We start from the raw sequence: 144,179 nt of genomic DNA on the forward strand, positions 1-144,179 counted from the left end.
ATACTGCATGCCTCACAAACTAATATATTAAGACCTTTTTTTTTTTTTTTTTTTTTGAGACCCGGGTCTGCCTCTGTGCAAGCCCAGGCTGGAGTGCAGTGGCGGGATCTCAGCCACTCCAGGCTCGCCCTCCCGGGTTCCACGCCATTCTCCTGCCTCAGCCTCCTGAGTAGCTGGGACTACAGAGCCGCCACCTAAAGCCCGGCTAGTTTTTTTTTTTTTTTTTTTTTTTTTTGTGTTTTTTAGTGGTGCATGTTCTGCTCCAGGATGGTCTCGATCTCCTGACCTGCGTAATCCATGCGTCTCGGCCTCCCTAAAGTGCTGGGATTACAGGCTTGAGCCACCGCGCCCGGCCGACATTAAGATCTTAAATAAATTTGCAGAAGTTTATTTTGTACAAGAAATATGATGATATTCATAGTGAGAAAAAAATATATCACTCATTTACTTTTAAGTCCTCTTTCCAGTTTCAGATAACTGTTTTATTTATTCATTTATTCTTTTCCCTTTTCTTTGTTATTAAACTGTTTGTCATGGGTTTCACTCTAGCATTATATATGATTGGTAATTGTAGTTAAATATAATTTGATGTAGTTTAAATATCTCAAAATGGGCTATTTCAGATATATAAGAAATTAATATTTTGTTATATTTTAATTGTTGCTGAAAGATGAAGAAAGGCTATATATACACATATGCATGGATATATACAAGAAAGAATAATATAAACAAATATCAAGATAACTTGAGAAACTGCAAATAAATCAATGAAAACTTAGAATTATTTGATTTTTCCCTATAATTTTAGAAAACACACAGTTTCTACATTGTATGTATTTTACTAATGAGATAAATTGGTCAGCCACAAAATCCAGGAAGCATATATAACTTTCTGATTCTACATGATTAAAGACATTACAAAGAAGAAAACAGTGTATTGATTATATATGTGTATCAATGTGAGATTAATATAACATACAAATACAAAATCTACCAATATGAAACAAATTTTTGATTAACAATCTTGGCCTCATTAATATAAATGGAATTACATATCATAAGGTAATATAAATGCTATAATGGAATTTATGTTAATGAGGGATGGGTCATTAATCTTAAAATTATTTATTAGTGGATCATAACCCATACCTTTTCAGGAATTTTTTAAAATATTTAAAATCAATATTGAAATGACATTTGAAAAAATAATGAAACCAATTATTGCTTTAGAAACAAAAAGCAGAACATTTAAAAATAGTTAATGAAAAATTAGTATTCAAAAATAACCTAAATCAAAAGCTTATATCTAAGTATACTTTCACAAAGTGATCACATCTGTTTTCCCAATACTCAGATCGAGTGACAGAACTTTGCCAGCAACCGCAAACCCTATATTTGCGTCGCCTTCAAATCACTTTCCACCCCCTAAAGACTGACAATTCTCCTGTCTTCTAACTGCTTAAAGTTTGAACTTTGTGTAAACAGAATCATGATAGATGTGTGTATTTGGTATCTGTTTTCTTTCTGGACCTGATTTTGAGAAACTCCCTTTATATTGTTGTATCTAGTTGTACGTTGTGTTTACTTTCATTGATATATTCTATTGTATGAGTACAGAAATTGTGTATTGTTTTGTCTTGTTTTGGGTCAATTCTATTGAAGATGAACACTTGGAGTTTGTTTTACGTTTAAATTGGTAGTATTTCTGTGAAAATACATGTTCATTTTGTAGAGTACATATTTAAGAGTGAAGATGGTAGATTATAGGGATATGTATTCAGCTTTAGTAGATGCCACCAAACAGTTTTCAAAGTGTTTTTAAAATTTAGTGATTCCTCTACAGCATTTATGAGAGTCCCAATTACTTCACATTCTAGACAACACATGGTGTCATAAGTCCATCGAAATGTATCCTTCTAGGTACAGCATCAAAGTAATATAACTTGTGGTGTTAACTGTCATTTTCTGAAATATGTTATGTGCTATGGGATGAATAGTGTCTCCTGTTCCCCAAAAATGCTTAAGTTGAAGTAACTGCTAACCCTCAGTACCTCAGAATGTGACCTGATTTGGAGATAGGGTCTTTAATGAGGTAAAATGAGGTCATTAGAGTATGCCCTAATCCAAGGTGAATGGTGTCCTTCATTAAGGTAATGGAGATTAGGACATAGAGAAAAGACCATGTGAAAACCGGAAGAGAAGACAGCCATATGCAAGCCAAAAAGACAGTCCTCAGGAGAATCCAACCCCCATCCCCGGCCAACACCTTGATAGTGAACTTCTAGCCTCAAGGGATATGAGAAAATAAATTTCTATTATTTAAGCCACCTAGTCTGTGGCACTTTGTTATGACATCCAGAACCAACCAACACAATATGTTTATTGGCAATTTGACTATTTTCATTTGTTAAGTGCCTTTCTAGTTTTTGTACATCTAGAAAAAAAAAAGACCTTTGTATTCTTTTTATTGATTTATAAGAGTTTTTAATATACTTGGATATGTTTATTTGCAGATATATATATTGTAAATATCTTTCCCAATTCTCTAAGTTGTCTGTTGTCTTAATGACATATTTTTAAAAGATCAGCAGATAATATGTTTAATATTTGTCTACAAGGTTAGTATATGTAGTTAGGCTTTTTTTTTAAATATTGAATTTTTATTTTTCCCAATTCATAGCCCTGGTATAATACATCTTCTTTAAATCTTTTTAAATTTTTCCTTATAGTACTTTATAATTTTCAGAGTAGAAGTTTTGAAAATATTTCATCTGCTATCTAGATACTTGAATACCAGTAATTGGCCTTATCACACAAATTATTATTGGTGTAGAAAACTAAGCTGAAATTCTGGGAATGTAATTGACACAGTTACTGCTTGACAGCAAATCCTGGGCTAGGGATGTACTTCCTTGCTACATATATTTCCTTAGAGACAATTAAAGCAGGAGTAGATTTTCTATAATGAACATTTTTTTTCAATGAATACATGGAATTTGTTTTCTGATCAATCTCCTTATAACTTTTTTAAAAAGTAATTATAGAAATGTTTCATGAGTTTTGAAAATATTTTCTGTAAATGAAATCCAATCATATGTGAATTTTAAAAAATTGAAATAATAACCTCATTGATATACTTCGATTTTATAAACTTGTTGCTTAATTTGAAACGGGGAAATAACAATAAACTCAAGATAATTTTAATGATGTTTTTCCTCTCAGAATCAAGATTTTCACAATTTCTTTCCACCTTTCCTTTTTTTTTTTTTTTCCAGTGACTTCTCACTTATTTTTAATAGCCCACCTTGGTCTGAAAGGCAATATAATAACCTAGTTTCACCATGTATAACCAAAAAAAAAAAAAAAAAAAAAATCCCCAGTACTTTATAACTTTCTAGCTAAGGAAACAGAAGTGAAATGGGAATCATGCTTTAAGACATATATTGTCAGATCTGTTGTGAAGAATTAAAGGTTTTGAACGTTAATTCATAATATAGATTGGCATCTTTGAGCACAAACTTATAGTTTGATCTAAAAAGAACCTGTATCACCACCACTCATGATGACTGAGTTAGAGAGTAAAAGAAAATGGCTTTCTGCTCTTTCCTTAACATATCACTATGGCTTTACTATGGGGAGTGGGTCTGCACATTGCAAGATACACCCAAGTTAAATCTTTCCTAGGATACAGGAAAATTGAATATATTTCCAAATTTCTTTTTCTGTGTCTAGAGAATGAAACATTAACATTCAGGTTGAACAGAAGTGGAGAATAAGGAAAATTAATTTTACATATATTTAATAAGCAACTACTACTATGTGTCAGGTAGTGTATCTGATGATAAGTGAGTTTCTGGTGACACTGTTGCAGAGATGCTAATTATGAGAGAATGAAGGTGCATGAAAGTTCCAAAAATAATTCTGAAATAAACAAAAAAACAAAACTCCAAAACTTAAAAGGATACTCATTAAATGCCCATTGGGTAACTAACCTCTCAAAATGAACTAATATCCAAATATAATTTCCTTTTTGTTTAAATAATTTGTTTTTCAAATTTCCTAGTAAATTCAAATTTAAATCTGAATAAAATCTTTAGTATTATACCAATGTTAATTTCATATTTTTGGTAAATGTATGTGGCTATGTAATAACTGTTTGTGGTATCTTTGCAATTCTTCCATAAATCTAAAATTATTTCAAAATAAAACATTTTAAAACCATATCATTTTTAAACTGGCTTAAATTTCAAAGGGTTATATTTTGCAAAGATCATGCATATCTTGCAGAATACTAACATCTCTAGTAGACTTAACAAAGACACTATTTAATAACTGGAAAGATTACAGGAATCAAATACATATGTAAGTTTCCTCTTTACACGGAAATACTGCTCCTCTCTTTTTTTGTTTGTCTATTTTATTTTTACTTCTAACTGTCTTCTCAACAGACTCACTGTCTTTAATTCACTTCACGCTGGCCTAGTCATGGTTGCCCAAGCCCTAATCTTGTATGACCTTACAAGTGAACATCCACCATTTATGATTAATTGACTTAATTTAAAAAAAACTTTACATTTCTAGATGGAATAATCTTTATTGTTTTGTCGAGTCTACAGGTTGATTTAAAGTCTGTGCAGGCTTTATGCCTAGTACAATTATTTATGGTCAGAGATCAGTGGAGTAACATAATACACACAAGGCTACAAAAGCGTATTTCTGTGGGTTCTTGAAGTCTCACAGAACAGGATCCTTTACAGGGGCTTCTCACAAGCTAGATAAACTACATTGCCACTTCAGATGGAACTGTACAAAAGAGAGGAAAGGATTGACTAACCTAGGGTTCTAATGTTGATAATCAGAGAACTTTGACAATATAGAAGTATAGAGATTAATTAGTGTTTTCATGTTTATTGTTATTCCCTGAGGAGTTAGACTTTACCAGTATCGTGCAGATAGCCCTTCAGTAGGAATACAGGCTAGAAAAAATAAGTTAGAAAGAATATCTCTACATTACATCTATTGTAAAATAGGCTATCTGGTATATGTCGACTACTAATTATCTGAAATTCCATCTGTGGTATAATTTTCCTTGGGTGGTGCATGACACCAGTGAAGGTGTCCTAGCTATGATGACAAAACAATTACAAAAATATTTAGTCAAAAATACTCCTAATAATCAAAGTTATTCTTATGCTTTGTTTTATCATTGCTATAAGAAGTTCGTTTTAAAGGAAGATGTTAATGTCTAACAAAAGTGTTTAGTAATCTTCTGAGTAAGGCCCAATTAATTCATATGTTACCTTGTTTATTTGCGCATTCTGGGCAAACCAGCAATAAAGGTAAAACTTTAGCAAACCCGCAGTAAAGGTCAAACTTTAGCAGTTTTGTCAGATATTTTAATGAAGAGCTGCATTTCCTGCTGCTTGGACTAGATAAAATCCACTTGTTACTGCATTTTATGTATGTGGTAGTTAGTGAATCTAGCACCTTTAGTTGCTGATAATTATTCTTTTTCTCTACATTAAATCCCCAGGTCACTTAACAGAATGTATTAACTGTCTGATAACAGAAAACATTTTAAAGGATGATTTTCTTTGTTGATCAAATGAGTTTCAAATAAATTTGCTGTTAAAAAAAAAAAAAAAAACAGCTGTAAATGTCTTTTCTACTTAAGTGGCAGTTAATTTTTTTTCGGTTCATTTTTAATTTCACATACAGAAAGTGGAATAAGTTATTCTCCTCTCTAGTTCATGGCTTAATAATGTCTGCTTATGCAGAACCCTGCGAATACTTTATTTTATGTATTTTTCCTTTCACTTTGGACAATCATAATGCCCTTGCTGGAATATTGAATTTCTATCTTCAAAGTATTATTGAATCCTTGAAAACTTTATACTGATACTATGTTGTGTATATAATTTTAGACTATATAAAACACATTTTCTTCTAAATCCTATGTTTTAAACATCTTGGCAAGTTGTTGTACATGCATATAGCTCATTATTTTTACTACTGCATCATAGTCCAAAGTGTACGAATGCAATATATTTTTATAAATGTATTTCTAAAATTTATATTGATGCATAATAACTGTACATATTCCTGGGGCACATGTGATATTTTGATACATGCCTACAATGTGTAGTGATCAAATCAGGGTAATTGGGATATCCATTGTGGCAAGCATTTATGATTCTTTGTGTTAGGAATGTTTCAAATTTTTCTTCTAGCTATTTTGAAATGTAAAATATATTATTCTTAACTACAGTGACCCTACTGTGCTATTACCACTAGAACTTGTTTTCTATCTAATTCCTTTTTTGTACCTATTAACCCCTCTTTCTTCAACCCCCCTACCATTCCCAGCCTCTGTTAATAATCATTTACTCTACCTCCATGAGATCTGTTTTTTTAGCTTACCCATTTGAGTGAGAATATGTGATACTCGTCTTTCTGTGCCTAGCTTATTTCACTTAACACAATTCCTTTAGTGCCACCTATGTTGCAGAAAATGACAGGATTTCATTTTTTTTTTTGTGGCTAAATAATATTTCATGGTGCACATATACCACATTAATTAATTAATTTTATTGGAGACAGGGTCTTACTTTGTAGCCAGGCTGGAGTGCTGTGGTAAAATCATAGCTCACTGCAATGAACTATTGGTATTTTTAAAGATGGCGTCTTGCTATATTGCCCAGACTGATCTCGAACTTCTTGCCTCAAGCCTTCTTCTTCTCTTGGCCTTCCAATGCCAGGATTGCAGGCATGAGCCACCTTTTGAGCCACATACGTTCATCTATTAATGGACATGTAAGTTGATTCCATATCTTGGCTATTGTGAATAGTACTGCCATATATATAGCAGTGCAGATACCTCTTTGATATATGGATTTCCTTTCTTTGGGATATATACCCAGCAGTGGAACTGCTGGATCGTATGATATTTCTATTTTTAGTGATTTGAGAAATCTCTATACTATCCTCCATAGAGGCTGTACTAATTTACATTCCCACCAGCAGTGTATGAGCATTTTTCTTGCTCTATATGTTCACCAGCATTTGTTCTTTCTTTTTGATAATAGGCATTTTAACTGGGGTGCTGTGACATCTCATTGTGGTTTTGATTTGCATTTCCTGATAATTAGAGACATTGAGAATTTTTTCATATACCTGCTGACTATGTATATGTCTTCTGTTGAGAAGTGTCTATTCAGATCTTTTGCACATTTATTAAACTGAATATTTGGTTTATTTTCTGCTGAGTTCCTTTCATTCCTAATGTATTCCAGGTATTAATCCCTTACCAAATAAGTAATTTGCAAGTATTTTCTCCCATTCTATGTGTTGTCTGTGAAGTCTGCTGATTTTTTTTTTTTCTTTGCTATTCAGAAGTTTTTTAGCTGTTTTAATCCCAGTCATCTATTTTTGCTTTGGTTGCCTATCCTTTTGAGATCTTACCCCCAAAAATCTTTGCCCAGACCAATGGCCTGGGATCTTCCTCCATGTTTCTTCTTGTAGTTTCATACTTTTGGGTCTTAGATTTAAGTCTTTAATCCATTTTAATTTGGTTTATGCATATGTTGAGAGAGGTCTAGTTTAACTTTTCTGCACATGTATATTCAGTTAAAAATTGTTTAGAGAAGACTGTCCTTTCTCCAAAGTACATTTTTTGTGCCCTTCTCAAAAATAAGTTGACTGTAAATGTGTGGATTTATATGTGGGTTCTCTATGTGGTTTCATTGATTTTGGTTACTGTTTTAATGCCAGTACCAGAAATTTTGGTTACTGTAACATTATAATATAATTTGAAGTCAGGTTGTGTGATGCCTTTAGCTTTGTTCTCTTTGCTCAGGATTGCTTTTGCTATTTTAGGTCTTCCGTGGTTGCATAAAACATTTTAGGTTTGTTTCTTCTATTTCCGTAAAGAGTATCATTGATATTTTTATAGGGGTTGTGTTGAATATGTCAATTGCTCTGAAGAGTTTAGACGTTTTAAATAATGTCCAAATTAATAATCAATTTAATAATCAATTATTAATCATTTAATAATCAATTATTAAAATCCTTGAGTATGGGATGTATTTCTTCTTGACATAACCTGTTCAATTTATTTTTTGTGTGTTTTATAAATTTTATTGTATAGATTGTTCATTTCCTAGGTTTAATTTATTACTAGGTTTTATTTATTTATTTTGGTGTCTTTTGTAAATGGCTCGCTTTATTTTTTTCAGGTTGCTTGCTGTTAGCATTCAGAAATGCTACTGATTTTTGTATATTGATTTTGTATCCTGAAACTTTAGTAAATTTGTTTATCAGTTCTCACACTTATTTGGTGTTGTCTTTAGGTTTTTCTAAATATAAAATCATGTTGTCTGCAAAGAAAAATTTGACTTCTCCTTTACGATTTAGACACTCTTTATTTTCTCATCTTGCCCAGTAGCTCTGACTAGGACGTCCAGTACTATGTTGAATAAACGTGGTGAATGTGGGCATGCTTGTCTTGTTCCAAATCTTAGTGGAAAGGCATTCAGTTTTTCTTGTGCAATACTATACTAAATATGGGTTTGCCATAAACAATGATCTTTATCATTTCAAGGCATGCTCCCTGTGTAACCAGTTTGTTCATAGTGTTTAACAGGAAGGAATGTTGAATTTTATCAAATTCTGTTCCAGTATACATTGAAAGAATTTTTACATCTATTTTTACTGACAATAATGGCCTATAGTTTACTTTTTTGTGTCCTTGTCTGGCTTTGTTATCAGAGTAATGCTGGTATCATAGAATGAGTTTGGATACATTCCCTTCTCCTCAGTGTTTTTTTAGAATAGTTTGAATGGAATTAGTATTCGTTCTTCTTGTCAATGTTTGGTAGATTTCAGAAGGGAAGCCAATAATTCCAGGGCTTTTCCTTGATAGAAGACCTTTTAGCTATTGCTTCAATCTTATTATTTGTTGATGGTCTCTTTGGCTTTTCTATTTCTTTATTCTGGTAGGTTGTATGTATCCAGGAATTTATCCATTATGTTGACATATATTTTATAATAGTCCCTAATGATCTTTCGTATTTAAGCAGTATCAGTGGTATGACTCTTTACTTATTGCTAATTTTATTTATGTGGCTTTTCTCTTGTTCTTTGTTTAGCTAAAGTTTTATCATTTTTGGTTATCTTTTCAGAGAACCAACTCATCATTTTATTAATTTTTTGAATTTTTTATCTCAATTTTGTCTATCCTTATTTCTTTCCTTCTATTTTGTGTTTGATTTGTTCTTGCTTTTTTAGTTCCTTGAGATGGATCACTGGGTTGTTTATTCAAAGACTTTTTTTATCTTTGGTATTTCCATTTGTTACTATAAACTTTCTTCTTTGTACTGCTTTTGCTATATCCCATATGTATTGGTGGGTTATGTTTCATTTTCATTTGTTTCACTAATATTTAAAAAATTCTTCTTGATTTCTTCATTGACTCATTGGTCATTAAGAAGAATGCTGTTTAATTTCCATGTATTTGTACAATTTCAAAAGGTCCTGTTGTTATTGATTGCTAGTTTTACTTTGGTCAGAAATGGTATTTGAAATGACTTCAACAATTTTTAATTTGTTGAGATGTGTTTTATGAACTAACATATGATGTATACTGAAGAATGTGCTGATGAGAAGATCTATTCTGGAACAGTTGTATGGAATTTTCTAAAAATGTCTGTTATGTACATTTGGTCTAGGGTACGGTTTAACTCCACTGTTTCCTGGTTGATTTTCTAGATATACTGGGCTTTCCTTAAAGTGGGGTGTTGAAGTCCACTACCATTATTGTATTGAAGTCTATCTTTCCCTATAAATCTATTAATAGTTACTTTATATATTTGTGTGTTCTAACGTTGGGTGCATATATATTTATTACTGTTATAGCATCTTGCTGAATTGACTTCTTTATAATTAATGGATTGTCATTCAATGTCTCTTCTTAGAGTTTTTTTCTTGATGTCTATTTTACTTAATATAAGTATAGCTACTCCTGTTCATTTTTGGTTTCCATTTGCATAGAACATCTTTTTCTATCCTTTTACTTTCAGGGTGTGTATGTCTTTATAGGTGAAGTGACTTTCTAATAGGCAGTATATAGTTGGGTGTTGTTTCATTTATCCATTCAGCCACTCTGTCATTTAATTGAAGAATTTAATACAGTCAATAACGTGCAATGCTATTATTAATAGGTAATGTCTTATACTGCCATTTTGTTACTTGTTTTCCAGTTGTGTAACTCCTCTCTTTCTACTTTCTTACTGTCTTCCTTTGTCGTTAAGTGATTTTTTTCTGTTAATAACTTTTACTTGTTGTTTTTTATTTTTAGTGTATCTATTTTAGGTTTTTGCTTCGTGGTTGCCATGAGGCTAACAAAAACAACCTTATACCTATAATAAGCTAGTTTAAACAGATGGCAACCTAACTTTCATCAGAAAATAAGAAATTTTAAAAAAGAAATTAAAAACTTTATCCCCTACAACCTTTTGACTTTTTGTTGTATTGTTTTATAACTTTTTATATTGCCCATCACTTAACAGATTGTTGTAGCTATTATTTTTGATAGACTTGCATTGTGTTCTTCATGTAAAGATATGAGTGATTTACACACTACTATTACAGTGTTAGACTATATTTAATTTGTCTGTGTATTTACTTTTACCAGTGAGTTTTATACCCTCAGATATTTTCTTGCATGTAAGCCCTTTTCTCTTTCACACTGAGACACTTCCTTTAACATATCTTATAAGACAGGTCAGGCGATGATGAATTCTCTTAGCTTTTGTTTGTCTTGGAAACTCCTTATCTCTCCTTCGTGTTTGAAGAATAGCTTGGTACAGTATTCTCAGTTGGTGGGTCTTTTTCTTCAGAACTTTGAATATGTTGTCCCACTTCTTCCTAAACTGTAAGGTTTCTACTGAGCCATCTGCTGCCAGATGTATCAGAACTCTTTTATGTTATTTGCTTCCTTTATCTTTCTGCTTTTAGGATCCCCTCTTTTCCTTAAAAGTTTGATTGTTATATGCCTAGGGGTAGTCTTAGTTGTGTTAATCTGCTGGTTGATCTTTGACTTTCCTATATCTGGATAATCACATCTTTCTCTATGTTACAAAAGATTTTGTTATTATTACTTTGACAAATTGTTTCCCCTTTATCTCTCTTTACTTTCTCTTTAAGTACAATGATTCTACTTTTACTCTTTTAAAGCTACTTTCTAGACGTTGTAAGTGTCATTTGTCTGTTTTCATTGTTTCTTTTTAACCTCTGACTGTGTACTTTCAAATAGTCTGTGTTTAAGTTCACTAATTCTTTCTTCTGCTTAATCAGTTCTGCTGATCAGATCCTCCAATAGATTTTTTTCAGTTGCCCTATTGTATTTTTTAGTTTCAGAATTTTTGTTTGATCCTTTGTTTCAATCTCTTTACCAAATTTATCTGACAAGTTTCCTAATTGCTTCTCTGTGTTTCGTTAAAGTTTGTTGATCTTCCTCAAAACAGCTTTCTAAATTCACATTTTTGAGAGGTCACACATCTTTTTTCTCTCCAGAGTCAATCACTAGTGCCTTATTTATGTCATTTGGTGAGGTCATATTTCCCTGAATATTTTTTATGTCTGGGCATTGAGTAATTAGATATTTCTTTAGTCTAACCTTTCCTGTACCTGTCCTTCTTCAGAAGTCTTTTCAGTTATTCAAAGAAGACTGTTGAGTTCCCCAAACCTGTGGTCACTGCAGTCATTTCCACACTAGAGAGTGCCCCAAGCCCCAGGTTTGCTACAAGTCAATCAGACTCCTATATCTCTAACCATGATAGACTTGCAAAGATTAGTGACAGCTCCCCGGGTTTCTAGGCAAAGTCCCTTGATCACTTCCTTCTTTCCCCTAGCAAAAACATTCTCTCTCAGCTCTGCATTGTCTGGATTTGGAGAAGGGGTGACACAGGCACACCTATAGTCTTTTTTGGCTGATACCACACTGGGTCACATTCAATGCCCATGGTCTCCCTGACCAGTGCAGATCTAGAACTCACTCAAGGACTGAGGTCACTATTGCCTGAACACTACTGATAGGCCACTAGTCAGCAAGTAGTAAATTGAGCCACACCTCAGGTTGGTCCTACCATGGTGGATAATCCACTTTTTGCCTAGAGTGGGTCTAGGAGTATTATCTGGGCCTTCAAGTTGATGCTTTTTGCTGCATTTTACTGTGGCAGGGCTGATACTAGATTTCTAGGTAACGTCCCCTTCACTCTTCCCTCTCATTTTCCAAAGCAGGAGTCTCTCTTTACATGCACTGCCTGGGTTAGGAGACAAGTGATGTCAGCAATGTCATGGCCACTACAGCTGATGTCATGCTGGGTGACTTTCCACGTTATGGCCTCCAAGTCCAGTGCAGTACTGGGGTCACACAAGCATCATGTTTGCTGTGGCCTGCCTGTCACTGAACTTTGTATGGGACCAAAAACTAAGTCAGCAAGGTATGAAGCAGATTGAAAGTTGGGTTCCTCCTGCCTGGACAGTGTATTCTCTTCTGGTCTGGGGCAAGTCTAAATTATTTCTCCACGGAAACCAGTCTGGAACCAAGGGCTACAGAGCTCTCCCCTGGGCTGTGTTCCACTGTGGGGAGGACTGCACTAAATTCTATTGCAATGTCCCACATTAACTTCCCTTTCTCTCCCCCAAGTCATTGTTCTCTCCATGTTGTGCTGCCTGAGGTTGGGGAAGGGGTGATTTAGACAATGCAAGGCTATCGTTCTTCCTTTCTTACCCTTTTCAATGAGTCTTTCTTGTTATAGTGGTACAATTAGGTACTTTAACATCTCACTTCATTCTATTGCTCCTTTGAAAATGCATTTTTCTACAAATTTCTGTTCAATATGATGTTCCTGGATGGGGACATGGTCACTGGAAGGTTGTACTCAACCATCGTACTCCACCTCTTAATACATTATTCATCAGTTCTCCTTGATTATCAATTCCTCCATCCTCAAAACAGTGTACATATGAAAACATTTTCTTACCTTTGCCAAAAATTTAAGGTGCCATTTTTTATAAAATAAAAATCCATAGTAAATAAAAAGAATGGAATGTTGCTAAAACCATTATTTGAAGCTAATAAAACTAATTTAAATATATTTTAAATGCACAGAAATAAAATTAGCGGCCTCATTCAATTATTCATTTAAATGTAAAAAAAAAATACAAAATGTTTATTACCTATTTCAATGGATGTCCCAAAATAAAACATAATGATCCAACAGAAATTAACCCAAAAAGCAAGAAGTCTCAAAATCAAATATAAAAATACAATATGGAATTTAGTAATACAAATGAAAACATTAACCACCTAAAACAGAAACATTACTTTGTAAACCCATTATATAAATAAATAAAATTCCCTAAGTTCAATAGTATATTATCATTAATCTAACAAAGCTGGTTGAATGAAAATTTGATAATTTCCATTAGCGCACTTTTAACTTTATAAGAACATATAGACTAGACTTCAGCAACATGGAAGGGTAGGATTGTTTCATCCTTCATCCGCCCTGCAAAACAACTACTTGCAGCTATTCCGAAGTGATAGTACCCCTTGGAGATCTTTAGATCCACTCCAGCAGCCGGAGTGTAGAACAACAACAATAGGAAAAAAAAAAAGAGAGAAAAAAGAAAAGAATAAACACAGGATAAGGGTAGGAAGAACAGTTTCACTTTCTCTGCATCATTGCATCATCCCCCAGCCTGGCAAAGCTCACCTCTAAGAGGAATCCCCTTAGCCTATAAGTCCGCCTGACAGGATGTATAGAAGAGTGGGGTGATGAACTAGCTTTCTCAGACTTTTGAAACATTATCCAGAGAACTTTCTTCAGATTCAGTCTACTCAGACTACTGGAAGCCCACCATATCTCAGGTCTCTGAAGATGGCTAGGATCAAAGAGGAATGGTGGAGGCTATCAGTATCAGCAATATGGATGTGGCCATAATGGTCTCCAGGGTCCTACACTGCAGAAAACCTCAGCAACATTTGCTGCTAAGGACCCCAGTAGCTATCACAGCTACTGAGTCCCCTGCACATTGCACTGCCAAAGCCCCATAGTTTTTGCATTCACGGTCCTCAGGTGCCTGAGTTTCTGACCACTCCCCCAGCAAGGTCCACACTAGTCCACACTGGTGCATATGTCTGATCCCAGAATCCAGCATGGTTGCTGGTACATACCAGAAAATAGCCCCCAACTTCATTGCCAGTGCCAGCACTCACTATCACACACACAGGCTTTGGTCCTCCACTAATGTGTATGCACTTGCGTCTAGCCACCACTCTACCTATGAAAACATGAACCATTGAACCATTTCACTTTGGCAACAACCGCTTTTAAAAATGTTATTTAGACGCTGCCGTATTTTTCTTCTCCTTCTGAAATAGCCTTAAACTGAATATTGCTTGTTGGATGGTGTCCCATAAGTGCTTTCGACCCAGAAGTGCTACTGAGAACCCCAACAACCCTCCCAGCTAGTACACATCCCCCAAAACATTTGCTACCATATTCTAAATTTCCAATCCATCATTTCCTTAAAGCCACCACATATCCCTGCACTTGGCACACTGCCTATCACTATACAAGTTACCACAGCATATTTTCTCAACACTGTAATTTGTGCCACCATGAACTCCTCCACCTTCAAGGGTGAGGATCTTTTCTTATTGAAGACAGTCCATGAAATTGGGAAGAGGTAGCTGAGTGATTCTTCAAATGCACTGACACGTATGTACAAAAACAAGGGCCACAAAAAATTAGGAAAACAGGACACCCCCAAAGGAACACAGTAAACTTCCAGTAACTGACCAAAATAAATTGAATTATCCAAATTGTCTGAAAGGAATTTAAAACAATCATTCTAAGAAATCTTGGTATGCTGCAAAAGAACACAGACAAATAGTTCAAGGACAAAATGGGAAACTTGCAACAGAGATAGAAAACATACAAAATAGTCAAATTCTGCAGCTGAACATTATAATATTGAACTAAAAAGAAAAAAAAATCTTCAATAGAACTTCAACAGCAGACTCATTTAAGAAGAAAGAATCAGTGAAATCAAAGACAGGTAATTTTTAAGCATATAGTTGGAGGATAATAAAAGAATGCAAAAGAGTAAAGGAAGCCTACAGGATTTATGGAACACCATTCAACAAGCAATATACAGTTTAAGGGTATTTCAGAAGGAGAAGAAAAATATAACAGGGTCTAAATAATATTTTTAAAAGCTGTCGTTGCCAATGTGAAATGGTTCAATTAGGCCAAATGCCTGCTGAAACTGGAAGGGAAGGATAGATGAGTCAAGAATACCATATATATATATGTAACTTATATATATATAATGTATATACATGTACATATATACATACATTTATATATATACATGTGTGTATATGTATGTATATGTACATGTGTGCATGTGTGTGTGTGTGTGTATATACACATGAAGCCATGGACCAAGGGTGATAAAATATATCTTGAGTAGCTGCTGCATACACTGGTGATGTTTTGGTTCCTCATAAGACTCAGTTCCAAAACCTTTTCTTGCTTTCTGTGAGTTCTCTTGTAATTTTTAATACTGTTAATTATTTTTCTTAAGTTAATTTGAATAAAATGTGGTTACTTTTTCACCAAAGTTATGTTAGCCAAACAACTTGGTAGAACTGATAGTGGCGGCTGCCCATCTGGATCAGCTGCTGTCGGGACAACAGCTGCAGTGGGGGAGGAGCGACCTGGGCTGCACACTCCACAGAGCCAGCCAGGGTGGGAACAGACAGGACCCCCACCCGCTACCGACTCTCAGGTGCCCAGGAATCCCCCCTATCCTGTAGGCTTGAAAGTGTCTGCTCCCATTCCCTGGCCTCTTCCCAATGCTGGTGCCTGCCCTGGGGTGGAGCAAAGTTATGGCCAAGCCCAGGGACTGTCACAACCCAACTGGGTGTGTGTGCACTTCAGGGTGGTGCTTACACACCAGATCCCTGCCGCCTGGACCCATATGGACTTTGGGCACTGATGAGGACCTGGGGGTGATGGGTGGGAGGGGTTGAGTACTGCTCAGTGTGGAACTGTGGAAACCTCTTGGCATGGACAGCCTGGGTGTTGTGGATGGTATGTTAAATGCAGACACATTCCCGGGTAGGAAGTTGTGGGTCCCTGGTGAGACCCCACCTTCAGGCCAAGCATGGCCTGAAGTCTGGTGGTTTGGCTGCCAGTTCCAGGCAAAATCAGCACTGGAGTGAGAACGTCAATGATGACCATTCAACCAATTGGATGGTGCTTTTTCTAGGCCCACCCATGGTTGCCCATGGACCAATCAGCACACCGTTCCTCCCTTCCAAGCACATAAAACCCCCAGACACAGCCAGACTCACTCACTGGTTGGGACGACCCACCTGCGGAAAGGAACTACCCACCCTTAGGGTCTCCTGAGAGCTGTTTTGTCATTCAAAGAAGCTCCTCTGCCTTGCTTACCCTCCAGTTGGCTGCATACCTCATTTTTTTCTGGACTCAGGACAAGAACTCAGGACCTGCCAATGGCGGGACTGAAAGAGCTGTAACAAACAGGGCTGAAACATGCCCCCTGCTCAACACATTGCAGATGACGAAAAGCTGCAGCCCTTCTGGGAGCAAAGACATCAGGACTCCCCAAGCCAGGCTGTGACACACTGTAATACACTCCTTGGGTATCTGCAGTTCCTGCCATCTCTGGCTTTCAGGCACCATTGTGTTACCCTTGTCTAGATGCTGGTGGAGGCTGCTTGCACTACATCTGGTCCAATCACAGCCTTGCATGTAGCTGGTGCCTTGCTGGCACCTGGAACTGCTTGCCTGCTACAGTCAGCATGCTTGGGGGTGCGCGGTCTCCATATCCCACTCTCACTCACTCACACATCTCTCACCACTCTGCACCTAGCTCACCCTTGGCAGGTATGGAATCCAAGCCAATGGTGCAAACTGAGCACAGCCTGCCAGGCCAAGTCGGTGCAACAAGCTCAGCAGTTGGAAGCAAAACCCAAGCAGAGGCACTGCCGGCCGCAGAGGATTCTAGCTAATGAAGCAAGACCCTAAGGATCCCATGACAGAACCAAAAGTCTAATTTATGGAATAATTTAGGTAAAATCATCTGACTTTTAAAGTTAACCTAGGATATGATTGTCTCTTAAGCTTCTTCTATTAGTGTTCTCCAGTGAAACTGAACCAAAAGGGTGTATATTATGTATGTGTGAGTAATTAGCTCACATAGTTATGAAAGTTGAGAAGTCCCAGGATCTGCAATGGGCCAACTGGAGACCCGGGAGAGATGATGCTATAAATTCCACTGCTAATATGAGACTGAAGACAGAAGAAGGTCAATTTCCAAGATGTAAGACAACCAAGCAGGGAGAGAGAATTCTCTCTTACCGTTTTGTTCTATTCAAACATTTGATGAATTGGATGAGGTCTCCCCACATTGGGGAGGGCAATCTGCTTTACTCAGTGTATGGATTCAAATGATAATCTCATCCAGTACATCTTTACAAACACTTCCATAATAATGTTTAACTAAATCTACACACATCATGGCCCAGTCAAGTAGATATATAAGATTAGTCTTTTACTGTTTATAAGATTGTACCTTCTTAGATCTCTGTATCAGCAAAAATGTTAACAGTTTTGTCTCATCAGAGGAATATGCTGAGAAAACATCAACTGATAAATTTGATTTTCTAACAGCTATGGTTTCCCAGCTTCAGTGGTCCATGTACTACAGCTTTAGTATTTTTACATGTGACTTAGTACCATAGTCCCCCTTGGAATATAGGATGTTTTCCAAGACCCTCAGTAGATGACTGAAACTGAAGATAATACCAAACCCTATATCCACTATGTTTTTTTTTTTTTTTCTATACAGTAACATGTGGGTGGTGTATACAGCATGCATACACTGAACAAAGAGATGATTCATGTTCCAGACAGGATAAGATGGTGCAAGAGTTCATCATGCTGTTCAGAATGACATGCAATTTAAAAATTTGAATTATTTATTTCTGGAATTTCTACCAGTGTTTATTTCTTTTTTGAAAGTAAATCATTTTAACCCATACTTAAATAGTATTTTGAAAAAATAATAATTAATATTTTGAATATTTTGAACAAGCCTGGGTTAGCTTCCTGGAGGATGAGAGCCTATTACTAATACTTCAGTGCAGTTACAAACAAAATTTTAATAGCTTGGTAATGTCCTTAATATAATTATCAGGAAAGGAACTTGCAAATATATCACAAAGGTGATTATTGCAATGTTTTATTTTTTTATTTTATTTATTCATTTATTTTGAGACCACATCTGGCTCTGTATCCAGGGTGGAGTGCAGTGGTGTGATCATGATTCACTGCATCCTCAAGCTCCTGGACTCAGGCAATCCTTCTGCCTCAGCCTCCCAAGAAACTGGGACCACAGGTGCACACCTCCATTCCCAGCTTATTTATTTATTTTTTTGTAGAGACAGGGTCTTGCTGTGTTACCCAGGGTGCTCTGGAACTCGTGGACTCAAGCTATCCTCCCGCCCTTGATTCCCAAAGTGCTGGGATTCCATGTGTGAGCCACCATGCCCAGCCCATAAACATAATTTTGAAAATAGAAAATAAAAGTTAATTTCCAAACTGATTTCTGATTCAGTAGAGGGATACAAAAAGGAAAACAAACAAACAAACAAAAAAAACCTCCTCACTTAAGGCAGAAAAAGTATTCTTGAACTATGCATTTGTTTTATTAGAAATATTCAGTGAACTGTGCTCTAAACTAAATAAATTTTCTGATTTTCTCTTGTACTCATGGTCTCAGGACACCGAAGGCAAAGAGTATATATTTTGAGTTTTTTTACCAAGTTAAAAATAATGGCCCTATTGTACTCCAATTCTGTAAATGAAAAATGTTACATATAAAGCAGAAATAGGAAATGGTTCCAAAACTGGAATATTATTAATCCATTAAAAATATATTACATATTTTAATTAAAAATTAATCTGCAAACCAGAGTAAGAGTAAAAACATGAAATTTTACTGAGAATTGGCAGTAGATTGAAGTACTTTCTTTAATTATAATGAATGCATTATTTATTACAAAAAATGCTTGCTAATGTTTCAATACTACTACCTGCAAATACCTTATATGAACTAAACTTTAGAAAAATCAACTGAGAGTGACAAACGTTCATTCACATGATCTTTGTCTTCTCTAGATATTAAGAACAAATTTTAGTTCTCTGAATTTGAAAATAATTTTTATAGGCTTTTTAATCTAATATTTTCTAGACAAGATTTTGGGAGAAAAATCTGACGGCTTTACTGCTCAAAGAATTTTTTTTAATTTTAGAAAAAAATATTCTTGAAGAAATAAAAGGTTTTAGAAGTTATTGATACTTTTGACTGTGACTTTAAGTCTTGTTGATCTACTTCTTAAGTCTATATCTCTTGGAAGCTGGCTGGATTAAATGTGTTTCTATTCATTGGATTTAGTTAAATTATTGAAGTAATAATTTCAAAGCCAAATGGCAAATAAACTGTGCCACGTACATGGTCCAGATGACATCATTTATGCTGTTCTGAGAAATGCCAAGGAACTGGAAAGCCAAATAATTCCCAAACCATCCCATAGATTGTGGGTGCTGTCCCTCGCACTCAGTACAGTCAATGTGTAATAATCTAAACACTGGATCTGGCACTACTCTGTATCTTTTACAATCATATTAGTCAGGTCTTTCTGAGTTTTGTTAAACTAGATTTTCCAAAATGTAAGAAAAAATATACTAACATCATTGGATATTATATGGAAAATAATCTTAATATTTTCAAATATATTTGAGGAATGTTTTTGCAAAATTTCTCAGTAAAAACAAGTATAGATAATGTATTTATATTTCTGCAGTTCTCATAACATTTTTATATAGGCACTTTATTTTTGTGTAAGTTTAATGTTTTTAAATTTATTTTATTGTGATAAAATACTTATGATGTAACACTATATTAACCATTTTGAATGTACAGTTCAGTGGTTTTAATTACATTCATGCTGTTATGTAATTATCACCATATCCATCTCCAGAAATCTTTTCATCTTGCAAAACTGAAATTCTACACACATAAAACAACAACTCGCATTCCTCCTCTTCCCACTCCACCCATTTCAACCTGCAGAAACCACCATTTTACTATCCTTTTCTATGATTTATGACTACTCTAAGTAGCTTATGTAAATGGAATCATAAAGTATTTGTCTTTTGTGGCTAGATTATTTTACTTGGCGTAATGCCCTCAAGTTAATCTATGTTGTAGCATTTCGGCGTTCTCTTCATTTTAAAGGTTGAATAATATAACTTTCTGTGTATAGACTACATTTAACTCATTCATTCACCTGTCAGTTGACACTTGGGTTGCTTCCAGGTTTTAGTTATCATGAACAATGCTACTATGGAGACAGGTGTTGAAATACTTCTTAAGACACTGCTTTAAATTATTTTGAGCATACATAGAGGAGTTGAATTACTGGATTATATGGTCCTTCTATTAATTTTTTGAGAAATTGGCATATTGTTTTACATAGGGGCTGTACCATTTTACATCCTCACCAAGAATGAAGAACACTTCTAATTTCCCTACATGTTCCCCAACACTCATTATTTTCTGGGTGTTTTGGGTTTTTTTGATAGTTATCATCTTAAGCCATGTGAGGTGTCACCTCTGTGGTTTTGAATTGAATTTCTCCAATGAATAGAGATCTTGAGCACATTTTCATGTCCTTAGTGGTCATTTGGATATTTCAGAAGGGGGAAATGTTTATGTACATTCTTTACCTAATTTTTAATTGAGGCTTTCTTTAATTGATGAGTTTTAGGAGTTCTCCATATATTCTAAATATTAGTTGGTTACAGGTTTATGATTTGCAAATATATTCTCCATTATTTGTGTTGCCTTTTTAGAGTGTTAGTGTGTTTTGATGTATTGTTTAAATTTAATCAATAGATAAATGGATAAATAAAATTTAATATTTACACATAATGGAATATTATTTGGCCCATAAAAAAGAATGAAATCGACTCCGTCTCAAAAAAAAAAAAAAAAAAAAAAAAAAAAATGAAATCATGCAATTTCCAGCAATATGAATGGAGCTGGAAGTCATTATATTAAATGAAATAAGCCAGGCACAGAAAGACAAATATCACCTGTACTCATTCATATGTAGGAGCTAAAATAATTGATCTCACAGAGGTAGAGGATAGAATGATGGCTGCCAGAGGTTGCAATATATGTGTGTGTGAAGGGTATAAATAGATATTGGTTTGACAGTTAGACAGAAGGAATAAGTTATAATGTTTGATAGCAGAGTAGGGTGGCTATAGTTAATAATAATGTATTGCATATATCAAAATAGCTAGAAGAGAGGCCTTGAAATATTCCTAACAAATAAAAATGATAAATACTAGAGGTGGTTCATAGCCTAAAAACCTAAATATCCCAATTTGATCATTCAACATTCTATGAATGTAACAAAATGTCAAAAGTATTCCACAAATATGTATAAATATTATGTATCCATTTTTTTAATTTCATGAAGTCAAATTGGTCTTTTTATTGTTGTTGTTGTTGTTTGCCTATAACTTTCGTATCATATCTGATCAATTATTGCCAAAATAATGCTGTGAAGATTTTGTCAAATGTTTTCTTCTAAGAGTTTTGTAGTTTTAGGTCTTCAGTTTTGCTCACTTGTTCGTTTTGAGTTAATTTTTGTATATCGTGTTAGTTAAAGATTCAGTTTCATTTTTTTGCATGTGGATATTCATTTTTCTCAGTGCAATTTATTTAAAAGACTGTCTTTTCCCCCATTGAATGGTTCTGGCACGCTTGATAAAAATTATTTGACCATATAATTGAGGGTTTATTTCTGGACTCTCTATTCTGTTTTATTGTTCTATAAGTCTGTCTCTATGTGAATACCACACTGTCTTGATTACTGTAGCTTTGCTGTATGTTTTGAAATTAAGAAGTATATAACCTCCAGCTTTTTAAATAAAAAATTCAGGATTGTATTGTTTATTCAGCATACCTTGAGATTTTATATACGTTTTAGGAAAGGTTTTACTATTTCTAAAAAAAAAAAAAAATCAATGTTATTAAGATTTTCATAGAGATTATTTTAAATCTGTTGACTGCTTTGTGTAGTCATCACATATGAGTAATATTAAATGTTCCAATTAGCATGAGATATCTTTTCATGTATTGTTGTCTTCAGTATCTTGCAGGAAGGTTGTATAGTTTTCATATACAAGTATTACACCACCTTAGTGTAAACATTCCATTCTTTTTGATGCTATTGTAAATGTAATTGCTTCCTAAGTTTTCTGGTTTTAGATTCTTCATTTTTAGTTTATAGAACTTTAACTGATTTTTGAATATTGACTTTGTATCCTGCCACTGTTAAATTCATCATTAGCCCTGACAGGTTTTTTAAAAATAAAAACTTTAAGATTTTCTAAATATATGATCATATCATTTAGGAACAGAGATATTTTTGCTTCTTTTCAAATTTGGCTGCCTTTTATTTATTTTTATTACTTAACTGCTGTGGCTAGGAATTCCAGCACTATCTGGAATAAAAGTGGCAAAAGTACGTCTCATTGGCTTGCTCCTGACCTTAGAGAAAAACTTTTAATCTTCCACCATTGAGTGAATGGAATATTGGCCTGTAGTTTTCTTTTAACTTCTTTGTTTGGCTTTGGTATCAGGGTAATGTTAGCCTGATAGAATTAGTTACAAAGTATTCTTCCTCTTTAATTTTTTTTGGGGGAAATGTTTGAAAAAGATTGATATTTTTAATAGTTTCTACTTAAATATTTGGTACAATTCACTGGTGAAGCCATTTGGTTCTAGACTTTTCTTTGTTGGGAAATATTTGAATATTAGAGTTTAATCTCCTTCCTAGTCAGAGATCTAATTAGATTTTCCATTTCTTTGTCATTTACTCATGGTAGGTTGTGTTTTCTATGGATTTGTCCATTTAATCTACTTTATCTAATTTGTCAGTACCAATTGATCAAGTACTCTCTCAAAATCCTTTTTATTTCTATAGAATCAGTAGTAATATCTCCGCTTTCATTTCTGATCTTAATAATTTGAATCTTCTCTCTTTTTTCATATATCTAGTTAAAATGTAATTAAACTTGTTGATTTTTGTGAAAAACCAACTTGTGGTTTTATTGTTTTTGTTTATTATTTTAAAGTTTTCTCTATTTTTAATTCCTTTTCTGATCTATATTATTTCCTTCTTTCTGCTAGCTTGAATTTAGTTTGTTAATTTATACATTTAGATTTCAAATTTTCAGATCATTCTTTTTAATGTAAGCATTTATGCATTTATAGCGACGTATCTTCCTCATTGCACTGCTTTCATTGTGTCCCATGAGATACGTTCGGTGTAATGTGTTTTCATTTTATCTCTAATTGATTTGTATTTCCCTCACAACTTCTTGTTTGAGTCATTAGTTAAGAGTATGTTGCTTCATTTCTACAAATTTGTAAATTTTTCTGTTTTCCTTCTGTAATTGATTACTTAAGTTTATTATGTTATGGTCATAGAACATTGTTTTCTACATCTGCTTTGTAAATCAGTTGAGACTTAATTTGTAGCCTAAAATATGGTGTATTCTGGAAAATATCCCACGTGCATTTAGAAGAATGTGTAGTATTGTTGGATAAGGTGTTCTGAATGTCTACTGGTTCTAGTTGGTTTCTTGTGCTACTCAAGTTCTCTATTTCCTCAGTTATCACATATCTGATTGTTGTATCCATTACACAGAGTTGGGTATTGAAATCTCCACTACTATGTAGAACCGTCTATTTTTCCCTTAATTTCTGTCAGTTTTCACTTACATATTTGGTGGTCTGTTATAAATGTTATGATTATTATATCTTTTAGCTGTATTGAAACTTTTAAATATATGATATATTGTTATCTCTTTTTACAGTTTTTTGATATAAAATGTATTTTTTCTGATATTGGTATAGCCACCCCTCTTTTCTTTTTGTAATTGTTTGCATGGAATATTTTTTACATTTTTAACTTGTAGCTTTTTTGTGTTTTTGTATCTAAAGTAGTCTCTTACAGATAATGTAGCATTGGATTGTGTTTTTGTAAATCAATTCTATCAATTTTTGTTTTAGGAATGGAGTGTTCAGTTAAAATAATTGCAGATAAGGAGCAACCTACTTCTTTAATTTGCTATTTGTTTTCTATGAGTCTTGTAGCTTTATTATCCCTCATTTTCTGTACTACTGTCTTCTTTTGTGTGTAGTTGATTTTTTTTTTTTTTTTTTGGTGAAACTTTTACATTATATTCTCTTTTCCATTTATGTATATTCTTTAGCTACTTTCTTTGTGTTATCATGAGGATTACCTTTAACATCCTAAAGTTGTATTACTCTAATTTGAATTTATACAAATTTCACTTCAATGACACAAATAAACTGCTCCTTTTCAGCTTTGTACACATCCCTTTCAGTTGTTGATGTCACAAAATTATATCTTTATACCAAAACAAAAAAAATTTAAATTATTATTTAACAATTAAAACAATGCAATAATTTTATTATCACTTTATATATTATTGCTTTAATTATTAAATAATTTTCTAATAACTTAAATATTTACCTTTAAATTAATACTTTTTAAATTAATGTTTTATATTAGGTCTAAAACAAAAATATTGTAAATTAAATATTGTATAATTATTTTAAAATGTAAAACTCTTGAATACTGTAAATAACTTTTTTAAATGCATGAATGTCTTAAATTATGTATAAAACAAAAAATTGAGTTATGATCTAATGGTACAATATAATTTCAACTAATAATTGCATTTACAAATTTAATAGTCTATTAAATTGTGTAGAAAACAAAAAGTGGAGTCACACACCTGTTACAATTATTCTAGCTCCTGTAATTGCCCACATATTTACTTCACTGTGATTTCTGTTTCTTCATATTGCTCTGAGTTATTCTCCAGTGTTCTTTAACTTCAACCTGTAGGACTCTCTTTATCATTTCTTGCAGGATATGTCTAGTGGTATGTATGAATTACATCAGCTCTTTTTTTCTTGGGAATGTCTTCATTTCTCACTAACTTTTAGGACAGTTTTGCCAGATTTGGAATTTTTTGTAGAACTTTTTTTTTCTTTTATCCGTTTGAACATGTCAGCCCAGTGACTTCCAAAATTTCTGGTAAGCATTCTACTTATAATCTTACTTAAAATGCCTTGATGTGACAAATTGCTCGTTTCTTGCTGTATTCATATTTATCTTTTTCTTTTGAAAGTTTGATTATAATGTGTCTCAGTGTGCATCTTCTTTGGTTCATATTAATTTGCGTTTGTGCTCCCATATGTTCATATTTCATCATCAAATATGCATAGTGTTCAGCCATCATTTCTTCAGATATTGTCTGTTGTTTTCTCTTTGTCTTTCCCTTCTGAAACTCTCACAATACATGTTGGTCCACTTGGTGTCCCACAAGTCTCTTATGCTCTGTTCACATTTTACAATCTAATTTCTTTCTTTTCCTCAGATCTGATCATTCCCATTTTCCTATCTGCAAGCTTGCTGATTTTTCTGCTTGCTCAAATCTGCCTTTGAGTCCCTCTAATGAGTTTTTTATTTTAGTTATTGTATTTCTAGTTCCACGGTTTTGTTGTTGTTGTTTCTTTCTTTTTAGATCTTTTAGCTCTTTGTTGTTATTTTCATTTTGTTCATATATAATTTTCTTCACTTTCTCTGTGTCTTTCTTTGGCTCTTTGAACATCCTTATGACAATTGTTTTAAAGTCTTTATCCAGTAGATTCATCATCAGGTCTTTTTCAGGGACAGCTTCTGCTTTTTAAAAAATTTTATTCCTCCTTTTAATGTGGCATACTTTTCTATTTTTCTGTTTCTTTTTATGTCTCATAATTTTCTTGTTGAAAACTAATAATACATATTTGAATCTCATAATGTGGTAACTTTTGAAATCTGATTTCTCCCCACCCCAAGGTTTGCACTTTTTTGTTTTGTTAATTATTTTTATGTTTCTTTCTCTCTCTCTCTCTCTTTTAATCTTTTTATCTGCCAAAAATCAGCCTATGGTATAAATTTAGGGCCTTTTCTGGTCTTTTCTGAGCCCATGCCTTTCCCTCGGATTATGCAGTGACTTGCTAATCTCTCTTTAAGTATGGTTGCTTTTGAATCTCCTAGTCCTCAATTACTGGCTTATAAAAGGGAAAAAAGAGAAAAGTGAAGGAGAAAAAGTACTGGCTCTCTGAATCGTTTGGAATTCACTTTCCCACAGAGGGAGTGGATTGAAATGATTAGCAGAGGTGTAACAACAATGGCTGCCACCACATTGTCTGTACCTTTGAAATCAGAAGCAGCAGTCAGTGATTAACACACTGATTCTTTACATTTGGAGGACAGTGTCCTTTTTGGTCTTCTTGGTTCTCACAAGCTGTGTACAAGCTGCTCCAGAAATATTTACAAACCGGCCTCCGGTGGGCCTTGGAAGTGGAAGATGTGTAGCTGCTACTGTGGTAATTGCTAAAATTGACAGAAATTAACTGCAATTTACCATCTAAGCCTTCCCATGAACTTCACAAAGCCTTCAACAGAGTTCTAAAATAGTTACACAAAACGGATTTAGCCAGCACAATTGTTATCTAGGTGGAAAGACAGATTCTTATTATTTTCTACTCTTCCATCTTTCCAGACTTCTTATGGATAATATATAATTTTGAAATATAATATTAAGATATTATCATAGAACCTCTCAAAGACTTCATATTTTCATCTTCCACTTACTATCCCAAACCATATGCTATTTCTAGGTAAAAGGGGACAGTCTGACAAAAGTCCTGTAAAATTGACTAGTAAAACCTATGGCAAAACTACATGTTGCTTAATTACGGTGTATAAACTACTATAGCCTACTGTCTGAGTAAAAAAAAAAAAGCCATAAAAAATAAGTTTAGTATACATCCACATTTTCTGTTACAACTCTTACTAAGAATGGACATGTTATACACCTTTGTTTTTAACATGATGGACACTAGCCACATGCCATTGTTGTATACTTGAAATGTGGCTGTTATGACAGCGAAACTGATTTTGAAATTTTATCATTTCACATTAGTTTACATTTAAATATACATATGTGACTAGTGGCTACCATATGTAGCCAGAGATTTTCCTAAATATTTTAATTTGAGTAAGTATTTTTATTTTATCGAAGATAGTAAGCATAGAGTTATGAGGGGCATCACTGTTAAAAATGATAACATTCATTGAATACATAGAACCCACTGATGCTAGCATCAGATTAAATAATGACGCTTATTTTCTACTCAAAGCCTCTATTAAACTATTGCTATAGAGCATTATGGAAAAATATTAATTAAAATAGATTTTACATCTGAATTGAAGTTCTCAATAATTACTTGACATTCTCAGGAATTACTAATTTTCAGCATTTGCCTGGCACATAGTAGGTATTCAGTTAATACCTATTGAATGAATGCATGAATAAATAACTGATATTTTATTCTATAGAAATTTCTGTTGAAATAATATTTGTGGCTGGGCACGGTGGCTCATGTCTATAATCCCAACACTTTGGGAGGTGGAGGAGGGCAGATTGTTTGAACTCAGGAATTAGAAACTAGCCTGGGCAACATGGTGACACTTTGTCTCTACAAAAAAATACCAAAAAATTAGCCAGGCATGGTATTGTGCATCTGTAGTCTCAGCTACTTGGGAGGCTAAGGTGGGAGGACAGCTTGAGCCTGGGAGGCAGAGGTTGCAGTGAGCCAACATTGTGCCACTGCACTCCAGTCTGGCTGACACAGGCCGACCTTGTCTCAAAAAATAAGAAAATGAATTAAATAAAATAACATTTGTAAGGCTCTATAACCAGGTGAATTGATAGTAATCGGTATATAAATTAAATCATCATATTGCAGAGTCATGTTAACTCAATAGAACCTAAAGTTCTATTCATCTTTGAATCCATATAGTGTGACAGAGCCTGACCCTGTCACAAAAAAAAGGAAATAAATAAGATCATAACGTAACATAATATAACATAACATAACATAACATAACATAACATAACATAACATTTGTAAGGATCTATAACCAGGTGAGTAGATACTAATCTATATCTAAATCAAATCATCATATTGCATACTGTCATATTAACTCCATAGACCTTAAAGCTCTATTCATCTTTGAATGCATATATTTAATTATAATTTGGTATTTAGATATTAACTTTTAATTTTCTGATAACTAAAGTTTTGATAAAATTATTACTCATTAAAGGAACACATATATGTCTTTTAAAAATATCTACATGTGAAATTATTTTAAGGAAGCAACATTTTTTTGAACTTATTTTTATTCCTGCACACCAGTACAGAGCTTTTTCAATTAGGTAGCATTCCATTAAAATTTTTGTTTTAATTTGATGTCCATGAGGACATAAAACTTTTCAGAATATCTGTATTGGCATTTTGTCAGTGATTTCTACAAGAATAAGAAATGAGATGGAAATCATTAGTAATACTGGAAAAACAACAGCTGTTACTGTTTATGTACACTTCCAACAGCAAGACTAGGAGTCTCCACGGTTGTTAGATAAACCCAGTTTCTTTCCTTTAAATGTTCACTAACATTGCAGAAACACCTATTAACATCCAAACAAAAAGTTCAAAGAAGCCTTTCCTGTATATGATATATACATATATATTATATATACACATACACATATGTGTGTATATATACACACACTATATATTTATATGTACTTATATATAAATTTATATACATGAATTTTTAATTTTAAGCAATTATATTCTCCATAATAACCTTAATGAATTATTAAAGATTATTTGGTGTTTGATGTTTAGAATCCTTTCTCTTTTATAGTATTAAAATACATATGTCAATTTTGAGATTAACATAATCATTTTTAAAGCAAGAGAGCATATGGGTTGTTAAGTTTTGTCTCATCAGTAGCCAAGTTGAGCCATACAAAACCGAAAAAAAAAATGGGCTCTATGCCTATTACTTCAAAGTAACTACTGAGAATCAACTAAGCTTTTCATTCACTCTTCTTTGCAATCTGCTCCTAAAATACAGGTATCTCCCTGGACAAACACTGAACAAAACATTGCCATCTTAATATACTGTGATTCTTTGTGACTGATTTAGGAATGTACCCCTCCCTTTCCTTTCAAAATTTTACAAAGTGCCTTCTAGAATTGCAGCACCGTAGCTAGCTACTTTCATATAACTTCAGTTCTCTCCAGTGTACTATTCACCTGTTTCATAATTAATACCTATGTCTTCCCTGAAGACATAACTTCCTTGCTCTCAACTCTTTATTCTCTCACAAATCTTTCTTTGTGATGTGTCCTCATTTTTCTTAAGTAATGATTCTAGTCCTATTTTATCTACTTTAGGGGAAATATTTTTGAGGACCATGTCTATTGGGTTCTCTATTTGACCCCTTCATTTTGTTCTCAAGTTTCATGCCAAGTTATGCCTTCATTCGGGAAAACACTGAGATCAATGTGAATTCATGATTAATCTCCTCGTTTTCTCCTACCCCACACCTCTTTTCACTATAGCTTTCTCTGAGCCCCCCGGGCCATATTACAACATTAAACTTTGTTCCACCCATAACTGCTCTTTCATTCAAATCATGAGTTCAAGCACACCATTAGTTGTTCCATAGTATGTTCTCTGTGCAGCTAGTTTGTACAACTATCCTTATAATTACTGCTATTTGATCTTATAGGAGTCTTCAATTCATTAATATTTCTTTATTTCTTCCAATTCATCAACCTTCTCTTTATTCACTTCCATCATTATGTAAATTACAAACACTATTATTTCAATAACATTCTTGCTGTTATGTAAAGACCTTTATTCCTCTGCCATGAGATCTCATCATTTTAGCAACATGTAAACTTAGGTAAACCATATATTTTATGTATTCATGTTTATACCCAAGACCCTTAGCATGCCCCATAGAAGGACAGTTGGGTTCCACTACCTGTTCAAAATTATCAACATTGAATCAGGTCTTAATAATATTGGATATCTTTACAAATTTCCTTCGGCTATTTCAATCTAATTCTGAGGTATACTGGCATTCTACTTCCCACGTAAATGGAATTTTCTCAATTTTCTGCACTAAATACACAAACTCGACTGTATATGCACCAACTTACTTATATCCTGTTTCAATTATATGATTTACCAGTCTTTACTGTCTCTAGAAATATTTTGGGTTCCATCTCCTCCAATCTGATAAGGAAGCTAAATGATCCAGTTTTATTTATCTGTTCTTCCTGTTGCCTAATACCTACTCTCCTTTAGCTACTACCCAATCAGATCCCATGCTAAATAAAAAGTTAAATATATAAGCCTATATTTACTCACTTTTTATTCTTATCTCCACCTTGGTCTTTAAGGCATTCTAATTACACTTCAATTTCCATTTATTTAACCATACAACCCTTGCCAGTGACAAAACAGTCCTCCATGAAAATTAACTTGATGTTTTTGTTCTCTATTTGACTTAGACTTAAAAATTATTTCACACTATTGACCACCTACTATGTTTAAAATTCTTTTTCTTAGTATCCTTGACATTCCTCTCCTGATTTTCAGCCTAATATTTTGCTTGTTCACCGTCTATCTCCTTACAGAATAATCTTCCTCTTATTTTGGGTGAATTTATTTCTCAGTCATTAGGGCCATTTTTTTCCTCTCATACTAAATTTTCTCTTTAACTACTTTCACTCATGTATATGATGTCATCTTTTGCCATATGAAGATAACTTTCATGTTTGTATTTTCAGCCTGATTTCTTTTCTGTTATATTGACCTTTACATCTAGCTTTTCAGGTAGCATTTTAAATAGAATGCCTGAATGGCACCTCATTATCAATAAGCAACCATAAAAATTCATATTTCTTCCCAAACATGGATCTTCACTTGTGTTTTTCAACCCTGTGAACTCCACGACCCTCCCTTCAGCCACATGAACTCCACGACCCTCCCTCCAGTCATGCAAGGCAGAGAGCAAGTAGTCACACTTGAAACCTTCTACAGTGACATCTTCCATTTCCAGTCTCTGACAGTTTCACCCCTGATTCATATGCCTTTTACATTTTATCTGATATAACCTTATTTTAAAATCACATTATTGTTTTCCTGTGTGTATCCAATAGGTCTTTATTCATCTTACTACATTAGGACATGATCCCTTGCAATCTTTTGCCACAGAGCATGCAGGTTAATTTATGCCATTTAAAATCTAATCAATGTTACCTCAGTTTTAAGCATCCACTGGCTTCCAGTTGCCAAAAAGTGATACCAACACTTAAAATTGTCTACAAATTCTGCAGAATCTGGTAACTACCTCCACTGAAGGTAACTTTGTACTGTCAGGCTTAGAAATAAAAAAATAAGAAAAAAAAAAAAAAAAAACCTATAGAATCCATTCTGAGTTATGTTCAAGAAAAACTAGTAGTGTTTTATTTGTCCTAACTGGTATGGTTCCTAAACAAAGAACCCATGTATATTGAGAGTATCTTGCCCAAGACTGGAGTAGGAAGTGGAGAGGTAAGTACTTGGAGTCACTTATTTATTTTTTTAAAAACTCAATAAATCAGCCTTTTTCTTTTTTACAAAGTTGAGTGCTCAGTTTGATAAGGAAGGTAGGTTAAGGGGATTTGGATTAATAGTCAGTGAAACAATCTCCAAAATAAATTCAGGGAAACTTTATTTTAAATATGATTTTATGATTATATGTATGTGTATATATATGTGTGTATATATATACACATGTAAATATATATCATATCAAAATATATTGGTATAACGTGCATGTATAACCTATGTGTCATATGTATAACATATATATCTTCTATGTCTACCATATGTTATATGTCTATATTATTACCAATGTGTTTTTTGAAAGATTAATGACATTATCCTAAATTTTTTTTATAAATATAATTAATAATTTTCTACCCATGGAAGATTTTCAACTTAAACCTTAAGATGACATTTTCAATGGATATATGACAACAAACTTACAAACCATAGCTAGTGAAATCCTAGGTACACTAGTAGAAACATATAATGATAAAGCTAAGAAAATCGATGCCATAAGCATTGTGTATTTAAACACACTAAGTGAAATTGTTATACTAAAATGAAATCATAAACTATATACATATAACAGATAAATTATTGTGTTGAATGTACGATAAATTGTTGCTTTTTTAAACTTCAAAATTTATGCTTTAAGGCTTATTCAGATTATGTTGAAATGCAAATAAAAGAACAGAGAACAGAGTATTTTAAAATTGACAAATGGGATCTAATTAAACTAAAGAGCTTCTGCACAGCAAAAGAAACTACCATCAGAGTGAACAGGCAACCTACAGAATGGGAGAAAATTTTTGTAATCTACTCATCTGACAAAGGGCTAATATCCAGAACCTACAAAGAACTCAAACAAATTTACAAGAAAAAAACAAACAACCCCATCGAAAAGTGGGCAAAGGATATGAACAGACATTTCTCAAAAGAAGACATTCATACAGCCAACAGACACATGAAAAAATGCTCATCATCACTGGCCATCAGAGAAATGCAAATCAAAACCACAATGAGATACCATCTCACACCAGTTAGAATGGCAATCATTCAAAAGTCAGGAAACAACAGGTGCTGGAGAGGATGTGGAGAAATAGGACTGTTGGTGGGATTGTAAACTAGTTCAACCATTATGGAAAACAGTATGGCGATTCCTCAAGGATCTAGAACTAGAAGTACCATATGACCCAGCCATCCCATTACTGGGTATATACCCAAAGGATTATAAATCATGCTGCTATAAAGACACATGCACATGTATGTTTATTGCGGCACTATTCACAATAGCAAAGACTTGGAATCAACCCAAATGTCCATCAGTGACAGACTGGATTAAGAAAATGTGGCACATATACACCATGGAATACTATGCAGCCATAAAAAAGGATGAGTTTGTGTCCTTTGTAGGGACATGGATGCAGCTGGAAACCATCATTCTTAGCAAACTATCACAAGAACAGAAAACCAAACACCGCATGTTCTCACTCATAGGTGGGAACTGAACAATGAGATCACTTGGACTCGGGAAGGGGAACATCACACACCGGGGCCTATCACGGGGAGGGGGGAGGGGGGAGGGATTGCACTGGGAGTTATACCTGATGTAAATGACGAGTTGATGGGTGCTGATGAGTTGATGGGTGCAGCACGCCAACATGGCACAAGTATACATATGTAACAAACCTGCACGTTATGCACATGTACCCTAGAACTTAAAGTATAATAAAAAAAGAAAAAAAAAAAGGCAAGTTCTGATTTCCAAAACGCATTGGAAACTACACTTAGTGGGGTGACTTCATTACGATCTAGATCTAATCCTTAGGTTTATAAACTATGGCAGACACTAATTTTTTCACTAAAACACAAACCAGCTTTACATATATTTTACGCTAAATGTGGCTGGAGAAGAGTACCTTGACTGCATAATTTTTATCTTCATCTCCACCTATTTTAACTGAGAGTAAGCTTCTACTACTGTTCCATTATTTCTCCCATATTTCCTTATCTTCTCAGCATTCCTCAAATTTCTAACACTTCCTCTGTATCTTCACTCATCACTAATAATTTATGTTCTATTTCTCTGAGAACAATAGAAGCAATGGTAAAACAAGTCCCACAAGTCCCCTACAACCCAGTGGTATTTGTGACATGCTCTCAGTTTTACTCATTGCTTTATAAGTGGCCTTGACTCCTCTCTAGGGCCAAGCCTTTGTGCATTACATTCTGTCTACTTTCATCTACTCAAGAACATTGCTTCAACAATTATTTTCTATCTCCCCTGCATCACTATGGACTCATCTGTTTTTCTCATTGAGATATTTATTTGTAAAATTTAAACAAAATGTAGATTCACCTTACATTCAGGATGCAATCACTTCTCATTACTTCCATGGCCATCACCCTGGTGCAAAGTACCATCGCTTCTTGCTTGGGTGATAGAAACATGTCCCTTACTTTTATTCTTGCTTCAGTCCACATCAATCTAGCTTCCAAACAGCAGCAGAGTGATTCTTTTAAAATGTAAGTTAGATCATGCTAAACCTTTTAGCAAAATTCTTTAATGGTTTTTCAACCTACTCGAAATCAGAATCATCAGAGTGGCCGATAATACCAAACATGATTTGGTTATTTTTTAACTCTCTTCCTTCTCACTCTGTTATTCACATACTCCTCGTATTTGTTTCATTATCAATTGACCTCTCTGCTGTTTCTGCAACATGCCAGGGATGCTCTCATGGGGAGGGTATTTCATTTGCTATTTCCTCTTTCTATTAATTTAGTTTCATTTTATTTTTAATTGGCAAACAATAATTTTAGATATTTATGAGGTACAAAGTAATGTTTCCATACATGCATACGTTTTAAATGATTAAATCAGTCATTCATCACCTCAATCATTTGTCACTTATTTGTGTTTACAACATTTAAAATATTTTCTTTCACCTGTTTTGAAATATAAAATATTATTATTAATTATACTGCTTCTATCATGCAATAGAACACCAGAACATATTCCTCCTAGCTTAATGTAGCTACGTACCCCTTGATCAACATCTCCGCTTTCCTCTTCCACTTCTTTCTCCCAGACTTTGGTAACCACCATTCTGCTCTCTATTTCTATGGGTTCAACTGTTTTAGCTTTCACATATTAGTGAAATCAAACAGTATTTGTTTCTCTGTGCCTCACTTTTTGCACTTAATATAATGTCCTCTACATTCATTAATGTTGTTGCAAATGACATAATTCCCTGACTTTTTTTATGGCTGGATAGTATTTCATTGTGCATATCCACCATATTTTCTTTATCCTTTCATTTACTGATGGCTGTTTAGGCTGATTGCATATCTTAGCTCTAATGAGTAGTGCTGCAATAAACATGGGAGTGCAGACATCTCTTCTACATACTAATTTCAATTCCTTTAGGTATATATCCAGTAGTGGGATTGCTGGATCACATAGAAATTCTGTGTGTGTGTGTGTGTGTGTGTGTATAAATATATATATATATTTATTTGTATACATTATATACAATGTATATAATGTATATATATATACACATTATATAAATAAATATATATTTATTATATATATATATAATCTCCATAATGTTTTCCATGTTTTCCAAAATAGCTGCAGGGATTTACAATACCACCAACAGTATTTTAGCATTCCCTTTTCTCCACATCCTCACCAGCACTTGTTATCTTTCATCTTTTTGATAAAAGTCATTTTAACAGTTTTGTGGTGATAGCTCATTGTGATTTTAATTTGCATTTCTCCGATGATTAGAGATGTGGAATTTTTTATATTTCTGTTGGCTGTTTGTATGTTTTTACATCAAACTAAAAGCTTCTGCACAGCAAAGGAAGCAATCAATATAGTGAAGAGAAGGAGGGAGGAAATATGTGAAAATCATACTTCAGATAAAGAACTAATGTCCAAAATACACAAAAAAGTCAAACTACTCAATAACAAGAAAATAAATCACCCCATTTAAAAATAGGCAAAGTACATGAATAAAGATTCCTCAAGGAAGCTATTTTCTTATTTTAAAATTTTTCTTGGGTTGCTTTCTCACTTCCTTCAGCTCTTTATTTTAATGCTACCTTCTCAATGAGGGTTTCTTTGCATTTCTCTTTAAAATTACAACTTCTGCTCCCTGATATTGAATATCACATATTCTGCTCATGTTATCTCGATAGCAGTCATTGCCATCTATTTTTTCTTATTTTACCTTTTTTTTTGTATATTATCCATCTATTTCAACTGGATTGCAAATTCTAGGATAGCAGAAATTAGTTTTGCTTTGGTCCATTACTGAATCTCCAGTATCTAGAACAATACCTGGCACAAAGTAGTGCTCAATACAAGTTCGTATAATGAATATATGCATTTATTAATTTACACATGTAAAATATCTCCAGTTAAGATATAAATTTAGTCAAAAGTCAGTCAGTCTAGTATATCACACTCTTAAATGTTTCTAAAATAGGACAGGATCCTTTAATCACTACAATCTACTTCAAATACAGTCTAAAATAAAAGCTACTGTGGGAACCATAATACTTGGCAATGGACATAACATTTGAACTTCAATCCTCCCTTCCAAACTGACTGGGGATAAACTCCCCATTCCCTCTTTATAATAAGCTTTCTTATTTGCAGTCTCAGATGATAAACTAGACATGGAAATATTATACTTGCCTTTTGTCTTTAGGTATACCCCTCCAAGCCAGACTAAGACACACTAGTTGTGAAGGTAATATTACTTTAGCTACAGCTGTATTTATTTTAGAGATAATTAGTTTTCCATCTGGCATTTGAGGGAGTGTATTACATTTGCTTTAGGTGGAAAACAGAGAAATGATCACAATTGTGTAACCAAGCAAATTCTTCCAATGTGCACCAAGTAGAAATGACATATAGCACTTACTCTATTGTGCTTCAGCAGTTAAAGTGATAAATGGGTAAACTAAATCTGTTTATATGTGCAAAGATCTGTGCAGAAAATACTAGTAAGTGACTATTTTTTGTTGGCAACCTGCTTCATTGTACATTAATTTACTATGCTTATCAATTGGATGATTCCTGGATTCAGTTTGAAAACTAATTTACCACACATGAATTTATAATAAACAACTTAAAGTGATAAGATGCTTACCTATTTAGGTGGAAGTAAAAGCTCTAGGAAATTAAAGGCATAAATTCTAATCACATCTTTCAAGAATAAAATGCAGTATGACTTGCAAAGTCATTAAGCCACATATATGTAAATTCCTCAACAAATGTATGCAAGAAGGCTGTAATGCTCATGGTGCTCCTGTTAAAAATAAAGCTGTTAATAATTGCTTATGAAAAATGTATTAGGATAGAATAGCAATAATGTTATCAAAGTTATTGAGAAACCCTTGTGCCAGGAAAAGGCCAGATAACAAAGGCTGTCAGTTTTGGCAGATGGACCATTATTATATGCTGCAATAGGTTTATCTTTTCTGCCTGTTCCATCATGTGGCATTTCAATAACCCACTATCAAGAGGAAGCTTTACAATGTATATGTTAGTCAGACATTCTCATAATAACCAGAGCAGTAAGTGTGCAGTCTAATGTTGAATCTGGCTTGTTCCAGCTGATATTTCAAAACAAGGTTCTTAGACGTCTCCAAATGGAGGCAAACAAGAAAAGGTAATATATCCATAACTCTTTTTGTTTGCATAATCGTAGTATTTTTCAGAACCATTATTCAGGAATACAAACAAGAAATGTTACCTAAGAGCTTTGCTTTTGATGTTGCTCAAAATTCAGGTTTCAATTCTGAATTGCATAGCCAATAATGCTTTAAAGTATTGTTATAAAAGGCCTAATGTTGTGAAGCAAAGAGTAGGCAAACATAAGCGAGGTTAGTAGTAAACTTATGCAATGAACATCATTGTTTTCATTTTCCATTGCTAATTCTATTACTTTCTATTAGGATAAATCTGAATTCCTCACCAGAAGTAAAATTTCTGGATCTTATTCATAAAGGTAGCTCTGATTATTACTTAAGGAATATTCCAAAAGAGGAGATCTCAAAAAAAAGAAAAAAAAGCCCAATAAAATAAAGGCCAAAATCAAATATGTGGTAATGCAAACATGCTAAGCAAGACTTGGTGCTTTTATAAAAATACATTCATAGGATTTTGCCAAGACTGCACTCTTGATGTTATGCATTTCAAACAATAACCAGGTAACTCATAATTTTAAAAATATACTGAAAACTTAGGTCAGTGAGGGAACATTGTGAGTGCTAGGGCATAGCTAAGGCTTCCATTTATATTCCAAGTATTATTTAAAAAATCACAATTCACTCCATTTCATAGTTGGCAGTTTTGTTATTTTCCAAAGCTTTTGAATTTGAAATTGTTGCCACGTGAAGTGAAAAGAGCAATCAGCGAATCAATAGCATGTGTTTCCACTGTGGTTCAATTACTAAGTGCAAAATAAGACAAGCTCAGGATCCTGGATACTGTCAGATTATTAGACAGTACAAAGAAAGTTACACTTTAAATTTTTAATAAAAATTATCACATTGATTTTAATGAGGAAGTCATTCCATAATCATAACAAATTTTCTTAAATTCTTTGAATTTTATTCAAACATACCCTTACTTATTCAATTGTTTAAACATGATTTATTTTTATTTTTAGTGAAATGAAATTACCCAAGTCTGGTGTCCCTCAACTTTACCTATTTAGTTTCTGCTTTCCGGTAGTTGCCAGACTGTTCTGTTATACCTGGTACCAGCAAACTGGGGTAAGACGTAAAGTCTTTGTTTTGATTTTACAGGTCTAATCATGAGTTATTGCAGGTTGCATAGGGACTAAGGAATGTGATTGCATCATGATGTGTGTTACAGGACAAAGTTTACACTACATTCTAATAAGTGGTCATGTTTTCCAGGATTGCAAAGCCCCTTTTCAATCCAATATATCCAAAAAGAAATTTGCCAATACTCTTTTTGTGGCAATTAAAAATGTCCATCGTGTATGCCTTCTGTCTGAGAAATCATTATTCACTTGCCAAGTTGAGAGTAATCTGCTACTTCAACCTCCCACACATAATATGGCCCTGCCATTCATGTTACCTCATCATTCCTCCGTTTTGTCCATTGTCCACTTCTCATAGCCACTACACCTACTTTATTCAGACCATTGGCTCATGGTTTCTTCCATAGATGGCTCTAGCGGTCCACTAAATGCTTCACTGGCCTCAATCTTTAGCCAAAGTCATATTTATAAAGCATAAATATGAGCATGTTTTCGACACTAATCAAAAATCTTTAATGGGTCCCCATCTAACATCAGGATAATATCAGAAATCCTTAAGGTAATACAACCAAACAGTCACCTGCCTTCTCCTCGATCTCTTTCCACATCTATTAGCACCCCTGTCCAACACTCTACCTGGCAGTCATGCCAAATTATTTGCGGTCGCCCAAATAGCTAGACTTCTTTACTCTCAGCCTTTATCTCTGATATTCTCTCTTCCTGGGAGATTCATATTTCATCTAATTTGTACCTAATCTTTGCTTATCAAGAGCTTTTCCAGGTAGCAGTTATGTTGCCCTCACCCCACCCCCCCAAAATAAAAACATGAGTCAAATCCCCTTAGAAAGTTTAAATATACTATCTTATACATGACTTATATATTACTTGTACTTGTGTTTTCACCTATTGTTTTTTTCACTTAAATTATTAACTCACTGAATCAATAAATTTTGCTTGCTTTATTATCTAGTAGGTTACAGTTTCTCATTATCCATTTACCTAACAATATAGTTTAGTTTTGTAACTACCCAACAGGTTCACCTTGCCCACTGCCTAGGCAGAATTGATTTATCAAGACAGGGGAAGTGCAATAGAGAAAGAGCAATTCATGCAGAGCAGGCTGTGTGGGAGAGCAGAGTTTTGTTATCACTCAAATCAGTCTCCCTGTGAATCCAGGGATCCGAGGTTTTAAGGATAATTTGGTGGGTATTAGGCCAGTGAACTGGGGCTTCTCATTGGTCATGTAAGAGACAAAAATCATAGGGTGTCAAAGCTGCCCTCTTGTGCTGCGTCTGTTCCTGGGTGGGGGCCACAAGACCAGATGAGCCAGTTTGTTGATCTAGGTGATGCCAGCTGATCCATCAAGTGGAGGTTCTGCAAAATATCTCAAGCACTGCTCTTAGGTTTTTACAAGAGTGATGTTATGCCCAGGAGCAATTTGGGGGGTTTAGAATTTTGCAGCCTCCAACTGCATGACTCCTAAACCATAATTTCTAATTTGGTGGTTAATGTGTTTAGTCCTACAAAGGCAGTCTAGTCCCCAGGTAAGAAGGCAGCTTGTTTGGGGAAAGGGCTGTTATCACTTTGTTTCAAACTATAAACTATAAACTACGTTCCTCTCAAAATTAGTTCGGCCTGTGCCCAGGAATGAACAAGAACAACTTGGAGGTTAGAATAAGATGGAGTTGGTTAGGTCAGATCTCTGTCACTGTCTCAGTTATAACTTTGCAGTGGCGGTTTCAATTTCATTCACTAACACTGGCTACCATTTATTTGTCTATTATGTACACTACATCTAGCATTTTAAAGCAATCAGTCCCTACATCAAGGTTTACAACATGATTTGGTATAATTAACACTTATCTATTACAACTCTTGTATATTAAAACTATTTATTTTGTTACGTTTACATATAAATAAATTAGAATGTAGCGATTATATAATATGCTAGAAGTAGAGATCTAGTAAGTAACAAAATCAGAAGGTTTTATTTTAAATACTAAGAAATTTCTTCTGCTCTGTAACTAATCTTCTTTACAGCTTCTCACTGATTTTGCAATGTAGGAGAGTTTAAATAGTTAAATAATTGAGTATTCTCAGTATGAAAAATCCATACCTGAGTGAATAAATAAGAAAATTCAAGGCATCTAAATTGCCATGTTCTGCTCATATATTCTATCTTTTTTAGCATCTTAAAGGAAATAATTTTAATCAGCATTTCAGAATTGCTTATTTTTACTATATAAAAGAAGTAGCTCCTGCTAGAATAAAAATTACTTCCAATGTCAACTATTTTCATGTCAAAGTTTGTAAAAGTTAAAAATGTATTTTCATGAAGAAGTCAACTTTTTACTTTTTAATAATTATGAGTTACATTCAGAAGTTGTTAAAAATGCAATGCAACTTGTCAAAACAAATAAGACACCAGATTACATGTAAGCATGTGTATGTTTACTCCTTATCCACTTTGCTATAAAATATATATTCACATTTATATTTTATGTGATCACATCTGTTTAAATATTCTAATTGAACTTTTATTTTTTTCTATACAAGTGGTAAATTTAAAGTGATTCAAGTCTGGGTTTGCATAATGTAATTTTTAAAATGATAGTAAAATAAAACAGGTGCAGAACATGAAATTTCTGCAGAGTGGATTCACTGGCTTATATTCAAAAAGCTTCTAAAAACCTGGGGACCTGGTTAAGGCATCTGAAGCCATCTGAGTGATATAACTCCTCCCAATGATGTCTATGCTTATAAAACTTAAGGATGCTGCCTGGTTAACAAAAATCACAAAGCTTGTAAGTTAATTTACAAAAGTATATGACAAGTCAAAAAATATAGAGGTGGCATTTTAAGTAGAAAGAAACTGAACACAAATGGAAAACCAAAACTATAGCAAAATTAGGCATTTTTTCTGTGGACCCCCTAAGGGAATATATTCCTTAGTGCATTCCTCCTAGAAAGCACAGAGGCAAATATAAAACATTCTGATATTGCAATAAACACCACAAACAGAAGAGGTTCAGAGCCATGACATCTGAATATCTTAAAATATTGTAGACCCACTAATTTGCAATGCAAGAATTTCAATCAGCTTTTCAAAGGATGACACTTTGATTCTTTCATATGTCTAGGACTGAGACAATTTTGGTAGAATAACATAGCAGAGAAAATGAAGTCCTTTAGCGATCAAGATTTTCATGTTTGTCCAATAAAATTTAAGTGATCAATAACTTTAGGAAAGGCACTGTGCTAATTTCTGCAGATCTGTGCTGCGGTGCACAAATTGGCCTTTTGATAAGCACTTCTTGACAAGTTTTTAAGATACATCTGAATAAGCACCTCATTTTCTTCTCATTTTTATTCTTTGCAAAGATCACATTGTTCTACTGCATCAAATATAGTGATAGCTTGATTTAAGGAAAAATGGCTTGATGAGAATATGAAAGGAAAGGTAAGGACCAAAAAACGAAGTGTCCACAAAGTCAAGAAAAAAAGAGCTCATGCAGAGTCGTTGATAGTTTCAAATACCTGTAGGTGAAGCCAAAAGAGGAGAAAGAAGATATTCCTTGGATTACATTATTATGGAGTGCCAGATAATGTTGTAGTGAGTGTTTCGGTACATAAATTTGAGGAAAGGGAAAATTATTGATTGTAATGAGACAGAGTCGACAGAAAAAAGACTTAGCTTACAGTTCCCTGCTGATAGGGAGACTAATATAGAAAATAAGCTGACAGGGTGGCTGGGACATGATGAGATTTTGTTGTTGGTGCTCTTTGTGGTTTAGTTGTTTACTTACTTCATTAATCAGCATGGGAGAGCCTGGGCATTATTATAGATAGGGGGAAAAAAATAGCATGATGAAAAAGAATGGAAATGCCAAAAAAATTAAAAAGGAGAGAAAACATGATGAAAAATGTGACCCCAATAAGTCAAGGAGAAATTTAGTCTTAAAAATGGGATGTACTTCCAAGTTAAACAATGTGTGAGAGAAAGAAAGAAGAGAGCGAGAGAGAGAATGAGGACATAAAATTTGGAAGTACAAAAATAAAAAATATGAGGAAACTTTAATAATAATAAATAATTAAATACTTTTAAATAATCATAGCTAAATGTTCTCAATGTTATTAGTCATATAGACATTGACATCATTTCAACTAGTAGTGATGCCATTTGAGTCATACTAAAAATGTTTTGAAAAGTCACCAGCTATGTTGTGAATTCTTTCAGCTACTCTCAGAGGTTTGAGCCAGGAATTGAATGAGCAGGAAAGTATATATGGAAGTTACCTGGGTTTAAGGAAACAGCAAACATGTTTGATAAAAAGAATGAGAAATTTTAAGGTGATGATAACGCAGTTAAGTTCTGACTGGGTAAGAGTCAGTGAAGCTGACTTTTTCAACCAGAAAGAAAAAAAAAATGATTTGATAGAAAGGGACTAAAAGGAATGCCATTGTGGTTGAAAGGTAAAAAGCAGCCATGTACAGTGGCTCATACCTGTAATTCCAGCACTTTGGGAGGCCAAATTGGGTGCATCATTTGAGCTCAGGAGTTACGGACCAGACTGGGCCATATGGTGAAAGTCCTTTTATTTTTTGCCTCTACAAAAAAAAAAAAGAAAAAGAAAAAGAAAATAAGAAAAACAAAGGTAAAATGCAATAACTTTAGAAACAATGGAGTTTGTGAGAGGAAAAATTATGATTTAACATGCTGGCAGAGTGATCTTCCTGAATTCCTGTCCTATTTATTTATTTATTTATTTTTAATTTTTTGAGATGGAGTCTCACTCTGTTGCCCAGGCTAGAGTGCAATGGCACGATCTTGGCTCACTGCAACTTCTGCCTCCTGGGTTCAAGCGATTTCTCCTACCTCAGCCTCCCGAGTAGCTGGGATTACTGGCGCCCACCACCATACCCGGCTAATTTGTATATTTTTAGTAGAGACAGGGTTTTGTCATGTTGGCCAACCTGGTCTCGAACTCCTTATCTCAGGTGATCCACCCGCCTTGGCCTCCCAGAGTGCTGGGATTACAGGTGTGAGCCACCTCACCTGACCCCTCTTGCCCTCTTGCATCACCCATACAATAACAGGATTATAATTGACACCTGTCAGTCAATATATGAGAAAGTGACATAAACATCAATGCAGAAGTGCATTTGTTAAATCAAAACCGCAATAAGATATCACTTCACATTTCTAAAATGGCTATTACAAAACAATAAACATGGCCGGGCGCGGTGGCTCACGCCTGTAATCCCAGCACTTTGGGAGGCCGAGGTGGGTGGATCACGAGGTCAGGAGATCGAGACCATCGTGGCTAATACGGTGAAACCCCGTCTCTACTAAAAATACAAAAAAATTAGCCGGGGATGGTGGCGGGTACCTGTAGTCCCAGCTACTCGGGAGGCTGAGGCAGGAGAATGGCGTGAACCCGGGAGGTAGAGTTTGCAGTGAGCCAAGAGATTGTGCCACTGCACTCCAGCCTGGGTGACAGAGCAAGACTCCATCTCAAAAGAGATTAAAGAAAAAAAAAAAAGAAAAAGAAAAAACAAACAAACAAACAAACAAAAAACAATAAATGAAGAAACAACATGAATAAAACAGAAAACAAGCCTTTGCCTGCATGTGGAGAAATTAAAACACTTATGCATTGCTAGTGGGATTGTAAAATGATGCAACTGCTGTGGAAAAACGGTAGTTAATTCCTCAAAAATTTAAATGTAAAATTACCATACATATTTTCCCAAAATTCTACTTATGAATATATACTTAAAAGAAGTGAAAGCAGGAGCTCAAACATCCATGTTAGCATTATTCACAATAGCCAAATGGTGGAAGCAACCCAAATGTCCATCGAAAGATTAACAGGTAAACAAAATACAGTACATATAAACAGTGGAATATTAGCCAGCCTTCAAAAGGAGGAAACTTTTGAACATGCTATCATATTAATGAACATTGAAGACATTATGCTAAGTCAGGAAGACGAATAAAGGACAAATATTGTATTATTTTTCTTACATAAGATTCCTAGCATAGTCAAATTCATGAAGACAGAAAGTGCAATAGAGGTTACGAGGGACTCAGAAGCAGAGGGAATGAGGGTTATTGTTTAATGGAGATAGAGTTTCTGATGGGGATGATGAAAAAATTCTGGAGATGTGTAGTAGTGATGAATGTGTAACCATGTGAATGTACTGAATACCACTGAATTATACACGTAACATGAATAAAATGGTAAGATTTAGGTGATGTATGTTTTACTACAATTTTAAAATTAATAGAAAAAAAGTGTTATTGGAATAACATTATTGTAATTTAATTAATTTTTAGGTGTAAGCTTTCTATAATACATAGGGCAATTACTTACAGATAGTTATTATTTCTACAGTATTAGATATTCAACTAGTTTTAGCTCTTATTGGCATGACTTACAGAGGTCTAGGTTATAAACCCTTCTTCTCATTTCATAGTTCTAAATTCAACAACATTCTTGAAAGAGACTGAGTGAGCTGAGGCAGCTGAGAGACAATGAAAAGGACTCTGATGCTACCTGAGTGTACTGTACTTGCGGTTCTCAAAGTGTGATGTTCTGCAGCTGTGGCAATACCTGGCAACTTGTCTGAAAGAATTACAGATGTTCAGGTCCCCAAACAGCCTACTGAATGAGAAAATCTGAGAGTCGGTTTTAACAAGCTCTCCAGTTGATTCTGATGCACACCAGTGTTTGAGAACCACTGTTCTATAGCATAAAGTATTGGAATCATATTGGGGATGGGTGGAGAGCACCTGGCTAGGATGATGTGCATGTTGACACACATACAAGATACAGAACTGCTGGCCTGGAGGGTGACAGTATTCCTGATGCTGTTACTATTCACTCAAATATCATCATCTGCTACTATTTATCTATAGGTAAGGCATTTTGGAAGTACAATCTTTCACCTGGATCTCCAGTGGATGTACATCAGTAATAAAATATAACCAGTTTACTTTATTATACTTTAGTAAACACTGTCAAATTTGTCATAGTGTATTTTAACTTATCTGTCTAAGCATATCATATTTTTCTAGGACATTAGGTTTACTAAATAGTATGAATTATAATTGTTGGTTCAAGAACGATACTTGTATTAATCTTTTAGTCCTTTACCATTGTACTCATTTATTTTCTTGATTATCTATTTAGTGAACATAAGGCATGCCTGTGCAATTAACAGGCAACTCAAAAACTTCAAATAAATAAATAATATTTCCTTTTTGAATGTTCTATTTCCCTGCCTTATCTCCACAGAAGTCTCCTAACCTTTGTGTTGGTTTCCAGCAGGGTGTGAAAGCAGATGATGCTGACTTGTGAGAGCAAATTTTGTGTTTTTTTATTATGATTATCTATTATTATTCCTTGATTCTGTCTTCATATTGGTAGCATGAACTCACCATTGTGAAAGTATTTACACCACAAGAATTTGCAAGTGCTGCACACTGGAACTTTTTACGTTTCCTGTAGAAGTAGGTAAATTTTGCTAGTGCAACACTGATTAATCCCTTAGTGATATTTTATTGCTACATGTATGTCTATATATGTTTATATACATGTGCACGTTTAGCTGCTTTTGCCTATTTTTGAAATACATAAAAATAATAATCTTTGAATTGCTTAAACTAATCAAAGATTAGTATTTAAAATGTTTCTATATTATTTTATATAACTATAATAAGTCATCACTATTCTCTAATGTCCTGTTACATGAATAAACCAGAATTAATTTCTTAATTATCCAGTGTATGACATTTGTCATTTCTAGTTTTTCACTACTGTTACAGATTTTTGTGCCTATTTCTTTCTTTGAATGTACATTTTCTCTTACATGTATATTTAAAAGTAGAATGGCTCCTAAGTTTTAAATTTTTTAGTAATGCCTATTTTTGTCCAAAATGGTTCTAATAATTACATTTTCACCAAGAAAAGACTCATGTTATTCATTTATATCTATCATTTGATAGAATGACATTTAGCCATGGTTCTAGATTTTTTCCAGTCTCTTACGTAGAAAGTCTCGTTTTCATCTAGATTTGCATTTTTCTGATTAATAATTTGTTTGGCTTCCCTTTTGTGTATGTGGGAGGGGGTTTGTTTAAAGTCATATCTTTGTTATTTGCTATGAATTGCCAGCTCATGTTATTTGCCATTTTTCTAAAGATGGTTGCATTTTTCTATTAATTGTTAGGAGTTCTTATATATTCTTGATACTAATCCTTTGTTGACTATGCACTGGCTAATATTCAGCTCATGAAACCAAGTATGCATATGCTGATTGTTTACAAGTAGCTTACATGTTTATTAATCTGTGACCATGCTTTAACAGTTATTAAAATTTTTGAATATTAATTTTATTATATATAATACAATTATCCTTCAGTTTATAATCTCCTTTCACTTTCTTCGAAGATGTCTTTTATAAACAGAATTTTTCAACTTTAATACATTTGAATATATACATATTCATATATGTATATAGTGATTACATTATATTGGCTTTTTGGAAGGCGGAGGTTAAGAAACCTTCACAGCATCAAGAGTGCTTACCTATACTTTTTTCAAAGATGTTTGGGTTTATTTTCTTCATCGCTTTCTCTCCCTTTTTTCTTTCCATCCTTTCTTCCATTATAAAGATATTTTTTTCCTAGCTGCCTAGTTGTTCAGTGTATTTTATTCTCAGTAATCTATTATGCTGTTTTTCAGATATCAAAGTTGCCTGTATATGTATGTCTGTTTCAAAGCTTTTTATTCATTGATTTTAGTCAGTATGTCTTTTATTACACTATAACATCACCATTGCATTTATTATGTTTATAATAAATCATGATATACTTTTGATCTATTTATTGATATGTACATCAATAAATCTTTATTTTTTTAGCCATTTTACTTCAGAGTCTTAGATATTTTTTCATCTTTGCTCTTCTGTGTGCAATTTATAATCAACTGGGCCAAGTCACAGAAACTCTATTTCAAATATTATTAGAAAACCATTACATTTCTAGAATAATCTTGGTAGAATGATGATATTCTTATGGTAGTAAATGTTTATAATGTATGAACTTTAAATAACAAGCCAGTTATTTAGGTCTTCTTTGATTTCCTCTACTACGGTGTTCCAAATGCCAATGCATAGGTTTCACACAAATTTTTGTTAATTGTGGTGTCAATTACTTGAAAGTTTTGTTTACGTTTAAGTAGTATATTACAAAATTTAATTCCAATGTTTTCTTGATTATATATAGAAATACAAACAGCTTATGTATAATATTGATATTTTTACAAATACATTACTAAACTTTCAAATAAATTTTATTGTCAATAAATTTATTTAGATTACTTGTGCAGACAGTCATATTAACTACCAATAATTAAGTTTATTCCTGCCTTTCCAATCATTATGTAACCTATTATTAATGTTTGTTAAGTAGATATCTGTGCAACATTAACATCTTGTCTAGTAGAAGTCATGTAGAATCATTGTCAAAGTATACACTTTTTAGTTTAAAACTGTTATAAAATTTTAGTGTGCATCAACACCACTTGGAGGGCTTATTAAAATACAGATCGATGGATTCTACCTGTAATGTTTCTCGTTCTGATACGTGATGTATGGAGTGGTGCCTAAGAATTAGCATTTCCAGCTTCTATATGATGTCAATAATTCTGGTACATTTCCAGATGATACTAATGATAGCAGTCTAGGAACCACAATTGGAGAAACCCTGGTTTAAAAGACCCAAATTGGAATCACCAGTGCATCATGTACAAATTTTGTGACTTTATTGAAATAATTTCACAGACTAGATATTTTGTTCATGCTATAAAATAAAGCTAACATTTTCTACCTATGAAATTTTACAAAGGTTAAATTTTAGAATATTATAAACTACTGATATTAGGATGTTTATTAAAAAGCATTGTTATTTTTTTCAACATTGTGTCTTCAGGGATCACCAAATTGATTAAATGTATTAGCATGGTATTTCTACAGAGCACCAGCAAATTCTAAATCCATTAAGGGTTATGATCTCTGATAGGACAATGATGCATTCTAACCTGGGGCAGTGAAAGAAAATTTCTTTAATAAAGTTTTAGGGGGATGAAAGTAAGATTAACCTAACCTTTTATTTAAAACATCAATAATAATCAAATGATGAAATATAATTTCTGTGAAATTATTTATATTAAAGCTGAGAGTCACAACTACTTTAAAAAAAAAAATCAGACGATCATAAAACTCTTTAAACTGACCAATTTAAGTACAAAGCTCACAAATGGTCTTGCAACAGTTAATTTTATTGTTTTACGTCAACCCCAAAATCCATTAAAAGTATACTGAATAGGTTGGGCGCGGTGGCTTACGCCTGTAATACTAGCACTTTAGGAGGCCGAGGCGGGCGGATCACGAGGTCAGGATATCGAGACCATCCTGGATAACACGGCGAAACTCCGTTTTTACGAAAAATATAAACAATTAGCCGGGCGTGGTGGCAGGCGCCTGTAGTCCCAGCTACTTGGGAGGCTGAGGCAGGAGAATGGCCTGAACCCGGGAGGCGGATCTTGCAGTGAGCCGAGATCGCACCGCTGCACTCCAGCCTGGGATAACAGAGCGAGACTCCACCACCCCCCCAAAAAAAAAGAAGAAAAAAAAAAAGTGAGTTGAATATAGCCTACAGTTTGCACTCAAGCTGTTGCATGTTTACCGGTAGGAATCACCAGAATTTAAAATAATATAAAATATAAGTCTTGCCTAATTTCCCCCTTGAGATTGGATAGTATAATTGGACAATTTATCACAAACATTAAGAGAATATATTGATTAAAACAAATAAATCTGGTTCCATATTTCTTTCTAAAATATAGGAATTTATTTTTATGTCATCGAAGTCTGTGCCTAGAAAGACAGCCTAGAATCACCTTGTTGCTTTATGAAATTTGTCCAATTAATTTTTAGTCCTCTCACATGAGGATAGAAGTTAATTTGTTTGCTCATTCTGCCTACATATGTAGTAAATCATCAAGCTAGCAGAATAGCAAACCATTGGAAAATAGCAATTCTATTCTATTTACTGGATTAAAGGAAAAGCACTGTAAACTTAATTAAATTGCTGTATGTTTCAGGAGCTATTAATTATAAAGATAATAAAAATAATGTTACTGGCAACATATTCCATGGGTGTATACTGATTTATCTTTTGAGAAAACATTATGCTTTTATTGGGCTAGGTCTACAAGAATTGCTGATCTGAGAACATGATTTGATTGAATGAGAGGAACTGTAGTAACATCAGTATGAGCTTCTTACGTATAATAATTCACTATATTCAAAACTCATGCAACTCCTCAAAAAATCTTGAAGTTAAGGTGTACTGATATGCATCTCAATCATAAGATGCAATGGCATTTAATAAGAAATTAATCAGGATACCTTAAAAACCTGTCTCCCCTTAGTACTAAGTTCAGCAATTGAAAAAGTATGTTAACTTTTTCTGTTAAAGCTTTCTATATCACTTCTATCAAAAGTAATGTGGGGTCTTGAATTAATTGCTTCTACATCACTTAAAAGTATGTCCTAATAAATTACAATAAAAATACATAATATACAATTTTATATTGTATCAGATATAATTGCTCAAAACCCACAATCTAATGAATTAGTGTTTGCATAAAATTTTTCATTAAACATGTATTTAACATTGCTTAGTGAATTAATTTTTTTAAAAAGAGTACTACCAAAAGATGCAAAGAATAAAAAACATCTAGAATTAGTATTCAATCAACCCAAAGGCTCATCAATGATAGACTAGATAAAGAAAATGTGGTACGTATACAACATGGAATACTATGCAGTCATAAAAAGGAATGAAATCATGTCCTTTGCAGACACATAGATAGAACTGGAAGCCATTATTCTCACCAAACACAGAAACAGAAAATAAACATTTTCTCAGTTATGAGTGGGAACTGAGCAATGAGAACACATGGACACAGGTAGAGCATCAGCAAAAACAGCTAATGCATGTGGGGTTTAATACTAGGTGATGGTTTGACAGGTTCAGCAAACCAACTAGGCACACATTTAACTATCTAACAAACCTGCACATCCTGCATATGTACCCTGGAACTTAAAAATAAAATTTTTTAAAGAAATTCAATCTGACTTTGACAGGTAGTTTAGCTTTTCTCAGGGTAAATTATCTCAACTACACTATAGAAATGACAATACCTGGCAAGTTGTTTTGGGAATTTTGTGAGGATCAATAGGATAATAGATTTTAAAAGTTGCTTTTTTTTAGTAAAATGCTATTACAAAGACCTCTAATATATAGTGAAAACGTGCAACACTGTTAAGCATAGGAAGACTTACAACAAATTATGTCAGTACTCTGAGAAGCTTTTCTTCCAGTAGACAGTGCACCTTAAAATGTTACATGTGTATAACAAGGACAGACTCAGATTGAAAAATTGGATGAAATCCTGATGTTTCTGAATTTGCAACAGTCACTTCATTACTTATGTTTACTCTGAACATCAAGAAAGTCTTAAATCTATTCTTGGTTAAACATCTGGGACATTGCAATATAGATACATTTTTTTTCTTGTATTGTGACAATGAGCAAAAAAGGATACCCAAGAATGTTAATTTCCTATCCTAGATTTCAAAAGTGATTAACATTTTCATTCAAAGTGATTCTGAAAAGAGATAATATCTTTGTCCCTTTGTGTTCTTTAAATATTTTAGTCAAATGATCATAGGCACTTTATATGTATAAATAATTTAAAAAAAACAAAATAAATCATAATCTGAAGGCAGTAGGACATTCCAGAAAATCTTTTGTTTCTCAATTTATGAATAATCATAATTTACAAAGAGAAAGTTAAGCTCGGTCTTCTGGTGTAATGTGTGCCTGTAGTGCAAGCTAATTGGAAGGCTAAGGTGGGAAGATCTCTTGAGCCCAGGAGTTTGAGGCCAGTCTTGACAATAGAGTGAGTCTTAAAAAAAAAAAAAAAAGCAAGAAACAACAAAGAGGGAGAGAGTTAAGAAATATATTTTCTTTTATTTTATCTCCCGCCTCTCCCTTTTCTTAAGAGACTAAAATATAACTTAGTTATATCTGAAAGTGGTCTTATAACCTGGACTTTAGGAAAAAAATTAAATAGTTGGAAGGAAATCACTAGCTGGATCTATCTGGCTTTTGATGGTGAGAGAAGGAGAGAAGGTGAAACTAGGGATTATTTCTATGGCTTTCATTTGTGTTTGTTTTCGTCTGTCCACTATCTTTGCTAAGAACTCCTACTTCTTTTAGAGAAAATTACTTATACCTGCCTTTTTTCATCCCATACATACTTAGAAATGTGAGATAATCACAGAATAATAATTAATTAGAAAGCCATCATGGTCCACCATCACAGATTTTTAAAACATAGCCATATAATCTAGAATGCTCTAATTAGAAAATAAACAGTTGAATGTCTTACTTAAACTATGATTTTTTTTAACCTTTAGTCTTTGATCTGATTATTATAAAGATGTTCAACACTAAAGTTTTATGTAGCGTTTTCTTTTTAAAATTATCAATACATAATTCATAAAATTAAATCTGTCTTATAAAATCCAGTATAATAATTTTGTATTTTGCTTCAAATACACAAAACAACATTAAATCTAATGATCTTAGTTTAAATTGTTAGGTTTATCTTAGAATTGTATATGACATAAATATGTATCAATAACTATTATTTAGTAAAAATAAACTAGTACTTGCCTATTTTTATATTACGGTAACTTTCAAAATAAAGGTAAATTTTATTTACTATGTTAATATTTAGTGATCTTTAAGAAAATTGAATAATATTTTATAATGCCCATCATTATAATTAGTTTATGTGAAAAAACAATTTTTATAAACTATATTATATTTATGTACTTGGAAAAACGGTTACTTAGGTTAATAATAAGGTGCACCTGTATGAATACATAAAGTATTTGTCACACAAATGATTAATCTGTTTTTACATATTTAAATGCTTGTAGTTTTACATTTTAAAAATTGTAGTTGTTAAATAGTTCCCTTTAAGTTTCAAAACATCTCAACTACAATATACTGATAGCTTGCTCTGAGACTAAAACTCTCAAAAGATGATGTATGCCAATATAATCAAATTTCTGTTTTGTTTCAGGCATTAGCTCTGTATCTCTTTAAGTAAAAAGAACACTGGAACATTAAAAGGAATATTTAGTCTTTAAGGGATTTAGTCTTAAAGTCACTCCTTTCTTCTAACCAACCCATATTAAGTAAAGCTCATAGAACAAGATATTTCTGAGATTCAATGGAATTCCTAAAATAGACATATCAATTTAATTTTTTAACATAAGTATAAAGATGTCAGCAGAAGCAACGGCTGCCTGAGATAACATACAAGTCTAAATTTGACAATGTCAGTGTGTTTTTGACATCCTGTGTTATAGTTCTTTGGATGAAGTGGTGAGAGAGGGACTTTGATCACCTGTCTCTGGCATAGAGCTGTGTATAGGATGGGTGCTCCATGATTGAATCCGCTTATGACAAGGAAACAAGAACAGGATGAAGAGCACAAACTCTATTCTAGGAAAAATGTACAGAGATTTTAAATCTCTTTAGCACTCTCTTCTTATCTTTACCTTGTTCCTTTCAATCTTTTCTTCTTTATTTGTTTATTCTATTGCCTTTCTTTCACCTGTTCTTTTCTTCTATTCTTTTAGTACACATGCATTCAATAAAATCTATGCATTCTTCTAGGCACATTGTCTATCAGAAAACAAAATAAACCCATAACTTTTGGAGCTTCCATGATAGTGGAGGAAAATAAACAACAATAAAAACATGATAAATAACTGTATTATAATGAATATTAAAGAAGATAAGTAAATTGAAAAAATAGGTCAGGGTAAAAAGGTCAGATTTGCTGGTAGAGATGGTTTGAAGTTTCAAAAAGAGTGGGCAAGGCAGGCATCCTTGTGAAGATGCCGTTTGAGCAAGTGTATTAAGCAGTTGAGTTCATCAGTCATATGCTCATCTGCAGAGTGACCTAAGCAGAAGGAAATGGCTGGCAGAAAGGCCCTAATAAGGAAGGCTATGTAGAATATTAAACATTGCAAGAAAGCAAGAATGCCAGAATGAGTAGAGCTGACCAAAAGCTCGGAGGAGGGGAAGGTAAATGAAGTTACGGAAGTGGAAGTGGAAGGCAGATCACCTAGAAATTTTCAGACCATTATAAGGTCTTTCAATTTTACTCTGAGAGAAATCAAAAGTCACTGGAGGTGTGTGGGTGTGGATGTGTGTGTGTGAGTGTGAGTGTGTGTAAGCGTATGCATCTCCATATGCCTATGGGGAGGGTGGTACATGTGTAGGTTCCTAGGTTTATTTGGTACAAAATGGGAAAAAATACCTACTAAAGCATGTTGTCTTCATTCCCTTCCTCAAAACTGAGAACTTAAAATCAAAACAACAACAACAGCAACAACAACAACAGCAACAACAACAAAAAAACCTATTTGCTTCCAGAGTATCACTGAAGGATTTCAAGACTGGGCGACAGTGGATCTCAGAGATGTGGAAATCTACCTGCAAGTCAAGAGAGTATGGGTGCATTTCCCCATAAAACTTACTTCTTTTTTGCTATCCTCAGACCATTTAAGTCACAAGAATATTGCTAAGGAAATAGGCCAGAAAAGAATAGAAAAAATCAGAGAAGAATATAGTTTTCAGAAAACATTATCTTGACTCATTTTAAATGGGATAGAATTAGAAGCGATAGGTTTTCATTTTGTCTGATGTGCTTCCTGTACCATACCCTCACATCTGTTTTCCACATAAGTACTCCTAATTTTAGGAAAAGCTCTGTCTACAAATGATGAGAAGCACAAGCAGGGCATTGTCAAATTTGTGTCTGATCGTCAATGCATTCTATCTGCTGGTAATTTTCCCACAAGTTTATTCCCTGACTTGGGAAGCTGAGTTGGGAAGAAAAATAAAGCCACAAACCTTTAATGACTTGTTCATTGCCTTTAATTCATTTATGTAGGTTTTGTTGGTCTTATTTTGCCCACACTATCTGAAATATAAATTGCAATTGCTAAATTGGTTTGAGGTAGAAAAAACAACCCGCATCAATGAAATTCACAGTAAAACTGTAATCATAAAAGCTTCATATTATTTGGCTGTGTCCTCACCCAAATCTCATCTTGAACTGTAGCTCCCATAATTTGCACATGTTGTGAAAGAGAGCTAGGTGGAGATAAATGATACATGGGGTGGTTTCCCCCGTACTGTTCTCGTGGTAGTGAATAAGTCTTACAAGATCTGATGGTTTCACAAGGGGTTTCCACTTTCGCTTGCCTCACATTCTTTTTTGCTGCCATGTAAGACATCCCTTGCTCTTCCACCATGATTGTGAGGCTTCCCCAGCCGTGTGGAACTATGAGTCAATTAAACTTCTTTCCTTTATAAACTACCCGGCATCAGGTATGCCTTTATTAGCAGCATGAGAACAGGTTAATACAAAGCTGATAGAAGCAAAGTCTAAATTGAACACTCTACTTCCCCTTGAGAGTAGGGAATTCAGACGGTCTTTCGGGTACTTGGCTCTGTGAGGAACTACATGAGGGCAGATAGACTTGACTGGAAGAAAAAAGTGAGCCCTTCAATTGGTACTTTAAAAAGGTCTCCAGTTTAATCTAAAGGTCATGAGTGAGAATGACATTATTCAATGTTCCATCAATTTTCTGAGTATAGTGTCTAGTGGGTGATTAAATTAAAAACAACAACAAAAAAACCCCCAAAACTCTGCCTGAAATAAATAATATGAGAACCATCTATATATTAACAGGTTCCTTATCCCAGGTAAGTCTCAATATTTTCATATGCAAATTTTAAGTATAATATGAGTTATTGGAAAACATGATACCTTATTCTGATAAGTTTAAATTATGGGCCTATTAAGTGCTGTTTTGTTTTAAGAACAATAAAAAATAATAGAAAAAAATCAGAACATAATCCCTAATAATGACAGGAAAACATTTTAATATTTAGATATGAAGCATGATATATATATATACATTTATATACAGCAATGATTCCAGAAAGACCTAGTGTGTAATACTCTCAACACTTTTCTGAAACGCCTATAAAATTTGACATATTCTTTGAGAAATAATCAACTGAGTTTTGATAATCATATTTATTGGAAAATTTAGGATCAAGTTCAATAATGTTTTTTAAACTTTCTAAATGTTAAAGGCCATAAATAATAACATAAGCACTGACATTATGTATTTCCCAGAGATTATCAGATAGCTTGATACTTCAGACTATTCATATTGTAAAACTACAACTATAGCAGTTGAAATATGTCTGCTTTTATTTAGATATGTTGTATATTTGAAATGCTATTTTCTTTAGTTATACCTCTTAGGCTATATTTTTAGATATATTGCCAAGGACAGCAAACAATCTAGTGATTTTCTTTTCAATGTTTATCATCAGTTTAATTAAATTACCTAACAAGATAAGCATATTTGGTGAACATTTGCTATTTTGAGACTAATTACATGATTTATGTGGCAAATAGTCCTTGTTTTCATTGTATAAAAGTGTAAAAATATAACTTAACTATATTTATTATGTCTCCATCTTTTCCTAGCTTTGATTATATTGTTGCAAAATTCACCAATCTGAGAATAATATAAAGTATTTTAAAAATCTGTATGGGCAATCCATAAATTTAAAAATATGTTATATCCTAAAAGTTTATTAGTAATTCAATTTAATTCTCAGGAATGTTCACTGATCATCATATATTCCCTGGTTCTAAGTAATTTGTAATCTGTTGGCAAGTATAGTTGGTCCTCCCTATCCATGAGTTGTGCATTTGGGGCTTCAACCAAACTTGAGTCAAAAAAACTTAAAAACAAAAGTTGCATCTGTACTGAACATACACAGGCTTTTTTTCTTGTTATTATTTCCTAAACAATATAGAATAACAAATATTTACACAGAATTTACATTGTATTATGTATTTTCAGTAATCTAGTGATTATTTGAAACATGAGGGAGGTTATACATAGGTTATTTATATTCAAATACCATCCTATTTTATATTAGGGGTTTGAACATCCATGAATTTTGGTGTTCACGACAGGTCCTGGAACCAATCCCTGAAGGATACCTAGGGACTACAGATACTTCCCCTATCTTCATCAAAATTTCTCCAACTTAACTTCCCTGTCCTCCACTTCTCATTCAAACTACTTCCCCCATCTGTTCCCCATTCTTTATTGGCAATCTTTTTTTTAAGCCTATTAGAGGGACTTTATTCATTTCCTTAATCTTCTATGATCTAATTTCCACACTGACTGCTCCATAATTTGCTATTTCTAGGCTCATGATTTTCTTTACATTTTCAAAATTCAATAGTAAATATACCAGTTATCATCTGCCCCTTTCGATACTGTGGATTCTTTTATTAGAAAATAACTACTGTCTTTGTTTTCCATGATATTATCCTTCACAGCTAATTCTCTTACAACTCTTTCTAGCCTCCTTTGCTGGAATGATTCTTTCTCATGGGCATTTGTCTTATCATATTTATTTCTTTATCATTTTTGACCCTATATGCTTACTGGCTTTGGGCATTTCTCATATCCTGATTATTATAACATCCCATTTCTAGCCTTCTCTCCTGGGTGGGCCATTGGCATTTCAATCTCAATATTCCCGACATGAAATGCAGTGCCACGAAATAATTCTCTAATTCTACCTTACTCTCATTTCTATTTTGTCTTTATTTCTCCAATATCTTTGTCTACAGCAGTGAGTTTAATCTCTGCACTTCTGAATATGTTTCTAAAAGACAGATCAGCTTTGTAAACTACTTGCATTATTTTGATGACTCTACTACAAAGCCATCAAATTCACATGTCTTACCACGACATTCAAGTTGTATACTATGTTATTCTGAGCTTTATCTCCATTTACCAGTCACACCCCATTCTTTAACTCACTTTTAACATATCTGTCACCTTAAGTCCTTTAATAATGATATTTATTCCTCTGGAATGTATTTATAACTCCCTTCCCCTGGGAAAGCATAATTACAATTTGGAATAACTGAGTTAAGTAATGTTATGCATTTAGAAAAGTTCTTGGTGCATAACATGTGCTTATCAAATGCCAGAACTATTATTTTTGTTACTTATAGCGGTAGTCATTATCATAACAGTAATAGTGTTCAATGTCCACTTTATCGATCATCACTTTGCTCAAAGCTCACTTACCTCCTTCTCTCCTCTTCCTTCTCTCCAATTAGAATTGTTGTTCTGGCCTTATTTTTCTCTAAAGTCACCTTGTTATTATTCCTCTTGAGTTTCAACTAATATAACACTGAATGAATTCTTAAAATTTTATATTGTTTCAGCATCCATTGTAAATGCAAGTTTAATATTTTCGTAGTAGAAGCAGGAATCAGTCATCCTTGACACAGTTTCCAGTTCTACCCCAAATGGCTCAAGTCTGGGGCCAGAGGTGGGATCATAGAAGCATCTTTTCCACCTAGCAGCCTAGGCTCCTGCTTTCGCATTGTTTTCTTTAAAGGTATTCAGACATTGACCTGGGAGCATAGAGAGATCTGCACTGTAATCCTTAAGTGTACTGCTGGTTGACACTGGGCCTGCTTTCTCTTTCTGCCTGACTCCAGAGTCCTGCCTTCCAGGACCTGGGGATTGACAACTGCGTTTCAGACTTATTTACACCTTCTTTGTCCAGGATGTGTAACTACAAACTTTTGAGATTGTTTCCTGTTGTAGTGAAGTATTGAAGTTTCACCTTCCAACTGAAGAATTAGGGTCTGTCCCAGGCCACATTTTCCCTGGGACTCCAGGAAGACAATGTTTGGTTGCCATCAGCAGAGTGATTGTCAGGCAGGCAGAAACTGGACAAAGGTGAGACAAGAGACATGCAGGTGTCTGTCACTATCAACAGGTGTCACATCTCAAGGACTCCATGGTCACAGAACTAGGGCATAGAACTAGGCATTAGGCCCTCTGACAGGTAAAAGAAGTGCCCCATGAATGGCACACTAAACACTAAAGTCCAGCTTCCCCTCATTTCCTGTTAGGGCAGGGTTGCCAGCCATTTGGTACTGGGACCCCAATTTAGATGGGGGCTCCCAAAATAATCATTTATAATTTTCCTGTATATCAGCATAAGGATATATATTATATATGTACACATCACAATCAGGTTTACTAATTGGTTCAGTTTTATATAACTATTAATTTAAATATGAAGAAACAATGAAATAGCTATAATTATAGTCATTTACATTTGTATGCTTAATAAAACAGTTAGGTTTCTAGTCATATAAGCAAAGAACTCCTTTAGGCCTGAGTGCTTTAATTAAGCATGGCCATTTTGTGAAAATATTTTTCTTGGTATAACTTAAAAAATAGAAACATCTTCTAATATTCTAATAAAACACAATTATAAAGACTCCTCAGTTTAGGATTTCAAGTCAAGTGGAGAGTAGAAAACAATAGTTGTAGGTGAGTTTATTCTACTTTCAGAGTTGAAACAAGGAGTCATTTTGGACTTAGAACAAGGAGGATAAGGGAAGAAAATTGTCCTTTTCTGGGTACTGAATGAGTAAGACCTGCTTAGTCAGAATCTGCAGATACCAATTATCTGACCACTAAGAAGCAAGACTCCAGAGAGTCTCCTTCCCCCTTCTAAAATAATAAAGACTAGATTCCAGAAGTAAATCCAACTCCTGGCAGATCTTAATATCTTTCAGTAAGAAATTAAAATTGGCAGCAAAATGAAAAAAAAAAAGAATTTAGCTTTGCATAATTATGGGTAGATACTAAAATTAATGGAGAGTGTTCAATTTAAAATTAGTAGTAAGAGCAGTGGTAAGAATCAGATTTGCTAACACCAAAAAAATTTTATAAAATGCGTCTCAACAGAGTTTGGATTTTAATTTAAATACAAGAACAGACTGCACAGAAATGAGGACCTCCTATGCAAGATAATGTGTAGTACGCAATAATATTAACACTTCCCACAATAAACACTATCTGTCAGGCATGAAAGTAACTCACTACTGTAATAGTAGCCTATGATTTAGGTACCACTATGATGTGAGTGCTGGTCTCATCTACACAAACAATTCTTTTAACATATTTGACTCCACATTTACCCTGGGGGCCAAAATCACTGCTGGACACCGGAAAGGTGTAACTAGGTAGAAAGGATGAGGTGTCCAGTCGTTTTGCAAATATATTTTCTCAATTACATTAATTTCAGTCCCTCTGCCCTCTAAAACCTTTTAAAATTTAATTAATTTATTACACTCATTATCCTAAAAATAAATATTACTTTAAAAAGACACTTTAGAAATTAGAAGAATTGAAAAATGTGACATTATTGACAAAGCCATTTCTCTCTATCCCTAGCACCAATGTCAGTGACCCTGCCTTTCACAAATAACCACTAATTAGAAGTTCATGGGCCAGGAGTGGTAGCTCATGCCTGTAATCCCAGCACTTTGGGAGGCCAAGGTGGGTGGATCACCTGAGGTCTGGAGTTTGAGACTAGTCTGGCCAACATGGTGAAACCCCATCTCTGCTAAAAATACAAACATTAGTAGGGTGTGGTGGTGTGTGCCTGTAGTCCCAGCTACTCAGGAAGCCGAGGCAGGAGAATTGCTTGAACCTGGGAGGCAGAGGTTGCAGTAAGCCAAGATTGCACCACTGCACTCCAGCCTGGGTGAGAGCGTGAGATTCCGTCTCAAAAAAAAAAAAAAAGGTTTATGCATATTATTTCAAATTTGTTATTATCTTTCCATATATATTCGTCACATCTGCACTTTGAGGTATAGGTATAGATATGTATATTATCCAGTGTACTAGTTTTATAACACTGCTATGACAAATTGTCACAAATTTAATGGCTTAAACCAGCACAAATTTATTATCTTGCATCTCTTCAGGTCAGAAATTTGCTATGGGTCTCACTAGACTAAAATCAATGTGCCTGCAGGATTGCATTCCTTTTAGGCGGCTCTAGAAGATAATACATTTTCTTGCTTTTTCTAGCCTCTAGAGATTGCCCATATTCTGTAGCTCATGGTCACTTTTCTTCATCTTCAAAACTAGCATTACATCTCTCTTATTATTCTCTGGTAGTTACTTCAGCCTCTAAACCCAGATGGAAATGGTTGTCCACTTTTATGGACTCATATGATTAGATTGGGATAATTTAGATAATCTAGGATAATTTCTCCGTCTTAAATTCCATAACTTAATCTCATCTGCAGAGTCCATTTTGCCATATAAAGTAACATATTCACAGCTTCTGAGGATTAGGAGGTGGACTTTCCTTGGATGCCATTTTTCTGCGTATCACAGCCACAAACACATATTATGGGTAAGCTGGGTAACAGGAAGTATCACTGCAGATCTTGTAGCTTCTATTTTTTCTTTCCTATAAAATTGAAGTTAATACCATCTGCTCAGTGTATAAGGAATCATAGGAAAAGTGACTTAGCGGGAGAATAGCGTACTGTTTGTGTGTATGTGGCATCCATATAATGGGGGACCTGTCAGGGGATGTATATGTAAGGCTCAGTGAAATGTGTTGAGATGGAGAAGAAGAATGTGTTTGCAAATATATCGTTGCATTCTTCTGAAGAGCAGGAAGATGAGTATGAAAACCTGACCTAAGCTTTGAGGATGAAGGTAAGGCTCATTTCGTGAGCTAGGGTTATTCTGATTTGAATAAGCATCGTGTTCTTAAAATATGTGATTTAAATAAGTATCTTATTCTGAAAACATCACACATACTTTTTTTCAGAAATCATTTCAAGGACAGAAGTGACTGAGAATTAGACATCTTGTTATGCATGATGGGTACTGGCCAGGCATTTTATGGCTAGCACTGGAGCACAGATTTAAGTCTCTGCATCAAAATCATGTACAAATTACTTTCTTTCAATAAAGAGTCTCTGAAAATGTTACACTGGGAAAGATAAAGGAAATCTTATGCTTACTAACAACAAGGAAAAAGACTTTTGAGATCCTACAGAACTAGGTTGCCCATGTTATATCACTTAAAATAGGGTTTTATTTTGATCAAATAACATTATTATTTTTATAATGTTCTAAAACCAAAGATATTTCTAAAATTTCATTTACTGAGTTGTGCTGTTTTGGGAAAAGATAATATTAGCACACTTCAAACATTTCTTGTGGCACAGAAAAATGTGTCAAGTCTTTTCCAATTATTTTGTTCACCATGATACTGGCTCATTTCCATAAGTTATGTCATATAGTGGTATTTTGAAGTTGATAGCACTGAAAATATTAGTGATTAAATGATGTAATCGAAATACCTCACTAAGGATCCAGGCACTTTCTTTGATAGCTATAAATAAAAGCTAATTGTGAGACTAGTTTTGAAGATTGCAAGTCCTCAAGAGACATGACTACATTTTCTGTCACTGAAATTTACCTGTGAGGTTAGTGTTTAATTTGGCTTTATAGATCGGAAGTGATGGACTGTGTTGTTTGTAGGACATTTTTCAATATCTATTCTTTACCCTTTGGCATTACTTACTAGGTTCTACTTCAAATGTCCTGTTATATTATACAGCATTTTCCTCTTGAATATCAAACAAGTTTCTCTCTAATCTGTCAGGGTATGTTAAAATACAATGCTTATAACATAATGTAAGTAACTGATTTCTAGGTTGAAACTGAGAGCCAGGTATCAGCTCATCTTTGCTAAGACACTTCATAGGAAGCCTATAATGATAGAGGAGAATAAACAATCATAGTAAATCATTTAATACCACACCTATCATTATTTTGGATCCACAGTTATCTTCACTGAGGGAATTCAGTTACACTGTACAGTAAGAGTTGGGCTCTTTCGCTAGTCTAGCTTGTTAATGCATGTTTCAGAGAGATATATAGTGTAGTGAAAGAAGAAGATTTAGTGAGACGAGACATTTTTTCCCCCTGGACTTTTTGGTACATAAAAGTCTTGTCAGTTTGACATTTGTTACTTTTGCTTTATGATTTTGTTCTATTTTCTTTTATTCCGATGCCATCTTTATCAAGCTACTGAAATACATTTTGCTAAATATTCCAGATGGAGCACTGTCAGACATTTTTCCTAGATAGAAACCAGGAAAATTGCCAAGCATCTATTCTCTTTATAGCTCCACATTTTGAACATATTGTATAATTCTAGTATTGCCCATAACTGTCTTATTATTACTAATCGTTTATGAGTTTTCCTCTGAAATTCCCAATACCATAATTGAGTTATATTACATGCATGGTAGAACAGTAGATACTAAAAAAATCTGAATGATGAATGCTTGATCACACTTATGTCAGAAAAGGATACTTTATTTCAGCATAGAAAATATATACAACATATACACTATCTGGGTATTTCCTGTACAAAAATGAAAAAACTCAAGCCCAACTCCTTTGCATTTAGCATACAATTAATTAAAAACACAATATAGAGCTTCAATAATGTTAAGTGAATAAAAGAATGCATACATGCTGTTTAATAGGCCTATTTTAGAGGTGAGAGATATAGAGTAATTCCACCATCTCTGTTTGGATTGGTTGTAAAAATACTAGAGAATTCCATTTTAAGTAACAGCAAAAGAGATATTTGCACAAAAGAGATATTCCCACTCAAAACATCTAGAACAAATTCAAGTATCAGTGTTGTAAACTATCACCCAGCCAAGATCTGGAATATGGAAATATAAAGGTGAGCCAAGAAAGAAAGCTTAATAGACAAATAGGTGAACAATACGTTGGACAATTTTTCAGGAATAGATGTACAAAAATTAAAGTACAGGGTTTGAAAAGATGAGGAGGGGAAAGGGTTGCCTAGTAAAGCATGCACATTTTAGTTTGAAAACATGAAATGCAATACAATTAGAAATAAAAGTGAACTAGGAATGACTGTCACTTTTCTACTTAGCAGGAAAATAACGAGATATAAAAATTATATTGTGGTATCTTAGATTAGATCCTGGAAGAGAAAAATGATAATACTAGAAGAACTGGAGAAACTGTAATCTGTAATTTAGTTAATGATATTGTACTAATGTTAAATTCTTAATTTGATCATTGTACCATAGCTACATATGCCACTATTTTGGGAACCTGGGTATATGGAATTTCTCAAACATTGCAATCACTGAACAACGTACAGTTTGTGTAACTATGTTCATGTTAAACACAGTAAATCTACACTGAAAAGCAATACTATAACTAAAGAGGGATATTTCATAATAAAAATGTTTTAATTCTCCAGGAGATTACAACAATTCTCAATTTGAATGTACATACTAATATTGTCTGACAATATATTACAAAGGAAAAAAAGAGATCTATAAGGAAAATTAGAACAACAAATTATATTGACCAAATGTAGAAAAAAAGACATAATTATAAGAAGATCAGAGAGTAATGAAATGAAATTGTAATGCAAAGAATCAACAAATAAATTAGTTCTTTGTAATGTATAGTGCAATTCATAAATACTCAAGGAAACAAAGCAAGACAATAAGAGACTAAGCACAAATAACCAATGCCAGAAATTAAAAAGAGGGGTTATCAACACAGAATAAAAACATAGTTAAAAAAAAGAGGGTATTATTAATATCTCCATATTAGTATATATGAAAATCCAGAGAAAATGGAAAAGTTCCTAAAAATAAAAATAACTTACCAGAACTGACACAAGGTGAAAGAGAAATGTGAATCATTTTTTAAGTATTAAATTTAAGCCATAAGAAAATCTGTAATCAAACCAATACACAAATGATTTCACAGAATATTATTTAGTGAAAATATAACATTATTCTTACAGAAATATTTTACAGAGAAGGGGAAAAGGAGAATTCATGTCATGACTTATTTTACAAAGTTTTCATGAGCTTGATACAAAAGTATGAAAAGGACAACATAAGAAAGGTGAATTATAATTTCTATCACAGATACATAATCAAAGATTATAAACAGCATATCAGTAAAATGACTCCAGCATTGTAAAGGAATACAATTCCTCATCTCAATGATAAACAGTCAGTGGCAGAAAATTTATCAGGAAAATCCCAAATCTCCTAAGGAGTAGAAATAAGTATTCCTAGAACAAAGTATTATACTTCAAGGTAAAAAAATTAAAAGCTTTCCTTTAAATTAGAGAATAAGGAAAATATGCCTTCTCCTGGGGTTCTGTTTCACAGGTCTTAGTTGCCATATTACAATAGAGCAGCTTGAATGTTTTAAAGATTGCTGAAACAACATCTAACATTCAATGAGGTCTTGTACAATTTTAAAATTCACTCAACATGTGGATCTTGGTCCCCTGTCTTTAAACTGATGGAACCATAACCAATAGACTGTGGTAAAAGTGATGTATTAGAAATCTCAGCAATAGATCATTAACATGTCATGTATTTTGTTATTGTTTTTGTATGATCACTTTTGGCTCCCAGCCCACATGTTCAGAGTAAGTTCAAATAACCCATTGAGAATACCATATGATGAAGAATTGAGTTCCCCGACTGCAGCCCCACCCGAGCTTGCAGCTGAAAGCCAGCAACAAGTTCTCAAGCATCTAAATGAGGTCATTTGAAAGTGGATTCTTAGATCTGGCATCAAACTACCCCAGCTTGAGTGCATGGACAAAAGAAAAGCCACATTCACTGAGCTCTGCTCAAATTGATTTCTTGGCCAAAACCTATCATTGTTTTAATCTGTTAATATTTGTGTAGCAATAAGTGATTAGTATGACAAAAATGGAGAGCCATAAGTATTGGAGAAAAAGAAAAAAGTTGTCATTAATCAGAGATTAAGTGAGTCTGTGCATAGCAAATCCAAAATAATCTCTACAGTTATTATAAATGATAATAAGTGTAGTAAGATTCCTGGATAAAGAGTTAATATAAAAAATCTTAATCCCTCCATACATTAGCTACAAGGTGTTAAAATGAAGGGGTACCATTTAAATTATCATAACATATAAAATAATTACATATAAATAAGTAGAATCACGTGCTGCATACATTTCAGTCAACAATGAATGAATATAAGAAAGTGGTCCTACAAGATGATAATGGAGCTAAAAATTTCTTACTGCCTAGTGAGGTCATAGCCATGGTAATGTCATAGCACAACACATTGCTCACATGTTTGTGGCAATGCTGATGTAAACAAATCTATCATGCTGCCAGTCATATAAAGGTATAGCATATGCAATTTTGTATAGTACATAACACTTGATAATGATAATAAATATGTTACTGGTGTGTGCATCTACTATACTATACTATTCACTGGTACTTTATAGTGTGCTCCTTCTACTCATAAAAACAAAGATAACTGTGAAACAGCCTCATGTTGGTCCTGTAGGAATACTTCCAGAAGAATGCATTGTTATCACGAGAGATGACAACTCCATATATGTTAATGGCCTTGAAGACATTCCAATGGGACAATGCATGGAGATGAAAGACAGTGATACTGATGATCCCTGCCCTTGTAGGTTTAGGCTAATGTGTGTTTTTGTATCTTAGTTTCTAACAAAATATTGAAAAGTTAAATGTTTTTAAAATTTTAAAAACAGAAAGAAGTTTATAGAATATGGATACAAAGATGAAAAGTATTTTTGTACAACTGTGCAATGTGTTTGTGTCTTAAGCTAAGTGTTACTACGAGAGTCAAAATTTAAAAACAATTAAAGTTTATAAAGTATAAAAAATTAAACTAAGGTTAATTTGTTAAAGTAAGAAAAATATTTTATAAAACATTTGTAGTAGTATATTTGTAATAGTAAAATACATGTAGTATAGCCTGACTACAGTGTTTACAAAGCCTCCAATGCCCTAGGCCTTCACATTCACTCACCACTCACTCTCTGATTTACTCAGAGGAACTTCCAGTACTGCAAGCTCTATATTTATAGTATGTGCCCTATACTAGTATACCATTTTTTATCTTTTATACCTTTTGTTCCTATATCTTTCCTATGTTTAGCTATCTTGAGACATGAATACATATTATTGTCTTACAATTACCTACCGTATTCAGCACAGTAATATGCTGTTCAAATTTGTAGCCTAAGAGCAATGGATTGCAATATATAGCCTTGGTGTGTAGTATGCTAGACAATTTATGTTTGTGTAAGTACACTCTATGATGTTCACACAATTATGAAATCACCTAATGACACATTTCTCAGAATGTATCCCCATCATTGATGCATGGCTATATATATAGAATATTATGTCAAAATTGCTGTATGTATTATTAAATTATAAATATTATGTCTAAATTTAGATATATATGTTAGTATTTTTTTTTTCTTTTTGCTCAAGGTGACTTCTGTTAGTCAGACTCTATTGTAAAGTAGAAATAATATTTTTAAAGAGGAATACTATTTCCACTCAGAAAATCATACAATATTTTGAGAGACATTAAAGAAGAAATTTTCAAAAGGAGAAACGTACACAATTTATAGACGGTTTGGCTCAGGGTTTTAAGATATTAGTTTCCTGCAGACTGGTTTAGAATTTTGTAAAATACCAGCCATAACCCAACAAGCTGTGTGTTTGTGTAGGCAAGTTTACCAGTTTATTGCAATCTTAAGAGGAAATACTGTTTTACTTGAAGAAGTGAAGGCAGGAGGAATCATTATGTATACTCATTTGCTTTCTCCCTCACTAGGGCAGTTGGTCACTTTATTCCTATCCACCACTGTAGTGAACAACACCTCTTCCCCCCCTCAAGATATCATCTCAGAGTAAAATCCTACAATGCCTCACCTTACAACATGTCATGCTTATCATCTTTTACACAGAGATTAATTTTTTTCCTGAGGCCTGTGAAACTGTGGGGTCTGGTTTGTGCCAGTGCAAATGCAACCTACAGCAGGAAACTATTTTCTCCCTGTGGAGCCATACTCTGACCAACAGTTAATAAATACTGGCAGATAATTTCTTCTCCTCTTGTCACACACATACTAATATGAGATACAGTAGTTTATAGGCGTCTTTGAAGATGTGGCCTGTCTGATCAGGCAGTCAGTTATCCTTGATAGCAAATGGTGGCCAGATGAATAATAACCTCAATATTCTGTTTTCTCTCTCAGTCTACATTTTTAAAATATTTTCTTTCATATTACACTCCTTAATAAAGTATAGCACATAATTTTTTTGGAAGACTAGAACAGAGAAACAGAAGACAAATCAATATATATATATAGGCACTTGATTTCAAAGAATGGTGGCCTGAGACCATTAATAAAAATACTGTGCTGGGATGATTGGATATCCAGTTGTAAAAAATAAAATATAGCCTATAGATAATTCTTGATACATTTTACATTTAAATGTAAAGGCAAGATAATAAATTATCTAGAAAATAATAAGCATTTCTTAAAACAATGGAATAATTATAAACAAAGAAAAATGTTGAGCTTCTTTATAATAGAGTCTGACAGAAGTCAACTTGAGCAAAAAGAAAAAAATTACTTACATATGTATCTAAAAAAGTAACACATATTCAAAATATAAAAGAGATTCCTTCACATCTATAAGAAAAAAAAGGCAAATATTCTAATAAGAAAATAAACAAAAGACTTTAGGGGGCACTATATAAATGCACTTTCCACATGACCAATAAACATACAAACATATGAAAAGATATGAAAAGTTGCTCAAACTTATGATTTAATATACTCACCTGTAAATAATGACAGTTTCTTAGTAATTAGAATGTTGGAACGGATACATTAAAAAAAAAAATTTGAACAAATTTCAAGAAACCCATTTAGTAGTCTAACATTCAACTTACGAGGGTTCTGGAAGAGAGAACAGTAAAAATAAGGGGTAATAAATTATCAAAAATAAATGAGGTTTACTAAATTTAAATATTATGAGTCTCCAGAATGAGAGGGTTCATGGTTTCCAAAGAACAGTTTAAAAAATAAAAAACTAAAATTAAAAGTGACATAAAAATTGCATACCATAACATTTGAAAATATGCAAGTAAAGGAAAATGGCCTAAAATCTTCCAGAGACGATTAAAAACAATAAAAATCAATGAATAAAAAATCATATAGTTAGGAAGAAGAACCCGCCTCACACAGATTTCTCAACAGCTAAACTAATTAATAGGAAAATTACTTATACTATTCAGAGAATATTAATTTCAACCAGTATTCTATATTCATTAAAAATATCAATCAATATTTAGGACAGAAAATTACATCTCAGAGTTAAACAATAATGCTTTTTAAGTGCTTTTTCTAAGAAAGTTTCTCTATAATATTCTTCAGGTAAACAAAGCGAAAAGAATACACAAAATCCAGGGACTACTATTACAACACAGGGGGAAAGGAATTCAGTGTCTTTCTTCAAGGGGGCTACAAGCATTTGTGGGGGTGGGGGGGAGGAATTCATAATTCTTCATAAAGTAAGAGTGTTGTACAACTTGCCTTCTCCATTTCCATGTGGGAAATGCCAGTGGCGGCATCCTCCTTCCATCTTTGCTAGAATCATAAAAGGTTTCTCACAGGCCACGAACAATGATACCAGGAAAACAATACAAAAACCAACCAACAAACAAAATGTTAATTCCTGGCAAAAACGAGGTGCACAAAAGTGGTGATTTACTAATAATGTATATTTTGACAACACTGATTTGTGTTTTCAGAGATATAAGAATAATTAGCATTGATAAATAAGTGCGGATACCATTTGGCGGGACAGAAATGGGAAGATAGAAATGAATACAAAGCTAATTTCATGTCAGACAGGGCAGGAAGTCAAGAGGCAGTACATTAAACTGACAAAGGTTTTAAACATGGAGAGATGAATACCAGGTGAAAGACCTAGAAGAATTGAAGAAATCTCCCTTTGAACATTATTTATCTACACAAAACTTCAAACAATCCAAATAAGGCAGAGTGGATGTGCTACCCCTCATGGTCAAATTCAAACTTTCCTCAAAGAAAATTTTACTTGTCTCTTCTCATTAAACATGTATTTTCCTAATGCATAAGATAAATTAAGAGTAGAATTTCTTGGTTGGCCAGCTCTTCTACATACAAATGAAAAAAAAAAATGCTATATTTCTTAGAAAACAAGTCATGTGCTGGTGCTTTAATAGAGATTGTTAAAATTCTTTTACTTTGCTGAACTTTGTTTAGGTTAAGCCTTTGCCTAGATTACAAGTAATAAGGCCATTTCTTCCATGAGATCAACTTCAGGTTTATTAGTCAAATGGTATACCGGCAGCTGTGATTTAGGAAAATCAAATAGTCAATGATGTAGTGGAATGATTGGGGGAAGGGAAGAAGGACTGGTTTTGTGAATACCAGAGATAGGGCTATTATAATAGTTTTCAAGGTAGAGCCCACCCTACTCTTTCACTGATAATTCCCAATCACCATTTCCCCCTTTCATTTTGCCCAATGGCATTTATCACTCTCCAAGAAATGTATGAATTTTATTTATTATTTTGTGTTATCTGCCTCACCCTTTTAGAATTTAAGCTCCATGAGGGGGGTGAGAATTGACAGTTCTATTGACTATAGAATTCTCAGTATCTAGAACAGCTCCAGACTCATAGTAGATGTTCGATAAATATTGGTTGAATAAATAAATGAATAATAACCAAAATAAATAATACATGATGAGATTCAATATTTGAATATTTGATAAATGTGAGGTATTTTAGAAAGTAGAAATAAAACAGCAAAAAATGTAATCAGAGAAAGGGTCTAGGAAAGAAAGATAATTTAAATGTAACTTTATATTTTCAAACCTGTATTAGGAAGGAATATGGTATATTATTAAGAATATTATGCAAGAGTGTGTTTTGAGCAGATAAGGAGTTAGGAAGGTTACAATTAGAAGTGATTCCCAGGGGAGATACCTATCCAGTACCAAAGAGTCTGAAATTGGGCTTAAAAAGAAAGATTCACACAGAAAAAAAAAAAAGAAAGAAAAAATTCTTGTAGTTCCTTTACTGCTATACAGGAGTACAATTCACAGAGGTATATGAATTTATAAACGAACACCAATTGAACAGAAAATTACAGAGGAATTGAAAACAACAATGGAGGTCAATTTAGGAAACAGAAGTAAGGAGGACTAATCAAATATTATTTTACCAAGTATCTCATTAAAAATCAGAGCCACATTAGACTGACATGGAGAAATTTATGTCACCTTTCTTTCCTGAGTATCATAAAATGTATGAAGAACCAAGATATCCCAAAGCACCACTAAATTGCTTTTTAGTGCTTTATTTTATTTCAATGGTAATTTTAAATTATAACTCTCACTGATAGGTACAGTATTATAAATGTTAAGATTATAAAACTATATCTTTCCAAAACTGATTTATACCCGTATATTCAACCAACATATATTGCACACTTATTATGTACTGAGTATTCAAGAAACCATATCTCTCTTCATGCATATCATTATCTAGTTAGGTAAAAAACTAAATAAATCATTCATTAACAGGACAGTGAATAGTAGAGTCAAGCATGAAGTGCATACCCCTCAAAGGAGGGGTTGAAACACCAGTCTGAAGTCTCAAATGGTAATATCTGTAACTATTGACACGATGATTACAATGAGAGGTTAAAGTTATCCAGATATAGGATGGAGTCTAAATTTGTATTTGGGGAAGGAGGTAGCATATGCAAAGGACAACAAAATAAAAAAAAAAATTAGGGACATTGTAATATTGCCTATTTAGGACATGTTGAAAATATTAATTGAACTCATCCCAAATTCTACCTGTAACAAATGTTCAAATAATAGCAAATTGTAGATTATTTGTATCAATTTTTTTCTTTATATACACAATGTAAAGTGTATTTATCTATGTACTTTATAACTCAAGGAAGATGCAGATATTCACAGCAGCACTTTTGACCTTACTATAGCGTAGAGCAATTGAAAGAGTGTAAAATAAAAGTGGGATGATATATTGCTAACCACAAAGCCCCTGGATATGTGGAAACAAACCTTTGTTACCACTAATAGCCTGGAGAGAATTAAATTGAAATTCCATCATAAATCTCTACAAAATGTGATTTCATTGCTGACCCTACAACCCCCAAATCCTCAACATTTTGATTGTGATAGATCACCTCTATGATTGTCGGCTTTGAATTCCATTCTTTAGGAGATGTCAAATTACTATTTTGTGATATTTTGAAAAGACCCTTTTGTCTTATTGCAGTTGCCATAGTATTATTTTTTATGATTTTATTTTGTCAATTGAGTCAGGTTTAAGGGCAACGTGGTGCAATGAAACAAGCATAAATTTTGATGTCAGATAATTCTGAGTTCAAATCCTTGATCTTCAGGTATATTACTTTATTATTATTAATAATATGTTTCACCGGGACAACAGTGGAATTAATCATTCTCACTTTAAGAAATAATACAATCAGCAGTTCATGCAAAACTCCCCTTTTATTTAACTTCTGTTTATATCCTTTTACTTTGTCCATATTCTCCACTTTCACTCCACTCTACCTCCCACAGAGAACTACTGCAGGTGGCTTGAAATGGACGCTTGAGCTTTTAAGTAGTTTCTAGAAGTATGTATTTTTAATATATATTTATTATAAATTTATACAAATTGATAAAAATTTATAGAAATGGCACTGCCCTACAGATTTCGTCTCCTAATATTTTCATTCACCACTATATTAAGACCTATACAGATCACTGTGAACACCCCGTTTGCTGTTTTCAATGCTTTTCTATGGTGTACATCTACCTCATTATATTTACTCATTAGAAATCTAGATTGCTCCCAAGAAGATGATACTATATTTTTCAATACTGATGTAATGAACATTTTCACAGGCATGTCATGGTCTATTACAAAAATTCCTAAATGAGACTGCCTGGGATATAAACTCAGATGTTGTTAGGCACATGATATTGACAGGTGAAGCAGGCTGGGCTTCTGGGTCAGATGGGGACTTGGAGAACTTTTCTGTCTAGCTGAAGGATTGTAAGTACACCAATCTGTGCTCTGTGTCCAGCGAAAGCTTTGTAAACACACCAATCAGTACTCTGTAAAATGGACCAGTCAGCAGGATGTGGGTGGGGCCAAATAAGGGAATAAAAGTAAGCCACTGGGGCCAGCAGCGGGAACCCTCTCAGGTCTCCTTCAATGTTGTAAAAGCTTTGTTCTTTTGCTCTTCAGTATAAATCTTGCTGTTGCTGACTCTTTGGGTCCGCACTACCTTTATGAGCTGTAACACTCACCGTGAAGGTCTGTGGCCTCCCTTCTGAAGTCAGCCAGACCACGAACCCCCGAGGAGGAACAAGCAACTCTGGAGGTGCCACCTTTAAGAGCTCCAACACTCACTGCAAACGTCTGCGGCTTCACTCCTAAAGTCAGTGAGACCAGGAACCCACTGGAAGGAAGAAACTCTGGACACATCTGAACATCTGAAGGAACAAACTTTGGACACACCATCTTTAAGAACTGTAACACTCAGCACAAGAGTCCGCGACTTCATTCTTGAAGTCAGCAAGACCAAGAACCCACTGGAAGGAACAAATTCCGGACACAATATAAGCAAATTTAATTTTATGTACTGTCAAACTAGCCTCAAGAATGGATATATAAAACAACTTTCCAACTATAGTACATGAGGAGTCTGATTTTCTCGCATTTCCATAGTTTGCACAACTATACCAAATATTGACATTTGTTACAAAATTTGGTATTGCAATTATGTCAGTATATACTGTTTGTAGTAAAGTAGATAATATTTGACTACTATAAACGTGTGATCAGAATGATCCAGAATCTATCATTTTCTCCAAACCTCCTAAGCTATTGCTTTTAGAAGTAAATACTGTAAGTCATTATTACAGCAAACAATTTAATATACTTTTTACTAAAAATTATTTCCAATCTCCCAATACGGAATAGAGTGTATCCTTAGGTTATCAAAGTCTACAATTAAATATCAATCTCCTATTCCGTATTATTTAGGAATCTTTCTTTTGTAAGTATAAGAATGCCAGACTCATACTGGCTTTAAAAATATGCAAAATCATCCTTCACTTAACTGAAAAGTCCAGACATACGCTAAGGTTAAATAAGCTTCTCCTAATGATTCCTATTGTCCTCAAATGCCCACTGCATGTCTTTTCTACCTTGAGTAGAGTGTACTTTTCATATTCTTGATTTTTCTCAAAGTCATAAAATGGCTTCCAGATATTTCCAGAATCTCTAAGTCTCCTATTATTATTTAAATAATTTAGAGATAAATAAAGATTATCCTTTTGACCGTCTATCATTCTACTCCCAGAATCATCCTCACAAAGACGTTTCTTAGTATAAACAGATTTTGTGAGAATGAAGTTTATCAAAACAGTTTCATAATTTCACAAACTGAATAAAACATTTATCATTCTTGTAGCATGTTTTTGTTTTTATGCAATAATATTTTATGATCTTTTTTCCATGCCAATGCATACAGATTTAAGTCATTAATTTTAAAACATGCATAATTGTATTTTAGCTTCAAGGGTTGGAATTACTTATTTTAGCAGGAGCAATATGATAAAGTAAATTAGATGTTTAAAAAACAGTTGGAAGTATAGGGGGGTGGTAAATAATGAGAACCTCTTCCAGCTTCCAAAAAACCAGTAAGGCTCCAAATCACAGGATGCGCCTATCAATTATCTCAGCTGAAGATTATTTATAAGAGCTCACCTGGAAGCTCCTTCATGCTTCATATCTGCCTAGGTGCCAGTATCTTTTCCAGCAGAGAATATGCTTTCCTCTTCTCTTTTGCCTTTGAATATTACACAAGTGCTGCTTATTGTGGAATCTAAATGAGAACTCTGTTTGTAAATGTATAAGGTAAATGTAATTCATTCCTTCATTTATAACCAAAAGTTGACATGGTTAGGAATGAAGAGGAGTATCACTAGACAGCAACCAGGGCAATAATGCCTCAGGCAATAGCATGATAATTTGTCCACTCATGCCTTTATTGATGGATGTTCAAATTATCTGTTTTTTTCTTTATAACAATACTCAAAATAATCACTAATTTACATGTTATTAATTTAATTGGCTTAATATTACTTTTCTGTTCTAATACGTAATTTATACCACACCGAAATTTAAAATGGTGAATTTTAGACCCCACTGTAAAATTAGTTTCTATATTTTTAACCACATTCTTCTGTAGACTGAAACAAGTTAGCATTTATTAAAACTATACACTGAAATGCCATGTTTATTTGAACGAAAGCTATACTTTTCCCTCAAATAAATACATTTCTAAATGTACATATAAGTAATCCAAAGCGGAGTATATATTCATTTAATTTATTTATTAGCTAATACTGGACTAATTAATATCTTACTACATTAAATTTACTTTTGCTGGTCACTTTTTGCAGCATTCATTTTTTGTAACTATTCCAGAATATATCTGTTACTTTGGTCACTGCAAGTTATCACATTTGTTGTCTAATAACTTTTTTAGAAAGCCATCCCATAACAAAAAAATCAGTAACTATATGCTACATATCAAATGGCATTCTGATTGCAAGAAGGAGGACTTCAATGCCAAGGCTTAGAAACATTTAATGTTAAAGAGGACTGATCAGGCTATTGAGTACCCAGGTTTCTGTCATGTGTTAATTTATTTTAATTTATTCATTTTAAGAGACTGGGCCTTGCTCTGTCACCCAGGCTGGAGTGCAGTGGCGTGATCTCAGCTCACTGCAGCCTTGACCTTCTGGGCTCAAGTGATCCTCCCACCTCATCCCCCCGAGTAGCTGGAACTCACAGGCATGCACCAACAGAATGCCCGGCTAATTTTTGTATTTTTTGTAGAGATGGAGTTTCACCGTGTTGCCCAGGCTGGTCTCGAACTGCTGGGCTCAATCATACCCAGTCAGTTGCTGTTATTTATATAAGTGAGATGTATCATAATATAACGCTGCTTCTCACAAAAAAATAAAAAAGTAAAATGCATAATCTTTTCAGATAAGTAACTTGTTTTTATACTGAAAAGTTCCATGAGTAAAATAGAAACTTAGAACTATGTTTTTGATATTCTATTCTTATTTTTAGATATGAGTGTTTTGATGTGTCTCTCAACTTTAAAATTAGCTAGTGAAATAAATGAAAGTACACCTCCTGGGATATTTGCCTTTAATATGTAAAACATTGGAAAAATGTTTATTCCCTAATGTGAAAACAACAATGACAACTTTGGCAATAAACATGAAATATTTTTGAAAATTATATAAATAATGCAATTTATACATCTTATGTTTATAGGTTACTCAAATCATCAGACACTAGGCTTTAGCAATACTATATTGTTGAGAGTATATGGGATACAGACTCAGGAGACTTGATTTTGCATTTTGATTCTTCCATTTACAAGTTATGAATTTACCATTTAACTTTCTTAATCTTTGTCATCTATGAAACTTGAATAATAGTTACCTATGCAAGTATGAGAATAAAATGAGATCTTGTTCATGAAAAAAATCAGGATGGACTATAATAAGCTATGTAAAGTTATTTGTTATGTCCTAAACATGTTTTAGAAATTTGGTATTACAATTCTTGATAATACTCTAAACTCAAAACAATTTTTAGGACAAAATGGTATAAAGGAAGATATACTTTTTAAATAAAACAAAATGGTAGGAGTAATATAATAAAAAAAATGGTAGACCAGGAAGTTTCAGGGTTCAGTTCCTCAACCATAATTAAACTGAAAAAAAATAATATGAGAAGAGTCAAGGGTAGTACCTGATGGAGGAATAGGGTCCTGAACTTTGGTAAGAGACCAACTTATAGGACCAGCTCCCAACCCCATTCCTTGTCCCTGTTGTGGTTGTGGGGATAGGAGAGCATATTCCCAGAGCCCTATTTGGTACCACGGTAGACAGTAAGAACTTGTTCCCCAATGGTTCAGGTTTGTGTAATTTAATTGGCCTGGTGATTCCCTGAGGAGCTACAACAGATGCCTACCTTTGATTTGGCTCCCTAGGGATGCAGTGGCCTTCCCAGCAGCATCTTTTGGAAGCATACTTTTGTGTGTGTGTGTTTGCATCTAGAAACTTAAGAAAATCTGTGTCAGGTCATAGACCAAAGAGATGACACAGAGAAACTTCATTGACTACACAACAGAGATCACAGACTTTACAAAAATAGTTTGGAAAAGTTAGCACACAAATGGGTACATTCAGGACTCAATAAGTGACAGAAAAAAATTCTGAGGAGAATTTGATTTCCAGAATTATACTTTAATACTCAAACGTTTCGTTATCAACAAAATGTTACTATGCATACAGAGAAATGAGAAAATATGGCTCATTTGCAGGAAAAATAGTTCCTGCAAGAATCACCAAAGTTTGAACATAGGTCAGTTAAAATTATCTAGCCTGGGGAGGAGAAAGAAAAAACAGAAACAAATGAGGAAAATGAGTGGAACCTGAGGAACCTGAAGGACATACACAAATACAAACATACCAACAAGGGAATTGCAGGAGAAAAAAAAAGAAGCAGAAAAATATTTGAAAAAATAATGACCAAAACTTCTTAGATTTGATGAAATTCATGAACCTACATGTGAAAGATGCTCAAAAACTCCTAGACAATAATCAAAAAATTCTACATTGAGATACATTACAGTTCAATTGTTGAAAGCCAAAGGCAAAAAGAAAATCTTGAAAGCAGCAAGACAGAAGCCACATGTCAGGTGCAAGGAATTCTAACTAAGAGGAATAGCTGTTTTCTCACCAGGAAGCATAGCAGTCAGAAGTGTTGTAAGAGGTATTTAAAATGCTGGAAGAATTTTTAAAATCCTGTCAACTACTAATTCTACATCCAGCAAAACTATCTTTCAAGAATAAATGAAAATTAATATATTTACCAATAAACTATAAGAAAGTTTGTAACTAGTAAATGTGTACAAAAAGTGCTAAAGGAAATCCTTCAGGATGAAATGAAAGGATGCTACACAGTAACTCAAAGCCATATGAAGAAATGAAGAACATTGAGAAAGATAACGGCATAGGTAAATATAAAGTCCTATATCATTGTACTTTTGGTTTATAACTTCTCTATCTCTATATATGATTTAAAAGGCAAATACACAAAATAATAATTATAAATCTATATCAACTTGTATAACATTAATACATACAGACATAATTTTTGACAGGAAAAATATAAAGGGGGAAGGTAGATAGTATAAAAACAGTGTTGCATGAAAATAAATTGGTATTATTCAGACCAGGTTGTTACCAGTTTAATATGTTAATTATAGTTTCCTAGAATACCAGTAGGAAAATAATTTTTAAAATACATAGAAAAGAAAGTGATGTACTATAAAAAATAAATATAAAAAGTAATGGAGAATTAAATGAAAATGTAAGACATACAGAAACAGCAAAATGTCATAAATATGTTCTTTATTATCAGTAATTACATGTAAATGAATTAAATTAGCCAATTAAAACGAAAGACTGGCAAAATGAATAAAAAAAAAATCCATCTATGTGCTGTCTATAAGAGACTCACTTTGCACACACAAACAACAAGACTTAAGTGTAAAAACACAGAGATAGCTATTTCATGCAAATAGTATCTAAAACAGTTGGGGTGGCTTTAATATTATCAGACAAAGAGATTTTACATCAAAATAGTGTACAAGAGGCAGAGGAAATTATACATTGATAAAAGATTTCATCTATCAAGATGATATGACAATTATATGCACACCCAACAATAAAGTCATAAAATACTTGATGCAATATTGACAAAACTGAAAAGGGAAAGATATTTCTACAACAATTGGAAACTTCACTATCCCATTTTCAATATAGGATAGAACAACCAGACAGAAGAGCAATAAAGAAATAGATGACCTGAACAACATTACAAATCAATGAGACTTAAGAACATATATAGCGAACACTCCACCCAATAGCAGCATAATATATATTGTTCTTTTTAAAATTTTTATTTTTAAGTTCCTGGTTACATGTGCAGGCAATGATAAACTGGATAAAAAAAAAAAAAAATGTGGTACATATAGGCCAGGCGCGGTGGCTCACATCTGTAATCTCAGCACTCTGGGAGACTGAGGCGGGCAGATCATGAGGTCAGCAGATCGAGACCAGAGACCATCCTGGCTAACACGGTGAAACCCCGTCTCTACTAAAAATACAAAAACATTAGCCAGGTGTGGTGGCAGGCGTCTGTAGTCCCAGCTACTCGGGAGGCTGAGGCAGGAGAATGGCGTGAACCAGGGAGGCAGAGCTTGCAGTAAGCCGAGATCGCGCCACTGCACTCCAGCCTGGGCGACAGAGCAAGACTCCGTCTCAAAAGAAAAAAAAAAAAAGTCGTACATATAAACATATAAACTATGGAATACTAGGAAGCCATGAGAAGGAATGACATCATGTCCTTTTCAGGGACATGGTTGGAGCGGAAAACCATTATTCTTAGCAAACTAATGCAGGAACAGAAAATCAAACACGATGTTCTCACTTATAAGTGGGAGCTGAACAATGAAAATATATCTTGTTCTTAAGTGGGAGCTGAACAATGAGACTATGTATTGTTCTTAAGTGCACATAGAAGATTTTCCAGTATAGACTATATCTTAGGCCATAAAACAAGTCTTAATAAATTTAATATTTTCAGAATAGACTGTATCTTAGGCCATAAAAAAATAGTCTTAATAAATTTAAAAGACTGACACCATATAGTGTGTCTGTTCTGATCACAATGAAAAGACTAAAAATCAGTAACAGAAGAATACTGGAAAATTTCCAAAGATATGGAAATCAAACAACACTTAACCAACTTTCCAAAGAAAAATTTCAACAGGAATTAGAAAGTATCCTGAAAAAAATGCAAACAAAAACACAATATATAAAACTTTATGGGATGCAGTAAAAATGGTACTCAAAGTAGAATTTATATCTATAAACGGCTACATTTAAAAAGAAGTAAAATCTCGAGTCAATAACAAAACTGTAAAATTTAAGGACCTTGAAACAGACTAGCAGACTATATTCAAAACAGTAGCATTAAAAAAAAAAAGAAAGAAAGAAAACCAAACATGAGAAAGAAAATAATAAAAATTAGAGTGGAGATAAATTTAAAAATTGACAGAGAAAGTTGGTAAAACCACAAATTGACTCTATGTAAATATCAATAAATATGAAAAGAGGACATTTTACTGACTTCATGGAAATAAGACTGATTATGAGGCTGTACTATGAACATTGTGTGCCAACACATTAAATTACCTAGATAAAATGGTCAAATTCTGGAAAACATTCAAACTCCAAAATGACTCAAGAAGAAATAGAAAATATGAATAGACTTCTAATAAGCAAGCATACTGAGTGACTTAAAAACAACAAAAACAATAGCAAAAACCATCTCTGAACAAAGAAAAGCCCAGGACCACTGTCAAATTAACTGGTGGATTTATACCAATCCTTTTAAAACTCTATTAAAAAATATGAGAAAGGAGAAACATTTCCTAACTTATTATATAAGGCCAGCATTATCCAGGCCTGAATATGATACCTGAAATTGAAGCCAGACAAAGACCTTACAATCAACAAAAATACAACAATATCCCTAATCAATGTAAGTACAATAATCCTCAACAAAATACTAATAAACATAATTTAGCCCATGTATTAAAAGGACTACAAACCATGTCCAGGTAAAATTTATACCGGGAAGGCAAGGATTGTTCAACATACAAAAATCAGTCTGTCTTCACATTAATATAAGGAAAGTAGAAATATGGAGTCAACTAAATTGATGCAGAAAAATAAATTGGAAAAATTCAAAAACGCTTCATGAAAAAAAGCCGCTCATTAAAACATCATTAGAAATACATATTTACAACATAATAAAGACCATATTTTTAAAAATCCACAACTAACACCATACAATAGTAGGTGACCCAAAGCCAATTTTTACGGTAAGAAAAAATACAAGGATATCTGCTTTTACCTCTTCTACTCAATAGTATTGAATATTCTCACCAGGGTGATTAAGAAAGAAAAAATGAATAAAAGGTATCTCAAATGGAAAGAAGGAAATAGTTATCTTTATTCATAGATAACATGATGTTATATGTAGAATATCCTGAAAAAATCCATAAAATACTGTTAAAATTAAGAAATTATGGGGAGAATATGGAGAAATTGGAACCGTCATACTTTCCTGGTGGAAATCCACACTAATGAAGCCACTGCAGAAAACAATTAGACAGTTTCTAAACAAGTTAAATATAGAGTTAAAATATGGCTCAATGATTTCACTTGTAAATATAAAGAAACATTGAAATTAGGGACTTAAACAGATACTTACATGCAAATGATTATAGCAACATTATTTACAATAGCCAAAGGTGTAAAAAAGTCAAGTGTTCATCAAGAGATGAATGAATAAACAAAATGTGATAAATACATGCAATTATTATTCAGGTATAAGAATAAATGAAATTGGGTTGTATTCTGCAATATGGATAAACCTTGGAAATATTATACTAAGTGAAATAAGCCAAACATAAAGGGAAAGATTTGTATGATCCCATGTATTTAAAATATCTAGAATAGGAAAATTCAAAAAGACAAAAAGTAGATTAGAAGTTACCAGGGGCTGGGATGGAGGGAAAGGAAAGTTACTGCTTAATGGGTACAGAGTTCTACTTGGTGTAATGGAAAATTTTAGAAGTAGTTAGTGGTTATGGTTGCACAACATTGCACATGTAATTAATGCCACTATATTTGTTTTGTTTTGTTTTGTTTTGTTTTGTTTTTTGAGACAGAGTTTGGCTCTTTTTGAGACAGAGTTTACCCAGGCTGATGTGCAATGGCATGATCTCGGCTCACCGCAACCTGCGCCTCCCGGGTTCAAGCGATTCTCCTGCCTCGGTCTCCCAAGTAGCTGGGATTACAGGCATGCACCACCATGCCAAACTAATTTTTGTATTTTTATTGGAGACGGGTTTCTCCATGTTGGTCAGGCTGATCTCAAACTCCTGACCTCAGGTGATCCACCCTCCTCGGCCAATGCCACTGTATTTTAAGTTTTAATATATTAGTTTTCTGAAGTGATTTAAAAATTGAAATGGTAGTTGTTTTCTGTTTTATATATTCCAGTAGTTTCAAAATCATTATTGCAGTTAACAATCAGTTCATAAACCTTCTTTAAAGCAACTTTATTTACATTTTTTTCCATAATCTTCATTCCTAAAATCTCAATTCAGTTTTAACTCACCAGTATATGGCTCAATATGAAAGGCAATTTCAGGAACACTTTTTTAAGACGTAACTTTACTGCCCTTGAAATAGGAAATATGTTGCATTGAGTTCTATAATAACCAAGATAACATTTCAATTTCAAGAGCAATGCTATCTCAAAGGTCACTTTTTCTATTCAGTTTCATACCCTCCCTCATATTGTTGATTTGAACAGGGAGTTTCCATTGATTTCAAAAGGGCCATGAACAGAGATAGACTGAAAAGAGTCTAGAGCCCCAAATGAAAGCTGACTGGAGACTTAGGATGATCTGGAATCTGCTTTGGTGAATATACTCAATTGAAATATGTTTATGGTAATATATAAAATCATGTTTGTATTTCTCAAATGAAAACTGTAGCAATGATTTTCTGCCAAACCCAAATTTTTAAAAATGTATTTTCTTAAAAGACAGACTAAAGCTAGCATTTATTATTCTACTACCTCCATCTATGTTTCTTACTTAAAATTAGGATCAGTATATATAATTAGCTTTTACATGATGCCTTTATTTCATTCACTAGAATACTAAATGCAGTCCCTGATATCCAATGTAAGTAGACCACATGAACAATACCCACAGTCATCCCATTATCATATGTTGAGCGACAATAAATACAATCTATTATTGTATCACTTTGCATTATTTATATTTACCTTAAAATTTAAGTAGTAGTTACTATGAGTTCAAGTCCATGTTTGTTTGTTAGTATTTTTGGTAGGTAGTTGATTAAGGAGATCAAGGTGGAAAATTATGTACAGTTCATCCTATATTTACAATAGAGGACTTAGATATATAAATACATTACTGTAATACACTGTGAAGTATTATACTTAAAGAGGTATTATAGAAGCACAAAAGGAGCAGTTTTAATTCTGCTTTAGGCAGAATGTGAAGTCCTAACTGGAGTCAAAAATTAAACTTAGTTTTTCAGGACCAGAAAGATTTCCCTCCCTTTCTCCACTTTGATGAAGTATATATTAAAATCCGGCACCCAAAAAAATTGTTTTTTGTGTTTTCTCATAGTGTTTGGAAAGTTCTTTATACAATCTACATGCAAGTCATTGTAACAAATATAACGTGAAAGTATTTCTCCTGATTTGTGCTTTATATTTTCATCTCAAGAATATCTTTCAAAAAGTAGAAGTTTTTTATTTTATTTTTGTGAAGTCCAACTTTTCATTTTGTTCTTTAATGGATTGTTTATTTGGTGTTTTTACCTAACGCACAAGCACAAAGATATTCTCTATGTTTTATTCTAAAACTCCCACATTTTAGGCATCCGATTTAGGAATGATCCATTTTGACTTAATTTTTTTATATAATATCAGGCACGGATAAAGTTATTTTTGGCATATGGATATACAATTGTTCTAACAATTGAAAAGATTGTTTTTACTATATTTTTACATATTAGTTGAAAATCAATTTACCATACATATGTGGCTCTATTTCTGAACTATTTACTCTGTTCCATTGATCTAATTGTCTATATGCCAATACCATATCATTGTGAGAAATGTAACTTTTGAATGAATATTAAAATTAGGTACTGTTGGCCTTCCATCTTCTTCTTTTTAAGTCATTTTATATATTTTATGCCCTTTGCATTTGTGTATGAGTTTGGGTGGAGGTTTAAAATTTCTTCTAAAATTCTGCTTGTAATTTTATTAGAAATTTATTTAATCTATACATGGATTTGAGGAGAATTAATATCTTAACAATATTGAGTTTCAAACCTACGAAAGACATAGGGGAGGGAAGCACGTCGATGACCAAAAATATCGTAATTGGAGAAAATGCAGAGAGAGTGGGTACAGATTATATATGCAGATTGGTTTATTGCTTGCAAAATGAAGGAACTCCTGATTGATTTTTTTGACTTTCACAAGGAAGTTTGAGACAATGTTTTAGTTCTTGCAGGTAAAAAGTTACAGAATATAGAACTGAAAACTTGCAGTGTGAGGAGAAAGTAGGAACTAGTTGCTTTGGAGACAGAGAAATAACATACTAGTGAAATGTGGGAGAACTTTCAGGCACTGTTGAAGAGCTCTGTGAATTGAAAGACCTGTATGAAAGTCAAAAGGTCTGTGTGATTTTTCTCAGACAATATTTAATTGTTTAGCCGAGTACAGCCACCAGATAGTTAACAATTTGACTGAAAACAGGCTTGGAATTTTGCTGTTTTAGGTATAAAGAAGGGTATGAAAGAATTGAGCTTTTAGAGAATTTATTGTAGGTGAATTATGTGAATGGGCCAGAGTTAATGTATTCCTAGTCCCTGTCAGACACATAACCCATGTTACTGAGAGACAGAATGTATGTCTGGTGACTCTGACTTGATGACATCCACTGACATCATCTACATGATGATGATGCTGGATACTTATATACAACTAGTAACTGGGGAACTTCTTTAATGGCTGAGTTTTGGCAACCAGGCCCAGTGAAACAGATACTGTACAAGGATCCATGATATTAATAGAAGCAAATATAATAAAAATAGTAGGTAATATTTATTAAACACTTCTGTGCAAAGCACTAAACGAAGGCCTAAACCCACTGTGCTTCCAAACTTGTCTTACATAATTTTCACAAAAACCTGTGATGCATTATTATCATCACTCTTGGTTTTTTTTAATTGTTGCTTTTCTTGTGATAATGCTGAGAGAGGTTACATGACTGGTCAAGGGCAAAAAGCCTGTACAATACGAATTAAGATTTTAAAAAACTGCCATGTCTATAGTCTGTGAATATTTTGCTATTGTACTGCAAAAGAACTGGATTACAGCTCTCTGATTATCTGGTTTTGTGACTCTGAGAAAGTCACTTATTACTCTCAATTTTTATTTTCTCATTTGTGTTGTGATAAACACTCTAATATCTCTTTGCCTGTAATATGGTCCTCCATTTTCTAAAGTTATCCTAAAAAATTTTCCATTAGGAGCATGAAAAAAGAAATCCATGTAACTATACTGTAACACAGAGATGGCACTTTAAATAGTGTTTGAGATTTTACATTAACATTCACCATTAAATTTCATATTTTACAATAATTCTTCATAGTGAAAATGTAGTAGCAATTTAAACTCAAGATTTCTGTTATTATAAACATAATTTTCACTCACTTTTACAGTATACTATACTTATTGCTATGGCAGAATAATTTGTGTAGTGATTACAATTAAGGAGCTATTTGAGCTATAGTAGCTAAGTCTGCACCCAAAATATTTAGTGATGCCAACATATTTATATATAATACACAATTCAGAGTATTAAATTAACATAATGTTTTATAGTATGAGAAATTGGTGCCAAAATATCTTGCATTTCATACACAATGTGAAATATAATCCCTTGCATGACACATCAAAGTACTAGATTTTAGACTCAGAAATTAATTGTTGAAACAGGGCAGTAATTTATTTTTGAGAAAGTATCATATATAAAACAAAGCCCATGCATTCCCTAGGTTTCTTATACAATTTTTAGTCTAAATATTATGGATGCTATATATATAATATATCAAGTATATAGTGATATATAATAATATACAACACAGAGTAAATATATTGCATATATTCTGTATTCATTATATATTAATACAGTAATATTTTTGGTATTGGAAATATATATTTTTCTGTAAGGATTTATATACATATTCCTTCTGCTTTGATCTTCATTATACATTCTCGGAACTCAGTGCAGCTCATATTGCCTCCTAACTCTCCAGATTTATAATCGAAAGAACATAAACTTAAGTTATTGTATTTGTTCATGCTGTGATTCCCCAGAAATTGCCATAATATTATATGTGAAAGAATAAATGCCTTTTCTCTCAATTGCATAAGGTTTGTGATTTGGAGTTGTAAGTTACTAGCTTGGCTTATCTAGTAGCTTATAAAACAGAATCACGAAGACCATAGTCTCTACAAATTACAGGATGCTAATGCCCTTCAAACAATGAAGTACTTGGAAGTATACGTTGTTTGCCCTGGTTGAAAATATCTAATAAATGTTGTTTATAGAATATCAGGGCTACATATTCAGGTAAAATGTCTGTGTCAAGTGGAATGCATGTGACTGCAACAGAGCTTGAGTGCTACTGAAGTTCTTCATTTCCTACTTATGTCCCTGAAATATTTGTTTTTTCTTCCTGAAAAGCATATAAAGGGTCCAAATAGATAGGTAATAGGTACTTATTAGACAAAGATTTAGACCCGTGTGGATATTCCAAATTGATTTCAGTAAATAATAAGAAATTAAATTTGTTAGTACATTTTATTACCCTCTGAATATTCCTCGGAATCATTCACTCAGAGACAAAGGTGAATGTATTTAATGTATAACCACATTGGCATGAAACTGCATCCAAACTAACCTAGTATGCATATTATAAGTAAAAAATAAAAGTTATTAATGAATATGTATGTCTTATAATAGAAGACTATAAATGATCTCAGAATCATAATGTTGGTCTCATTTAATTATATACATTTGAAAATAAGACTTTACGAATAATACAATTTCTAATTTACAGTGTTCTGATTTACAAAAAAAATGTTTAAAATGATTTATGAGTATGCTTCATATGTAAAGACAAATCCTATATATTTGACATAGACCTAAATTTCAAAATGCTATCTTGTTCTAAATAGCAGTAGATCACATGAAAATTCTACCTTGAAACAAAAGACCAAGAGATAATACAGCTCTGCGGCTACAAGATGTGATGACTGAACTCATTTAATCAAAGTTTAAGTAAAAATAGTGTTTATAACTTAGATATATCTGATACCAGCAATGACTTCAACAGCATAGACAGAATAATGTCAAGAATTTTGAATAATCATAGAAGAGAAAGAGACCTTAAAAATTGTTTTGTTCCATCTCGTGTTAGGAAATTATGTATCACTGAAGCTATTTACCTTTACCTGTATTTTTTTTTTAAGAATTGCCCCTAATATCTTCTAAAATTTATTAGAGAATGTAAAAATGCTTATTATCCATCAAAAGTATCTGTTATGTTTTGAATTATTTTAAACAACCATATACAGAACTTTGGAAGAGACCAGCTGGAAATATATCTTATTTATGAATAAATATGAAAATTATCTTTAGTATGAAATGAGTATCGTTTTGATACCATGTAATTTGTGGAATAAATTTCCACTCTAGTTCATTGGTGCTGTCTTAAAAATCTTTTAATGGAAAGTTATAAAATAGGAATAATTCAGTCACATATATCAGTAAGTTTTTTTTTTTTTATTCTGCAATTCTTCAAATGGAAATAAAATAATAACAGTAAAAGTGTGATCAATTTTAGCAATTGTGTTGACTAAAATTATATGCTTCAATTACTGGATGATTATGTATTTAGCAAGGATGCAAAAATTAATGCATTTTTCAAATGCCCATCACTGATATTCAGTGGAATTCATTCCAGCATTGCAGCTGAAGAAGAAAGCTATGGAAATAATGAGCAACAGCAAAGAAAAACAATATTTTGTTTGTTTGTTTGTTTTCTTGTCTCTGAGCCAATAAGTATTTCCAAGGAAGAAGACTTTAATCGGGTGCTGCAGCCAAGGAGAATGGGAGATAGTCTCAGATCTGTCTCACCAGCCAACTAAAGTTGAGGGATTTATACATTAAACAGCTGGGAAGCTGAGAAAGCAGGAATTAGGGAGGGGTAAGGAAGCAACCATGATGGGTGAGGTTCTGGCATCTCATTCTCTGGGTGTGATGAACAGTAAGTTTCACTACCTTGCCTGAGGATTGGCTTCCTGAGGAAGGAATTTCAATGAGACAAATATAAATCTTAAGTTTTAAGACTAGGAAGGGTCAATGTATACGTTTATTCAAAAAATTATAAATGTTAGTTTTATGAGACAATTGTGCCTTTTCATTAGGAGATAATGAAACTATCTCCATACTGCTTTTTGGAAAATGACAGTTATTAAAAATATCCTCTTTTAAGGGATTTAAACAAAAACAGTAAAAGGATCACTGGATATTTATTTTTTTTTTGTAATCTATGGGATAAAACATGGCAAGAAATTTAGCACCAAACAATCAGAGACAGAAAGTATTTTGAAATGCTTACTGTTAGAACAAAAATCAACAACCCTTACACATTTTCTAGAAACTTGAGAAATTAGGGATTATTTTATTTAAAAATAATTAGAAATCAAAATGAAATATATGAGGTAACAGGTTAAAAAATAAATTTGGAAAAATAAATCCCTTAGAATGAAATGGAAACAGAATATGATATCACAATTCTAATAGCTTACAAAGAAAAAGACTTTCTGATTATGAAGGTAATTGTCAAATGTTCTTTTTCATCACTACGTTTTAAACCTTCTCTATCATTTGATATCTTTGGCATAGTTCTTATTTTTTCTGATGAATTTTATTTGTTCATAACCAGTCTTATTTTCACGTTTTAAGAATATCTCATTTAATATCAATACATCTAATATAAACATTTCAATCTCTCATCCTGTTTAAAGTGCTCCCCACTTTGTTAAATTCCAACCCAATTCTCACCTACTCTCCCAGCTCAGGCCTAGTCTAGGCTCTGAAATTTGCAGGAAGAAGTGTCAGCACAGATAATTTCTATCCTCTTCTGTATTTCACCTTTTCCCATACTCACTAGGCTCCATTTCAGTCTTCCTGCAGGATCAGGATCAGAGGGGACATGTGATGAAAAAGACAAAATTGTATGTGGCTGAGGCTATTATTACTGTTCTTCAAGGCTCCTGGCAAGGCAAACTCCACCTAACTTCTGAAATCTCCCCCATGCATTCCTTGGACAAGTCAAACAGTCTTTCTAATAAAAAGTAAATCAGCCTTTCTGATTCCCTTTGGTAGGCAGATCTCTTTTAGAGATTCCCAAATTACCTATTGAATGACATCAGGCTTTGGTGTCCATGCTGTCCTTGGGAAAATGTTTGCTCGTTTGCTTTACATAACTAGGAACTGAAAATGCAAGATGCACCCACCACAGTCCTCTTCATTTATTTTTGTATTATTTTTAATTTTTTAATATAAGTTATTGTGGTACAGGTGGTGTTTGGTTACATGAGTAAGGTCTTCAGTGGTGATTCGTGAGATTTTGCTGCACCCATCACCTGAGCAGTATACACTGCTCCATATTTGATGGGCATTTGGGTTGGTTCCACCATTTTGCAATTGTGAATTGTGCTGCTATAAACATGCAGGTGCAAGTATCTTTTCTGAATAATGACTTCTTTTCTTCTGGGTACATAGTAGTGGGATTTCTGCATCAAATGGTAGTTCTACTTTTACTTCTATAAGAAATCTTCACACTATTTTTCATAGTGGCTGTACTAGTTTACATTCCCACCGGCAGCATAGAAGTATTCCCTGATCACTGCATTCATGTCAATATCTATTTTTTTATGGACATTCTTGGAGGGGTAAGGTGGTATTGCATTGTGGTTTTGACTTGCATTTCCATGATCGTTACTAATGCTGAGCATTTTTTCATATGTTTGTTGGCCATTTGTATATCTTATTTTCAGAATTATCTATTAGTGTCCTTAGCCCACTTTTTGATGGGATTTTTTTTTTTTTTCCCTCACTGATTTGAGTTTGTTGTAGACTCTGGATATCAGTCCTTTGTCAGATACATAGATTGGGAAGATTTTCTCCTACTCTGTGGGTTGTCTGTTTACTCTGCTGACTGTTCCTTTTTCCTTGCAAAAGCTCTTTAGTTTAATTAGGTCCCAGCTATTTATCTTTGTTTTTATTGCATTTGCTTTTGGGTTTTTGGTCATGAAATCCTTCCTTAACCCAATGTTTGGAAGGGTTTTCCCAATGTTATCTTCTAGAATTTTTATAGTTTCAGGTCCTAGATTTAAGTCCTTGATCCTTCTTGAGTTGATTTTTGTATAAGGTGCAAGATGAGGATCCAGTTTCATTCTCCTACATGTGGCTTGCCAATTATCCCAGCACCATTTGTTGAATAAGGTGTCGTTTCCCCACTTTATGTTTTTGTTTGCTTTGTTGATGATCAGTTGGCTGTAAGTATTTGGGTTTATTTCTGGGTTCTATATGCTGCCCCATTAGTCTACATGTCTATTTTTATACCCAGTACCATACTGTTTTGGTGACTATGGCCTTAAAGTATAGTATGAAATCAGGTAGCGTGATGCCTTCAGATTTATTCTTTTTGCTTAGTCTTGCTTTGGTTATGTGGGCTTTTTTTTTTTTTGGTTCCATATGAATTTTAGAATTGTTTTTTCTAATTCTCTGAAGAATTATAGTGGTATTTTGATGGCGATTGCCTTGAATTTGTAGATTGCTTTTGGCAGTATGGCCATTTTCACAATATTGATTCTACCCATCCATGAGCATGGGATGTGTTTCCATTTGTTTGTGTTGTCTATGATTTCTTTCAGCAGTGTTTTCTAGTTTTGCTTGTAGAGGTCTTTTGACTCCTTGGTTAGGAATATTCCTAAGTCTTTTTTTTTTTTTTTTTTTTTTTTTTGCATCTATTTTAAAAGGGGTTGAGTTCTTGATTTTATTCTCTGCTTAGTCACTGTTAGTGTATAGAAGAGCTACTGATTTGTTTACAATAATCTTGTATCCGGAAACTTTGCTGAATTCTTCTCTCAGTTCTAGGAGCTTTCTGGAGGAGTCTTTAGGGTTTTCCATGTAAACTATCATATTGTCAGCAAACAGTGACAGTTTGACTTCCTCTTTACTGAATTGGATACCCTTTATTTCCTTGTCTTGTCTGATTGCTCTGGCTACAACTTCCAGTACTATGTTGAAGAGGAGTGGTGAGAGTGGCCATCCTTGTCTTGTTCCAGTGCTCAGAGGGAATGCTTTCAACTTGTCCCCATTCAGTATTATGTTTCTTGTGGGTTTGTCATAGATGGCCTTCATTACATTAAAGTATGTCCCTTGTATGCTGATTTTGCTGAGAGTTTTAATCATAAACAGATGCTGGATTTGTTGAACGCCTTTTCTGCATCTATTGAGATGATCATGTGATTTTGGTTTTTAATTCTGTTTATGTGGTGTATCACAGTTGTTGACTTGCATATGTTAAATCATTCCTGCACCCTTAGTATGAAACTCATTTGATTATGGTGGATTATCTTTTTGATATGTTGTTGAATTTGGTTAGCTAGTATTTTGTTAAGAATTGTAGCATCTATGTTCATCAAGGATATCAGTCTGTAGATTTCTTTTTGGTTATGTTTTTTCCTGGTTTTGGTATTAGGGTGATTCTGACTTCATGAAATGAATTAGGGAGGTTTCCTTCTATCTCTGTCTTGTGGAACAGTGTCAAAAGGATTGGTAAAAGTTCTTGTCCAATGGGAAAATATCATAATCCTAAACATAAATGCACCTAACACTGGAGCTCCCGAATTTATAGAACAGTTCCTAATAGACCTAAGTAATGAGATAGACAGAAACACAATAATAGTAAGGGACTTCAATACTCCGCTGACAGCACTAGACAGGTCAGCAAGACAGAAAGTCAACAAATACAATGGATTTAAACTATACCATGGAACAAATGGACTTCACAGATATACACAGAACGTTTCACCCAACAACTGCAGAATACACATTCTATTCAAGAGTACATGGAACTTTATCTAAGATAGACCATATGTTAGGCCATAAAACGAGCCTCAATACATTTAAGAAAATTTAAATTACATCAAGCACTCCTTCAGACCACAGTGGAATAAAACTGGAAATCAACTCCAAAAGGAAGCTTCCAAACTATGCAAATACATGGAAACTAAATAACTTGCTCCTGAATGAGCATTGGGTCAGAAACGAAATCAAAATGAAAATTAAAAAATTATTCGAACTGAATGACAATGATGACATAACATACCAAAACCTCTGGCATACAGCAAAGGCGGTGCTAAGAGGAAAGTTCATAGCCCTAAATGCTTACATCAAAAAGACTGAAAGAGCACAGACTGATATTCTAAGGTCACACCTGAAGGAAACAGAGAAACAAGAACAAACCAAACCCAAATCCAACAGAAGAAGATCAGAGCAGAACTAAATGAAATTGAAAAAAAGGGAAACAGCACAAAAGATAAATAAAACACAAAGCTGGTTCTTTGAAAAGATAAAAAATTGATAGACTATTATAAGCAAGATTAACCAAGAAAACAAGAGAGAAAATCCAAATAACCTCATTAAGAAATTAAACAGCAGGTATTAAAATTGACACCACTGAAATAGGAAAAATCATTCAAAGCTACTATAAACACCTTTCCATATATAAACTAGAAAACCTAGAAGAGATGAATAAATTCCCGGAAAAATACAACCCTCCTAGCTTAAATCAGGAAGAATTCAATACCTTGAACAGACCAATAACAAGCAGCGAGATTGAAATAATAATTTAAAAATTATCAACAAAAAAGTCCCGGACCAGACAGATTCACCACAGAATTCTATCAGACATTCAAAGAAGAATTGTTATCAATCCTCTTCATTTCTTTTGTTCAGCCATGACAGGCATTCCTACCTGACTCCTGTTTTTCACCTTTTTTGCATTCTAATGTCAGGCACCAAACCCAGTGTTCCCTGTTGGACAGCCGTGGCTTAGGAAGTATGCTCAGACTTGCTCAGATGGCTAAGGCAGTAATGGGTATTTGGGAAGTCTTCATAACACTATCTTCAAAGAAATTCTCGCTCACTGATAATTTCTATTTAATCTTTTTTTAATACTCTTATATTTAAGATCAATTTTTGTGATAAACTCTAAGGGCTGCCAAACCTGTTCTGAGCTACTGTTTTGAATCTCTAGCAAAGATGTTACAGTAGCATTCTTTAGGACTATTCTCTTCATTCTGGGGCTTCAGCTGTTATATCTAGGTAGGAAAAGTCAAATTTGAGCATTTTTTAAATAATGGGGTGTTGGTTAATTTACAAATGGACGGCCGGGCGCAGTGGCTCACGCCTGTAATCCCAGCACTTTGGGAGGCAGAGATGGGTAGATCACAAGGTCAGGAGATCAAGACCATCCTGGCTAACACAGTGAAACCCCGTCTCTACTAAAAATACAAAAAAAAAAAAAAAAAAAAAAAAGCCAGGCATGGTGGCAGGTGCCTATAGTCCCAGCTACACGGGAGGCTGAGGCAGGACAATGGCGTGAACCCGGAAGGTGGAACTTGCAGTGAGCTGAGATCGCAACACTGGGTGACAGAACAAGACTGGGCAACAGAGCAAGACTGGGCGACAGAGCAAGACTCAATCTAAAAAAAAAAAAATTATAAATGGACACTTTATTTTTGTTTTCTTTAATTACAAATTGGTTAAACTTTATTAAAGACTAATTTGGCTTAATTATAAAATATTTCAACATTATTAAAGTCTAGTTTGGAAATATGTATGAAAATATGTGACAAAAAATACACAACACTTTGACATATTAAAGAAAACCAAATTATTGTACCTAAAAATTATTTGACTAATTTATACATGTACAATTGTAACACTGTGCTATTAATAATTATAATCATATTAAATGTACTGTTAAAAATAATCTGATGATAATGGATCACTTTCTATAGCATCTTTAAAAATTAATTAATGTATCACAACTAAAAGTACCTATTCCTTAAACAGTTCATCAAATGTCTGCATTAGACTGCCTCATTTGTTCTACCTCTTTTTTGGCAATCTAACTAGAATCCATAGCAATCAGGGCAACCATAATACAAAAGGGGCTGACAAGTGGGGACTCAGTCCATGGCCAAGAAGTTTTTGCACTGCATAATTCCAGATGACATCATTCACACAGATATTAATGTTAAGGAGTCTCCCTACATGTGTGCAACACAGCAGCTCTGCTGTCCAGTAATATTTCTGAGAATTGTCAGATTATAATAATGGAAATAACTGGAAATCTCAAAGAAAATCTAACCATTCAAAGATGTAGGAGCCCTGTTTGATTTAAGTGTGACATTGGCATGCAACTCCAAAAGAGAATGCAGTTAAATACTCATTAAAGAATTTCCAATCCTTGTATTTGAAGCAAGTTTCAAGTTCAAGAGTTAAGATGGCCCTGTTCAGGGGAATATGGGAGTGACTCCTCTGTAACTGCTATGAGGTTAATTTTTCATTCTGATCTCTCATTTATAAATGAGGAATAAATAAAGAAATAAAATAATCCCAGAAGATCAGTAGCACTACCACACTTGGTTCATAACGGCCAACCTGTTCGTAGGATTCCAACTTTGTTCGTCAGGCTATCCTTCCTTTCTTTTTGGAATATGCAGGTGATTTTTATTCTATAAGAAATTCCAAAAATGAGACAAAAGAACCCAAATCCCTTTATCATAGAAATCGATTTTAAGTTGCCAGGGCACTACAGGAGATTCAAATGGTGCCCCTGCATATGGATGGTTAATGTGGCATCCTGAGGCTGCTGCTGCTGTGTTTCCCTGCAAGGAACTGCATGCTCTGAAGCCTCCTGGCTCTGAGGACTCAGAGGCTGCTGGCTCTGCGCTGCTGTATTGCCCACCAGGCCTCACCATGTTAGTTTTCCAGGATGCAGATTGCAAGGACGCAGGTGGTGTTGAGATTTCCTTTTAATTAAGGTATAAACAAGACAGAGTTATTGATCCTATGGTGCCAATTTAGTAGCATCTAAGTTGAAGTGTCATGCTCAGTTTCGAGTGTGTGATTCAAAAAGCCCCATTTTGTGCACGTGAGGAGAATAATAATTAAGAAGATGGCAGACTGCCTGTGTTCAGATTTTGGCCTCACCATTATTGCTGTACATAAATGAGTGAGTTATTCAACCACTCTAAGCCTGAGATTTCTCATATTTAAGATGGCAGTAAGATAATTAACAACAATAACCAGCATTAATTGAGTATTTATGCTGTACAACTCCATTGAAAGAACTTTATATTTATCTCATAAATAGCTATGTTGAGTAGGTGCTGTATTCTCCCTGATTTTGAGAGACATATACTCACATCATTATTTATTATTCTCCCAAAACCTAAATCCTGAAATATGAAATCAGAATTTATTTTCAATCATAAACAAACATAGAGTCACTCTGTTTCTTAATCTGTAACACAGACTCTGGTGGACAACACAGCAAAGTAAAGACATGGTTAAAATATCTTTACTCCATGAACTTGGAGTTCACAAAGCTCCAAGAATGTGGATGAGAAAAAAAATACACGTATTTTATTTCACACATCTTTACTTGTAGATTAGCATTTGCTATTGTAGACGACAAGGGACAGTATTATTAATAGTATCTATGAGCTTGTTAGTAATACAAACCAGAGATCTCTCAAAATAGAATCTAACTTAGTACTACCTCAAAATTACAGTATCTACTAAACCCACTACTCAATCTTGTTACTGAATGTATTAATAAAGATGTTCATATGCTATTATATCAAGGGTTTTATTTGGTATTTAATGACTTCGTTTCAGTGTAATCGTTTTTCATTTTGTGATCCTATGCATCCCTGTGTCTTCTGCTTTGTTTATAATTATTCTAGCAAGTTCAATAACATATTCAATAGGAACTATACTGACACTTAATAACACATGCTTATATATGTTAGACAAGCCCATTACACCCTCACACCCACAGGTACACTTACACATTTAATTCTTAGTGTCAGTGTGCATGCAATATGCTACCTGAAGAAATTTCTAGGAGTGATAAATACAATGCTTAAGGTCTTAGTTATGTTCACGATATTACCATGAGAAGTTTGTTTTCATTTTTAAAAACTATTATATTCTCTCTTATGTTCATTTGTAAGCTGAATTGTGTACCCTATATAATTATATTATATTTAGTGTATAATATATATTACATATCATTTATATAAAATATATAAATAATGTATTTTATATATTTATATATTTAATATATAAATTTAATATAGATATATTTAATATATAAGTAATTATATATATTAAATCTCTAACTCCTAGTACCACAGAATGTGAGTGTATTTCTTGATAAGGCCATTAATCAGGTGTTTAAAATAAAATGAGGCCTTACAGTGGGCCCTAATCCGATCTGATTGATATTCTCAGGTGATAGTTAATTTTGCCAATGTGACAGGGCCATGGGGTGCCCAGATATTTGGTCAAACATTATTTTGAGTGTGTCTGTGATGGTGTTTGTGGATGAGATTAACATTTAAACTGGTAGACCAAGTAAAACAAATTGCCCTCTTACGTGGATAAGCCTTATTCAACCTGTTGAAGGTCTCAATAGAACAAAAAAGCTGAGTAAGAGAGAAATCACTTACTCTGCCTAACAGTTTTGAGTGGGGACATTGAATTCTTCCTGCCTTTGGACTCAGACTAGAACTTGCACTATCAGCTCTCCTAATTCTCCTGCCTTTGGACTTGAACTGGAATCATACCATTGAAATTTCTGGGATTCCAGCTTACTGACTGCAGCACTTGGGTTTTGTCCCTTTCATAATCATGTGAATCAATTTCTTATGATAATCTCTCTATTTCTATCTCTATCTCTCTCTGTGTGTGTGTGTGTGTGTGTGTGTGTGTGTTTATATGTGTATGTATCTCCCTTTAGTTCTGTTTTTCTGAAGAAGCCTAATACACCTTATAAGGAGTGAAAATTTGGACACACAAAGAAGCACCAGGATTGCATACTCACAGAGTAAAGACCATGTGAGGACACAGAGAGGTGGTAGCTATCTGCAAGCGGAGGAGAAAGGCTTCAGAGGAAAACAACCCTGCTGACACCTTGACCTTGGATTTCTAGCATCCAGGACTATAAGAAATGAATTTCTGTTTTTTTAAGCCACCTAGTTTGTGGTAACTTTTGATGCTGTTCTAGCAAACTAGTACATATTTTGATTATTAACAAATTATATACTCAAAAGAATGACTCCAAAGAATTAAAAAAAGAAAAAAAAACTGAAGAAGGTCAATGGCACAGTACTCCAAATGCAAAAGCTAAAGTTCCATGTTCTTGGATTCAGGGATATATAGGAGGACCAGCAGTTGGTATCCAGGAAGTGGTCTGATGACACAGAGGACTTTTCTAATCTGCTGTTGATTTCCTCCTTTAGTGGTGGCAAACAGAGACAGAGGGGGCAACATTTTTATGTTAAATTCTAACCCACAATGTGATGGTATTAGGAGATGAGGCCTTTGGGAGACAATCAGGTCATGAGGATGAAGCCCTTATTAATAAGGTTAGTGCCTTTATGAGAAGGGGCTCCAGAAAGAGCTTGCTTCCCCTCTCTGCTCTCACCACTATGTGAAAATATAAGAAGAAGACAGACTTCTGTAAACCACAAAGAGTATCTTCACTGGACACCAAATCTTCCAGCACCTTGATCCTGGACTTCTCAGACTCTAGAAAAGTGTGAAATAAATGTTTGTTGTTTGACCCAATCTATTGTATATTTCTTATAGCAGCCCAAGCTAAGACAACAACTGCATTAGTCTGTTAAGGCTGTCATATGTAATACCATGGACTCTGTGGTTTAAACAACAGAAATATAACTTCTTACAGCTCTGGAGGCTAGGAAATCCAAGATCAAGGTGCCAGCATGGGAGGTTTTATTCTGAAGCCTCTTCTTTGGCTTGTACATCACTCTTGATGGCACATGAAGCCATCTCTTCATGTGCTCCCATGGCTTTTTTGTATGTGGATACTTTTCTGATTCTTCTTATTTGGTCACAAATTCTACTGGATTAGGGCCCCATGCTTATGACCTCATTTAACCTTAATTACCTCCTTAGAAGAGCTATCTTCAAATAAATCACATTGGGTGTAGGGCTTCAGCATCTGAATTTTGGAGAAAAAAAGTTAGTGCATACCCATCAACTGAAAAACATCGGAGACATTTGTCAGTTAATGCCTTCCCACCATTTATCAATTGTTACTAGAAGATGGGCATTTACTCCCCACACTTTCAACTTTAGTTTCCCTGTGAGCAAGTTCCCACAGCTAAAGAGAAGGCACTGAGAAAAAAAAAAAAAAATGATACCCCTTATCAAGATAATATGGGGCAAAATATCAGAGTGGGTTTGAGCTTTCAGGAGGCTGAAAACCACATCACAATTGAAATTAGAGATGAGCTAATGGGGTGTGCCAGGTGGCACCAAAAAAAAAAAAATTACCATTATATTATGGACCCCATATGTTTGGAAAGGTGGCAACTGTTTTCAGTTCATGTGGGCCCAATAGATGTAGGCTCTTCACAAATGGAACATGGATTTATCTGGAATCTTTGAGCACAGGCCATGACAGATTTGTTGGAGACTTCAAAACTAGTGAGTGAGGATTTTCTCTTGTAAAGAGATAAAAAATTCATTCTTTCAATCAGTATAACTCTCTTGCTAATTTGAATTAGAAGCACCCTTTCACATCTCCAGGGATTTCAAATTCCTTCATGGAAAGTCAGGAAAAGGGAACATATAGTAACTTATATATAATGTAAGATTAATTCGATATTGGTGATTTTAAATTGTGTGGAGGTTTTGTTTACATTACTCCTTTATTATTTACTTTGAGAAGCATATAATTACTTCTGTATGACATTGCATATTTTTAAGTGTATAAAACTTTCTTTTTGAGACTAAAAATAGACATTTTAGATGGCACCAGATCCCAAATTCTACCCATTAACTTTATTATTATTATTATTATTTTTGGAAATGTACAATGAAGTACAAATTTTAGATAAATTTGAACTCAGATAATCAGAACACAGCACCCCTCTCTGTGGCCCATTCTTATTAGCCACCGTCATTTTGGTTTTAGAAACTCAGATGGTTGATGTGTGATAAAGTTTATAAAAACACAAAGCTCATTGCAGAAGCCTTATTTTGCAAGCATGAATTGTATTTTAGACCTATTAAAATTTAACATATTTTATAAATATTTAAAGAAGTATTACATCTGTAGATTCTGAAACTAGTCATTAGATATCTAAAAAAATCTCAAGAGGAAGCAGAATTTCAAAAATCAAATAAACCTAAGTAAACACGAAGCTAAAATAATACACACACAAATGGGATTTGACTTTTTAACTCAGAACAGAAGCTGGAGGAAACAAGGAAGAGATAAGAAATCTTAGTGGTCAGGTTGAAGAGAAAAAATTGAAGTATTAACATAACTCAGTACTCTAAGGGTTATATTAAGAAAGATAAGGTAATATTATTTTTACTACTACAGGAAAATAAATGCTGAGTAGCATGCAAGTAAGTTTAAAGTGAGAAGAAGGAGATGGTTCATGGATCTCAGAGAGCTTGGATTCAAGAAACGAATGAAATATCCTCATTAAAGTCATGGTATAAAAATATTCTTTGACGAAAATAATCTATATTGGGTGGTTACACAATGAATTAGATATAATTGGGAAGAGATTATGTGTTATATCACAAACACATACTTTAAGCAGCGTTAGACGACTTTCAAGATGACATAATTATTGGAGGAGGAAGGGAGACCATGGCATGTTCCTTCATGGAACATGTCTGAGAAATTTCTTGGGTTATGAGCCCAATGGAGGTTATAGCTGAGACTACCTAAAGGGGAAATAGGCAGGGAAACAATAATATAATCCAGCATGTGTTTGATTTTTTGTCTGATGGAATAGAATCAATTGCTCATAAGTATTATATTTAGTTAGATGAAGATGGAGAGATTTTGTTTGAATAATAGATTATTTTTTCAGACCCCGAAATTATTAACTTATTTCACTCTGTGAGGAATCCTACCTAAGGTAGGAATGTATTCAGAAAGCAAAAGTCTGAGTTTGAAATAAAATGAAAGGAAATGGGAGGAATGCATGTAATGAAGGAATCAATGTTGGTTGCACAAGTATCAGAAAAAATAATGGATACAGTTAGGATAAATATCCTAAAACTCAGCGACCTCTATTTGAAGGAAGTGGAGAAACAATGCAAGCACATGGAAGTATTTTGATCCTCATTGGATAACTGAGGTTATAGGATTTGAAGAAGGCTTTTTAAATTCTTTTTCGTATTTCACTTTCAATTGCATTAGTGATCATATTCTAAAAAATGGTAACTAATAATATTTAAAGCAGACTTCCTTGCTTTTTTAATATTAGTATGATGTAACTATATACCGTCATTTTGGCTATTAGTATGAGCTACATATTCCTCACTCTGCTACATAAGAATGCATATACTATAATATTTTAAGAGAATTTCCTTATTAAGTATGGCATTGGATTTTATTGAATGTCTTTTTGTGTCTGTTGGAGTCATTAGTCCTATACATATTTTATAATGTATTGATATTAATATCAATATTAATCATCCTTAGGTTCTTGAGCTAAATAAATATTTGACTATGGTAAATTCTTTTAAGAGATTGCTTTATTTTACATGTTAATATTATATTAAGGAATTTAGCATCTACATTCATATATGGGACTTGTTTATACAAGTATTTCTAAAATTCTATACCATAAAATTGTTGTTCTTAAAGATATTTGCCAAAAATAGGGTTCTGTAGTTCAATAGATGTTTCAAATTCTGCTTCATCTAATGTGTCAAAATATATGGTATACTCACATATTAAATCCTTCCATAATCTTCTATTTAATCTTCCATTATTTTCTCTTTTCCTATTCTTCTGAGATTTGCCTAGCTTATTGTTTTAACATATTTATCTTTTCTCTAATAGAATATGTGTAGTAGGTAGAATTTTGATTCCCATGACCTTTGACCTCAGGTGTCATGCCCATAAATATATTATTACATGGTGAAAGAACTTTGCAGATGTAATTGAGTTTATGAATGAGTTGGCCTTAAACTAGGGAGGCTATTCTGGATTACCTAAATAGGTATGAAATAATCACATGAACTCTTAGAAGCAAAGCTTTCTCCTGTATATGAGCAGAGTTGAAGTCAAAGGAAAAAGCAGAAGTCAGAGATATTCATCACATCACTGCTGGTTTTGAAAATGGAGGGGACCACAAGCCAAGGGATGTGGGAGGTCTCAAGAAGCTGAAAATAACTGCTGACAGACTGTTAGCTCCCTGGTCAAGGAAAGGTGCACTTCAATCCTACAACAGAATGAAATGGAATTCTTCCAAAACCCTGAATAAACCTGCTAGTGATTTTCCCACAAAGCCTTCAATGAAGACTACAAATTGGCTGACATTTTGATTACAGCTCTGTGAGAACCTTAGCAGAATATTCAGCTTAACCCATCTGAACTTCTGAAATTAAGAGCAGTGAAATAACAAATGGGTGTTACTTTAAGCTGGTATGCATGTGGTAATTTGTTATGGCAGCAATAGAAAATGAATGCAGAATGTATAACACAGGTATACTTTGGAAATATCGTGGGTGAACAGGTACATGGCTAATAAGCAGTAATATTTTAAAAGGAATATTTTTTCCAAACAGTAAGTCTTAACTATGAGCTTCACAAATTCAGTAAACCATGCTGTAAACAGATGTGTTGTCATCTAGGCTTTCTTGTTCCCTTTGGAGAGCATGTGTAGTGTAGATTTAGCATAAATCTTAAGGGCCCTAGAGTTTCTGGGATGGTAAATGAGCATTGGCTTCTACTTAAAGTCACCAGCTTCCCCTAAGGATAGAGTTAGCCTGTCCTTTGAAGGTTTAAAGCCAGGCATTCACTTCAGCTTTCTAGTTATAAAAACCCTTAATGCCATCTTCTTGCAATGTAAGGCTGCTTTATCTACATTGAAAATGTGTTTGTTTGTTTGTTTAAGCGTAGCCGATGTTCATCAATGATCTTCTGGATCATTGGTTAGGTTGATTCAATGATCATTTGATTAGGTTCAAATGTTTTTCCGCAGCTTCCACACCTCTCTCAGCTTTCATAAAATTGAAGAAATTTAGAGCCTTACTCCGGATTAGACTTTAGCTTAAGAGAATGTTGTGGCTAGTTTGACCTATCCAGGCCACTGAAACATTCTCAATTTGGCAATACATTTTACTTTCTTAAGATTTGTGTATTCATTGGAGCAACACTTTTCATTTCCTTCAAGAACATTTCTTTTGCCTTTGCAAGTTGGCTAACTTTTTGGCACAAATGGCCCAGCTTTCAACCTGTTTTAGCTTTCAACATGTCTTTCTCAGTAAACTTAATCATCTCGAGCTTTTGATTTAAAAAGACAGATGTGTGACTTTTCTTTTAGCCAAAACACTTAGAGGCCATTGGAGAGTTATTAATTGCCTTAATTTCAATATCGATATGTCTCTGGGAATAGGGAGACCCTGGAAGAGGTCTTGAGAGGGAAAGAGAGAGGGAACAGCTGGTCAGTGGAGCAGCCAGAACCCACACAACGTTTATTGGTTGAGTTTGCCTTCCCAGAAGAGTATGGTTTGTGGTTCACTAAAATAATTACAACAGTATCAAAAACAGATCACCATAATAGATATCATAATAACAATAATAAAGATTGAAATATTTCAACAGTTTCCTGTTATATTACATAAAGACACAAAGTGAGCACATCCTGTTGGAAAAACGGTGCCAATAGACTTGCTTGACTCAGGGTTGCCACAAACCTTCAATTTATGAAAAATGAAATAGTTGCAAAGTACAATAAAATGTGGTATGCCTATACAATTTTATTGAAACAATAAGTAATACAGAAACAAATTTTAAAATTCAATTGTGTTAAAATAGGAAACTTAAACTTGAGAATGCCTATAGAAAACAGTTTTTGATGTAGTACAGTGACGCTAGATTTTACTTTAGAGATAAGGAAAAACTTAGAAATGAATTCATACATTAAATTATAGTTTAAGTTTTAGGTTAACACATTTAAGTAGTTATGTTTAACTGTATTTGTAACAATTGAGAGATTGCATATGAGAAAAATAGCTCATCTTCAAGAGATTCTCCTACTTTTTATATTACAATGACATATTCAATGTATGATGATGAAGGTGATACTACTCTATAGAGTATACAAATTATGTCTGTTGAAAAGTATTTTACAATTTTGGTATTTACTGGTCATCCAAGCATATTTATTCCAATGAAAATAAGGTCTGTGAAATGTCCATCAAAGGATTTCTGCCATTTAAATATTCCTTTTCTGAAATCAAATTTTTGGGTGTGATAAAAAAAAAGTGAAACCATTTAAAAAACTATCGTATAACATTTTTTGAAAATTATGATATTTACTATTGTTATACATACCACATGTGTCAATGTTTGGTGAACACTGTTCCTACAATTACTACTGAAAGATTTAAAAGTTTAAAAAATTATTTCAAAGCAGTTGCAAGAGATGCCATTCAAGGGAAAGAGGGAGAGAAAGAGAGAAAAAAAGAGAGAGAGGCAGAGAATGAGAGACTCATTTTTGTCTTCCTCCTACTCTAAAATTGGGAAAGCACAGCTGAGTTCAGCTGCAAGTCAGTTGACAGGACAAACTGGGAACTACAGCCAGCAGAAATCAGCCAGTTTATGCCACAGAGCAGAGCAGGCATGAGCAAGAAAAGGAATCAACAAGAACAGGGCAAGTTTGGGAACAAATGACGAATCAGTTTTTGTTGAATTGCTTTCAGGAAATAAGTTAATTCACATTATAACCAAAATATTGGGTACAAAATAATGACAGAAAGGATATATTTCCTGAGCAATAATATGTACACATTTTGATTGATACATACAACCTTATATTTTTTGCAACTTGCTTTAATGTGCTAATCATTTACATCTTAAAATTATGCATTAATAATTTTAGATAATTTTTTAGAGATAATTTAATATCCAATTAATAGGTGAGAAATTTGAAAACAGGAGAACTTCAGTGATTTTTCAGACCCTCATTTTCTTACTTTCAGTTATAGGTCATATCTACCATACTGCATACTCTCTTTTATTTTTTATTTTATTTTTATTTTTTGAGATGGAGTCTCACTCTGTCACCCAGGCTGGAGTGCAGTGGCATGATCTCAGCTCACCGCAACCTCTGTATCCTGATTCTCCTGCCTCAGCCTCCCAAGTAGCTGGGATTATAGGCACCTGCCACCACGTCTAATTTTTTTTTCTTTTTTTCTTTTTTTTTTTTTTTTTTTTTTGGTTTTTAGCACAAAGAGTGTTTTTCCACGTTGGCCAGTCTGGTATCGAACTCCTGACCTCAGGTGATCTACCCGCCTTCGCCTCCCAAAATGCTGAGATTATAGGTGTGAACCACCATGTTCGACCCATACTCTCTTTTAAAAGTTCTGAGAAAATATATGGTTAATTTATAATAAGTAATACACAGATCATATAGGGGAGATTATAGCAATATTTATATAAAATTTGCATATGAATTCAATTTAAGAGAATTATGAATACAATCTAAAATCTACACGTTATGTATAATACAAGTCTATAAAATACATACAAAATGATAGTTACATATTTTAAAAGGCATGTCATTGATGATCCTGCTAATCCATTCTTCTGACAATAATCTATCTGCAGAAAACTACAAATTATTTGTATTGATAATGTTTTCTGTAGCAATTAGAAAGCTTAGCCATCATTCCATTTGCAACATATAGGACACTTAATTGAAACCAATAGAAATCTTAGCTTATTTAAACAAAAAAAAATTAGAAGAAGAGTATTGTGTAGCACAAAAATTTTGGAAAAATATGCAGAATCTATTTTGGAAACTGAGTATCACAAAAAGGAGGTGATGGAGCCAGAGTCACAGCCAGACCATGCTGCACAATTAGGATGGTGAGAGCAACGCTGACTCTGAAGCTGTAGCTGAGCCCTGAAGTCCACAGTTTGCACTGGCACACTTGGCTCTGAATTGCCACTCTGCCAGCAATGCTGAGCCTTAAAAAATATTTGCTGCTACTGCTTCATAGAGAAAAGAATCTCTGTTGCCTCTCATTATTTGCATCACTTAATCATAACTCAAAGTAGGTAGCTGGTGCATTTGATTGGCTAAGACTAGTTTAGTAACCACTGAGTGGGAAATGCTTAGTAACTACTCCTCAAAATAGCTCTGGAAGAACCTTTTGCATTGAAGAGGCAAGAAAACTAAATACTACATTTCTGATATCCTCTTTTGAAGAAAGGATACTTGATACTTGATTTAAACCTGAGAGTTGTGTCTGTATCTTCAAGACTTCGATTCAGAGATGAGATACTTGACTATATGAGGCATCCTCCTTGCTGATACAGATCATGTAGTGGTGGTGTGTGAAGGTCTAGGCAGTAGCAATTTGATTCAACAACATTCTGACAGTGGTGAGAGGCAGAAGCTCTCTTCTCGACACAACTCTATCTTGAAATTTTGGGAATCATTCCTAGAAGCTTAGACTTTAGTCTTCTTAATGCTGCTTTGGGCCACCTATGCCTCAATAAACTTCTTCATGTTTAAATATGGTACAAATAATTCTATTGCCTGTCAATTGAGAATGCTCATTAACATAATAAATGGAATCTGTGGTAGTTCCCTGTTACAGACTCCAAGAAAATAAGAATTTATAGATTGTTTCTCTTGGTTTGTTTGAAGAGTGTGAGAATCCATTAACCTTAGAAAAAGGGACTAGACTCTGGAATTGCAGGACACTCAAAACAGTTGCATTAAATCCTGTGGTTTCCTGCATGAAGTGTATGGAAAACAACCTTTGAGGCATCAAGTGGCTGGTGCAATAAACAATTTTGGGGACTCAGGGAACATGTATACGAAGTGAGGAGTAGGTCAATTGCTTATAATTACAATTGAGAGTTTAAGGTGAAAATGTTAGGCTAAAAGTACAAATTCTCAACTCAATTGAGAGCACAAGAAAACATGGACAACCTAATAGTATCAAAAAATATTCTCTCATCTTTTTTGCTGCAGGGCTTACATATCTGAAATTCAGTTACAGAGAAAATTCAAGTGATATAGTGAAATGAACTTTGTGATGTCAACTTACTTAAGGTAAGTGGAATCCAGCATTCCCAGCAATGGTTTCCATGTTTTTGTTCCCTTCAAAATTTATGTTGTGACTTAATTCCCAAAGCAACAAGGTTGGGAGCGGAGCCTTTCGAAAGATGTTTATGATATCAAGGCTCTCATTTTCATGAATAGATTAATGTCACTATGAAAAGAGCTTGTCAAAGAAGGGTTCACTCTCCTCTGCTATTCTACCATGCGAGGAAAAGTGTTCCTTCAGGAAGAAACAGCATTCAGCTTGCTGTCTTAGACATACAGAGCAGGCCCTTACCAGATACTAAGCCTGTTACAGTGCTTTGATCATAGATTTTTCAGCATTCAGAACTAGGAGAAATAAAGTATTCTTCTTAAAAATTACCCAGTCTGTGGTATTCTGCTACAGCAGCACAGAACAGATTAAGACATCCTTTATGGCATGGTTCCATGTTACAGTTGGGCAAAAGAAAAATTTGCAAGCAATTTGGAAAGCAGAAAAGAGTAACAGTAACCATTACTCTCAGGAGGCCATTATGGATAGAGGTGATAAGAGACAGATGTAGAAATACTAGCAGATTCCAGGTTGTCTCTGTTATCTACTCGGAGACAGACAAATGCAGGAATACCAATAGATTGCCATTTGTCCTCATTACCCAGCACTCCATGTCCAAATCTCCTTTTATTACTGTCCCAGCTGACCCATAGTAACTCCACAGTCATGCTCATCTGGTGCCTTTAGCAGCCCTCTCTGACACACCTGGCTATAGGAGGCTGGCAAGTGAACCGCCTTTCATTCTTTATCTTCCCATTTGGATCCTTGGTTCCCCAGCTTCCTCCACAGTAGTGCAAGAGAGGACTCTTATTTAAAAATCCTTATTCTATATTACTTATAATGTTTTGTCTTTCTAACTGCAACTTCATTGACACACCTTGCAAGATAATATCATCTTAAGCCTCATCTCAACAAACCCTCATTACCAATCTAGAGCCCAGTGTCACCCCATGGACCATATAAAGTCAATATCAGAGGCAAATTTTTGAATATCGAAAGAGCTGCTAATTTCCCACTTATATTGGCACAAATCTGAGGAATATGTGTAGGGATTGATTTTGTTGGGGGCTGCATAAAACAAAGAGGAATATAACTTAAAATTGGGTCGAGTTTATCAATATGAGTACTCCTAAATGAATTGCAATGTATCATCCTATCTTGATTAATAGGGGATGATTCAAATCATTTGTTTCTCTAGTTAACTAAATCATAATCTCAGCATTTGCCTATATTGAACTTACAAAGAGATAAACACAATTCATTAATCCACTCATTAATTATGTCCACTAAGGGGGCCAAAATAATCCCCCTTAATAATGACATTGACATATATTTTGAGTAGTGTCAATATCCTTGAAAAGTACTTTAGTAACTCTCATGGCCAAGAGGAGCTTAAGGATACATGATATTTATATGTAATATGGTATATTTGATGTATGCTGGCACAGAAATGAAAATATATTACATAAAAACTAAGGAAAACCGATGAAGCATAGACTTTAGTTAATAATAATATTTTGAAAATGTATACTAATATACAATACTAATCATAGTAGGGGAAAATGAGTGTGAGGCAAATGAGGACTTTATGTGAGCTCATCCTAAACTTTCTGTAAATTTAAAACTATTGTAAAATAGAACACCTTATTTAATTTAAAAAGTACTCTAATCACTTTGTTTTGAAGCCCTGATGTACATGTAGAAAATGTTGCCAATGAAAGGGACTCCCTGATTTTTGTAAGAAGGATGAGGTCCTGGCTAGCAGACGCAAAGTTTTAGCCCTAACTACCAGAAGTAATGGGCATTGTCATAGGTAGCAGGGCTAATGCAATATTGTGAAAAATGTTTTGTTATACAGGGAGCTTTGAAGGTGGCTAATTGTTTATGGTATCTCAAATTTTGTGGGCAATCCTCAAAGGTCCATAAAACACAAACAATCCCCCTACTCAAAAAAGGGGAAAAAAACACATTTGGTTCTGGCTGATGGAGAACTATCTTTAGTCAGCAAGTTAGTTGTGAAGCCCCATCAACTTTCCATTACTTAAATAAGTTAATATATCCAGAAGTCATTGAGTTAATATATCCAAAAGTTTGATATCCCTATGGAAACACCCTACAATATCACCAAAATCTTCTTTCCGGTTTTGTATTTAGTCAAGTTACAGACTTGTGTCAACAAAAATTGTCAATATGTCTACTGATCATTGAATGCTGACTTCAGAGAATGTTAATCCCCTAGTCACAGAATAAAGATACCTAGGGTTCAGGTGGTAAATGGAGTTTGGTCTGAGTCCATCTATAGTGGTGTAGTGATACCAGGAACCCATTATGTATTGGTAGCAATACATAATGTGGACTGCCCTTGCCACAGTTGATCCCATTGTATCACCACTACCTGCCCAATCTGCCAGCGGAAGAAACCAATACAAATCTTAAAAAGACATCACAATTAGAGTAAGGGGAAAATGTAGGATCAGCCAGCCACTTGACTGTGAATATAAATATAAATATAAATATAAGTATAAATATAAATATATATACATATATATACACACATATACACACACACACACACACACACACACATATATATATATATATGTGTGTGTGTGTGTGTATATATATTTGAGACACAGTCTCGCTGTGTCACCCAGACTGGAATGCAATGGCACGATCTCAGCTCATTGCAATATCCAACTCCTGGATTCAAGCAATTCTCCTGCCTCAGCCTCCCGAGTAGCTGGGATTACAGGCACGTGACACCACGCCTGGCTAATTTTTGTATTTTTAGGACAGACGGGGTTTCACCATGTTGGTCAGGCTGATCTTGAACTTCTGACCTTGTGATCCGCCCACCTCGGCTTCCCAAAGTGCTGGGATTACAGGCGTGAGCTACCGCGCCCAGCATACTTGACTATATTTTTATTTTATTTAGTATCTTCTACCATTCAGAACTATTACTGTCCCAGCTGACCCATAGTAACTCCACAGTCATGCTCATCAGGTCCCTTTAGCAGCCCTCTCTGACACACCTGGCTACAGGAGGCTGGCAAGTAAACCGCCTTTCATTCTTTATCTTCCCTTTTGGATCCTTGCTTCCCCAGCTTCCTCCACAGTAGTGCAAGAGTATTCCTATTTAAAAATCCTTATTCTATATTACTTATAGTGTTTTGCCTTTCTGGCTGCAACTTCATTGACATACCTTGCAAGATAATATCATCTTAAGCCTCATCTCAACAAACCCTCATTACCAATCTAGAGCCCAGTGTCACCCCATAAGAATAATTATATATCAAAGAATAATCTGTTCTCCTTAAAATAGATATTTGTTCTAGATATTTGTTCTAGATATGGGTTTGCCTTCCCTGCATACTGTGCTTCATTTGTAATGCTAATAACAGAATTATTATAAATGTCATTCTAAGTTATGCTACTTTATATAGCTTTGCTTCTAAGCCAGTAATAACTAATCTTATAGCACAAAAAAACACAAAAAAACAAACAACAACAACAACAAAAAACAAAAAACATACTCTAGCATTGAGAAACAGCTGGTCACGTAGAAAGATGTAATGACTTACTGAAGATTCAGTTAGTGTCAGGTAGGAAACAACAACTTGTGAGCTTGAGTTGCTTTCTGCTACCATGAGATACATATTATGCATTAGTGAATGGAAGATTGTTTCTTCAGGAGTCTGAGGAATCAATAGGTGAAATAGGGGACATGCCTCTGACTGTTCTAATTATCAGTGTCTCAACTTTTTGATTCCTGAGAACATGAAAAGAGTTACATTGTGCTGGTACTTGAGACTGACATTTGACAATATTGGGTCAATTGAACTCAAGACCAACACACTGAAGAGTTGTGTTAATTGAGGTAATTAAAGTGGTTTATCAAGAGAAAATAAGGTTTCTGCTACAAGATGGGGATAGGGAAGAAAATACATGTAACCTAGAGAACTCTCTTAAGGTATCTCCCAGTATTTGCATGTCTAGTAGTAAATGATGATAAAAGATCTGGAAAATCTAATCCAGGTAGGAACATCAAGATATGAAACATTTCAGAGAAGATTTAGGTTACTCACTAAAGGAGGTGCAAACTTAGAGAATACTGTCAACGTGAAGAGACTTTTCAGGGTGATATAATTTTTACTATTGTGTTGACTGTTTCATAGCTGTATACGTATGTGTAACTTACCAAATTGTTCAATTATAACATTTACATTTTATTAAATTTCAATTATTAGTAAAGCTATGTTTTTAAAATATAAATTTTATAATCTTTTATCTATTAAGGAAATTAGATTATTTAAAGATATTCCTACAAATAAAACTCCATGTCCCGTTGTCTTTACTGATAAACTTTATGACAATTTTAAAGAAGTAATAATGCCATTCAATTCAATTCTACACAAACCTTTCCAGAAAAATTAAATAGAAGGGAATACTTTTCCTTTAAATCACAAGGTAAGCAATACCCTTATTAAAAAACAGTTCAGAAATTATAAGAAAATAAAATTATATAAACATATAAGTAAAAGTATTACTACAAAATTTCAAAATCAAAGCCAACTGTATATACAGTAAATACACCATGATTAAAAGAGGTTTATCCCAGGAATGCAGTTGTTTTGACATTTAAAAATTAATTAGTGCAATTTATCACATTAACAAAATGAGAAGAAAAATCATATAATTGTCTACATGAATATGGAAAAAGTATTTTACACTAACACCAATTCCTATGAAAATTTCCAACAAATAGAAATAATATTCTTCAATCTTAAAAGGAACATTTACAAAACCTTGCAACTATCTGCAGATCCAATGGTAAGATTTCATACCTCTTTCTAAACTCAGGAACAAGGAAAGGATGCTAGCTCTCTCACCACTTCTTTTCAATGTTTTACTGGAGACCTAGCCAGTACAAGGAAAAAGAAAAGAAAAGAAAAGAAAAAAGTTATCTAGATTTATAAGAAAAAAAATAAACTGTCTTTGTTTGCACTTTCTTGTCAATGATCTGGTAATCATTGAAGAAAATTCTATGGAATCCACAAAATATGTGAGTTTAGCTAGTTTGCAGACTATAAAACCAAAGGATAAAAACCAATTGTGTGTGTATCTGTGTGTGAATAAAATAATCTGATATTGATATTTTTAAAAGCTACCTTTTATATTTAAAAATATTATTCCCTTGTTCCAACCTTCATTATTCACATACTAAAAAAAAAGAACAAATAAACTAATAAATTTTAATGACAAAAGAGATGTTTTTCACTGTCAGGGAAGAAACAGGAAGTAAAGACAGACAACTTCAGTTAACTCTGTGGTAATGAATTAGAGTCAGTCATATATGTACAGATTCATATTGATTTTAGTTTACATTCTAATGGATGGCTACAGAAATAAATATTGATTTGTATGCATACATGGGTTACTAAATGTACATATATTTTTCAGCTGTATATGTTGGGGGGATCTAGAGAAAGCAGCATTCTAGTAGCAGTGAGCACGCCAGCACCTGCATGTGGTTTCCACATCCAATTCTTCAAAAGGAGAATTGGGGCTTCCTGGATAAATGGATGACTTAAGGGCTGGGGCAGGAAAATACAAGATGAGCCTTGAGCATCCTGTAATACCGTAAAGTAAGGGAGTGTTAAATGAAACAACAACAAAAAAAATGAAGGCATGCCAGACGGACACAGGTGCATGCTTTTGTGAGTGTCCAGTGGTCTAACTGGTAACAAAATAAAGGAAAATAGTGTTGGATTACAATCCACGGAATAATAGGTGCTTCTGCCAGTCACACGTATATAAGTAAGTCATTAAATAATGGAATGAATAATAAATGAGAGGACAGGATAACAAGGTTTCTAATGTAGATATTGTCTAGTTGAATTCTCACATTTCTTTAGAGGTAAGTAATATATTCTCATTTTGTATTGGAGAAACTGTAGGGTCAGTGTAGTTGGTTATACAACTAGCTTGAGAAAGTGCAAACATAGTAATCTGTGTGTTTCTACTTTAAAAATCACCCTTTTATTTCATTATGTTCACTTTTTTTAGTTGATCCCTGTTAAAAACTTTTTTTTTTCTTCTGAGTAAAAATTGAATTTATAAGGTATACATTGTGTTCAAGAGAAAAAAATAATCCCTTCATTTAGCACAGGAGTAGCTTCTTGCAGTTCTCCACGTGAGAGTGGGAATTTTATGTTCAAGAAATTAAGAATCTCCGTTTTCTACATGTTTGGTCATGGGCGAACCATAATACCTCCAGTTGCACATACGGTACTAACATTAGTTGGTGTGAATATTTGCCACCTGCTGGCTTTTAGATTAGAGGTATCCGCAATACTGTCTTAAGAAAGCATTTGTGTTGACTCTGTTCCCACAGATCAGAAAATATAATATTTCTTTTGTAGTGCTATTTATTTTATGACATGTTCTGCTAAATTCCAACACTAAAAGTAGCCATATGCATTTGTGGAACGTTGCTCTGTTTATAACATTGTTTCTATTTTTAGTGACCTGGAAAATATTTGAATCTGGAGTATAAAACAACTTTTTATTTACTGTGAGGGATTCACATATATTTGTGTTTGTTTTACATGAAAAAGGGGGATAAGATTTTACTCAGGAAAAAAATCTATAAGATTTCTCTTAAACATATTATACAAAACTGCATTTAGTCGCCATTTCTTGATGTCAAATGTCTAGTATCTGATGTTTTATAATAGATGATAAAGTCTCTACTATCAAGTTACCAGAAAGTTATAAAAATAACTACAAAAACACTACCATGTGTATATGTGGGAAGCAATTAAAATAAAATTGAATATTTGTTCCTAACAAAGAAAATGTAAGGATTAAGTTGAGAGTAAGCTGGCTGCTCAGATGTTTGGTAATGGAAATAGACATGCTTTTCTAAATCTCAGTGTCCACATTAGTAAAATGTAACAGCTCACAGTACAGTACCTACTTCATGGAATAATGGTGAGAGTGACATGAAATAATAAAAAGATCTTCAAAAATCCAGATAAAGGCATAAGCAACAAGAAACATAAATTTATAATCTAGTTTTTTGAAGAAAGACCTCTGACAGCGAGTTAAATTATTTACATAGTTTACAGTTAAAATTCTGTAGAGAAAACATCAAATCCTATCATTGCTTTCATTCTGTGTATAACACTATCTTTAATCAAAATCTATGACTTTGGTCATAATATGTAAATTGTTTGAATAAGGAGACATTTATTCTTGTCATTTATTTATGAATTTTGTAGACACCTGTTTTGTCCAATTTGTTATGCTAGGCCTGGAAGCTATAACAACAAACTATTCTATTTGCCTTGAAAGAGGTGGCAGTTTCAAGAAGTAACAACTTAAAAAAAAATTGTAATTTATCTACTAGGTACTAATGTGTGGAATACAAATTTCCCTCAGAGAACAAAACAAGGAGCGTCACCTAATTTAGTTCTCACATATCAAAGGATATTTTCTTTATTTAAGAAAGTATTCTATGTTGAGGACTAGAGGTGATTAAAATGTTAGCAAGATAAAAGTCAGGGACAGGGATTGACAGTGTTGGGAAGAGAGACAAGAATGAGTGCTCCATTGACAGATGCTTAGACATGGCCTAACGGAGAGTGACAATGGGAATCATTGGAAGAACCTCAACTAGAATAGCATTGTAGAAATGTTTACAAGTGGCCATACTAAGAAAGAAATAGAGAAGAAATATTAAAAGGACTTATAATCATTTGTAGGGAAATAGACCTCAGTATAGAGATTAGGAATATTTTTGAAGTGGTAGACTTAACAAGGCGAGGTGATATAATTGGCTATAGGGAATGGCACACAGCACTGGGGATTGGTTTGGACAAGTGTTGGAGTCATGTTCTAAAAGGAGGCAAATTTTTCAAGGGGGATGCAGGGCAATAATGAGATTACTTTTTAGCTTACTGAATTTGATTGGCTTACTTTACATCCCAGTGAAGATGTCTACCAGGAACTTGCTCTGGAGCTCAACAGAGAGTTCTTGGAAGGAGACATAGATTTAGCTCATCATATTACATGAGTAATTTAATTCACAGGCAGTACATTACTTTTCTCATCAAGTGTGGGTCTAGCAAGAATGGAAGAGTGCCTAGAAGTCTTGAAAATGTATTACATAGTCAGAAAAAGAGCAATTCCAAAGGGATATTTTGAAGTGTCACATCAGCAAAATGAAAATAAAAGGAGTATAATGTCAATGATGTTAAGGACAAAAATTATTCCAAGGTGTCAGTATTCAACTGTCTCAAGGGCTACAGAGAGGTCTGTAAGATTAAAAGTGTGCAGTGGATTTAGCCACTGTGTGCTGTTCGTTAAGTCGGTAAATTCAGTATTGTGAATCTGAAAGCAAGGGTAAAAGAGCACAAGGGTAGTAGCATTTGCAGTATTCAACTCACAGTAATCAGCTCTAAGTCAGCCACTATTGAATATTTGTTGAAAGACTGCAAAAACATGAACTTATTTATCAATTCTTAGAGCATAGGACTTAGGTTTAAACTATCGAACTTCAAAGAAAGTGATACTAAAACAAATTTAAGCAAGTATTCAGTAGGGTTGTGCAGTAAATGGTTTTCTCTGTCTGAACTAATATCATATAGATTATATTAACTATATCAAGGAAAGGTGAAACTTCTCATGCAGTGAGAAATCTTATAGGAAAGGTTTTTAAAATGGTCCGGTAGGCCTACTCAGGTAGAATGTAGTGACTGAGATAATTGTTTCAGACTTTGATCGTTATGTTATTAAAATTTACTTGCAATATCAAAAATTATTACCTATATGATATTAACAGTTTACCTAATTTTTCTAAGTCTCCAAATCTCAGTGTTCACTTTATTAAAATGTAGCAATTGATACTAGAGTGCCCACCTCATAGCGTTATGGTGAGGAAGACATAAAATAATCCATAATAAAGCACTTATAAATTAATGTTTGACATATGCTAGAGTCTCAATAAATATTTGCTCTATTGTTTTATTGTTTACGATGAATCACCATAAAATCTTATAAAAGATTACATCTTCAATTAAATGGCTAAGGGAATGTATTATGCCCGAGTAAACAAAAATCACTTCTTAGTTGTAGTTTATTATAATTATTATCATTTGTGAATTCAAAAACTTTTTTTTTTTGAGACAGGGTCTTGCTGTCACTCAGGCTGGAGGGCAGTAGCACAATTATAGCTCACTGTAGCCTCAACCTCCCAGGCTCAAATAATGCTCCTACCTAAGCCTCCTAAGTAGTTGGGATTATAGGCGTGTGCCACCATACCAGGCTACTTTTTTTGTTTTTCTGTAGATACAGGGTCTCACTATATTATTCAGGCTGGTCTGGAACACCTGGGGTCAACAGATCCTCTTGCCTATGCTTCCCAAAGTATTGGGATTATAGGCATCAGCCACCATGCCTGGCCCCAGATTCTTATACAGTAAAATAATTGCATATATAATCCCTGCTTCCTCTCCATCTCTCCAACATGAAGGAACAAACATAAAACAAGAAGTAACAAAATGTATCTATTGTAGCTTTGGCCTCTTCCCAACTATAAAATAACTGGAAACTGAAAGTTTCATTTCTCACAGAGCATTTTCTTCAAGCAAGAAACTTTATTTTTCAGGACTAGCATCCTCAAGGATGTTTATTAGAGTAAGAAGCTTCATTTATTCCTCAGATTGTTTTTACAGTCATTCGTAGTGATTTCACTTTGCTAACAGTATGGAACCTCAGGTTACTTTGAGTTCCCCAGAGAGTTTAACACTACAGGGCAGAAGAAATTGCCCCCAATCAATTTATCTGTCTTTCCATTATTTTCAGTATGTTTAGTCCTAAACTGAAACGCATTTCAATAACATTAGATTATAGGAAAATGATAAGAAAATCTGTATTTATGTTGTTATGGTAAGCAGATATAAACAGCATATAAAAAGTGTCTATTTTTACTGTTTTACGTAACTTTAAGTAGCTCATAAGTTTTTTGTTCAAACTTTTTGTTTGTTTGTTTTACCACAGGCCAAATGAAACCATTTTATTTTTAGTTTATGTTTTATAACTTTGTTTTGGAAATCATTACCTATAAATTATTCATAACAAATTCCTATTGCTCAGTCTTTTCATGAAGCTACATAACATATTATGAATGCTTCGGTTCAAAAACGTTTTAAGAAGAGAGACTTTATAAAGATGTGAGGAATGGAATCCATTAGATCATTTTTGAAGAAGCAGTGTAGTGGCAACACTAGCAAAAAAGAATAAGCACCAACTACAATGATGACATACATACATATATATTAGGTGCTTATTATTTTTTCTATTAGGCTCTGACTATAGAAATTGCAATAATAAATCACATTGATTACAGTTCTTAAAATAATTTTGTTTTTAACAAACTTCATGTGGAAACAGAAAATACATTTGGACATTTTGAAGAAACTTTGCAGTAATATGTTCTTTCACTTTTCTTCGGTTTACAACTTCAGCAATGCCCCATTCTACTGCTATGAATATACTGTATTAGTCCGTTTCCTGCTGATAAAGACATACGTAAGACTGGGAAGAAAAACAGGTTTAATTGGACTTACAGTTCCACATGGCTGGGGAGGCTTCAGAAGCAAAGCAGGAAGCCAAAGGCACTTCTTACATGGTGACAGCAAGAGAAAATGAGGGAGAAGCAAAAGCAGAAACCCCCGATAAACCTATCAGGTCTCGTGAGACTTACTAACTATCATGAGAATAGCAAGGGAAAGACCAGCCTCAATGATTCAATTACCTCCCCCTGGGTCCCTCCCAAAACACATGGGAATTCTGAGAGATACAAGTCAAGTGGAGATTTCGGTGGGGACACAATCAAACCATATCACACACTGTTACATTTCTTCCCTGTTATATAAACCTCTAGTTTTAGTCGGTCAGAGAGACAGATTTGAGACAGAGCTCCCATCTCTTCAGTTGCAGCACCTTATTAAAGGATTCTTCCGTGGCAATACAAAGCACTCAGTGATTGGCTTTCTCTGCAATGAGCAGCGGGACCTAGCCTGAACTCCTGGTGTTTTGGTAACAAATGTGCTAACAACTCCCAAATGTGCACCTCTAGCCAGACTTTAACACTGAAATCCAGAGCCATCTATACAACTGTCTACTAATTATTTGTCCATCTTTTAAACTGCATTTGTCTCCAATGAAGCTTCTGTTTCTCTCCACAAAAACCTACTCCTCTCCTCATCTCTCTAATCTCAATAAAATCTTCTCTTTACCTAGTTTAAAAGTCTTAGAATCATTCTTTAGTTTCTTTCTTCCATGTCCACAAATAAAATAATAAATCCTGCCAAATTTTTCCTCAAAATATATTGAGAGTCTTACCACTTTTTGTGACTTACATTTCTACCACTCTATATAGAAAAAAATCACCTACTAACAGTCTCTGGACTGTTCTTCCTGCTTTTATCCTTGTCCATGGTGTCTTTTGTTGTTGCTTTTATGCGGAAGCCATGACGAATCTCTTAATACTTAAATTCAATCATATACTTCTATGTTATAGCTATTCAAATGGATTCCCATCCTAATAGAATAAATATAAGGATCACTTAAAGAAACTTACAGAATTTGATTTCATCTGCTTCTTTCAATTCATTATCTGTCAAAACACTGTCTCTCTTCTTCAGCTACATTTGTCTTCTTAGGTTTATTTAACATGTTAAGCACGTTCTACATATTGGCCTTTGAACTAATTAGTTTTCTCTTTTTGGAATATACTTCCTATGGATATGCACATGTCTGGTTCATTCAACTCTTACCATTTAAGTATTTTTCTATGTATATCTATCTTTGTATACATGTATCTAGATATTATATATAAATGCATTATTGTCTATATATTCTTACCAAATGTAGCAGGTAAGACAGTGCTAATAATTCCTGGTATATAAACAACTTAAATACATTTTGAATGAACAGATAAATGAGGAATTTAGTTATAAGACTCATCTTTTGGTTTTAGGAATTTGTATATGGTCTTCCTGACATTTTAAGTCATATATATATATTTTTTCTAATGGGATTGGACTTCGCTGCTCTCACAGAAGACCTGTGATTTCCTGACAAGAAATCTGTGCTCCAGCCTGTCTATGAAGAACTTCACCCTGAATCAAGTCTCACCATCATTAATTTGGCTAGGTCATCCTGTACCTTGGAAGGTGGAATTAATTTAAAACTCAATGATGTCTTCTCTGCATTCAGATGCAGCTGGTGATATATCACCATCTAAATAGGTGACTTGTTTTTGTTTTCAATAGAGTTTTGTTGTTTTTAACTTCATCAATAACTTATTCCATATTCACTTAGTTGGGCAGGTTTGATATAAAAGGTTGTAGATGTCACAATTTTCCATGTTTCCTGGTGTAAATTAAGTCTGACTTCTGATCTATTTGGCTGAATGTCATTAAACAACATTATTGTTAAGTGAATGTATTGGTATATGATAAGTGAATAGCAAATTCAGAGCTTTTTTTTTTTTTTTTTTTTTTTTTTAAAGACATAGTCTTCCTCTGTCACCAGGCTGGAGTGCAGTGGCGTGATCTCAGCTTATTGCAACCTCCGACTCCCTGGTTCAAGTGATTCTCCTGCCTCAGCCTCCCGAGTAGTTGGGATTGCAGGCACATGCCACCATGCCCAGCTAATTTTTGTATTTTTAGTAGAGATGGGATTTCACCATGTTGGCCAGGATGGTCTCAATCTCCTGACCTCGTGATCCACCAGCCTCTGCCTCCCAAAGTGCTAGGATTACAGGCGTAAGACACCATGCCCGGCCAGGGCTACTATTTTCTTACCATTTCAACTTCTTATTCTAATAACTTTTAAGCAGAACTAAACTTTTAACAAAATGCCATTTTTTAAATTATTGGAGTAACGATTCCAAATTCAAAAATCATATATGCTTGAATTTTTTGAAATGAAATAATGATATATGATCTCAGTACTACCTCAAAAAAACTACAATGAAAGTAGAATGATGCTAATCAAATCATACATAATATATTATGACATGTACTATTTCAATTCAATTAGAAAGGATTTGCTAACTAGTAATCTTGAATTGAATTTCTATTTGAAAAATAATGGTGTATATAAAATAAACCTCAGATGGATTAAAGACACAATTTTAAAATTTAGATTAAATTATCAGAAAATGATTTTATAATCTATTGAGTAGATAGTCTAAATGAAAATTTAAATCTATAACCCATGAAAATGTGATAAAAATCAAGATTAAAAATTTGATTAATCATCTATATCTGCATAATAAACACCTCAAATCATAGTGTCTTTAAAAAAAAAAGAATTATTGGCCGGGCGCGGTGGCTCAAGCCTGTAATCCCAGCACTTTGGGAGGCCGAGACGGGCGGATCACGAGGTCAGGAGATCGAGACCATCCTGGTTAATATGGTGAAACCCCGTCTCTACTAAAAAGTACAAAAAAAAAAAAAAAAAAAAAAACTAGCCGGGCAAGGTGGCGGGCGCCTGTAGTCCCAGCTACTTGGGAGGCTGAGGCAGGAGAATGGCGTGAACCCGGGAGGCAGAGCTTGTAGTGAGCTGAGATCTGGCCACTGCACTCCAGCCTGGGCGATAGAGCGAAACTCCGTCTCAAAAAAAAAAAAAAAAAAAAAAAAAAAGAATTATTTATTATTCATGATTCTGTTGCTATCTGTTAGCTCTGTTTGTCTGAGTCAGACTTAATTGATCTTGACTAAACTTGCTTATGTATATGTTATCAAATATTAGATGGCCTGGGGACTGGCTACTCCTTAGTAGCTTCAATTTCAAGTCAGAAGGTAGACTATTTGGCTGAAGAAGCTGGAGTAAAAGGACCACTTGTCTCTCCTCATCCAGTAAGACAGTCTGGGCCTGCTCACATAGTAGTAGCAGGTTTCTAGAAGAATAAGCTACAATGTGTAAGGCTTCTTAAGGCTTACTTTCAAAACTAGAACACCATCTTTTTCAGGGGATTCTATTGGCCAAAATAAGTTACAATGTGAACCCAGATACAAAGTGTACAGAAATATACTTTACCCATTATTGGAGGAACTGAAAACTAGATTGCAAGGAGTGTGTATAAAGAAAAGGCTGAAGAACTGGGGATATTTTTGCAAGCAATTAACAATAAAACATACAATTTATATATCATTTCAAAGTTTAATATCACTAATACACTTAGAATTTCTAAATTAAAGAAAATAAATTTGTTTTGATTAGAAGAATACTAGAATGCAATTCATAGAAAAGGCAGTATAGGTAAGCAATGATCTGAACATATTTTTAACCATATTAGAAGTTGCTGAAATGCAAATTTAGGAAATGAAATATCAAATTTTCAAATAGGCAAAAACAAACAACCCAGCAAATAAACATAAGGAGTGAAAAATGTAGGGACTCTAATACACATCATTACTGTATTGACAGAAATGTAAATAAGTAAAAAAATACTTCAGAAAGAATTTGGTACACTTATTAAAATTCAAAATGGTTGTATGTTTTGATCTCAGAATCCTCTTCTATAAATTTATTGCATAGAACTAAGTCAGCTGACAGTTTACTATATTTTACAATGTTTTTAATGGAGTTTATAGTTCAAAATAAATGTAATTTAATCTAAATGTTTATCTAAAGAAAAGTGATAGAATAATGATACTACCATAAAATATAAATTTTTGTAACAATTTAAAAATAAGAATAAGTTTTACAGACTTGGATATATGATAATAATCCAGTAGGATCAACAGAATAGTGAAATGATGACAATCTTTGTAATAATTTTGAATAAGCTAGTTTCCAATTGGAGGAGATGAAAAACTTATTCCCTACCTCATACCATATATAAAAATCAATCAAGAAAATTTTTACATCTAATAATAAAATTCTATAAATAAAATAGGAAAATATCCTTGACCTCTGGGTAGGAAACATTGCTTAAAGAAGGGACAAAAAATATTTCCCATACAGGAATAGGTAACAAAATTGAATATGATTTTGAAAAATTGAAACGAAAGAAAGAATCACAGCTGATGAATGATAGCATTAAAATAATATGGAATGAGAAGGAAAAAGTCACATAATAGGATAATACTTACACCAAATGTAACAGAAAATCTCACATCGAATATTTTTTAAAGTGCTACAATTTAATAATAAAAGAAACACCAAAATGGAAAACAACTGAAAGCCTTAAACAGGCATGTTAAAAAGATTAAATATATAAATTATCATTAGTTATTAGAAAAATATAAATTAAAAGCTTCGATATGATACCTACCCCCACCATAACTCTTTAATGTTGAAAGAAAAAAGAGGAGGAAGTAAGAAAGGCAGAAAGGAAACAAAGAATGTAGAAACAAAGGAAAGAAGGCAGTCATGGAAAGGAAGGAAGGAAAGAAAGAAAATAGGAAGGAAGGAGGAGAATGAGGGAGAGAGGGAACAAGAGAGAGAGGGAGGAAGAATAAGAACGAAATGCTACTAAGTATTGGCACAAATAGGAATCATGGCAAATTGCCGTACTGAATATACGGTGATTCCTCACTTTGTAAAACTAGAATTTTCTATCAACCTTAGAAATACGTGGCACCCCTATGACTTAGCAGTGTTTATCCTAGGCATATGCCCCAACAATGTATACAAATTCAAAGAAATAAAATATTTTAATACTGTCCATAGAAGCATTATGCTAATAATCACAAACTGGAAACAATTCAGATTTTCCTAATCAGAAAAATGCTTGAAAAATGAACATGTCTAACAAACCTGCACGTTGTGCACATGTACCCTAGAACGTAAAGTATAATTTAAAAAAATGAACATGTCTTCCTAAGATGGAATGATATACAAAAATAAAAATGGTGAAAAAAGTAATAAAAAAAATAAAAAGACACATACCATGTTATTGTATTTTTAAAATAAAAAACAATATTAGAGATACAAACTCAGATGGTAAAATCATAAGGAAAAAAATTGCTATAAAAATTAATAAAGAGAGTATTTTTATTAGGAATATTGGTGAGTAGGAGAAAGTGTGAGAAACTTTTAGGGTTGTTAGTAATGTTCTTTTATATAATTTGGTGCTTATTCAAGTGTCTGCTTTATGATAAAACATAAACCTGTTTTCTTTTTTGTTCAACTCTTAGAAATATAAACTATTTTTCACATGATAGAGGCTACAAAATTTAGCTTGAACTCTTATTCTATGAAGCTATTTTATAAAAAAAAAAAAGCAAGCATTAATATTCTAGCATTAAAGGAGTCGCAGTATAAAACAAATGATGGTATTACCTTTATTCAATTATTGATAATAGCTTAATATTTTACATTTAAAAATATTTGTTATTATGAATTCCATCTACTCAAACTCTATGACAAGGAAAAAAATTCCCTTAGTATGTTGAAGGCAGAAATGTTGGAACCCCTTTTTTATTTATAAAAGAAAAATTGAACATTAGCTTCATTAATGATTTGGCTTAAGATATACAGATACTTGGAGGCACAGACAGAGAAAGAAGCAAGATGTTGCAAAGTCAGTGTGTTACTAATATATTGTACAAACTTTCCATAATGTAGATATGCCCAAATGTCAACTCTTCTATATGTTTGTACTTTCTGTGCCTCTGTACAATTATTGATTGCAGTTAACTTCATACTTTCTAGAGATTTTCATATCTAACCAGGTTGGATTATGGGGAAAAGAAAGAATAGACTTTAAAGGTTTTGAGCTGTCTAGAAGAGTGGCATATGATTAAGTAAGAATAGATTTGATGAATACAAAACAGAAATACTAGTTGCTCTGTTAGTCAATTTAAAAGTGTCAAATTTCTAGAAGAAATCACCTTCAGGAGAACACAAACGTGTATGGATACTAAGGACTTCATTGGCACAACCATGTAAACTGTCTATACTTATGTACATTTTTCCTCTTTGTAAGAAGGACATTTTGTAATTCCAAAAGAAAATTTGACATTTAAATATGATTTGAATTGAAATGGGGCACTGGAAAGAAAAAAATGATACTATTCACAAATTATTAAATGCGATAATAGTGATGTATCTAAATTAGTCTTATGTTTAACATAATTGGAATATTAATAGTTTTAAACATAATTTCTTATTCTTAAAAATCATTTATTTGATGTTGATTTCACCTTAAATATTACCGTTCTATATATTTCACTTCTCATCCAAAATTTTTGAAAGAATAACCCACTATTGTTATCTCCACATCCCTGGCCTCCAATCATTCCCCAGTTTCTTTCAATCAGCTGACCACGCCACTGTAATTGTATTGATTGCTTAAGGTCTTTTTATTTTTCCTTATAGTTTTCTAATCTAATGGAATACTTCAGTACTCATCATGTTTCACTCTTCTGAAGGTAATTTTTCCAAAGTTATATAAAATTATAATGAAGCATTACTTATGAGCTTTTACATGTGTTAAAGTTTTTCTAAAATTGTGTTTTTACATTTTTATTTCAGTAAGAACATTTAATATAGATTTACTCTTAAAATTTTTAAAATACATAATACAATATTATTTAGTATAGGCAAAATGTTGTACAGCAGATCTCTAGAATTTAATTATGTTGCATAACTGAAATTTTATACCCATAGAAGAACAACTCCCCCCTTCTTACCACCCAGCTCCTAGTAGCTGTAATTCTATTTTCTCCTTTTAGGAGTTTGACTATTTTTGCCTTATATAAGTGGAACGTGTCCTTTTGTGACTAGCTTATCACTTAGCATAATATCCTGAAGGTTCTTCTATGATGCCTCACGTTGCAGCATTTCCTTCTTTTTAAATGCTGAACAATATTGCAATGTGTGCACATACCACATTTTCTTCATCCATTCATCTATTTGTGGACATTGTTTGTTCCACATCTTGTCTACTGCAAATACTATGGTAATAAAATATGGGAATACAAATATCTTTTTCAGATTCCAATACCAATTCTTTTTTATAAATATCCAGAGACGGAATTGCTAGATCATATAACCGTTCTTTTTATTTTTTTTAAGGATACTTCTTACTGTTTTTCATAGAGGCTATAACATTGCACATTCCCATGTACAAGAGTGAGCAACTTCTCTACATCCTGGGAATACTTATTATCTTTTTCTTTCTGTAGTGGCCATTGTAACAGGTAAAAACAGGTAAAGTGATATCTAATTTTGGTTTCATTTAATTTGCATTTTCCACATGATTAATCATGAATATCTTTTCATGTTGGTGATTTGTATGTCTTCTTTGGAGAAATGTTTATTCAAGTCCTGTGCCCAGTTATTAATCAGGATTTGTTGTTTTGTTTGTTTGTCTGTTTGTTTTGTTTCCCTATAGATTTCTAGGAGTCCAATCTATATTTTGAATATTAAGTCTTTATTAGATACATGGCTTGCAAATATTTTCTCTCATTCTGAAGATTGCTTTTACACCCTATTGTTTCCTGTGTAGAAGCTTTTGAGTTAACGTAGTCTCAGCTGGCTATTTTAGCTTTTGTTGCTTGTGCTTTTTGTGTTATATCCAAGAGAGCATTACCCAGACCAATGACATGAAGCTTTTCTGCTGTTTTCTTCTAGAACTTTTACAGTTTCATGTCTTAAGTTTAAGTCTTTTGTGCATTTTTTTTTAATTGAGACAGAGTCTTGCTCTGTCACCCAGGCTGGAGTGCAGTGGTGTGATCTTGGCTCACTGCAAACTCAGTCTCCTGGGTTCAAGCGATTCTCCTGTCTCAGCCTTCTGAGTAGCTGGTATTACAGGTGCCCACCATCATGCTATGGTAATTTTTTGTATTTATAGTACAGATGGGGTTTCACCATGTTGTCCAGGCTGGTCTCAATCTCCTAACCTCAAGTGATTCGCTCACCTCAGCCTCCCAAAGTGCTGGGATTACAGGCATGAGCCACTGTGCCTGGCCTTTAATATATTTTGAATTGATTTTTCTATATGATGTAATATAAACAAAACAAAACAAAACTAATGGGTACTCGACTTACTACCTGTGTGATGAAATGGTTTGTGCAGCAAACCCCCATGACACTAGCTTACCTATGTAAAAAACCTGCACTTTTATTCCTGAACTTAAAAGTTAAAGAAAAAAAAAAGAAAAAGAAAAAGAAACGAAACGAAACCATGGGCCAATATCCTTGGTGAATATAGATGCAAAAATCTTCCACAAAATACTGGGAAGCCAACTTTAACAGCACATTGAAGTGATCATACTCTATAACCGAGTGGGATATAACTCTGGAATGCAAGAATGGTACAACACACGAAATTCAATTGATTAGAGCACATTAATAGAATGAAGGATAAAATTATGTCATCATCTAAATACATGCAGAAAAATAATTGAAAAATATTAACACTCTTTTACAATCAAAACCCACTTTGAACAAACTAAGAATAAAAGAAAGTTATATCAACATACTAGAGGCCATATATGAATATCCCACAGCTACTATCATACTCAGTGGTGAAAAACTGAAAGCTTTTACTCTAAGATTGGGATGGAGGCAAAGATGTACACTCTCATCATTATATTCAACATAGTACTGAAAGTTCTAGCTGGAGCAATTAGGCGAGGAAAAAAAGACAGCCAAATCAGAAAAAATGAAGTAAAATTATTGGTTTCCAGATGACATGATATTACTTTTAGAAAACCCTAGAGAGTTGACACACATCCACACCCACACACATGCAGTTAGAACTAATAGGTCTAGTTACATAATATAAAATCAACACACATAATTCAGTTGTGCTTCTATATACCAGGTCATTGTCCAAAAAGAAAATTAAGAGGATAATCCCACTTACAGTAGCATCAGAATGAATAAAATACTTAGAATAAACTGCGGAGATGAATGATTTGTACAGTGAAAACCACAAAACATTGCTGAAAGTAAAGAAAGTACAAATAAATGGCAAGTCATCATATGTAAATGGAGTAGAAATTTGATGTTGTTAAAATGCTGATACTTCCCAAAGGGATCAACAGATTCAGTGCAATTCCACAAAATACCAATGTCAGTTTTACGGAAGTAGAAAACTGAAATTCTAAATTTAATATGGATTGACTAAGGACCCTGAATAACTAAACATTCTTTAGAAAGAAAAACAAAGCTGGATGCATCACCCTTCCTGATTTCAATCTATATGACAAAGTTATAGTAATTAAAACAGTACAAAACTGGCATAAAAACATACATATAAACCAATGGAAGAAAAGCAGGTCCAGAATTAAAAGCTTTGACAAGGGTGCCAAGAATGCACAACAGAGAAAGGATGTCTTGAATTCACCTCTGTCAATCTACCATCTTTTATCACGATAAATCCTATTGTATTTGAAGCCTCAGCCCCTAGGTTTTGTACTTTGGAATCCTTCCCTTTATCTCTCATGGAAATAGCCTTCTACTACTTTGCAACTTATTTAGCAATTAATAGTTTTGCAATGATTTTATAATTTCTATTTATATATAAAAATAATTGATTCATTTTCAAATTATTCATGTAACAAATATTTTTGAAGATACATATTGGCTAGATGTTGAGAATATTTCAGTTCTGAATCCTCAACACAGACAAATTATACCTTTAAAAACTGTGTGTTATATGGATAAGAGAAATGAATTAACTATTCTCAAATTCTGCCACACCTTAAAATTAGAACCTAAGTAAAATTTGAAATTACTTTATAATAACTTAATTTGACACATATTTACATATCATCTGATGTGTTCAGTATTTATATTATCTAGTAGATTCTTTTTACTGCTTGTTTTGAAAGAATAACATATTTTACTTTTCTTAACTTCTAAACGTAAGTTTAAGAAATATCAAAGTAAATTCTAGTAATACTTGTCATGATTCATTGAGTATGTAAATGTAAAAAATTCTAAGAAAAAAATGTTTCATTAGGAAAATGCAATCAGTCTTCATGTACCCAAAATCATTAGCACAGCACGATGCTATTCAGTGGTTGATTAAAAGTATATATTAATATATTTGTATCAATTATCTGTGCTACTATGTTACAATGTGCAATGAAACCAGAAGGAGATATTTCTGACTTTATACAAAACTCTTTTATGCAGTAAAGGCAAAAATTTAGCATTCAAAGACGTCAGTACAAATCGATGAACAGCAAAACACAACAAATGTATTGTTTTATTGAATAACTTGTTAGTGAAGGAAATCTCATATATAGACATTCATGGTTAAATATGACATTTTAACAGTAGCTGTTATCAAACTGGCACAGAAATATGTACACAAAAAATAGAGAAACCATACAGTTACTAAAAACCATAATGGATAAGGCTTCTAGAATTTAAGAGACAGTAATGACCTATAATGTCCAATTAAATACAAAACTATTTTTATATATTAAAATGAAAAAGCACATTTAGATATTCACTGTAAAAGGGAATAGATGATCACAAGATTGTTTCTACATTCATTATTCTCTCATCCCTATATCAAAACCATTATTCCTAACAATGGAAGATATTGGTATATACAAATTTTCCATGTGTGCTATCCTTCAGATATTGCTTAAATATTTTTCTGCAACATCTTTCTGTGTCCACTCAGAAGCAGACAGAAGGGAATGTTGTTGCAGAGGTTAGAGGGAAGAGTACAGAGAGTTTCCACGATACAAATGACAAAATATAATAGGCACAAAAAAGATTTTGGATTCAACATTTGAAACTGAAAAAAAAAAAAAAAGTAACAATATTAGCTGCATGCCAGAAGAATGGGAAAAATAACTGAAAAGTGTAAAGGCAGCTGAAATAAGCTGATTTCTCTTCACACGAACTTGCAGTTATAGATTTCAGAAACTTGTTTAACCTCACAACAGAGAAATGACCCAGGAATTATGCAGAGTTACATATATGTTCGTACACAAACGTGAAAATTGACAAACAAAAGGTTAAATAGGATTTTCTTTGTTAGAAGGTAATTACTGTAAATTTTAAAAACAGGTATAAAGAAAAAGTATTTTATTCTATGAAATAGCCAGCAGAACAAGAAAAGGAAAATAGAAATTTAAGGACCCTGAAAAATTATATTGGTAAAGTTCTTGCCCATTTTTAATTAGTTTTGGGGATTTTTGCCATTTACTTTTATTTTTTAATTGCGTTGTTTTTTGTTGTTGCTGTTGCTATTGTTGAAGGAATCCTTATGTATTTTGGAAAACAACATCTTGTCAGATATACATTTTGCAAATATTTTCTCCCATTTTACAGGTTGCCTTTCCACTCTGTCAATGGATTTACTTGCTGGGAAGTAGCTTTTAGATTTGATGTAATTCCACTTGTCTATTTTATTTTTGTTGTCTGTGCTTTTCAAGTCATAGCCAAGAAATTCATACCTACAAGTAATGTCAAGAAGCTTTCCCCTTATGTTTTCTGAAATAGTCAAAATTATAGAAGCAGAGAATAATATATTAGATGCCAAAATCTGGGAGTGGGGTGACAAAAATGGGGGAGTTGTTCAACACACACACACACACACACGAAAGGGACACAAGGAAGCTTTAGGTGATATTCAATATGTCTATTACCTTCATTATGGTGATGATATCCATTTAGGTGTTGGCATATGTCTAAACTTATCAAACTGTATACATTAAGTGTGTGCAGTTCTTTGTATCTCAATTGTACCCCAAGAAAGCTGTTTAAAAATTACATTGAAAAAAATCTAGCCCTAAAATCCAAAAGAAAATGTTACGAACTCATGTGGTATCTCAGTGGATCACAAGAAGACCTACTGTTTATAAAAAGGAACAGTATGCTATAAGAAGGCAATAAATCTGGAATGAAAATGCTCAGAAAAAGATAAATAGGAAGAGGGGTAAAATAAATAAGATTTTCAAAATAAAAATATCTAAATTATAATACCCTGGATTTTAGAAATAATAAAACGGACAATACTGGAAATCAGATAAATTATTAAGAAAACAAACTTGGGTAAATAACCTAAAAAGCAGAAAGGGATATAGAAAAAAAAAAAGAATTAGAAAAGAGATTTGTATTTACAAAGGAGAAGAATAGAGATGAAAATTGTGGCTGCTATATTTTCCTTCAAAAACAGACTAGATGCCACTGCACTAAGAAACTGTTAGAAAGGATAAATGAAAAGGAAAGAAAAAGAGATGAGTGAAGGGAAAACAAAACAGAAAATGTTTAAAGTTCAACAGCAGGGGAGAATCCTGAGAGCCACATATAGTCCCAAGACCCCTAGAATCCTCAAACATTTGAGGTGACACTTATAAACAAACAGTTAAATAAAATCATTGATTTGGAAAATGAACTAATAAAAAACTTGTCAGAAATTTCAGATAATACCTCATGAACGAAGAAATGCTAGTTTATAGACCTGAAGGAAAGGAATGCTCTGAACAGCTTTTTATATCAATATCAGGTAGCTCTAGAGAAGTAAAAAGACCAGGATATTATTTTTCAAAGGACTCAAAAAGAAAATACATGTAGAAATTGATGGAACCAGAATGTATGGGATAGATTCAAGTGATGATTGACAGTGAGCATCAGATAGCAGAGAAGAGAACAAAGGTCATAAGGAGACAGAACTTCCAGCCTGGAGTTTCATGTGAAGCAATCAGCTGTCCATAGCTCAGTTGTCCATAACCATAAAAGCAGCGTGTAGTCATGAGTGCAAGTCACAAATGCACATGCTCACCCACCAGCGTAAGTCAGGACCTGTTAATCTATTCATCATGTAATATAGCAATCACCTAACGCAAGACATAATATTCCTATCAGTTTTAATGTGCCAAATAGAAAATTAGAGTACCAAGTTATCGGGAAAATCTTACCAACCAGAAGAATTCATTTTTCAGATGATTTCAATGTTAAATGCTATCCATGTTTGTGATTTTAATATTCTCACTTTCCTTCAGTGAGTCTTCATTATTTTAACAGGGAATATTAACAGCTACATTGTATGTCTGTGCACGTGTGAGGACTAAATATATGCAAGTATAATTTTAAATACATCTTAAATATAAAGTTTCTAAAATATTTACTAAACATTAATGTGCCCAAATTCTGAATTATTTAATATACATATAGACATTAAGCTGAAGTTAACTATCTGCATAGATAGCCAGGGTGCAGATACAATATGGGCTACATTAGAGCAAAACAGATCCACAGCTCCATACTCATAATCATTGAAAGAGACCACTGTGCCTCTGAGCACCCTCAAGGAACAGATGAAGAAGCCGGATTGTTGTATTCAGGTAAGTTTCAAGGTAATAGAAAAGATGGAAAATGAGGATTTAAGGATTGACAATTAAGTGAACGAAATGCTCAGAGGTAGCTAGAAAGTGACAAAGCCAGAATTTAAACCCAATACTTATAATTATGAAGATAATCTTTTAGTTAATTAAATACAAGATATTTAAATTGTTATACCTTGTGTGAAGATGGCCAACTACACAAAGCCAGGAGGAATATCTCCCACTGAAGGACCAGGACATTGGAAAGAATGATACATTCTGAGCAGATCGTCAGGGAGGAGGCAGTAAGAGTGGATGGATGGAGGATGCAGATGCTGCACTGAAGGCAGAGGAGGCTGGGAACCCTCCGCAGGGCTGCCAAACACCAGGACCTGCTCCTGACCCCCAGTGACTCATAAGGAAGGGGTGAGTTGAGCAGGTGAGGGGGTTTCCCACTGTCAGTATGAAATTCCTCAACGCAGGAGAAGTGATGACACCATAGACACTTGAGTAGTCAGGGAAAGCAGTTTAGAGAGGTGACAGAGGCAGGACTCCAGTCTATATAGAGTTCAGAGGGTTTGGGATGGGAATGTCTGCAGTGGAGCACAGCAAGACCCTCAAGGCTCATCATGATCCTCTAAGAGACTTTATTCTTGGGCTGAGTATCAGTCCCGGAGAGAAGGGTAGCCTTGCCCATAGGACAGGACCAGTTCAATCATAACATCTCCCTCTCCACCATCCTCTCTTGGGGTCCTAGCCTGGCTGCACTCACTTACTTACAGTGCAACCTTGGAAATGCAACGAGGGTGCTTCCTGGAGGTCCATATCAGAGCTTCTTTGCTGGCAGACCTCACCTAACTGTTGGAGAGCTCCAGCTGACTAGCCCCTGCCATTGCACATCCCTCCACCAGGATCCTCACCCCACTGCAGCCTCTTCCCGCCACTTTGCCAGCATGTACTCACTCGTAGACCATTCCCCACTGTTTTGCCAGTGTCCTCACGAGAGCAGACTTCACTCCCTCTCCCTTGATGGCTCATGTGCATGCAAACCCTGCTTCCTGACCCACCCCTGTCAGTGCCGCTGCCGGTCCCAGTAGGTCCCCAGATGCCAGAACCACACACTCACTGTGCCATCACCACTGGGGTGAGTGTCATGAACAGACACTAGTAGTGCCCTCTACTCTGGCCCCACTGCATGCATCCCACCACACTGCTGTGTCTAACAGGATGTGCAAGTGAGCATGGATTCTGCTACCACCGCCTGTAAGAAGTGCTTTGGCCAACACCCCAACATCAGAGTGTTGAGACTAGCAGACTGGGAACACATCAGCTTCTCCTGTACAGCAGATTCCTAACCTTGAGAAGCCACAGAACAAAGCTGTGGGTCCAGTACCAGCCCTGTGGAATTAGAGCATGCAGCCCAGGAGTGCTGAGCTGAGCAGTTGGTCCCATAAAATCTTCCAGAATTAAAGCCAGTAGACCAAACCTACCTTATACCATAATCAAACTATCAAACTCCCAAGGGCATCAAAGAAGGAAAAGCAAGAAAAAAAATTCAAAGGATAGGTGCTTCAAAGATTAAAGGAACGTCAGCCCACACATATGAGAAATAACTAGACCAAGAACTTTGGCAACTCAAAAAGCCGGAGTGTTTTCTTACCTCCAGACTACTTCACTAGTTCCCCAGCAATGATTCTTAATCTGGCTGAAATGACTGAAATTACAGACACCAAATTTAGAATATAGATAGGAACAAAGATTATCAAGATTAAAGAGAAAACCAAAACCAATCAAATAAATCTAAGGAATACAATAAAATGACACAAAAGCTGAAAGATGAAAGGGTCTTTTTAAGAAATATCAAAACTGATCTTATAGACTGAAAAACAGCCTACAAGTATTTTATAATACAATTGCAAGTATTAACAACAAAATAGACCAACCTGAGCAAAGAATATCAGAGCTCAAAGACTGGTTCTCTGAATTAATTCAGGTAAACAAAAATAAAGAAAAAAGCATTTAAAAAATAGAAAAATAAATAAAAAAAAGCGTAAAAAAGAGAAGAGCATAAAAAAGCATAAGAAAGCATGAACAAATCCTCTCAAATATGGGATTATGTAAAAAAACCAAATCTATGACTCAATGGTGTTCCTGATAGAACCGGACAGAAAGCAAGCAACTTGGAAAACATATGGGAGGATACTACCCATGAAAATTTCTTCAACCCTGCTAAAGAGGCTAATATTTCAAATTCAGGATATGCAGAGAACTCCAGTGAGATACTATACAAGAAGACTATCCTCAAGACATGTGGTCATCAGATACTCTAAGGGCTGCAAAAAAGAAAAAAGTATTAAAAGCAGCTAGAGAGATAGGGAAATTCACCTACAAAGGGAACCTCATCAGGCTAACAGTGAACCTTTAAGCAGAAACCCCACAAACAAGAGGAGATTACAATCCTATATTCAGCATTCTTAAAGAAAGGAAATTCCAACTAAGAATTTCATATCCAGCCAAACTAAACTTCATAAGTAAAGGAGAAATAGAGCCCTTTTCAGACAAGCAAATGCTCAGGGAATTTATTACCACCAGACCTGCTCTACAAGAGGTCTTTAACAGAGTATTAAATATGGGAAAAAAAAGACTGTTACTATCCCCCTCAAAACCACATTTAACTACATAGATCATTGATACTATAAAGCAACTACACAATCAAGTCTGAATAATAACCAGTTCAAATAAATATGACAGGATCCAATATATGCATATCAATATTAACCTTGACTATAAGCAGGCTAAATGTCCCCTCTTAAAAGGCACACTTTCAAGTTGGATAAAGGAAGAAGACCCATCTGTAAATTGTCTTCAGGAGACCCATGTCACATGCAGTGATGCCCATAGGCTCAATGTAGATGGATGGGTAAAAATCTACCAAGCAAATGGAAAACACAAAGGCAGGGGAGGCTATTCTAAATTCAAACAAAACAGAGTTTAATATAACAATGATTTTTTTAAAAAAAGAAACACATTACATGATGATATAGGGTTAAATTCAACAACAAGACTTACATATCCTGAATATATATGTACTCAACACAAGAGCACCAAGATTCATGAAACAAGTTCTTAGAGACCTACAAAGAGACTTAGATAAGCACACAATAATAGTGGGAGACTCCAGTACCTCACCAACAGTATTAGACTGATCACTGAGACAGAAAACTAATACTCAACACTTGACCAAATAAAACCAGCAGACATCTTCATAATTATCCACCCCAAAACAATATACATTCTTCTCATCTGTACATGGTACACACTCTAAAATCAACCACACAATTGTCCATAAAACAATTATCAGCAAATTTTAAAAAAACAAAATGATGCCAATGACACTCTCAGATTATAGCACATTAAAAACTGAAATCAACACTAAAAAGGTTACTCGAAACAGTACAATTACATAGAAATTATATAATCTGCTCCTGAGTGATTTCTGGGTATGCAATGAAATGAAAGCGAAAGTCAAGAAATTATTTGAAACTAATGAGAACACAGATACAACATACCAGAATTTCTGTGACACAGTTAAAGCAGTGTTAGGAGGACTATTTATAGCACTACATGCCCACATCAAAAAGTTAGAGCTCAAATTAACAACCTAACATCACACCTTGAAGAACTAGAATAACAAGAGCAAACCAACTCCAAAGCTAGCAGAAGATAAGAAATAACCAAAATCAGAGCTGAACAGAATGAAAGTGAAATTCAAAAACATACAAACAAAATACCGAAGACAAACTAATCTAGATATTGGTTCCTTGAAATAATAAATAAGATTAATAGACTGCTAGATAGATTAATAAAGAAAAAAAGAGAGAGAAGATTCAAATAAACACAATCAGAAATGAGAAAGGTGACATTACTATCTACCCCATGGAAATATAAAAACCCCTCAGAGACTATTACAAAAACCTTTGTGCATACAATCTAGAAAACCTATATGAATTAAGAAGATTCCTGGAAACATATAACCTCTTAAGATTGAACCAGGAATAAATGGAAAACCTGAACAGACCAAAAATGTGTTACAAAATTTAATTGGTAACTAAAAGCTTTCCAGCCAGAGAAAACCCACAACCAGAGGGATTCACAGCCAAATCTACCAGACATATGAAATAGAGATGGTACCATTCTTACTGAAACTACTCAAGAAAATTGAGGAGGAGGCACCAGTCCCTAACTCATTCTATATGGCCAAGATCATTCTGATAGCAAAACCTAACAGAATTGCAACAACAGTAACAAAAGAGAAAGCATCAGGTCAATATCCTTCATGAACATAGATGCAAAAACCTCTACAAAATACTAGCAAACCAAATTCAGCAGCACATCAAAAAGCCAGCCCATTATTATTAAGTAGGTTTTATGCCTGGGGTGCAAGGTTGGTTCAAAATATGCAAATCAATAAATAATTCATCACATGAACTAAAAACCAAAATCACATGATCATCTGAATGGATTCAGAAAAGAGTTTCAATAGCATTTACCATCCTTTTATGTTAAAAACCCTCAATAAACTAGTCACTGAAGGAACATCCATCAAAATAATAAGACAAATTCACAGACAACATCATACTGAATGGACAAAATAATAGACAAAACAATATGACAAATTCACAGACAACATCATACTGAATGGACAAAAGTGGGTAGCATCACCACTGAGAACCAGAAAAAGACAAGATTGCTCACTCTCACCACTCCTATTTAATGTAGTCTTGGCCAGAGCAATCAGGCAAGGGAAAGATGTACAAGCCATCCAAAAAGAAAGAAAGGAAGTCAAACTATGTCTGTTTGCAGATGATATGACTGGATACATAGAAAACCTTATAGTCTTTGCTCAAAAGCGCCTAGATCTCACAAAAGACTTCAGCAAAGTTCCAGGACACAAAATCAATGTACAAAAGTCAGCAGCATTTCTATACATCAATGACATCCATGCTGCGTGAAAAATCAAGAATGCAATCCCATTTACAATACACACACACACACACACACACAATACAATACACAAGAATACAGCTAACCAAGGAGGTGAAAGATCACTACAATGAGAATTACAAAATATGCTTAAAGAAATCAGAGATTACACGAACAAATGTAAAAACATTCCATGCTCATGGATAAGAAAAATAAATATTGTTAATGCTCTTCCTGTCAAACTACCAATGACATTCTGCACACAGTTAGAAAAAATATATTCTAAAATTAATATGGAACCAAAAAAGAGCTTGAATAGCCAAAGTAATCCTAAACAAAAAGTACAATGCTTGAGGCACCACATTACCTGACCCCAAACTATATTATAAGGCTGCAGTAATCAAAAAAGCCTGATCCTGGTACACAAACAGGCATATAGACAAATGGAACAGAATAGAGAGTCCAGAAATAAAACCACACATCTACAATTATCTGATCTTCAACAAAGTTGACCAAAACAAGCAATGGAGAAAGGAATCATTATTCAATAAATTGTGCTGGAATAACGGGCTAGCCATATGCACAAGATTGAAACTGGACCCCTGTTGTACACCATATATAAAAATCATCTCAAGATTGACTAAAGACTTACATTTAAAACCTAAGCTTATAAAAACTCTTAAAAAAAAAAAAAAAAAAAAAAAAGAACTGGTAAATACCATTCTGGACATAGGCCCTGGCAAAGATTTCACAAAGAAACCGAAAGCAATTGCAACAAAAGCAAAATTGACATATGGGACCTAATTAAACCAAAGAGCTTTTGCACAGTAAAATAAACTGTTAACAGGGTAAATGACAGACTTATAGAAAGGCAGAAAATATTTGCAAACTATACATCCAAGAAAGGTCTAATATCCAGAATCTATAAGAAACTTAAATTCACTGGCAAAAGTAAAAAAAAAAAAAAAAAAAAAAAAAAAAAAAAAAAAAAAAAAAAAAAAGCATTAAAAAGTGGGCGAAGGACATGAACAGACAATTTTCAAAAGAAGATATACACACAGCCAACAAGTAAATGAAAAAATACTCAATGTCACTAATTATTAGAGAAATTCAAATCAAAACCACAATGTAATACCATCTCAAGCCAATCAAGAATGGCTATTATTTAAAAGCCAAAAAATAGCAGGTACTGGGGAGGTTGCAGAGAAAAGGGAATGCTTATACATTACTGGTAGGAATGTAATTGAGTTCAGCCATTGTGAAAAGCAGTTTGGAAATTTCTCAAAGAACTAAAGACAGCACTACCATTCCACCAGCAATCCCATTACTGGGTATATATCCAAAGAAATAGAAATTATTCTATCATAAAGACACATTCACACATATGTTCAGCACAGCACTATTCACAACAGCAAAGACATAAAATCAAGTGGAATGCCCATCAGTGGAAGACTGTATAAATAAAATATGGTGCATATACATTGAATACCATGTAGCCATAAAAAAGAACTGAGATAATGTCCTTTGCAGCAACATGGATGGAGCTGGAGGCCATTATCCTAAGCGAACTAATGCAGAAACAGAAAGCCAAATACCAATTATTCTCACTTAAATTTGGGAGCTGAACATTGAGTACACATAAACAAAAAGGGAACAACAGATACTGGATCCTATTTGAAGGTAGAGGGTGAGAAGAGAGAGAGGACAGAAAAACTACCTATTTGGTACCGTTCTTATTACCTGTGTGATGAAATAATTTTCATACCAAACCTCATGACACAAAATTTGTCTATATAATAAACCTGCACATATATCCCAAAACTGAAAGTTAAAAAATAAGTAAATGTATTCTATATAGTAACTACCTCATTTATCTGCATGTCAGTATCTCAGACAACTCAGATAAGAAAAAAAATAATTGTACATTAAAAGGATCTCTGAGCAACTGAAAGTTCCTAATGAATAATCTTATGCAGCATCATCAACCTATATTAGTAAATTGTTTAATAAATGAATTCTGTAGAAAAATTATTACTTTCTGATATTAGACAGCTGGGGAGTAATAAAGTTGAGCCTTTTTTAGGTAGCCAGGCTATCCATACTCTAGAACTTAGATATGTTCCTCAAAAAAGTATTTTTCACACTTTGTTTTTCCTAAATATTTTATTATAATGTTTTTGTTATAACATGTGAAACAATGAGAAGATGTATAAATAGGCAAATAATCCTCCACCCACACATCAAAAACATCTGCCTCACAGAAGTAATGTAAACAGACTAGTGAATACAATCCTATATTTTCCATGCTGTGTGTGTGGTTTGTGTACATACACACTGGGTTTTGGAGGAGCTTAAAGACAACAATATAATGCTATTCATATTTCACTGATACCTACTTTTTCCAATCATTTTATTTTAGATATCATTTCAGGTAATCAACCCAGATTTATTGTTTCATAGCTGTAAAATAGTATATAACAGAAATACACTTTTTCAAATATTTATCTATTTGGGGATATTCAGAACATTTCTAATTTTCACAGTGCAAACAAATGCACCTACTTCTACCCTTATTTCTATTTAATAAATTTCCTAAAATTATCATGATGGGGCAAAGGACAGTCAAACTTAAAATTTCAATATCATTGATATATTATTTTTCAAACAAATTTCCAATATCTTTAAATCATGACATAATTTTATATTGAAAATATGTTTTTCCTACTAGTATGCTATACCTATATCATGAGATCCCACACATATTTGCTATTATTTCTAGTCTGACTTTAAATTTTATTACCTATTCTTTTTCCAATATAAAATTTTTGATTAAGTAAATTCATAATAATTTGTAATGACTGGTAAAAATATAACCCACCTAATATTTCTTTTCCACATGTTTTGGGCTCTACTACGTGTTCAGCTGAACAAAATAACAAAATATGGGAAATCACCAGGTATGTATAGGTATATATTAATTTTTAAATTAGTGAAATTTAAATTTATTATAATGGAAAAAAGACTAAAATTATAATTTTAATTAGTATTTATCAATTTTGACATATTCCTATTTAACGTTCAAAAATATCCTATCTCTCTACATTTATATAGACATTGCTTTGTTCTTTAAAAAATAAATTTACATAGTCATCCACATATGTTCTGTATATATCTTTTAAAATTTGTTCCTCAGTATTATTTATTTGACCATTTGTTTTTAGCGTTATGTTGAATTTTGTTTTTTCTACCTCATACCCTAGCCATTACTTCTGATAAGATTTTAGCATTTTTAACACTTAATCTTTTCATAATACATATTATTCTATTGTTTGCAAGCTAAAATGTGGCTTTATATATACATGTGAAAGATAATAAATGCTACTTTTAAAATATGCAAAGTTTTTGGTCTTGTGTATGAAATAAATTAAGGATCATATGCCCCATATTAATGCCAAGCATGTTCTCCATATTAATGCCAATTTCAAGAAAATAGTATTCCTTACAAAAGCATCTGTGTTATCAGCATATTACCCAAAATAATGATGAATTATCCTAGAGAGTTTAAAAGAAATTTTTATATGAGTTCAATTCACTTTATCTGCACATCAGTTTGTTACAATTACATGTCCTTTTTTCTTTTTGTCTTCATAGAAGAATATGAAGACTATGCCTTTTATTTTAGATACAAACCATTTACTTTCAGGTATCAAGATATTTGGTTATTAGGCTATTGTAATTAAGCTCAGTTATTTTTATTTTTTAATCTACAAAACATAAAACACCTTTTAAAAGTTAAAATAACTACATTCATATCCAGAATATTTAAAGATATATTTTATTAAATTGGTAAACAGATAATAAAATGTTAAAGAACAGAAAAGGGAGCAACAGGGGCTTAAGAACTGATAATATAAGAACAGGAACAAGTACAAGCATCAAGACAGTGTGGTGTTGGTGAAGGAATAGGTAAATAGATCAATGGAAGAGAAATGAAGTACCCTATAAATAGACTCCTATAAATATAGGCAACTGACTTTGATAAAGGAGCACAGGGAATACAATAGAGAAAAAAAGTAGTCTTGTCAATAAATTGTGCTTGAACAACTAACATCCACATGCAAAAAATGAATCTAGATGGAGACCTTACAATCTCCACAAAAATTAACTTAAAATATATCATGGACATAAATGAAAGAAAAAATAAAACTATACAACTTCTAGAAAATAACATAGGAGAAAATCTAGATGATCTTGGGTTTGACAGTAACTTTTAAAATACAACCCCACAGCCATGACTCATGAAAGAAATATCAATAAGCTGGACTTTATTAAAATTAACTGCAAAAGACACTGCCAAAGAAATGAAAAGAAAAAAGCCACAGACTGGGAGAACATATTTGCGAAGTCTTACCAGATAAAGAATTATTATCCAAAATATACAAAAAAACCTTAATTTTCAACAATAAAAACACAATTAACCCAAAAAATGTTGGCCAAAGACCTCAAAAAATATGGCACATAGATGACAAATAAATATATGAAAAACTGTTCCACATCATGTGTTATTGAGAAAATGTAAATTAAAACAACTAGATACACTGACTACCTATTAGAATAAACAAAATCCGGAGCTGAGTGCTGGCAAGTGTGTGAAGCAACAGGAACTCTCATTCATTGGTGGTGGGAATGCAAAATGGTACAGTTACATTTGAAGACAGTTTGGCAGTTTTGTAGAGAACTAAATATATCCTTATGATAAGATTCAGCAATTATGCTCCTTGGTATTTCCCCAAATGAGTGGCAATCTAAAGTCCCCACAAAAAACCTGCACATTAATGCTTATAGAAGCTTTATTCACAATTGCCAAAACTTGGAAGTAGCCAAGATATCCTTCAGTAAGTGAATAAGTAAACTGTGGTACATCCAGATAGTGGAATATTATTCAGCACTAAAAAGGAATGAGTCTTTAAGCCATGAAAAATAAATAAATAAATAAAGGAAAAGTAAATGTGTATTACTAAGCAAAAAAGTCCATCTACATACTGTGTGATTTCAAGCATATGACATGTGAAAAACTACGGAAAAAGTAAAAACTATCAGCGGTTGCTAGGGATTAGAGAGGAGGGAGGGACGAGTAGGTGGAGCACAGAGAATTTTTAGGGCACTGTACCTACTCTGTATGTTACTATAATATTAGATGTACATCATTATAAATATTTCCAAAAAAATAGAATGTAAAATTCAAAGAGTTAACTCTAATTTAAACTATAGATTCTGGGTGACGATGTGTCAACAGAGGTTCATCAATTGGGACAAACGTGTCACTCTGGTAAAGGATGTTGACAAAGAAGGAGGCTATGCATGTGTGGGGAAAGAGGGCATATAAGATATCTCTGTACCTTATGCTCAATTTTGCTATAAACCTGAAAGTGCTCTAAAAATAGTCTGTTAAAATATGAAGGAACAATGAAGGAGACAAAAGTGATTTAAGAATTTATAAGTACCGTCATATATTGTCGAACAAAAATACAACCTTTATCAGTAATACCTTGAATTTTTAAAGCACAAATTAAATAATATATTTCATGGAGAAATACATAGAGTAAATAAACAATATGTGCATAGTTACAAATATTATGATAAATATGTCATCAAACGCATTTCTCATAACAATGAATGTGAATGCACTTGTTTCACTTATTAGAAGAAAACGATGTTTAATAGTGTTGCAAGTCAGACCCCAAGTTTCATGTTTTTACAAGGAGCAATTCTAAAATGAAGGCTTTGAAAAGACCAAAAAGAAATTAGCAGAAGTATACCAGGCAAGTGGGATCAAAATCAGAACAGAAGTATCAATCTTGTTATCAAAGTAGGATACAAGCCTCAGTGCAGTAACCATGATAAAAAAGGACAAACTTAATTGCTAAGAGCTATAATCCACAATGAATATGTAAATGTATTACTAATTATGAATCAAAAAACACAGCAACCAGCTCTATAAATCTGGTAATAGGATATCCAAGGAGATATTGATATAAACATATTAGTAAAATCACTAATACATCACTCTCAGTAAAGACAAATGAAGTGGACAATAAAAATAAGGAGATAAAAGATCTAATCAATATAATAAATGTGGGAGTTACTATGAAAATAAATCAAATTTCAAACATTTTTAGTAAAACAAACATCTTCTCAAAGTTCAAAAAATACACAGAAAAATGAATCACATATAAGTCACAAAGAAAAAATCAGTAATTTCCATAATGTAGGAAGACTACAAGCAACGCTCACTGATTACAGTGCAATACAACTAGAATTTACAAACAAAAACATAAAACAAGAAGATTCTTCCCCTGGGAAATTAAAGCAAACAAAGCAAACACAAAACCTTTCATTACATAACTGCTTGGTAAAAGGAGAAAAATAAACTAAAATTAAAGAACATTTAAAAAATAATGACAGAAGGCCTGGCATGGTGGCTCATGCCTGTAATCCCAGCACTTTGGGAGGCCTAGGCGGGTGGATCACAAGGTCAGGAGATCAAGACCATCCTGGCTAACATGGTGAAACCCTATCTCTACTTACAAAAAATACAAAAAAAAAAAAAAAAAATTAGCTGGGAGTGGTGGTGGGCACCTGTAGTCCCAGCCACTCAGGAGCCTGAGGCAGAGGCAGGAGAATGGCATGGGCCCGGGAGGGGGGAGCTTGGAGGGGACCAAAAAAAGGCCCTGCACTCCCACCCGGGAAAAAAAAGAAAAACCCCATCCAAAAAAAAAAAAAAAAAAAGAAAGGAAGAAAAAGAAAAAATGAAAAGAAAATAATGACAGAAAAAGCACTGTATGTCAGAATCAATGAAATTCAATTACAACAGTTCTCAGAGGATGATTAATTATATACCATTAAATAGTTTTATCAATAAAGAGAAAAGAAAATATATCAATTAAATTTCTAGTTAATAAAGTAAGCAAGTAAGTAAATAATAAACAAAAAGTATAGTAAAGGACATAAAAGTATATTAAAGAAAGCTTTTTTGACATTTTTTATAAAAACAATTATAGAGACAAGTAACCGATCTAATGAATAAATCAAAATCATGGTATTTTAAAAAGTTAAAATACATAAAATTGTAAGATAACTTAATCATAAGAAAAGGGGAAGAAACATGATGATACAAAATGTGGGGAAAGAGGGCATATAAAATATGAAATGACAAAGGAGTAATCATTGAAACAGAAGAAATGGTTAGTAAATCATAAGAGAAGACTTTGTAGACCTCTATCAAATGAATTTGAAAACCTCAGTAAAATGGGAAGTTTCCTAAGAAAAACAAAACTGACCCCATCAGAATTGAAAGGAAAGATAAGCAAGAACCTCTTGCAATTAGTTACCTACAAGGAGTGGGTGGGAAAGAAGTGGAAAAAAGAATGGAATGGAAGGTCAGTGTGTCAGGGATAGTAAAATGTCTGAGGATCTCTCAGTATATATATTTTAAACATAGTAAGACAGGAGAATAGAGTCTAGAGGCAGTAAAGTTATGACCAGTTTATGCTGAATCAAGGAAAATCACTGAGGTCTGGGGCCAGGGAATCTAAGGCCAATTTGTGCTGACTTCCTTAAAGAGAAACCACCAAGGTTTGTGGGCAGGGAACATAAGGCTAATTAACTCAAACTTCCTAAAGTTAAACCCAAAGGGAAAAACCCCTTGCCCCATGCTGATAACAGAAGATCAAAGGCTGCTCTCCCTACAATCTCCTCCTTCCACTGTGTCTCAGACGGAAAGGGAAAGTGCCCTGGATTGGCCTGGGGGCCAAGCATGTGCCATCTGTTCATCTGCATAGAGTGCCAATTCATCCACGTCAGCCTTTAATTAGCCACAGACCAAATCCTTCATCTGGATAATGGGTAACCAATAGGGACCTCAAAAAGAAGTTCCTAAAACCCAGCAAACTTTGTAACATGTAACCTGGCAGTTGAGTTGCTTGCTTGCACCCACTTCCACCCTATGGAGTCCTTTCTTGCTTTGATAAATTTCTGCTTTCACTGCTTCCTTCCTGTTTTGTTACGTTGTTACTTTGCGCATTTTGTCCAATTCTGTGTTCAAAATGCCAAGGACCTGGAAAACTACACTCAAGGTCCTCCTTGCAGTAACAATATGATCCTTAGAACCGTAGTACTATTTTATTTACTCTTAACATACCCCCCAAATTAACAAACACAATTAAACCGTAAAAGCGAGCATACCTAGCAATCACTTTTAGTTTCTAAAAACTAATCTCAATAAAAGGAACATGGGATCCTTGGACACTTAGGTGATTCCAGGAAAAATACAAGTTAACCTGGAATATCTTTTGGCATCAGAAAGTAATAAACTCTTCCAAAAAATGAATAAAATGAGGGCTTCATAAAAGAACCAAAGTGGTCAACTTGGAGGAGCCCCTAGTAGTCAAAGCTGTATTAATTTGAGCAACAATATTAAGGATAACATTAAGTTATAACCTTGTGAATAAAATTAACATTAATGAGACCATGCTGATATAAATTTATAAATGACGGCAAATGAACAGCTTTTTCTAACAAGAGGTTTTTATATGTGTTAAAGGAAAGAGGGAAATAAAGCATCACCATTATGCAAATACCCCTAATAATTATTGAAGACAAGATTTGCCAGTGAATGTTAAAATTACTGTACAAGGGTTATAGGAGAAACAATATATCCATATTCTCAAATGTATTTCCCAAAATATTTATTAAACACAAGGGTGAAGTTAATAACCTTACACTTGATAAATCCAGCAGATACC

Source organism: Papio anubis, chromosome 8, assembly GCF_008728515.1.
Source record: "Papio anubis isolate 15944 chromosome 8, Panubis1.0, whole genome shotgun sequence".
Lineage (NCBI taxonomy): Eukaryota > Metazoa > Chordata > Mammalia > Primates > Cercopithecidae > Papio > Papio anubis.